The following is a 129,981-nucleotide window of genomic DNA, read 5'->3' as shown; positions in this document are numbered from 1 at the left end:
TCAATACTGGAGTTAAAAAAAAAAGTTGATTAGATGAACCCACTGTAGACAGGGTCCAGTATGTTGCAGGTTTAAGGGAATGTAACTGTATTTCTGGTCTCACTGATTGCAGTGTGGCTTCCATGTCATGTAACAGGGACAAGGCTGTGCATCTGCTTATGTTCCCCACTGTGATCGGTATCAGACACAGCCACTGTTGACAGTGCTGTCCTAATGTGCAGGATAGGAGGACATGTTCATTGAGTACCTCACTTTTCTCCTCCCAGGACACCCAAGACAGTTCAGGATCTTCAGATGATTTATCTCATTCCCTTTCTGGCCACTTTCCCTTACAGTTTTTTTCTTCATCGTCCATAATCACAGACATTCTGGAAATACCTTGCTTAGTAAAAAATGCAGACAACCCTCCCACCTGTCAAAGGGCATACAAGCACATTTAGAAGGGGCCTTCATGCTTCTCAGTTTTGACAGTTTTTGTGTTCATAATCTCCTGCCAGCTTTCCATGTCCACTTCGGTGAAACCTGGGAATTCAGGTGACCACACAGAGCTCATTGTTTCATAGCTAGTGGGTGGAAAATTAGCTTCTCTAAGACAAACTGCTTTTCTATAGACGGTCAGTAGGACAGGCAACTGAGTAAGCCCCACAATGAAGAAGGAAGACTTACTCTTCCACATGGTCACCTTGGTGTTTGTGCTTAACTACACAGGGACTTGAGCCATCTAGTTTTTAATAGCATAAATGAGACCTTGAGTAACCTGATTTTCACACACTCAGAAAGCATGGGTGCATTGCCATTGCTCTGTGAAGAGGCCACAAGCCAGGTCACAGAATTAATCACTCAGAAAGCTGTGAGGTCTGAGCAGAAAGAGATCCACAGTTACAAGGAAATAATGTGCGCATAATCAGTGAAATCCCCTGTAATTTTGTTGCATACATTCAGAAGCTGAGGGTCATCTGGGACATATGCTGCCTTTATCCCAGGAAGGGGGGATAAAGTGCTATGATCAGTAGCAGAAAAATGTTAGCAATGCAATCAACGTTGAAAGGACCCACAGTTTACAGCAGCCCTTCATTCAGGCTGTGATTTTGCATGTGTGATAATTAATATATCCTTTCTTGTTGCATTCACATTTATATAGCATTGCAAGCAAAATCAAGCAACAGCTGAAAAATTTCAGGAGGACAAGGGGGTTTAAAATATCGGAACCCATGGTGGGAAGTAGTTTTCTAGCTCAAACAGACTGTAAATGTTTCAAATGAACTGACAGATTATTCTTAAGCAGTAGTCATATAAATAGTTACAGAACGTCATTAGAAACATTTAAACTACAACCCGGCACATCAGCATAACCAATATATTAGTCATATGTGATTTAGCTATGAAAAGTGGCTTTGCTTATGACATCAGTGGAATATTGCTTTTGTTACCTCCTGAGTTTAGCTAGTATTTTACAGCTTGAATGACAATTCAATTGTGAAGAAGTGACAGAAAGTAGGTGCTCTGCTTATAAATCTTTTAAAAATAAAAAAGACTGCTGTGTAGATTAATGTCATAAAAAGCCTTTTGAAGAGGAGAAGCTAGAGAGAACAGAAAGATAATCTGAATGAAGACAATTCTTTAAGTCTGTGAGAGGACCAGATCTGCTGCTGAATTACATATTAACTCCTGGAACTAAACCAAGCTGAAGGGTAGCTAGGAATTCAGACATATATGGATTGGGAGGGACTAGGATCACATCTGAGGGAGGCAGATACAAACAAAAACTTCAGGTTCACCTGAATGGGCTAACTCTGGCATGTATCTGTCTGCTCACCTGTGCGGAAGAGGTGTTGGTCACAGAGAAGCAGATATGACACTCCTGAATGAGCTTCTGATCCAAGGCAGACAGCAGCATGTAGCCATCCGTTATAATCTGTATGACAACAGTCCCTTTCCACTTCTAGCACCCAAGATTTCATCATGTTAATATGTGTAACTAAAAATAATTATTTACACTCTAGTGATCTTTTTTTTGTGTGTGTGTCCTGTGACACTTCTGAGCAGTACCGCTGGCGAACTCAAGCAGTGCATTCCCTTTCCGGAGCTAGGGCTTTAGCGCCCTCAAGTGAAGAAAACTTGTTTAAACAAGTGCTAAGGGTGGAAAAAGCATAAACCAACCTAAGAACACAATTCCGAAGGAAAACTGTTATAATCAGAAACAAGGAATCTTACTCAGCATGGGCGTCCAGCTCTCTTGGCTTTTTCAAATTAGTAAGCCCAATGCAGATGTGCTCCCAGCTGCTAACAATACTTCAAATGCTATGACATCTAACTATTAGGATAAATTCAAATAGCATTTATGACCACCTAAATAACAGGCTTGATTTTCAAAGAGGCAGTAACCTTACACTGACATCAGTAGGAGCTATGATCAAAGGTTAGCAAGTCAGAGGGAATGCTTTGCTTATGGGTGGTGCCTGTTTTTTTCTTTCCATAGAATGCTCCCAAGTAGATGTGATTTTAGGCAGTCTTTCAAATTCTTCTATTTGTTTTCTGCAGGTTTGGGGGCTTGGTTTTCATTCCGTGTATTGATTCCACAATGTGTTTTTTTCTGTATGGTGCCTGAAGAATTGGAATTTATAAGTAAAGCATAGTTTTCATGATGATACACTTGTGAGTGGAAAAAATATATATATATTCTGTCTATAGATTATTTTACATCTATCACTTTCTGTCATTGCCTCCATCTGACAATTAATGTTTGAAATTCAAGCTGATCATGTTAGTTGGTTATGTAAATTGCACGGAAATGTTTCTATTCCCTAGCTAGATTGCACTCAGCAGAAGTGGTTTGAAAACCCATAAGGGCAGTTCAGGCACAAGTAGCAAATAAAAAAGATGTAAAGTGTTTTAGAAAATGTGAAAGCTTTTTGTTTCTGCACTGTGCAATCCGTACGGACCCTAGAGAATCAGGCCATGCTGTGGACTGTTGGCTTGTCACAATGTTGAAGGGAATTTACTCTCATTTTGTAACCTTTGGTTCACTGCATTTTTGTAGCATTACTTGCAAACGTGCAGGCAGATCCCTCCCTGTACCACTGAATTGCCTGTGTTGAAGCATTCTAGTCAAGAAGCTGTAGGGAAACTTTCTATTAGCTGCGTCAAGCAGTGCTTTCTCCAATAAAATTCATGCTTCTCCCAGTGTGAATACTGAAAAGGAGTTCTGAGTACTCTGTGCAAATAAGACTAAACGGTTTAATCTGTGCGGCCTCTGAATAGCAGCCACAGAACTGGCTGTGGCCTTCCGTTTACATGGCTGCCTCACAACACCTGATCACAGATTGTTTAAGGACATATTACACCACTCAGTCTGCCTGGGTAACTGTAACCTGCAACATACCCTCCAGCTGACTTTTGGGTCAGTCCTGCTGACTTGCTGCAGTGTGAACCATTCTGAAAGAAGGCATGAAGTGACCCATAAAATACAAACTAGAGACACCCATGGATTGCAGTTGGGCAAAGTAAAACTACCTAAACATGTGAACAAGAACTAGTTTCTTTAGCAGTAAGTGCTGCTTCAAACAGGCAGGGACAAGAAGAAGGATATGAGCCTTTTGAAAGGCCAATGTTGCATGCAGACACCATTTTTATTCAGTAGCAGTCTGGCTCTCTGAGCTCATAGTCTTAAATTCCTGACACCCCAACAAGGTCCCACCCAGAACTAACCCATCTTTCTGCAGCTGTTGTCCTTATATTAAGTGAGCATGGAAAATGCTTTGTGGGAATTAGTTGTCTCCAGTTATGTGTGCCCAGAATATTACCCAGTGAGAGAAGATATTGCCCCAGTGAACAACTCAGAATAATACCCAGCCTAACATTTTTGCATGTGAGTAATGGAAAAAGGTCATAATCTCTCATAAAGGCTGCAACCATTGGGTTGCACTTTCTTATCAATTACAGGGTTTTAAAAGAACTATTCTCCACCTTTTCCACATTTTCTTCTTGAATCTTCAAGCAGTGTTTGATCTAGTGAACTCATTAGTTTGGTATAAATGATTCAAGTATCCTTGGCCTCTATATCCAATTGCATGCTAACTCCTCTTTAGCCAACTTATCCAGGAATGTGCTTGTATTTTAAAAATACTCAAATTTCTATGAAAGAGAAAAAGAGAGAAAGAAACAAAGAGGAAGAGCGTTCTATTTCAAGAAAACAGAAATGAGAGTGGTTCTGGGTTGTGGGTGGGAGTTCCTAGCATGTGATCCCTGTCACATCTGTGCACAGCGGCAGACCTGTAATAGCACAAACAAGTGAGAGACAGGTCAATAATAAAATAGGAAAGCATATAAATAACAGACCTGTTATCCTTTGTCATGGTCCCCAACCCAGGCAGAATATCATCATGGGGGTGAATGCCTTGTTATGGCATAAATACCAGTATTTCTGAGTTACTTTTATTGTGGCTGAGGGAAGCCCTCTGCTGGAGAGCTATCTTGTCCCCTAGGTTTTGTAAACTATGGTATTGCCGAAAGAATTTAATCTACATTTGAGTACTCCTGCAGATCACATTTCAGTTCCTCAAATTTCCTATTTTATTACATTTGTGAGAATAAGCTATAGATTCTTACCAGGTGTGCTGTTTTGGTGAGTAAATGGCACAGTAAGTTTTCTTAGGACATTCTAAGTAATACAAAAGCAAACTGGTGAGAAAATAGAACAGACTGAAGAGAAGTCAAGCAGAAACAACAGGTCCTATAAACAAACTGATGCAACATATAGGATCCATTGTACTCTCCTGGGGCAAGTCCAAGGAATTTGCCAGGGACAAAAGAACACCTAATATTTTTTATACCTGTTTCTAGAAAAGAATTTGCAAATCCATTTCAGATGCCTGAATTTTCCATATCGTGATATTTCCAGCACATGGCACCCAGTGAGGAGTGGCATATATTATTTTTTTCAGATTATACTGTATATGCAAAATTGTTTCCTGCAAGATGTCCCATCTGGCATGGATGACTGACTGTCTCTTTTGGTTTAAAATAATAATGATGTTGGTGTCACGCATAATAGGAATTGCTAAAAGGATGTGAGTCAGCAAACAGTTAACAACCTAAACTTAGGACTAAACTCTCTAACTATATGGAAAACTTTAAGTTCCTCTTAATTTTCCAGTTCCTGCACTAAATTCAGTTTCCTGGACATTTAAGAGATCACCTTAACTGATATTTAGACTAAGCTACATCCTCCTTGTTGATAACTGTAAGCAAGCAGTCCTCCTCCTCCACAAAATTAATACTACTTCTCCAAACATCTGTTATTTTATCCCAGTAAATGAAGGCCTGATCTTAGCTCATCTTTCCTAGCAAATTTATTATCTAACCCTAATCCTAGCCGTAAGTCTAGGGCTCATAAACCTTACTGTTCACTCTCAGCTAGTGGCCTATAGCAGTCTGAAAAACAATTGTTCATCAACACCTGATGATATCAACAGTAAACTTGTCTGCTTTTTCAATACCTTTCTGAACAATTCCTTGTATACGCAAGAGAATCAGAATCCTACCCCAAACATTAACTCCAGTCCTAACTTTGTTATGTTAAACTTGAGGAGGAAATCCATCTCCAACCCCTTCTAAAACGGAACACAGTCTGCATCATCCCAATAGATCCTGCTGTAAATTTCATGTAGACACCCCTTTCGGACTCAGGCCTAACCTTAATTCACTTCCTTTGCTAAGCCCAAATTCTAACCCTAATTCTACCTTGACCATAATTCTAATACTAAGAAAAGACCTTTATCACCTCCAAAGATGAATGTAATTGGCAAGCTTTGGTGTTAGTATGAGTGCTACCATGAACCCAGAGACCTATTATAAACTCTAGCCTAACCTTCCTTAAGGAGTCAGAACCCAAAGCTTAACCTGCATCCTAACCCTAAACCTAATCCAGAGGATTCTCTTGTTCACTTGAAGAAAGTAAACGCTTTCAGCCTGACAAACATATGTCTGTAGTCACTGATGATAGCAGCCCTCAATTAATGTAAATTTGTCCTTGTAAAATAGGCCTAGCAAAAAGTCCAGTGTATTTCAGTCCTAATGAGAATCCTGACCAAAACTCAACCCTTGACAAAGTTTGAAACTAAATCTACTTCAGTACCTATTGACATTTCCTGCCTTAATTTAGCCAAATAAATGCTTGAAGACTAACACTAGTACTAATACTAACACTAGCTCTTCTCTCTTACAAGGGCCTAACCCTTTCCCTAACTCTGAACCTGAACTTTTTATTAATACTAAGCACTATACTCGAATGCCTTCTCCTCTAGCTCCACAACCCAAATTCCAATCACAGTAATGATTCTGTTGCAAATCACAAGGAGAGGTGAAAGTTGTCTGAAAACTATATAGAGTCCATCTCCCAGTATGAGCACTTGTTACTTAGTGAAAGTCCATAGATATCTGTTCTTTAACCTCAGTAAGTCTCAAACTTGACCCTACCTATAACCAAACTTTAAATAGGAGAGCCTGCCACTCACCAACTTGATGTTCTTCATATGCCACTAAGAGACAAAGAGCTCATTGTAACTGAAGCCTAGCATTGACTCTTGTCTTGTTTAAGTCCAAACCATAACCTCAGTTGTAACCCTACACCTAGGAATTCAGATACTACTGTGTGATTTGAAAGACAAGTTTTTTGCTGGATATACAAGTTAAAAAATCTGTAAAACTGTCTGTTCAATTCACTTCCTAAAATCTAGCCTGTTTTTTCGCTTCTCCAATGAAAACTAATCCTGTCCCACAATAAAAATCCTAAAATCAGAACTGATAATTTGGCTGACAATACATGAAGAGTTTCTGCCACTTAATTAGTTCTGCAATGCTGCTGACAGTAATTACAGCTTTTTTTGTGTCAATAACTAGTCAGCATCCCTCAAAAAAGATTCATGACCTTATTTGCCTTTTAGTTATGTCACTTCTGCATCACTGTAACTTCACTGGTAACAGTAGAATTACCCTTGATTTACAGTAATGTAAGTGAAAGAAGAATCAGATGTATAGACAGCAATAACAAATGCAGGCAGTACTTGGGGGTTTGTTTTTGCAATCACATTTCTGATTGTGAGCGTATTTGAAGAATATGCATCTAAAAATACTAGCATGTGGAGGTCTAATGTATCCATACAATAAAACAAACACTGGATCCTTATATAGCATTAAGCAGTATCCTGTATAAACTATACCGCTGGCTTCAGAGCTTCAGAACAGTAAGTCTGCAGAGACTTACCTGAACATTATCTGCAACAATAAAGGATGAGGTTCTTTAGGAGCTTCAGAGTATAAAAAGGACCTCTCCACAAGAAGGTAAATAATTGTAACAGTCTTTAGTGTAAATGGGAAGGAAAGGCCCCCTTTTTTAATAAGAATCCCTTAATTTTTGGGTTCTTTGCTCCTTTTCTTATTCTAATAACATTTTATCTTGTTATGGCTGAACTTGTAGCTTTTCAAGAGATAGGTCTCATTTCCTTACCATTACTACTTAGAATAAAATCTTAATGGAAGCTATAACGTTCTGTTACCTTCCCAACACAACTATTTTTCACTCAGGTCTGACTACAGCTTAACCTGTATCAGCCAAATCTTCCCTTCTAACCTGGCCATCATGTTCTCTAAGGCATATTCTTACCTATACCAAGACACTAGATCTCAGCACTGAAATGAAATGACTCTTGCGTCCAAGCATAATCAGTTTGTCTTTTAACTTCTGAGATCTTGATGTCAGTACTTGACTCTGTGACAGGTGATCCTGTTCTCTCTTTTTTGTCTACTATTTCTCCATTGCTCCCTTTCTAATAGACAGGCATTGTTAGGGACACATATTAAACCTTTTCTCATTTTGGTCATGCTAAATTAAACTAGCCAGAAGAAATTTAATACTGTTCCTTTTTGTCATTTTTTTTTTTTTGGTCAGTAATGAGACTTTTAAGGTTTATACTGAATTGCTTGCCCTTCAGAACTGAGCAAATTAAATTAGATGTTGCCTGGTCAGTAAAATAGTCAGTGAGATAGTCTGTGGAGAGGATTTGAGAGCCTGCGGTATAGCAGAGCTACAGTGGAGCTGGGAGTTGGAATTAAAGGAGGCAGCTGAGTCATGAGATGCACAGTAAGCCACCTTCCTAATTTCCTCCCAGAGACACACTGAATCAGCATTAATGTGAAAAGCCTATTTTTCAGACTTCACCTTCTGGGAACAAGGTTTTGAAAACTACAATTAAACCCCATAATACTATCTGTATTTTAGTCTTTAATGCAAATGAATTAAACCACCTGGCACGTAAACTGTCTCTCAACCCCCTGATACCCGAAGTGGTTTACTCAGAAATGGCACACTTAAGTGATCACAGGCATACAAAGATATACAAATAGGGTTTTAAACCTTAGCATGTTCACAAACCCAAAGGATATTATGAAATATTTCATGGAACTGGATACCCCATACAAAATGCCAGATCATGTAATGGCTTAATACTCAACACTTTTAGATGTGTAGTATACTTTAAAAATAAACAGCAAATAGATAAAATGATTACACAGCTGATACTAATTAAAAATAGTAGCATACTGAATCCTGCTAGGAAAACACCACGAAAAAATATGGGCTACTTCAGCATTCTGAAATCAGCAGCATTTTTCTAAATATTTAATGGAGTTAGTTGCTACTAAAGAAGCATACATTACAAAGTATCAGCACAAAGCTTGAGGGTGAAATTACTCTTAGTGTAAAAACAATTATGCTACTGAGGCTACAATAAGAGTGAAATCAGCACATCTATATAACAGGAAAGAATATATTTTGTATAGGAGACCAGAAATTCAAACAAAATACAAAAAGAACCAGACCATAAGACACTTTCAGTAGAAAACAAAATCAAAACTATAGTCATGATCTGGAAGTGTCTTCATTTTTTAAAAAAACATTTCATACCCTGATTTCTACGTTATTTGTCTCTATTTTTTCTGATATTTCCATCACCATGGTAATAGAGTCCTTCCATCTGCTAATGGACAGCAGTTAACATCCAGACCAGACACTAGGAAGAATTTCCTAATTGGATAGTTAGCAAAACACTGGAGGCAACTAACTGGAAAGCTGTTGAACCTCCTCTATTAGAGCTTTTCATGAAGAGGCAACGTTCTGCCTTTGTGCTTGGAGATGGACTAAATGATCTATTGAAGTGCTTCCCAGCCTCGCACTCTGTGATTCTGACTTGGAATAGTGATTCATTCTGAACTTATATTATTCACTCAATGCAGAGGAAAGTTCAAGTCGGTTGCCTTATGATAGCTTCATCTGACAAACTCTCAGAAGGACTTTAACCTTTCAACGGTGTCTCACCTTTTTTACATGGTACATTTTCTGGTAGCAGAAGAGGCAGAACATACTATTACTGGCAAGAGAACAGAAATAACTAGTAGATTTTTGAGGCAGTTACACCCTGATAAATTGTGATTTAATGACAAGCCATGAAATCACACTCATATCACGCCCATACTTGAACTGCTGATCTCCAAGGAAAACCCAAGTCTTCAGATACTAGCAAACCTTAAAAACCGTTTCCAGATAGAGGCCCTTCCCTGCTTCTTATCCAGCCATGTTATAGTTTCTGATTTCCCATCCTCTAACTCACATTTTTCATACAAGTGGAGTTCTCAGCTCTGTCTGAACCAGTTCACATAAACCTCCGGACAGTAGAGGTGATCACGAAGCACCTGTCCATTTTCCCTGTGAAATAATACTAAACTGATGCTTTGCACAGGTGTTTTGGATTTGGAGCCTTTGTTAGTGGTGTTTTGGATTTGGAGCCTTTGTTAGTGGTTTCTAGGACAAAAATTGCAGCTCTTGACAACTTGACACTAAGGACCTATTAATGACCTTTTAAAGAATTAAGAGTCCTGCTGCCTGGAAAATAAGGAAATAAAATTACAGTTTAGACAATCTAACGTGCACCTGTATTCTCAGTTAGATGTGGTTGCCTTAATTTGATTAAATCCATTGTGGAACAACATAGAAGAGATGACCGCGTTCCAGCAATGGTTGCCAGATTATGGTGGAGAGTGTCAATGGAGTAAATCCCCTCTTGTGAGGAACTGAAGGAGTTAACGCCTCAAACATTCATCAACAGAAAAAGCCTCAAGGACAAACTGTGGCCTTTGTGGTTAGTCTAAGGAATGAATTATCTGCCTAGGGAAGCGCAGAGTGTATCGAAGGGTGCACGACTCCGCTCCCTTGCAGATGTATAGCCAAATTCCCTAGATAAGCCTCGAAGGGAGGAGACATAGACTGAATAAAATCATATGTTCAGGTTAATGACTACACTTTAATTTACGACCATAGCCTTGAAGAAGAGCTAAAAGACTAATAAGAAAGAAAACAACTGACACCAGATGGAGCTAATGACTGGAAACAAAAACTGAGGAAAAGGTAAAGGTGGAAGAGGGGGCTTGTGACCACTGATTCAACCGCACAAAAGGGTTAACACACCCAAATCCCAAGGCACAGGCAGAACCCATGCTCCAGGAATACCTGCCTCTCTTTGTCTAGTATGCAAATCAGCTGATAAAATGAACTTCAAAGTCGACAGAAAACTTTGCTGTGTGTGCACCCACCACTCAAGATTACCAGACTTGAGACAACACTGGAACCTGTGGTGGTGATCCAGATTCTTTAACTCTCTTTCCCTCCCTTCCTTTTCTTTTCTTTCCTTTCTTTTCTTTCTTATAGATTTATCAATAAGAGACCACATTGCTTATTATCCTTTTCCAAGCTTAAGTTGTTTCTACTGCAAGTAAAACATTTTAACCAGTTGTTTAATGTCGTTTCACCTTAATTTAACCCAAGGGAATCACAAAACCTTTACGACTCCCTGGGCTCCTAGTCCAGGTCATAACACTTCTACAGATTATTTCCACAGATTATACTGGCTTTCAAAGAGTCCAGAATTTGATTTGGGGTGTAAGGTACCCTACCACATAGGCCAAAGGGTAAAGGGATAAAACACAATTGGGCATAAGGTTATAAGAGGAGTCTCAATTTTTGGGACTTGAAATTTAATTTTTAGTGATTCTTCTTTACTGTACGACTTCAGGTCCTTCACGTGTACTTTCTCAGTGCCTCTTTACAGGACTCATTCTGTGGAAGTTAATGGTGATAATGAAAATATTGAGGTGCTTAGATCAGAGGCATTATAAAAATGAGGATTATGAGTATTATGAGTTCCCTTTCGGTAATTATAACTTAATCAATACAAATAATTGCAGCAGTAACTGTACTTGTGATTCTTGCTGATACTGAAATTCGTACCCGAGATGCAACAGCCCAATTTCCACTTCAGTATTTTGCGTTGCAGCAAGGAATGTAGTCGGTTTTTGCCCCCAGAAAGTGTAGGGACAAGAAAAGGGGCCAATTTTTAAAAAAAACCCGGGAGGCGCCCAGCACGGGGTGCGCGGGGCTCCCTTTCCCGGGGACGCGGGGCAGGCCCCGCCTGCAGACACCGCACACAGACGGGCCCGCGCGCACGCTGATCGCCATGACCAGTTTAGCAGCTCGCCAGAAGCCCGAAGCTGCGGTCCCCGGAGGTGGCGTTAATTTGGTTTAATTGCGGTTCGGTTTCCAGCAGCGAGGCGCGGTGACACACTCAGGACCGCCGCGCCCGGCACGGCCCCGCCCCCGCCGCCACCCGTCGCCATCGGCACCGCGGAGGGGTCGGAGGTCGTCGCGGGAAGGCGGGGCGGTGGCCCGAGTCACGTGACGGTGCCAATATGGCGGCGCCGTGGCGGCGGCGCGGTGGCGCCCGCTGAGGGAGGTGCGTCTCTTCCGGATGATGGGGCCGCGGTGCGGCCGCAAGCTCTGAGCGCCGGCCCCGGCGACCCCCTTCTCCGCCCCGCCCCGCGGCGGGGCCGCCCCGCCATGCAGCCCCCGGCCCGCGAGCAGGACGCCCGCACCAAAAGCATGTTTGTGTCGCGGGCCCTGGAGAAGATCCTGGCGGAGAAGGAGGCGAAGCGGCCCCCGCACGGACAGCTGCGGAGAGCCTGCCAGGTGGCGCTGGGTGAGTCCGCTCGGCCCGGCCCGGCCCGGCTCGGCTCGGCTCGGCCCGCGGGGCTCCCTCGCCTGCGCCCCCTCCCCGGCCTGGGGGGGTGACGGAGGGCACCGCTGGCGGCGGGGGGCGCGGACATTCCTGCTCGCCCGGTGCGGCGGGGGTGGGAGGCGGTGTTACCTCCCCGCGCTGCGGGTCCTGTCCTCCGCCACGTCGGATCCCCGGCCGGGTGCGATCGCGTCTCGGGTCCCCCTGCTGCGAGGCTGCCGGCCGGGTCCCCGGCTGAGCTCGGGACTTTGGAGTGGGGGGAAAGTTCCCTCTCTAATCCGTGACGCGCACATGCGAGGGAGAACCCCCACGTACCTGCTTTATTAAGTTGTGGTCTCGATAGGAAAGAAAAGGGATTTGGGCTTGTCACTTTAGAGCCAATTTCGGGATGAAAGAGAAATTAAGATTAAAAGATTAGAATTAATCTTTTAAACTAGGAAATGGGCTCGTCAGGGCTCTCAACTTGCAGAGTCTCAAATCTTCCAGGGCTAGTAATCTTCTGACATCTCCAGTTCATGGTTGGACTTGCTGCAAACTCTTAGCAGTGTAGTCAGATACATACAGTATCTGTGGTGTCTTGCAGAACTGAAAATACTTTTTGTGAAGTTGGTGGGCTGATCCTGAAATCTCCTGCAAGTACAAAATGATGGAGTAGATCTCTGTGTTAAAGTTCTGAAAACATATGGTAAATCATGAAGGGGGAAAAAATAAGCTGGATAAAGCAGTATAGCTCTTACAGTTGGAGTTATCTATGGCCTTTCTTGATTTGCAAAAGTAACATATCTCTTACAGATTTGGTTGCTTTGCACCAATATTTTTCCTTTAATTTGGAAACATTTGCTGTATCCAGAACAGAAGACAGGTTGAGTCCGTAAGGAAACTGGGCAGACGCAAGTTCTGTCCAATGCACTGTGAAAGCAAGCTTGAAAAATAGCTGTCATTTTTATCTTCCTTTCCACAATCTTAACTTCTAGAAATTGGTAGGAGCTAATTGTAGTAATAGTATATCTAGAGAAAGGTAACCAGACAGAAGGGTATTTTTTTTTATTATGATTTAAAGTTGACATTGTGAGCAGCAGTATGACATGTGTCCCCCAGCAGTTAGAAACTACTTTTCCTACTTCCTTTTCCTTATTTCTTCCCCAACATGAACCCAACCCATTTACAGGACTGCGAACCTGTTTTGCTGCTATGTAGATACATTTAGGGGGTAAGAAAGGGAACTTTCTTGAAGGATTGCTAGTGAAGGTCTTTATGTTTGCTAACACATCAAAGATTATTATTTTGGGAGAGGGGTATTGTGCAATAGTCTCCATTAGCATTTGCATGTTGGATTATAACTATTCTGTGTCTGCATATTTTAAGGTACAGTACATTTGAGGGTAGTTAATGCTTGTGATGATGGACACTTTTTTTGCTAATCTTGCTTGGAAAAAAAAAGTCTGTGTGCTTTCCTGGACTAAAGCAGAGGTCAGCATGAATAGATAACCTTCTGTTGCCCAACTGTCCTGCCCTAGCAGGGCCTTGATTACTGTACTAAAGGATCTCTGTTACATTTAGTGAATGTTGTTGCATCATTTTAAGTTCCCAACATGAATGTGGTTTATTTACATGTAATTTTTTTCCCAAACTGTTTAGGTTAAGCTCATTTTACTCAAATGAAAAAAAACAGGTTTTTTTACATATACTCAAATTTAATTAAGCTTATACTTTATATTAACTAAGACTGTGACTCCAGTTTCAAAAGTGTTAGCTTAATTGTCAAGCCCTGTGCAATAGTAAATATACTAGGAAACGTGGGAAGAAGGTTACTTGCAGTCTGAGGAGTTCAGACCAAACGTCATAATCTGTGCGAACTGTTGTGGATGAAAGAAGCTTCAGTGTTTTGAATAATAATAAAAAAGTCCAGTTAACTCTGAGTAAAATTAATTCAGTTTGAGAGAAGTGTAAACTTAACTTTATGAAACTGGTAATTGTCAGCTGTTGTCTTCCTTTTTTTTCTTTTTTCCACGTGATACTTCGAATAATCCCTTTCTACCTCTTACTAAATTCCATTTGCTGTACAGTCTTATTTATGTAATGGTCTTTTTAATGGCTCCTTGAGGTGTTGTACCATTTATAAACCAGTCAACATAGACACGGGTTATGTGTAAATGATATCTGCTCTCAGTACTAGGGAAGTCTGTGATGCATCTTTTTTTCTACATAGAGAGGAACTACAGCCACCTAATGTAAATTAACCTGCAACTATTTCTACAATTTCTCCTGTAGTGGTACTGCAGTAGTGTTTGTTTTAATTACATGTGCTTTCAATTTTTTGTTTGGTGAGACACAGGATTATATTTCTAACTGTGGGAATGATGCTCTTGTCTTCTTTTACATGAGTTCTTTATTGTTTTGAATGTGTTCAACTCCGGAGTACTTAAGTAAATTACTACTGAAAATTGCTGTTATTCTTAGGTGGGAGATATAGGTATTCTTTCATTCTAATTTTAATCTGTTCTAATTTTAAACTTTTCTTACCCTTTTTTTCTCTTCCTTTCCCAGTGGTATACCTTTCACTGGACTAATACTGTGCAGTTTCAAATTGCAAAATATCTCCATGACTTTGTAGAAATGAGAAGTAACATAGGCTCAAATAGGACGTAAACACAAAAAGTATGGGAGAAAAGGAACAAAAACAGTTCCCGGTGGTGGTTTTGAAGGGGGTTTTTTGCTCTGTCCACCCCCTCCTTTGAAATATACAGTGTTAATAGTGAGTAAGCAGAGTTTGAATAGATTCCTTCATTCAGTCCCTTGCTTCATCAGTAGGTGTAACGGTTGTATCCTGTACTCTTAGTACCAGTAAGCCCCAGGAGAGATTGGGAGAAATGGAGGTTTTCAAACAGAGAAGCTGTTCTGCTCTGCTTTAGAAAACTGTGTTTTTAAGTAAACTTGTTTTCAACAGACAGCTAGTGTGTTGTATAAAAATAGTCGCTTAATAAGCATTTACATGGAGCTGTAGGTACACCTGGTTCTTAGTAAATCTACTAAAATAGTCTCTATCCTGAAAAATTTACAGTGTAACCCAGTATGTATCACAGTAGTTCATATTGGTCTAATGCTAATTGTATGCCTGGATCTCTCATATAAACTACTACTCTTGCCCTATTAGGACTGTTTTTAATGACATACTGTGCAGCCAGCCTGGTTATGTGACCTTTGATTGCCTAGGCATGTCCACGTACATATCTTTCAGCTTTGTAAACAACAGAATTTGGTTAGGTAGCTTGTTAATGAGTTTAGAAAAAAAAATGATCTCTTAAACCATGCCTTCACTTAGTTGTGTGTTTAAGAAGTCTCTGGGTATAAATGACAGATGTCTAAAATGAGTTTGCTTTTCTTAGTTTAGTAGCCTCCTGGCTAGCATGTTTTGAGAATGCTGGGACAAAGAGGAGATAGTCTTGCTTCATTGTGGCAGCCTTTTCTAAAGGATTCTCTATAGATCAATAGAATCAATAAATGTGGGGAGTTGGGATTTTTGATGTAGGTTTTTAAGGCTGCCTGAAATTAGGCAATGCAGTAACTTTACCGGCTTAGGGGGAGGGAAGCTTTTGCTGCTGCTTGGTGTGTTTATATTGGCACTGCTGTCCGGTGTTCTGACAAGCCATGGAAAGACATTGCTTGTGTCCTTGTGCTAACACAAGCTAGGCCATTTTCTGCACAGGAACTAGTTTGCATGCACTGAGACAAACTTGACTGTACATTAACATAAGATGCATCTAATTGCAGGCAGACAATTATTTCCTCCATATATTTTAATATATGGTTTTCAGTTCAAGCAGACTTAAACCCTCCATCAACTATGGAATGGTAGTACTCTCAGCACAAGTTTCATCCTGCTCTTATTATGGCCAGAAGTTCTGGAGGAAATTGCTGCGAGGCCTTGCTTGTTATTCCAGTTGTGTTGCCTGGTGGGAATGCTGAAAGTCTGAGTGGGCAGCACACACAGTGCCCGGAGTTGAAGATGTTTCTGACTGAAGTAGACACGGTGTATGCCGATACATTCTGGCCTTGAGGGCAGCAGGTAGCTCTAGTGCTGAAAGCACCAAGTGAGGAGTCAGCGTTGTGCTGTGATGACCAGACGTTGACCAAAATTCAGACTGTTCTGCAGCTGTGAAAGGGAATTGAGCTGTGCCCCTTAATCCTGTAACTGGAAGGGGAGAGTGACTGTGGCAGTAGGTTTCTGGAAGCTGCCTGTGCCTGGTCAGGGCTTGGCAAGCTGCTCATGGCAACAGACTTCAATTAGGTAACAATTTCTGTTTCACTCACTTTTGGTGGTCAGACCACCAAATGAGCGCTTCAAATGTGGAGATTTCCAAACTGTTTTGATGCAATCAGTAGCAGAGGCATGCTTGTAACTTGCTTTTGTCTCCTCATTTATTCTTTTCTGACAGCACTATCTATTAAAATACTCTTGTGGTGCAGATGTTTTTATATGGCTTTAGAAAAGCCTTTATATAATAAAATTGTGGGGAACTTGGTCTGGCCTTGGTTAGATTTTTTTTTTTAAGCTTATGGAGTATTTCTGAGAGTGAATTGTCAGTGCTCTAATATGGGATACTAGTCTTATATATTTTTCCAATGCGAGATCTAATATAGCTGTCAGTAAAGATGGGCATGATCCTGTCTCATTAAGGCTAAAATCTTTGTGAAGTTTCAATTCAAAACATTTTTGCTATGCTGCTTTGCAAACAAACAGTATGGGGAGAAAGTGATCTCTCTGAAAGAAAGAGAAATTATTTCAGTAGGATATAGAGACTTGGAAAAAAATAACATTGCTTGGTTACACCCTAAATGTGGAAATGAGCTCTTCTGTAGCTAAGAATAACATATCCTAACAATGAAACCTTTTTTCGTGATTAAATTTTACAAAATAACTTTTTTATTTTCTTGGGTGGACTCATTGCTATAATATTCCTACTGTGGTTTGAATTTTTCAGGTGAGGATTTTATATTTTGGACTCTTCCCCCCCCTCCAACAGACACACACACCCCCCCCCCCCCCCCCCCAACAAGCCCTCCCTGTCCACATCTGACAAAATAATATGAGAGAATGAAGATGGTGTGTATGACCTTCAGCTTTCCTTCTGCCAGCAGCCAGGTGCAGTGGAAAGAAGGATGCCAAAATTGAACTGGATGAACTGAGACAAGTTTTGAGTAATAGCTGACCAGACTAGTGGACACTAAACAGGTTTCAATTTCAGCTCAAAGATCACAAAAGTTAGACTTGTGCACAAATTCTGAAGTGGCAGCTGCTGAGGAGGATTGGGAAGTGGGTAAGTGTGCAACCAAGTAAACCCCTAAAGAAAACTCACATTTACTGAGCTAGATGTATCAAATATGCTTGGGGTTTTTTTACTATATCTCTGATGATATTTACTTTGTTGATTGGCCAGTAGGAAAAAAATTGCAGCAATTCTTTTATATGTAAAATAGCTTTCTGTTTCACATGCTATAGAAATACCTGTGAGTATTCAAAAGGTGTCTAGTCTGACTTGACCAAAACATTATCAAATCAAGGAAGCCTTTAATTTCCAGACTAGACATATTATCATTTTTAGTGCAAGGAGGACCACTTGGCTACCTTGAGCAGTCTTTCTGCTTTGTAAAAATAAACTTAGTTCAGAGGTTGGTGAGTTTTTGCAATCATTAAAAAAACTTGTAAATCCTAGTTCTTCTACAGGGTGTCTGAAATACAGCATTGACTGTGTTATAGCTGACCACCCTGGCACCTTGCTGTTCTTGGAATTCTGGCTATAGCTAAAATATGCCTTTCTCTGCCAAGACCTGGAGGCAGGACTAAGTGTTCTGAACGTGTAAAGCTACCCAGAAAACTCCTTGTTTTAAGCAGCCAGTTCTCGTAGGCAACAGAGATACACTGCTCTAATAATAAGACAGATCTAGGTAGGGACACAGTCATGGGCGAGCCCTTCAGTGTATTTTGTTCTCAGTAGCTCTGTGGATCATAATGTGATGTTAAAGATAAGGAAATTAATAAAATCAAGAGTGCTGAATTGAACTTCTGACTAGCTATCTTGTTGATAAACCAACTGGATACTGGAATGAAGGAAACAGTGATCCAAGAAGTGCTGTTGTGTTAAGATTTACATTGTCTGTTTGGCATGGTAAAACTTGGGTATTTCTTAATCAACAGTCTGTTCTGTTGACTCTCCTTACCAGTTGAAGCCTGAAATATGAGGGGATGACTATGCTGGTTTGCATTGTCACGCAGCTGCAAAGTTACTTCTAATTCTGAACTCCCAGGCACTGGGGCTATGCGCTTGGCTCAGTTTGTTGCCGTGCCACTGGTTTGTGCAATACGGTCAAGTGAAAATTGTCTCTCCTTTAAAACTACTGGATACAATTATCTGCATGATGGACTTGATTAGAAAATGGTGTGCTTCTGAACAGAGCCATGATGCACTTGTGGGCCTGTGACTCCTAATTTTTTTCTGTTGTCTGTTCTTTTGTTGACTATAGGGTGGATAATAATACTTCAGTTCTTGTCACATCATTTCTTGCTAATGCATGTCAGACTGACTTTCATTAATGAGAGAATGTGGAAGATAGAATAGCCAGTCCCAGTCCTGGATGTAGCTTATCACTCACAGCTTGTAATTATACAGGTTTCCTCTGCATTTTGTTTCCATTTTCCCTATAAAATAGGGGTAGTAATACTACAAAATAGACATACTCTGCCAAGATTAATGCTTGTAATGTTGAGCAGTAGGACTGTGCAAAAACCTGCAGTATGTGTTTGTTGCAGTCCTTGTTTGTTAGTATGCTTTGTGTATTGATGAGTCTGAGACAGAAGAAATTATTGAGGTTCACAAACAGCACTGAAATAATCCGAACTGTGAACATCCCAAACAATGGTGCCTCTCCAGAGTTGTGGAGAACAAGTATTGAGTGAATGATCTGTTTCTGGTAACTTTGCAATTGAAGAAATTTTTGTAGGCCTGATAATTTGCAGGCACATAAGATGGGGTGGGATGGACAGCATTCCACGTGGTGTTACAAATGATTGTAGCTGTGCAGCCTTACTGTGTGTGCTATTTTTGATATTTTTTTTTTGTTTGTGTTCACAGTATGCACTTATGCAGTGTCTGGGATAGTGCAGTTCTGGTCTGTATTGTGCATCGTGGTGAGGTGTTAGAAATCCTCAGGAAGCCATAATAGGATCTTTGTGATTTGCTGCTGTATACAAGAGAAATGAGAAAGAAACTTTTTTTTTAATGTATTTACTTTTATGAAAAGCTTCCTAAAAGTGTCATTAAAAAAAAAAAAAAAAAAGAAAAAGCTCTGCTGGCAAAATGACAGCATGCATTTATCTCTTGGGAGTTTGTTCAGCTGATGTCATACTGGGAAGTTTAACAAAAGCAGGTTAACTAGTATTTTAGTTAACAGGAAGGTCTGATGCGTTGAACTAATGGTTTATGCAGTGGCTTAAAGACTTTTGCAGACCTGAGCTCTCTATGATGCAGACTGACTCTTGAATAAAAATTGCATACTATACCTGTGTTTTCTAAAGATATCTTTCGTTAAGAATGTTTGGAAAAACTACCTTTTTCATGTAGAAGTTGAGATATGCCTTCCAATAAACAGTGTAACTGTCTGATCTCTGAAGCTGAAGATATTATAGAAACGGAATAGCAAATACTGAAGTATAAGACTTACGGTTTGAAAAAGCTTTGCTTTATTACATTTTCCTTATTTGTGTTATTGATAACGATAACTTATGCTGCATGTTAAACACGTTGAATTTTTTTCTTTCTTCCAGATGAAATAAAAACGGAGCTGGAAAAGCAAAGGTAAATTAATTTCTGTAAACTGTGGCAGAAAACAGCAAGTGGAATAATTTGATAGCAGAAATGTAAGAGTGTATATACATTACAGCAATGAATTTGTGAATACCCAGTTACACACCTTCTGCCAAAAACATGATATGGCCCATGTGTTCCAATTACAGAATGTTTGTGGGTATGGGTACTCAAGCCATAATTGCCTCTGAATTTCACTATGAAAAAATTGCAAAACTTCTAAAACGTGCTAGTTTTTCACTTCCTTTTACTGGGCTTAATATAGCCTGATAGGAAATCATAAAGAACAGTAGGTTTCCTCTGTTTTATAGTATATGCTCTTAGCAACCTAGATCAAGAATACCAATTTAAATCCAAATTTTAAAACACTTTTCCAGCAGTGTGCTGTAATTTAAAATGAGCCCTGAATATGTTTTTCTTTGCTTGGTATTCCTCATATGGGCCCTGTTTAGTTAATTTGAAATAACTTTGATAGATTTATCATCCAAGTTGTGTGGGAGTTCCCCAGTATTTCAGGTAACAGAACAGTGTTGGAGTGTAGCGAGGGAAGAGTTAAGTTGAAGAATATGTGGAAAAGACCAGATGCAATATCGATTTTTAAAGAAAATTGAACTTTCTTTAAGAAAGTATGTGCGAGAGAAACTTGCATTACATTTGTATGCTGCTGTGTACCATTCAGCTTTAAATTTAGAAAAGGAGGAAGTGTAGTTTGCTGTGATACACGTGTTTAGAAAAATTAATAACTCTTCTTATGTGACCTAGAGAAGGCACTGCTGCTCCACCAAAAGCAAACTTCATTGAAGCAGATAAATATTTCCTTCCATTTGAACTGGCCTGCCAGTCAAAGTCTCCACGCATTGTCAGTACTTCACTGGATTGTTTACAGGTAACTCTTCTGTTTAAACTTGGACAGAGTGAAATGGAGAAACATGCGGTTACAAAATCTTTTGTGCTGTTGGCATCCTTAGAGTCAAGAAATAATACTGTCCTGAGTGCACAGAGCTGTGAAGATGCTCACTATGGCTACCTAGGCACATAAACCATGTGTAATAGCTTACTGTTGGACTTGGCTGAAAGTACATCTTGTCAAAGCCAGAAATATGTGTGTGTGTTGTTTTATAGTGAAGTAAGCCTTTATTGAAGCTCATGAATGCTTACATTATTCAGTAAAGATGATTTGACTGCGATGCTCTAAAAGGAGTATTTACCATGGTGTTTCTTGTAGTGCTGATGTGATGGGAGGTCAGACTCTGGAATCTTTCTACCTTGTTCCTTCTTAGATTCTTACAGAAAAAATGAATGCAATTTCGGGGCAGAACCTTTCTGTTGTGAATAGGTACAAAGATTGATGTTTAAAAAACTTTGTCTGGTTATGGTAGGAAGTGATCTGTGTGGAAAAAGCTTATGTATCCACTTACTAAATCTGTTTTATCTAGATGTGCAAACAGTCCAAGTGTTTGGTAGCCAGACTATTGATGGTGTTAAATTTTTGTGTTAAAACTGGTTAAGTGAGGTATGCTGTCTAAAACCCTCTTTTTATGACATACTTAACTGTGTTTTAGTTAAGAGTATATGGCTGTCTAACCTGCAGTCTTTCTACCTAGAAACTCATTGCATATGGACATATCACTGGCAATGCTCCAGACAGTGGAGCTCCTGGAAAACGACTGATTGACCGAATAGTTGAAACCATTTGCAACTGCTTTCAGGGCCCTCAAACAGATGAAGGAGTACAACTGCAGATAATTAAGGTATTTTATTTGGTTCATTTTGGTGTGATATTAATTTGCTTTCTCTGTCTTTGATTTTGTAACTGAAAAAAATTTAATGCGAAGCACTACTTAGGTCCCAGTTTCTCTATTTCTTACGCTGTTAGATGTGTCGTTGAATTTCAAGAGGTTGTCAGGAGGTCAGACTTGGTATGTGAAATGTATTTCCCCTTGGTCAAGCAGAACATAAGGCAGTACTTTAAGTGTTTGTCTTTCTCTCTGGGATGAACCATGGCCTGGATACTTTATCTTGCAGGCAGCTTGATGTTCATCTTCTAGGCTCAGTAATGCCCACATTCATTAGACCAATGAATTGCTGTCAGCCTTCAACTGAAGGCACTGTAACTGGGATGCAGTGTCATGGCCCGCTGCTCTAGTCTGTCTGCTCTCATGTCCATTTTTGCAGAGACTTGCAGTGTATGTTCTCGGATGCAGTAGTATCAGTGGTGTGTGTTCTGGTTCTAAAATCTACTTGGGCTAATGTAGCTGAGGTTAGAAGCTGGTAAACCTAGTCATTTAGTTTCATGACAGTGTAGACCAGTTGGCCCCTTCACAGAAATTAGTCACAGAATATAACAACTGTTTTGTTTGGAGTTGGAATGTCTCCCTTAGTGGAAAGCTAGTTGTGATAAAACACTTTAACAGCTCCAGAGAGAACAGAGATATATGGAAGTTCTGTTAAACTGTCTTTGATTTGAAATGTCATTTCAGAGAACTAGAAGTTCTTTACAAAGTCTTACAAACAGATATATGTGTTTCATAACAAACTCACTGATTATTATGGAAGACCTGCATGAAGTATATTGCTGCCTGCTTGCTTTGATTTAATTTTTACTGTTACGGACTTTTTCAGGCACTCCTCACTGCAGTAACATCTCCGTATATAGAAATTCATGAAGGAACAATTCTTCAGACTGTTAGAACCTGTTACAACATCTATCTGGCCAGTAAAAATCTTATTAATCAGACAACTGCCAAAGCTACCCTTACACAGATGTTAAATGTCATTTTTACACGGATGGAAAATCAAGCTGTATGTAACTATTACTTTTGCTCATCTCAAATGTTTAGGCTTGACAAATGAACAGAAAACTTTTATTATTTTTTTGAGTGGGTCTGTCGTTGTAGTTGGATGTCTATTGATTAGTAATTTTAAAAAAACGTGTCAAGTCTTGCACTGAAGCATACTGACTGATTAAAAATAAAATATCAAGCTTATTGCTGGTAACAAGGTTTCACACTAGTTTCTGCCAAATGGCTTTGTATAAACAAATAATGAGATACTTTAAAAATAAGCTTGAAGAGTATCTTTTTTAATTTGACTGGTCAAGTGATTATATTTTCACTATTCCTTCCTTATTAACACGTGAATTCACAAAGGAACATAGGTCATCATAGACACGTGTTTTCCCTTATCATGTTTTGTGCCTTAGATTAACTTTTACACATTGGTTTTTCAAGATACAAGAATCCAGAGAAGTAGAAAAAACAAATCAGCAAAAATCCCAGTCGCCTGCAATTCAAGTGGTGTCCAAGTCTCCGAAGATGGGCCAGTTAAAACACAGCTATCAGGAGGGCAAACCCACTGCTCCTCTAAGTGCAGAATTAACGAACGGTGAGCCTGAGAGGGCAGAAAATGGAGACGTGAAGTTGGAGCAGGATCTGACTCTTTCAGCATCAGGTGAACAAGAATGGGTTGTGTCTGTTGCTTTTAGTTACAGTGTTCCTATTGGAAGATGCTCTTTTAGGCTATTTTGGGCAGAAGTGATGGGGGTTATTGGCTCAAATCATGCTCGTGTTTTCTCAGTAGTTATTCAGAGTATACAGGCCATCCTTAATTTGTCTACAACATTATAACCATTGAAGAAAGGCTCATGTTTTCTCTAGAGTTCTAGTACAACTAGGTATAGTTTATGTATATAGAATTATAATGGAATTTGACTTGGTTAGGTTGATAAAGGGGAGGGAAAGGAAGAAAATAATCACAGTATGTAGGAAGTGACAGAATCACTTTGAGGTAATTGAAGTCCTGTGGTAAAAATAATGTGTATTATGAAGACCTTATCATAACCATATAGTGAATCCAAATAAGAAACATAGGATATTCCAAAACTAGAAGTTCATAACAGTTGATAAATACAAGTGACAAAATTGCTGCAATAAAAATATCAGTGCTTTGTTTTAAACAATGGAAATAACATCCATGAGTATTTTTGTCTGACGTTTTGGAAGTGGCTTTAGAGGAGAACTACTAAAGAAAATCTGTAATTTTTAACCCTTCTGCCTCTTGTCATGCTTTTCCTTTTCACCTTCTTCCTAAACAAAAGGACTAAATTCAAAATTATCTCTGTGTGTTTCATTAGAGGAAACAACTGATGGAGGAAAGGAAATGGTTAAAGGCATCTTGGAAGATGTGGTCAAGTCAGCTGTAAAAGGTAGCAAAATCTTCTAAAGTAAAATAGATGCATGTGTATTGCCAAACTTTTATTCCTGTGATTATAAAAGCATGGAAGTTAGTTTTGTGACTAAATATCTTGTCAAGAACGCCTACTACAGCAGCAAGAACAGGTTTTTATTGTCTCACAATATTCTTTTGCGGGTAGGTGAGAAGCTCTAGTTTACCAGTGCTGCTTCTGTCCCACTTGGTTGTAGAGCTTCACAAAGTCATGGGATAAAAAAGCTCAGTGGGTGATTTTAATCAGTTATCCTTTTTCCCCTTTAGTGGCTGAAGAGAAGCAGGTAACAGAAACAGTTAAGGCTCTACCTGCTTTAGAGACTGCAGATACTGTTCTTTCTGGCTCTAGTAATGAAAACGTACAAACGAACGGCATTCCAGATGATGGGCAATCTGTTTCCTCCACTGATAATCTGGTAAATAACTTCATTGGATGCTAATGTATATTTAGAGAAATGTTTTTATCATGCCAAGTAATACAGTGGGATTTTGGGGAGGGAAGGGACAGAAGCTTTAATGTATGCGTCCCGCTCATGTTCAGAAAGGAAGCAGCAATTGCAATTTATGTAGGTACTGAAAACAACTGTTCTAAAATTGATTATGTTGTATTTTAACAGAGGGTGGGGGTGGAGGGGAAGAGTTGGTCAACATGTGTGAAAAGATCCAGATCACTTGTCCCATTCAGGTTTAGTTTAAACTTTCCCAAATGTACCCTTTTTTAAAAATCTGTAGCTGATTCTCAGAGAAGCTGTGGAATCTTCCCAATTGCTCTGTTCATTTGTCTCACTGAGGATCTAATGTGTTTCTTGCTCTCAAGGAAACAGATGTATCTGGACATCAAGCTGCTGCCAAATTTTCCCATGTTCTACAAAAGGATGCCTTCCTTGTGTTCAGGTCGTTGTGCAAGCTCTCAATGAAACCACTTGGTGATGGACCACCAGATCCCAAGTAATCAGACTGTATTTATTACACTGTCCTCTTCGGGTAGCTTTTGGAGACAGTTAAGTAGCTGCTGTATAGTAAAACAGGTATTCAAAATTCATCTGTCAGGCCCTTGTTTAGTTTGTCCAGTTCTCTTGATGAATCTAGGGTTGAAACTTGCTTCAAATTATTAAACAGTTAATACTTGAGGGTTGTTTTCTGTGTTATGGGCTTATTAATCTTATCAGTTGAAGTGGCCTTGATGATAGTATTTGTGAAGTTTTTGATAGGGGAGTGGGGGAATGCGGGAATGCTTCTTGGTAGCACTGAGTTTCATCTGTTATCCTAGTCTAACATGTTCATATTCCTGGAAAACTTCCAAATTAAAATGATAGGTGTTGTCCAAAATCACTCACAGGCTGATTTCCACCCCCACCTTGAAACAAACTAAAAGAGCAGAGATTTCTTTTTGATGTGGAAGAAATGCTGTAGTGGTCATGTTGAATACAAGATTGTATTCAGAAATACAATGAAAATGTATTTAATGTTGAATTTTTTCTAGATCCCATGAATTGCGTTCTAAGATAGTGTCTCTCCAGCTTCTTCTCTCGGTACTGCAGAATGCTGGTCCGGTTTTCAGGACACATGAAATGTTCATCAATGCAATCAAGCAATATCTTTGTGTAGCGTTATCTAAAAATGGAGTCTCTTCTGTTCCTGATGTATTTGAGCTCTCTCTTGCCATCTTTCTCACGCTGCTTTCAAATTTTAAGACCCATCTAAAAATGCAGATTGAGGTGAGAGACTTTTATCTATCATTTGTATGATGGTCTAGTTTTCAAATAAAAATACTGCAATGATAAGAAGCCAGCTGGGACTTAGAAGTTAATATCTTAGTTTTGTTTGCTTACTAAACTAGTATATTACTACTGTATTTAAATTCTAATATGCATGAGATTCAAGAGAAATTACTGAGTAGAAGTTAATCTCTATGTTTGACACTGTTCTAATAAATTTCAGATCGTCAAGTCCTTTTTCTCATTTATTTTGCAGGTGTTCTTCAAAGAAATCTTCCTGAATATTCTAGAAACTTCTTCAAGCTCCTTTGAACACAAATGGATGGTGATTCAGACTTTAACTAGAATTTGTGCAGGTATTTCCATTGTTGTGAAAAATAGTCACTTCCTCTGGCAGCAGATGAAAACTATTTTGAAGACAAATGCCACATAAATTGTTTAAGTGTGAAAAATTGAATTTGATCCTGTAGTGCTTGGGTTAAATGTCTACATTAAGCCAATGTGCTTGATGCAACTGACTGATTTCTTTTAAAAATGCGATTATACTGAATCCTAATACTCGCACTTTCTTTTATTTTCAAGATGCCCAGTGTGTAGTGGATATTTATGTTAACTATGACTGTGATTTAAATGCTGCTAATATATTTGAACGCCTTGTAAATGATTTGTCCAAAATCGCACAGGGACGAAGTGGGCATGAGTTGGGAATGACGCCTTTACAGGTAAGAAAATCAGCTTTGAAGATAAGGTACAACTTATTTTTTTTCTGTAAACAGTGCTGTCTCTGCATCATTATTGATACTTCCAGTGGTTTGTGTTGTCTGTAACCTACTGATGTTACTTACTTTCTATCAGTTAGCTAATTTGCAATTGGATGCTGAAGCAGTACGATTAATTTATTTGGTGATTTTGCTGCATTTTTGCATTGTGAGATTAGGCTTGTTGTGGGCTCTTTTGTTGGGCTGCCGTGGGAGAGAGAATCAAATGAGCCTTCCACTGCCTTGCTCAAACGACTTTCCTTCTGGGGCTTATGAACCAGCAGTACCTTAGTCTTGTGTTTGCTTTGCACAAGCCTTTTGTGCCATATCTCCAGCACAAGTATTTTATTTTTAAAGTTATACTTTCCTCATCTTTCGAGGGAGAGTGGAGTACAGACTGCTTTCAGCAAGAACAGATATTTCTGGTGTTGGCCTTGTCCTACAGCACTGTTTTTCTAGCCCAGCCTAGTGGCTTTCAGGGCGGAAGTGAACTTGGTGCCAGCGTTGGTCTCAGAACTGAGTGCGCCTCACACTTTCAATTAGAACTGTATATATGCTTGCTTGATTTTCCGCCCCGCTCCCCGTGGTCCTTTAACCAGAAAATGAAAGTAAAAACCAGGACATGTTTGTCTGGGATTTTGAATAGAACTGTTTATTGTACAGCTGAGTTAGTGAGACACTGGTCTTGCTTGTGGAGAGATCTGACACTGTAGAGATTTAGTGGATGGTCACAATCATTCATACAACAAATGGGCTGTATTTAGGATTTGGTGTGTGTTGCCCCTTGGTTGTACTCATCAGCTGTGAACAGACCATCTGCTTAAAGCAGCTGGAATGTGTTCTGGTGTCAGTCTGCTTATGGTTGCTTTTGGCCCAGATGTATTCAGCCTACATAGTCAAGGGGCAGAAACTTTGCAATAGATTTCCCCCTGACTGATGACCTTGCTAAGATTTGAATGGTGTGATGTAATGCCTCCTAAAAAACTTGTGGATATACATATATTGGTTTGGTTTTTTTTGTTTTGGTGTTTATTTTTGTTTTTTTAGGAACTAAGCCTGAGGAAAAAAGGACTTGAATGTTTGGTTTCTATTTTAAAATGTATGGTAGAATGGAGCAAAGACCTTTATGTGAACCCAAATCATCAGGCTAGCTTGGGTAAGGTGGTTTCCTTACAGAAAGACTAATTTGTTTAATAAGTTTGTCCTTGTGTTTTTTCAGTGTTTAGAAGCTATTTGGAAGTGTGGATGCTAGGCTTTTATGTAACGATTTGTTTATACCAATGAAGTATTTTGCAAACAATTGTTAATGCTGTTGCAGTAATAGACTCTCCATGTGTCTGGTTCAAATAACCAGGTTCTGTTTAAGAGCTCTAGCCAGGTCTTTGTCTACACTATAAAAGCTGGCTTATGTAGAACAGACGTGACAAATCTTGCAGTTACTAAGTTGAAGTGCAAGAATTTCTCCATAGCTGCTACTGCTCTCTGCCTTAGTTGGATTATTTTAGAATTGCATCAATACAGCATCTTCATGTAGACTGCCAAAAATTATACGTGGTAAAATAGGAATATTGACTCATAAATTTCTACTAAAAAGTTCTATAACTAAAAGCTTTTGACTGAACAAGATAACGTAAGTCTCTCCCTGTTCATAAATAGGTTCCTATAAACCATCTGAGCAGGAAATGGCTGAAGGTAAATGCCTTGAGAGTGGAGGGAGACGGAGTAGTGTCAGTTCCTTGGACTCCACTGTGTCGTCAGGAGTTGGAAGTGTTGGTACCCAGACTGCTGTCCCAGATGATCCTGAGCAATTTGAAGTCATCAAGCAACAAAAGGAAATAATTGAACATGGGATAGAACTGTAAGTCCACTATGACAGGAAAATAAACACCAGTAGTAAAAAATCTATGTGTACAACCATATTTTTTCTTAGGGTCTTACACAGTCAAGCCTGTAGGGACCCTTGCAAGTTGATCTCAATGCTGAAGTCTCTTGCCTGCTGTTGTCAAAAGCTAACGCTGGAGGCTATTGTAGTTAAAAGGCATTCAGTAAAATCTTGGGTGGAGTGGAGGGTGGTTTCACAGCTTTCCTTTGTGCTGGTTCAGCCACACAAGAGGGGAAAGTGTGTGTATACCTAGAGAGAAATTGATTTGAGTAAGCAGGCTTAATGTTGTGGTACAGCTCTTACACCATTTGTGGTCTTTTATTGAAATACAATTTGGAGAATTCAATCATTGTCCAGCTATGCTTTACATCTTTTTCATTAATTTGAAGGTCTTTACATCTGTAAATGCTATGAAAAGGTCTTGAACAGCAACATTTTTAACATTTCTTGGAAATTCTCTAATTTTTAATATTTCCAAAGGGTCAGTTTTTAAGTGAGTTTTCCAGCAATAACTTTTAAGCTTATCAGCAACTGTGAATGTACCTTATGAGATGTAGCCTATGGTGCAATACAGTTAATACATTTGTTACATGTTCTTTGACACTTTTCTAACTAGAAAAAAACCATAGAGCTACATCACAGAATCTTTGGTTTAGAAGGGCTCTGTAAAACTAAAATTTTATAGGCTGTGATGTTTTTCAATTGTATGTCTTAATTTCCCCATGTCTTTGTCTGAACAGGTTTAATAAAAAACCAAAGAGAGGGATACAATATCTACAGGAGCAGGGAATGCTTGGCACTACAGCAGAGGACATTGCACAATTTTTGCACCAAGAAGAACGCCTCTGTTCTGTAAGAGTATATGCAACCTAAGATAATTAATACTCTTGTACCTATCATTTTCCCCTGTCTTTTGATGTCTATACGCACTTACTCTTTAGTTCATATTTCATTAATAGGCAACTGAAAGTGTAAGGGTTCTAATGAAGGTTCTTAATACCAATGCTACTTTCTATTTATTTGCTGTCCCAGGCTTTTTAATAAAGTAGCTGAAGGGATTCCCCGTAAGTGGGAGCATGCGTTTTGTCTATATCTGCATTAGCGGTAGGTATCTTGCCAGCAAAGGAATATCATGTACTGCAGTGGTAAAGTGTTCTCTGCTGCATGTGAGATTGGGCACAGCTCAGCTTTCCTTGGCTCTACAGTAATGCAGATCTTGCCTTGGGGACTGAGGGAAGCAAGAATATGCAGAGTAAAGGCACTTCTAATGACGCTGGTTTCTTGTCATCCCTCTAACGGTTGCTCTGCCCGCTCAGTGAAGCGTATCGGTCTTACAAAACTGACAGCTGTGCAATTCTTGTACTATAAACTTTCTTGCAAAGCTGGCAGTTGGATTACACAGTAATAACTGTCTCTTGTGTTTTTAGACTCAAGTAGGGGAATTTCTTGGGGAAAGCAACAAGTTTAACAAGGAAGTGATGTATGCCTATGTAGACCAGCTTGATTTCTGTGGAAAAGACTTTGTCTCTGCTCTACGTATATTTCTGGAAGGTTTTCGTCTGCCAGGTGAAGCCCAGAAGATCGATAGATTAATGGAGAAGTTTGCTGCTAGATATATTGAATGCAACCAACGGTAATTCAAAACCATTATACTGAATAAGTGCCTGAAGAATAGCTGTATTGGTTGTGACCCTCAGGGGCAAGGTGCAACCCATACTCGTAGGTCAGGAACTTCTACAGGCTTGTGTGCAGAGCAGGTCTTGTTGCTCTTGTTGGTGCTGAACCTCCTCAAGCAGCTAGGCAAAATGGAAACTTTGGATAGAAAGTATCCTGATGCTGGTATTTCATGAAATTCCAAATACTTGTTAGAAGGAATTATTGGAAGAGGGAAGCCCTGAGCATGTTAAATTGTCTCTGTATTAGCTGTTCTGTCTTTAAACAAATGTAGATCAGTCAAGTGTAAACAACAATATTAAGCAGTAGCAATTGCTAAAATTAAAAATACATGACATAAATAGCTAATAAGGTGTTGCACCTGGTTTTGCCCATTAGATGTTGAACAAAATGTATATATGTTGGGGGACAGCAAGAAGGAAGTGTTGCTATTGTATCTAATGCAATAAACTAGCATTGAAGTTCAGCTACATGTTCAGACTTAACTGGTTCCCATTCCTTAGTCCAGTTGCTGCATCACTGGTTTTATATAATTCTTTACGAAACCCTGGGAGTGAAAAATAAGCTGTTCTTTAGCTTTTGTAGGGTTACCCAAAGAAGGATAATGTATAATCTTTTGGGAATGTATGTGAAAAGTCCACTCATTGCTAGTTTTCAACATTGTGAAGAAGACGCTTTTGGATTTTTTTTTTCCCATTTTATTTGCATTTTAAAATACTTTGGGCCTTCATGCATTTCTAAAGGCTAATTTTAGCTCTCTTAGCTCTTTGGTTGAATGCATAGTACTTCTGGGTATTTTTCTTGCATGTAGAAATAGAGCTAATGGATTGAGGAATTAAGGCTCTAAACCTGTTGGGTTTTTTTCTTCCCTTAGGCAAACACTATTTGCTAGTGCTGACACTGCCTATGTTTTGGCATACTCTATTATAATGCTGACTACAGACTTGCACAGTCCACAGGTAAAAATTTAAAAAAAAACAGATTTGTAGAAGTTCAAATTTCCCTGGAACTTGCATTCAGAATCTGATACCCAACTTCCATTCTTTTTTACAGGTGAAAAATAAAATGACAAAGGATCAATACATCAAAATGAATCGGGGAATCAATGACAGTAAAGACCTGCCAGTAGAGTATTTATCCACCATCTATGAAGAAATAGAAGGAAAGAAAATTGCAATGAAAGAGACAAAAGAATACGCAATTACAACCAAATGTAGTAAACCAAGTAAGAAGGAATTAGAAACTGGAAAGACCACAGTGCTCTTGAACTATTGCAGTAACTTTTGGGATGGCATAGTGGAGTTCAGATCCCTTTTTTGAAAACATCTTTGCGCAATACAGAAATTACATTTAGAGTGGCTAAGATATTTGGAATTAAATTGGCTCAGTTATTACGTAATACTGCTACTTCTGTGATGGGCACAGCTGTGTACGTGCATCTGGCACCATTGCAGAGAGGCACAGGAAACTGGTTTGGGGGGGGGCGGGTTTGAAACAGAAGCGTAGGGGGGAGATATAGTAGAATAACTGAAGGTGGCACTTAATTTGCAACTTAACTTCTTGTTTTCACATGCTTGTTTTGGGTAGGGAGACAAAAAAACCAATCAGTAGCATGTAATAGGTTAGAGGCTGGTAAGTGCCATAGTCCTCCTGATAATGTTTGAAAAAGAGAAATCAGAGTTTGATATGATCTATAGTCTCCTGTCCTCTTCTAGACCAAATGAGGACTTGTGTGTGTAGTGTACACTAGAAACTAGCATCCCCAGCTGTACTCTGCTTTTACTCAGAATAGCTGGTATTAATTTAATTCAATTTAGTGAATTCTGAATCTTCAGCATAGTGGTTTTTTTCAGTGTTTTCCGTGCTATTTGCAAGTTTCCTAGGTCAAAATAGGAATGAAATTGACTTGCTTGAAAATTGAAGTTGCAGCCTTTAGTGTAAGGATAAAGAAACACTTAAGTTACTGATCAAGTTGGTAAGGGCTAGTTTTGTTTTGATGATGTCAGCCTAAGAAGATGAAGGATTTTTACATTTTCACTTAATAGAGTATGCCTCTCTGACTTCCAAGGATTAAGTCATTACAGGTGACATATAATAAAGGGCTGAATTAGTTATTTTGTACAGAATAAAGTCTTAAGTTGGGGTGTGGGTTTTAGTGCTGGAGTTCCTTGCTTGCAACTTTGACAGCCTTCTGAATTCTAACAGTCTGAAAGATTTTTATCTTTAGATTTATTGTAGAATCATAAAATGGTTGGAAGGGGCCTTGGGCAGGGACATTTAATTTACCAATACCTTTATTTAACGTTCTGTTATGTTCACCGCGAAGACATGGAATATGCTTTTATAAAAAAGAAACCAATGCAACTGTGTGATGTTCCCCTTAGATGTAGCTAATGAGAAGCAGCGGAGGTTGTTGTACAACTTGGAAATGGAACAAATGGCTAAAACAGCTAAAGCCCTCATGGAGGCAGTAAGCCACGCAAAGGCTCCTTTTACTAGTGCCACTCATCTGGATCATGTCAGACCCATGTTCAAAGTGAGTATGGAGTTCTCCTTGTCTCTTCATTGCTAAGAGTTTCAAGCATGGAAAGAAAGTGGAAAATTACTTTGAAGAGTTAGGTAATGCAGCAGCTGGACTCTTTGGATATATTTGGTTTCAGTTACCTAGTGTTTTGGGCTAAAATAGTAATAGACTTCTGAACTTAGTTTCTTCCTTTCTTTAGCTTGTATGGACTCCACTGCTGGCAGCTTACAGTGTTGGCTTGCAGAACTGTGATGACACAGAAGTTGCATCCCTTTGTTTGGAAGGAATACGATGTGCAATTAGAATAGCCTGTATCTTTGGAATGCAGGTTTGTATAAGACTTAGTATGGAGCTTCCTAAGGGCAGTGCAGGCTCTGGGAGGGAGATGAAGAATTGCAAAGAACTTATACATAGAAAATCAAGTGTCTCATCTACATTCCTGAAATCATAAAATATTGTCATCCTGTTTTAGTTTGACAAGATCAAGATCTTAAAACAAGCTTTTCTTCAACTCTGCTTTCCTTTTATCGCTGAGTCTTCTATTAAAAGCATTTGCTAACTTGCCTCCTACTCTCCTTCAGATGGAAAGTGCTCTAATACTGCCAACTATACATAGAAGGAAAATTGTGTAGGCGTGCTGGACAAATAGCTTTCTCTAGCTCTTTGGGGACTTGATTACAATGCTTGTTTCTCTGTCTTGTAGCTTGAACGAGATGCTTATGTACAGGCCCTTGCTCGGTTTTCCTTGTTGACTGCCAGTTCCAGTATTACAGAAATGAAACAGAAGAACATAGATACTATTAAGACACTTATTACAGTCGCTCACACAGATGGCAACTATCTTGGGAACTCTTGGCATGAGGTAAAAACATTATTAGTTTAAGTAGTGCAACTGTGCTGTCCTCTGACAACTTGCAGGATGTTGTTGTTATACTTTCAGTCTTAATAACTGCATTATATCCCAACGTGTGTCAGAACCTCCTTCAAAATGTGGATGCAAATGCATTATTTTGTTAGCGTTTCTTATACGTATGTATGAATATATATAAAATAATACACTGCATTTTTTGGCAGACCTTATAGACACTGTGTGACCAATACTGTAATTTTTGTAGGTGCTTTTGATATGAAATTAAAACCATATTAAAATCTCATTTGACTTCAGAGAATTCATCACAGAAACTATTGCGGTTTTGTTCATGTAAACAAAAATATTCTAGCTCAAAAGTCCAGACTTGTCTGTGCGGTGTTTGGTAACATTTATACCATGATAACATGAAAAATTGAGGCTAAAGTAACTTGGGGGGGATAAGTAAGGACAGGCTGTCAGGATCATATGTATTTTCTTAAAGCATATTTTCCAGAAGCTCTTTAATCAGATTTAAATCTGTGCTGTTGTTAAAAGGGGCATTCCTGCTGTATTATGTTCTTTGGCAATAGTCTTTGGCTACGTGATAACATGAGCCAAAAGGTTCTCTAGCTGACAAATTACTTGACCTGGCTTACAGCATACTCTCACAAATGCTTGTGCCAGTCCAAGGGATGCTGCAGAGGGGGAGTAAGAAGGAAGAGATAGTCAGTTTTGTGCTGACGGCAAGGCACGATTTTGGCATTTTCACTGTCTACATTGGAACATCATTACTCAAAGTGGTAGCTGCAATAATTCAGCCTTTTCATCTCTCTGGGACTCTAGAAGATCAACTCCAAATTGTTTATGGTTTAGGAAGTTGATACTGTGAGAAGTAATAAAAAGGTTTCCTCTAGTAGTTAGAGATCCAAGTTAGATTTTTGGGTGCTGTTTATTTTTTTCTCATATTGAAATGATTCCTGGCAGCTGGTGACCTTGAATGAATCACTCAACTTTCTTTCTACTTGTATTAGTAATGGTTCAGCTACATTAAAACTGTTATCATTGTCAAAGTTGTTTAAAGGTTAGAGAACCTGGGAAGTTAAAATATTAAATATAAATATGCTAGGAATGAAAATACAGTGGTGTCCAGAAACACAATGTTCAAATATTTTTGGTTTTAGATCTTGAAATGTATTAGCCAGCTGGAACTAGCACAACTTATAGGAACTGGAGTGAAAACTCGGTATTTATCTGGCTCTGGGCGTGAAAGGGAAGGAAGCATTAAAGGCTATGCATCTGGAGGGGAAGAGTTTATGGGCCTGGGATTAGGTAAGATTAATAATCTTGGACTTCACAAAGATGCACATAAAAATGAAGTATGATGGCTAAGAAAGCTCAGTGTTATAAGATATTAAAATATATTTACTTGCTTCCGGGGAAGCTATATTGGATTAATGGAACTTAAAAAAATAGAACTGTATATTGCAAGATGTATTCATAATTACCAAATCTGTTTTAACTTTGTAACTGGGTTAAGATATTTAACAAAACTCCTCCAGATTTATTTGTTGGAATATGTTGTTGTCAAAACTGTTTTACAATACTTACTCAGTCATGGTTTTACCAGTATTACCAGTTCTTTCTTTTTATGCTCTGTTTTTAATAATAAAAACATAAGCCGTGTATCTTTAGGAGTTAATAGATGTTTCAGTGATCTGATAATTGGTTTTCCAAAGGAATTTCTTATCTCTGCATGTTGGGTTTGCTGTTCCAGTTCCTATTCCTGCAGTACGTGCAAGAAAAAAACCTTAGATTTTAAGCTGTAAATTAGAGGGACAAGGCATATTGCCTTAATCTTTGGAAAACCATCAAGGAAACCTTTTAATTTGAAAAATACTCAGAAGTTGATGCTATACATGATGATGATGCTGAATATAGCAGAACTGTGCCCATCATTAACTACTTCTATCTGATTTAAAGTTCATGTTTTAAAATAATGTTTTATAATTTCCTATGTTATTAACAGCATTATATCATCTTAACTTAATAAACTTGATGGTCAAAACACAGTGCCCTGAGGGAAGAGAAACATACTTCCTACTGGATGTTTAATTTTGTAATAATCTGGCACAGATCTGGCAAAGGTACCATCTGCTCCGTATAAATTCCAAGCTAATTGGAAGCAGTAGTCACTTTTCTTTGTCTACTTATATAAAGTTGGGGTAATACAAAGTCACGATTTCATGATGCTAAATACTGACTTTTTTTAATGGCTTTTATTGCAGGTAACCTCGTTGGAAGCGGAGCTGATAAACGGCATATGGCGAGCATTCAAGAGTCCGTGGGAGAGACCAGTTCACAGAGTGTGGTGGTAGCAGTAGACAGGTACTGAGAATATAAGCTCTTTCTAGGGAAAGGGTGAGTCGAAGTTACCAACCATCCTCACTTTATTTGCAGACTCTGATAGGGGTTTATGTTCTTGAAGCCTGTTTCTCTTGTGAGAGATTCTGATACTTAGATGTTTTGTCTGGACCCAATAAGTATATCTCTGTAGGCGTGTAATATTCACAAAAGTAAAAACTGTCATTAAATAGCAGTGTAACTAATGTAGTGTATTGTGAGAAGGGGCATTGTGTATATGCATGTGTTTATGCTTTTTCTTTGGAGTAAGCCAGTGAAGACTGGAACTAGGTTGGTATTATTTAGCTATTTTTGTTTTACAAAACTGTCTGATAGTTGTCTGTCACTTACATGTGTGTTCTGTGTATTTGGGTTTCTTTTTTCTTCTTCTTTTTTTTTTTTAAATTTAGCCTGAACAGGACAGGTATCTGAAATTAATAAATGTCCTTATCCTATTAAATCATGCAATTTTCTTTGGTCTTGTGAACTTCAGTATTTCAGCATTTCTCTAGTTGCTGTTCTTCAGCTCTTTATTCAGTAGTCACTGCATTCTTGTCTAAATCATTATCTTTCTCATGTGTCCTTCTAAAAATATTGTCTAAAGAGATGCTTCTATCATAACCCATGTGTTGGAAGGGGACTTTCATATAATTACTGAATCTATTGGGCAAGTCTGTAGAATCATATGTTCAAACTTGTACTATTTATTGTAATGTAAATGTGTCTGTTAACATATCAAAATCTAAAAGATTTGGGAACATTCTTCACTTATCAGTGTTTTATATGAACTCAAGACTCTGAACAACTGAAGGGGAAGGACAATAGTGCATCCATAGTCTTTCTGCTATCTGTTTTGATGGCCACAGCTTAATGTATTCTTGAACCATGTAAAGATCAGGCAGGTGGCTGGCATCCACTGAAGTCTTGCAGCAAAACTTTATTCATGTCTCTTTATTCTCCCTATGAAATTTAACATACTGTCACCCAAATGAGTGTTCTAGCACTACTTGCCCTGGATAAAATCATGAGCCTGTGCCCGTTTCCTGCTGTGGGGCAGGAGCATAGTAGACTGACTTGCAACAGGGAAGAGAATGCTTAGACTAGAAGGACATGAACTGGTGTTAAGGAGTAAGGATAAAATAGTTGCAGAGTTTGTAGCACGGAGGATTGTAAAGGAACATGCTGACTTTTGCCTACAGCACTAAGATGTGACTGACTCTTCTGGATGTGCAACTAAAACTGCAACTCATTTATTTGTTTCATAGGATATTTACAGGATCAACCAGGCTGGATGGAAATGCAATAGGTATGTATGCTGACCATTTGGTGGGTTACAGGAACTCTTGCAGTGTAATATCCTGAACTTACAGTAGTGTGTTTTAACGTTCAGTTGACTTTGTCCGATGGCTGTGTGCTGTTTCCATGGATGAGCTGGCTTCCCCACACCATCCACGCATGTTCAGCCTGCAGAAGATAGTGGAGATATCATATTACAACATGAATCGCATTAGGCTGCAGTGGTCAAGGATTTGGCATGTGATTGGAGATCACTTCAATAAGGTATTTTTTTAAAATCAAGTTACAAAGCATACATGAATAGCAGGAATTCTTTAACCAGCTTTTTCCTTTTATGTTCTTAGTGGTGTAGATTGTGATATTTTAACAAAAAAAAAAATCCATTCAAGGATCCTAAAGGAAGCACCTATTTAAAAATCTGAAGTGTATAAATAGAAATGGAAATGTTTATGGGAATGATCTTTAATCACTTCATTATATAATTTTGTGTTTGTTGTTTTTCTTTATGTAATTGTCTTATCCTTCTGATCAAATGCTAAATCAGTTTTCCTCTAAAATATATATGGATGATCCTTGAACAACTAAGTTATTTTCCTTAGGAAACTGGACAATGTTTGGGTGGGGGTGTTTTAACGTAAGATTTTTTTTTTATTATTTTTTTGTGTCTAGATGGCTACTATAGTTCTGCACTTGTTGCATACAAAATCCACGTGTCTGTTTAGTTGGATGAAATGACTGAGAAAGCCCCTCTCTGAAAGTAATTACTTTCTAAATATCTGAAAATTGGAACATGCTAGCAATTTTTAGAGGATTGACATGAAACTTGAATGATGTTTTTGTTACTCGTATAAGTAATAACTTAGCTGTTAAGTGTTTGCAAATATGTTTTTCTTCTAGGTTGGATGTAACCCCAATGAAGATGTCGCCATCTTTGCAGTAGATTCATTAAGGCAGCTGTCAATGAAATTTCTTGAGAAGGGAGAGTTAGCCAACTTCCGCTTCCAGAAAGACTTCCTAAGGCCTTTTGAGCATATTATGAAGAAAAACAGGTACGATGCACTGCAATTTCTGTGTTAGCTTGCTTTGTTCCTCCTTAAAGATGTTACTTGGTGTGGGTTAGATTGTTGTGTACTGAAAGTGACACAGTTACGTTGTGCCAGTGTAAAATTGTGCCACTTTTTTTTGTTTGTTTTTAAGATCTCCAACTATTCGAGACATGGTAATACGCTGTATTGCTCAGATGGTGAACTCTCAAGCTGGTAATATTCGTTCAGGCTGGAAAAATATCTTTGCAGTCTTTCATCAAGCAGCATCAGACCATGATGGGAATATTGTGGAACTGGCCTTTCAAACTACAGCACATATAGTTAGTAAGTAAGGCTTGACAGATACGAGTATCCAAATTAGCTTAGCTGCTGTGATTCTGGTTTAAAAGGCCCATCTAAATAAGACTTTTGTATTTCCAGGTAAATAAACACAGGATCTTACAGCCAGACTGTTTAAACTCTGCAGCTAGGTCTTACCTATTAAGTCTTCTGACTGCTATGGACAGGAAAAACTGCATATAGATATTCTGCTATAGAGCTCTGGAAGTTTGGAATAGATTCAATAAGTTTGTATGTTGCCCCATGTGCCACAATAACTTGTTTTGGATTAAGGAACCCATTTCATGAACTTCCATGCTGATTCAGTATCATATGGTGGGGATCGTAAAGCTTGTGACACTGATGTGTGACTGCTTGTAGAGTTTAGTTCATACAGCCTACCTGCTCTAAAAGTATATTTGAACAACATACTGCTCTCACTTTCAAAGGAAGACAACCAATTCACATATTCTTGAAATGTATGTTCAATATTGGTCATAGCTTTCTTAAATGTCCTGAAACTACTCTCTTCCCATTAAGTAGCACGGGGAAAAAGAGCTATGGACGATATTAATACATGAAAATAGTAAAAAAACTTTTTTGCTAACTTGAATTGCATAGAACTTGGGAGTTGTAGTTTGTTCAAAAGCTTGTACACATTGGATTTGATTTGTATTTAGTCTGTCCCTTAAGTCCGAAATCTACCTGCTTATTCCTCTCTTGCCACATAATGTGAATAATTACAGGCTTAGATAATTTGGGTGAATTCAGGTAACTTCATTCACAGCAGGGAAGTCAACATCAAGCTTTACTCGTGTTATTTCTCAAAATATTTTAAGAGCGTTGGATTGCATATGCTGTGGGAGGAAACTGAACCATGTAAGAAGCCATGATGTTAAATTATAAAATCGGTGGTTACCCAACCTGAGAAAACGGGATGCTGACAAATTTGGGTGGTGGGGTGGGATGGGGAAGAATGCAAGGGAATAGAGAGAACCATATTTAATCTAGAAGGTCTGGTCCTTTCGTGTTTGTCCAGTCAGGAGTGGTATACCGTGGCTGAGATACGTAGATCAATGCCAGTTTATCTATGGACTTCAATATCAGTAAATTTTTAAAAGTGTGTTTGTTCTTCACAGCAAATATTTTTCAGCAGCACTTCCCAGCAGCAATTGACTCATTTCAGGATGCAGTAAAATGTCTTTCTGAGTTTGCCTGTAATGTTGCATTTCCGGACACCAGCATGGAAGCTATTAGACTTATTCGTTATTGTGCGAAATATGTTTCAGAAAGACCACAGGTATCTTCTTTTAATTTTTACCCTTGTGTGTTCTTAAGCTACCTTCTACTGTTAAACTGAGACTGAGCTTGTAACTAAGAAAGAGCTTTCAGACTCAAACTTCAGTCTCCCAGCAGCAAGTGCTTGTTTAAAAGCTCATTCAGAATTAGGAGTCATTCTGGTATTGTGAAAGCAGTAAACTAGGACTAATTAAAAAATTTTAAGTCTCATCAGTCCAAATTGGAAATAACTGAATGAAATAGTTCTTTTTATTTTTTTATAATGTTAGGATGACCTAGAAAACAATACTTCTTGTTCTGTCACCCTAATTATGTCTAGTTAAATTGGTTACAAAACATGCATATTTTTCTACATCAGTCTGTTGTGTGAATACTAAATATAATAATCACTTTGCTGAAAAAAGCCTGGAGTTAGATTGCAGTTGTGTGTTACCATTGCAAGATGTGCGTGCTGTATTCAGTATGCCAGAAAAGTGTAAAACTGGTTTATGCCAAACTTAGATTTCCTTGTTACCTATATTTATATAATTGTTGCCTGTCAGTGTTAATCTTGCTTCCTAAAGTCCAGACTTCTGCAACTTGTAAAACCTTTAGCAGGACCTAAGTAAAATGTATCTAGGTATTTATTTTCCATGTTTTTTTCCCAATATTTTCACAAATAGTTCAGTCTTACTTTTGTACTTATATTTTACAGGATTTGAGTGTTATGGTAGAAACTAAGCTAACTTTTCACATCTGTCTGTGCCACTAGTAGTATCTAAATCTGTCAGATTTAAAGATTTTTGAGACTTATTTTTTTTAAATCTCTTTTCCTGCCCATCTCCAAGGTATTAAGAGAATACACAAGTGATGACATGAATGTTGCTCCTGGAGACAGAGTATGGGTCAGAGGATGGTTTCCCATTTTATTTGAACTTTCTTGTATCATCAATCGTTGCAAATTAGATGTTCGAACAAGGTGATAAAGTTTTTCTTTTTTTTTTTCAGTTAGTGAAGAGATCTTGGGTATGCATTTTAACACTTTTTCCTTTATTTGTTTGGGTTTGTTTATAGAGGCTTAACAGTGATGTTTGAAATAATGAAGAGTTATGGCCATACCTTTGAAAAGCACTGGTGGCAAGATCTATTTAGAATCGTGTTTCGGATTTTTGATAATATGAAACTCCCTGAACAACAAACAGAGGTAAAAACAAAACAACATAAAACCAACCAAACAAACAAAACCCCACCAAAGCAAAACAAAAAAGGCAAGCAAATGTTAGAGTTGTTTTTCTTAAGAACTCGAACAATCAAGGCAGCAGTTTGTATTGTTTGTCTTGTCAGTGTATTTCCACCCCATCCTGTCCCAAAACGTAATGATACGTTGTTGTATTTGGCTGTATTCTCTGGGTATGTATGAGATTTTCATAGTATCCTGTGACCTATCTGTTTTGTCTATCTGAATATTTTCAAGGAGAATATTCACACTTTGTTGCGAAAATGTATAGTTTTCTGAACATTATTCATGTGACCAAGTAAATGCTTCTGACAAGACATCTGCAGTAGCGAGGCTTTTTAGTTTTACCTGAATTCTACTTCTCTTCTCAGAGGTCACGTCCTTTGTTGAATAGCTCTGCGTAAGCCAAGTGCTATCATAGAAACACCCACATAATAAAGACTTTTCATTTTTTTCCTCATAGAAATCTGAATGGATGACCACCACATGCAACCATGCACTTTATGCAATTTGTGATGTATTTACGCAATTTTATGAAGCTTTAAATGAGATCCTTCTTCCTGACATACTTGCACAGTTACACTGGTGTGTAAAACAAGGTAGCTTATTTACTTGTATCTTTTGATTAATATATTTCTTAAATGCTCATTACTTAAGAGGGAAGTTAACCGAATTTTGGAAGAATAAAAACTACAACTGGGACAGTATGTTGTGTAATAGGTGGATGCACTATTTAAATACTTGAGGATCCTTCTATTTAATTGGTTAGGCAGTTCTTCCGTTAATGTGTTTATAATGTGTTTATGGTGCTGTTGTGATGGAGTAAAAGCTTTTAAAGAGTTGGTTGAATCTTCTGCCAACAACCTTTTTCCTTTTGGCTGCATAGATGAAATACCTCATTTATTTACACACACATATATACACATGTATGAATTCTGATTTTTTTCCTTTTTCTCCAACCCCCCAAGTACTTTTAGATACAACTTCCAAAAGAACGTGTTTTCTTTTGGGCTCCAACTCTTATGCCTGAAACCGTGCATACTGCTAGCATGGAATATGGGGGGACTACCTTGCAGGAAGTCATAGGTTTCTAATTGGTGCTTTTTCTTCCCTTTGTCTCACTCTATGCTTCCTTTCTCCTTCTCTCCTGTCCTTTGTCTTCCCTGTTTGGGTTAAAATCTCATGAAGTCTATTTTTAAAGTATTTTTCGTTCAGTAGGTTCCTAAGCTTGATATTATTGTAATACACTTTATAAGTAGGCTTTGAGCTAAGATACCATGCAATTCACAATATTGGTAAAAATGTTTAATGGACCAGTAATAGAGAATGCTTAATCTTTCATTGATATAGTAGAAGTTGATAAATATGGAATATTTATTTCACAGATAATGAGCAGTTGGCTCGATCAGGTACAAACTGCCTAGAAAACCTGGTAATTCTAAACGGACAGAAATTCAGCCCTGAAGTCTGGGGCCAGACATGCAATTGTATGCTAGAAATCTTCAAAACTACTATCCCTCATGTGTAAGTTCATAAACTTAATTCTTGTACTAATACGCGATTCCAGAGCAACAATATTTACTTTTTTTTTTAACCTTGTGAAGCTTGCTGACATGGAGGCCAGCAGGAATGGAGGAAGATTCTGCTGAAAAACACTTGGTAAGAATTAATTCAGTGCAACAAACTAACTTGAAGGTTGTGTGTTAAGTTAGTTTTCAAAATACTTTATTATAGTAAATACACTTGACACCAAATGCTGGAATTGACATTAGCTTGTATTTGGTATCATTGTAAAATAAGATATAAATGTTAGATGCAGGAAGGCCTTGACTAAGGTTAGTGAAGTCATCTGAAAACTGATAGATGGTTGGTAGTTGGTGGTTTGGATTGCTAGAACTGTTCTGCATTCTTTTCTAGGATTTAGACCTAGATCACCAGTCTTTAAGCAGCATGGATAAAAATGCTTCGGAAAGAGGACAAAGTCAATTTTCAAATCCAACAGATGAGAGCTGGAAAGGTGGTCCTTACACAAGTAAGGAAAACATGCAAGTTTATTAAATGAACTGTTATAGCCACTCTTGGTCCACTTCTGTAGTTCTGTAGAGGACGTTTTTGGGCACTTAAACTTGGGGTACATCTTTACAACTTATGTTTATGCCTTGCAGAGAAATCTTCTCTTTATAAGATAATTCACAGTATCACTAAATATCAAAATGCTAATGGTGATGTAGTGTTTTGCTTGCCTGTTGTGACTTGTCATAAGTTTTCTTCTGAAACTTGTGTTACTGTATTTCATTAGACCAGAAACTGTTTGCTGGCCTCCTTATAAAGTGTGTGGTACAGCTGGAATTGATACAGACCATTGATAATATAGTGTTCTATCCAGCAACAAGCAAGAAGGAAGATGCTGAGCACATGGCTGCAGCTCAGGTACCATCAGACTTATTTATTACCATTGTTGTGGCAGTAAAGTACAAAGACTGTCGAATGCTCTGAAGTGTGTTTACAAAATAGAGTATATAGTTTTCCTCTTTCTAACCCTTGGCACTACCCTGAACGTGTGTGTCATTGCTCTTAAGCTGTGATAATTTTTTCTTTTTGACTGACTTCAGTGTTTCCTGGCAGTTTGCCTGTTGGATTGTTATGATTATGTTACCGTTATTCTTTTTATCAATATAGTATTATTCTTTTTATAATGAATATATACTCATCAAGAATGTTTTTTGTTTGGTTTGGGGAGAGCATTCTTTTCTGTTGTTTAGCCTGAGTGTCTTCATTTAGCTGAGGCTTTGCTTAGTCTCTAGGTGTTTACACAGGAGGAGATGCAGAAGTGGAACTTTAGCAAGGTAAATAGTCAAGATTTAACTCATTACCTGCCTCACAGAGGTCCTTGTACCTGAAAAATCTGATTGTAGGGAATAATGCAAGGTAGCTCTTGCTTGGCTATGTTAATAAAGCCCTCGGCTAGAAGTTTGGGCTAGTGCATTCAGGTTGTGCTTTGGGGATGGTATAGTTAAATTCCTAATGAAATTATCTAAAAATATTGACCAATTTTAATGAACATTAGCCATTTGACATTAGCCAAACATGTAAACTTGCACTATTTTTGTGGTTCATGTTGATGTTTTTCAGAATTCAACAGACCTACTCAGTCAGCTCCTAGAGAAGAATATTGTATTGCTATGAGGTTTTTATGCCTTGATAAGGGAGGTTCTTCCCTTGTTCTTTTTTTTTTTTTCTTATCAATACCTAGGATAGATGATAACTTCTCTCTTTTAAAACATCCTACTGAAAAGAGTACAACTCTGATATTTGACAGGACCATTCTTCTGTGTTGTATTGCACCAGTAAATTCAGATTCCATTTTTTTCACATTCCAATTTACTGGTATATGGTCTGTGAAGTATCAAAGTCTCTAAGTTTATATAAGAAGAATGTTATTGACACTCCTTCTCCCCTCCCTTCTCTCCCCTCTCCCCCTCATTCAGCGAGATGCATTGGATGCAGATATCCACATCGACACAGAAGACCAAGGAATGTATAAATACATGTCTTCACATCACCTCTTTAAGTTACTAGACTGTCTGCAAGAATCTCATTCATTTTCAAAAGCCTTTAATTCAAATTATGAACAGCGAACTGTGTTATGGAGAGCAGGTGAGGCTTTTATTTTTAGTTTGATAAAAACGTTGAGCTCCACTTAAGGTTTAGCTATCAGATACAAAAGGATACCATTGCAATAATCTCTACAGTTAATATGACAGTGTTATGTGCTTTTATTACTCGTCTCCTTTCTGATATCTTGAATAATACTGTTCAGTAAATTACCTGCTTTTTTGATTAAAATAGAGCTATACAGTCGGTGCTACTGTACTTAAATATTTTTATAAATAGATTAGGTCTCAATCAAAACCAAGGAGGAGAAAATACTATCTGGACAAGAAATCATTACTGTTAACTAGTAGAGGTATTGTTGATAAACTTTACTTCTTGGCTAGTGAATACAGATGTGAATGTTCCCTCTCTCCCTGTGCATAACTGCTTTCTAGGGTTCAAGGGTAAGTCAAAACCCAATCTCTTAAAACAAGAGACCAGCAGCTTGGCTTGTTGCTTGAGAATACTCTTTCGAATGTACATGGATGAAAACCGCCGAGACTCCTGGGATGCCATACAACAACGGCTGCTTAGGTAAGACTACCAGCTTGGTTCTGATGCGTTCTGTTGTCAGCCAGTAAGTGCATCCCTGGGTACACATGTCCTGTTTTAAGTTGCTGAGCAGAGCATGCAAAGGAGAGAGAGAGGTGACCACTCTTTATTAAAAGTTAATTTAGAAATCTACTTGGAATAAATGAAGCACCTTCTTGCCTGACACAAGCTTTTCTTTACAGAAGTGGTGGTGTATGAATACTTTTCACATCTGAGTACATAATGATATTCAGAGGTATAATAGGATACAGTGATCTAAACAGAGTGCAGTATAAGCTGCTGTATACCTGGAACTTAGATAAATGTAGAAAATGATGCTAAATTAATATAAAAGGGTATTGGGGTCCCTTTATTTGAAAGTGAGTTGCTGGTACATAAAAGTTCAGAGTACTAATCTCTAATCAAATGTGAAGAACTCCTAAACTTGCTATTGGCACTAATGCAGTGGATTTCAGTAACATTCTGATTTATCAGCATCTATGGACATACTAATCTTTTTAGGGTGTAAAAAAGGAAGCTCCATTCCTTCTTTATTTAAAATAGGGCCTCCCGAAAAGCCATAGTAAGTGGTACAGTTTGTACCTTGTGTTGACAGTCTACAGCAAGAACCAAGAATTTTTTAATACAGTAGTAATCCCTCTTTAATCTGTGATGCTGAGCTTTGGAGATCTTTATTAAAGTTGTCTAGATTTGCAGGGAGAGCTCTTTCATATTGCTGTTGCCTAAGCTGTCCCAGTGTAAGGATCAGGAAATAATGTTTGCAGGTTAAAGGTGACAACACTTTAATTACAGAATATTTATGAGGAAAATAAGAGTCTTCCACCTCTGACTCCATGGTTCTTTGTTGACAACATGAAAACTATTGTAAGTTCAGTTACCTGTAACAACTACTGAAACAGAAAGTTGCTGCACGTGATTGAAAACTTTCCCATGGAAATGCATCTTGCTTGAAAAACAAAAATACACTGAGAGGAAAAAAAAATGCACATTATAAAAACTTTTTATGGGTTTTCTTTTTCATTTGTCTGAACTGTTATCTCTGTAGTGTATGCAGTGAAGCCCTGGCCTATTTTATTACTGTGAACTCAGAAAGCCACAGAGAAGCTTGGACCAATCTCCTGCTGTTGCTTTTAACAAAAACACTAAAAATCAGTGATGAAAAGGTAAGAACAGGCTGGAAGTCATGTCTTGTTTGCATTCAGGTATTTTTTTACATCCGTTGAATTCGGTCTTTATTATCATCTGTATTGCAAGGTGGCTGGTTCACTTACTGACATAGCATGTACTCCTTGAAATACAGCAGTCATTACATCTCCATTTTTGCAAGCATTCGATATTGTAAAAATCGGACTGTATCCATGAAATTCACAGCTGTATAGAAATACTGATAGAATTACTGCAGAGCTTTCATATTAAAGTGCAATGAAGGATGAGCTTCTGCCATATTACAGCTGCACAAGAATGGTAGAGGTAAATTTCACCACCAGAAAACTGAAATTCTGGTTCCTTGACAGTGATTGCAAAAAAAATAATTTTCAGGATCTCGGCCCTTCTGAGGAAAAGGTGAATGTAAATACTCACTACATGAGAACATGCAGAAAAACTTCTGGAAGTTCCTTACTTCTCTTTAAACTTTCTAATACTGTTGACCTTAATCTTATTTTTTTAAGTGTATTTTTTCCTGGTGTGGTTTTTTTTTTTCCTGTATTGCAAAGTGTAATTTCACTTCACTCTTGTGTAGTTTGAAATGTTTTATTGCAATTTACCAGTATTCTAAGAAATGGGTAGTAGTGGAGGCTTGGCTTCTCCATGTAGCATCAATTCAGTGATGTCCCTGTGGTTATGGTGTATTGTGAGAATAGTCTGAACTCTTTGTAGATGAAACGGTACCTTGGCCATTCCTTAGTACACAATCCCAGTATCTTGTTATAAAAGTTCTGTGGTAAGTGTGTTCCATTAACTTTCCCTGTAGCTAAGACTGAGCATTATTAGAAAAGGAATAGAGGACAAAACGTATTTCATGTTGTGTGAATTCATGACACTTGCATCTTGAATACTGTTTGCAGTTCTGATCCCCCATATCAAAAGGGGTGTAATGGAGCTGGAAAAGGGTTGAGAGAGTGTAACAGGAATAAGGGATATAGACTGGCTCCCATACACAGAACTGTACATAGGTTAGACTTTTACTCAGTCACCTTTTATCTGGAAGAGAAATTAAAATGAGAGGTGCATAAAATCATTATTACTGTGAAAAGAGGGAAACAACTGATAATCGAAGAACTTAGACTGGAGGAGATGGTGAATGAGTTTTGGAGATGGCAAATCACTGGTGGGGAAGAAAACCCCAAACACGTAATGGAGATAGTTCTTCACACACTGGTTCAGCTGTGGAAGGCTTTGTTATGTATTGTGGATGATATTTTAAAGATGCTGGAGAAGGAACTGGACAAATTCATACCAGAAGGGGATGTTTCTACAAGTAGTCCCTGACAGCACCTCTAGACTGAGAAATCCCTGAGCCACAAAATAGTCTGACTCTATTTTAGGGAAGTAAAGCTAAATGCATGCTCAGTGTATGGTTTCCTGTAGGCATCTGCTAAGGCTGCTGTGGAAAACAGACACTGGGCTTGATGGCCCTTTGGCCATCTATGAGGGTCTTTGTTGGGTGAGATCTTGTGTTTTAACAAGTTGGTGTAGCCATGAATGTAGAAAAACTCTGCGCTGTCCTATAGTTATAGAGAATAACGTTCTTTTTTCATATCTTCTTTGATAGTTTAGGGCACATGCTTCAACATATTATCCATACTTGTGTGAAATCATGCAATTTGACCTGATTCCTGAGCTTCGAGCTGTGCTACGGAAGTTCTTCCTGCGTATAGGTGTTGTGTTCAAAATCTGCATAACAGAGGAGCAGATACGGACAACTGGGATGAACTTACCTTCATGGTAGCCCAAAGTAGGGTTGGTTACTTTGGCTTGTACATAAAGCTGTGTTCCAGAGATGAATTAAAGTGGATGGGGAAAAAATGGGACCCTGGTGTATCAACACAGCAGCAAGTTACTCTTACCACAATGGCATTTGGGGAGGAGGAAAAAAAATCCTGTTCTGTCCATCCTACAAAACTATCAGCAGTTTTATTTAAATTATTGCTTACAGAGTTAACACAGTAGATGTAAAGTCTCTTTGTTTCAATGCTAGTCATCCTTATGATCAAGTCTATCTCTTCTATCAATTGTTCAGTCTTGCATCCCAGCTAAATCTGATAAATCAGCTGGATTCCTCAATAGAAATTATGCCCCTTGGAAATAATGAATATAGTTGTATAGCCTTGTGATGTTAGCACATGTGTTCATAATAAACTATACTGCAGTGGCTAATGACCACCTAAGATCATTCTGGGTTTTTCTTTGTGTGTACATGACTAGACCAGGCAGTGTGTTACCATTTTTGAAGTGGACAGCCTGTAGGATATTTGGGGAAAGGGTTTTCCTCCTGTTGAGTAAGTCATTTAATTTTTTTTTAATATCAGTGTTTCATCTTCTGAGATGTATTTTTGTTTTTATGGAAGGTTTTACATCAGGAGCACACAACAGCATCTGTTCTACTTAGCTTGTTAGTCTTGAGTTAAAGGCATTTAAAAAAACAAAAATAAAGAAAACTTTTAAACTTTCCATTTACCTTCATACATTGCCAGATTATGGACAGAGCATATACAGTAATATTAAAAACAAGGTTCAGAACAAATAAAACTATCCTTTTCACCCTTGAGTACAATGTATTAGTAGTAATTGTGTCTGTTAACAAGAAGTCCTGTCCTTAATACATATGAGGTTGTCTCTTTTCACTGAAAATCTGAAACATCTGATTTGTCTTTTTGTGCAAATGATTTTTGTTCTCAACTATTACTTCCTATTGTGATCTAAAAAAAATTAATTCCCATGAAACTGCTGTAGCAAAATTAAACAAGTTCATTCATGTACTATAAGAGTTACCAATACATTTCTATGCTTTGAAGGTATCTGTGAAGCAAACATGACTTAGCACTGCAGCTTTGCTTGCCCTAGACATTTTTCTTTCTTCAAAATGCATCCGTTTTCTGACAACTGTTTCTATGATAGTACACCAGCTTACAGTTGAAGTACTGTAGACTGAGGTCTGTCCTTTGAAATAATGTTAATTTCAAATTTTAAGACTTCAGTAAACTTGGAAGAGTGTGGCAGGATGGGAGGAGAGGTTCCACTTCCTAAAATAATGTAAACAAAGGTGTTATGTTAACTGCTGTGCTATCTATAGTAGCAAACCTAAAGTATAACACTATTTAAAAAAAAAACAAACAAACCAAACAACCTACTTAACCTACTTGAATGGTATTAAGTGTTTAACCTGTTATTTTGCTTTTTGAGTTTCCTGGTAGAGTGGCCTTAGTTGAGGTTGTCTTGGGATATTCCACTCAGAGGTGTTGGGATTCATTTTCTTTTTTTATTTTGTTTTCTGGTTTTAATTTTTGGGGCAGGGTTGGGTGTGGGGTTTTTTTTGTTTGGGGTTTTTTCCCTTTTTTTTTTTTTGTTTGGTTTTCCCCTGTTTTTCTGTGAGCTATTTCCAAAGGGTTCATATGGTGCTCTTCAGTGAATTGGCTTGTTCTACATAAGCATTGTTTGAGAATGGTTTTGCAGTCAATAGTAGTGCTAAAGCTTTCACATTTTCATTTTTACTTTTTATTTTTAACCAAAGAAAAATAAATGGTGGTTGTGGCTCTTTAACCCATTAGATTATAAATCTATACACCAGTATTTAGAAGAGAATATATGGCTGTATTTTACAATAAGACTGAAAAATAAGCAATGCTGATACTTGCTGCATTTGAAATGTCCTCTTGTGTTGCATTTATAGTTGCTCATTCCCTAGTAATGTCACTTCATCAATTACAGTAAAAATGAAGTATTTATTTTAATTCTATTTAAATCTGTAAGGATAGGGTATTCCTTTTTTCTGTTCCTAGATAGTTGTGAAGAAAATATTTGAAACTTTATTTTTCAGATTTTGAATGTGTCACTGCCTCATTGAATGTATACCCTTATCTCCTATCAAACCACAAACTTCTTAAAGTTGCATGCTTTTCCTGTATTTTACAGTTTTGAAAGCCTTGCAACTCATGTCTTGAAACAGGTCTTCTAATTTCCAGATCTGAAATTACTTTACAGTTGCATTGTGGGCTTTCTTTACTGTAATGTGCAATATTTGTACTGTGTCTGCATATAGAATAAGGGCCTTTAGTCAGTCCTTTCCTTCAGCCTTAGTTCTGAGACTGTTCTTTTACTTAAAGCTTTCATTGTATTTATACCATTAATAAACTGCTGAAATTAGGTGTGTGACATTAAACATCCTAGACCCTGTAGTGCATGAAGGAGAAGGGGGGGACTGGAATGCAATTGGATTATAACAGCCTTAATCCTGTCCGTTTTCTGGAATTGATTGTACATGTTAAAGCAATAAGAATGGTATGTTAAGTGTAATACCTGAAACAGGTGTATTCACATCAGCTGTTTGGTTTTCCTTATACAGTCAGAAAGATCATAACACATAGATATCTTAATGAAGCTAAAAATGCTGAGCCAAAACTCCTGCAGTAGTGACTGCTGGTTCCGATCTTGTCCTGACTCTGCTGACACAGACTTTGCCTGCCTGTAGTGTTTTTACTGGCTTTAGTGGAACTATGAATGAGAACAAGGTTCTGTGTCAGCATATCCTGGTAGAGATTGAGACATCTGTGCAATACTTGGAGTAATAAAAGGTAACCTCTTAGACTTTTAAAGTAGTGTTATGCAACAAATTAAACTATAAATTGATTTACCTATAATGGTATAAATATGGAGACTGCATGATATTTGTTATTACTCCTTATTTTGGAACCCTCTAGGAGATAGTTAGGCAGGGGGAGGATGCCAATAAGGAAAACCCTAAAAACTCCCTTTCATGTTAATTCTATTGTGTCTTAACAGTACAAGAAAATAATATTTTTACAGTGGTTTGTTATCTATGTCTCATCTCACTTTCTGAACTGTAAACAGAACAACCTAAAACAATGTTAATACAAGCAAATAATCCCAAATTTTAGCTCAGTCTTACTATTAAGAATGAGAGAGATTAAAAATAGTAACTTTTAGTCTGAAGTAGAACTAAGCTTTTTCTGTCAAACGTGCAGCTCCCTTTAATATGTAAATTCAGTTTGTTCAGCACCTTTCATGTTATTTCTGTGTAAAATGTATGTTTTCACATATTTAAAATGCCTAAGTTTTTTGAAGATCTCTATGTTAAGTGCATTTAATATCCATAATTTAAAGAGCATTCCTTGCCCAATGGATGTATACATTTTTGAGAGAATACCAAAATTATATAATATGAAAAACTATGTAAAGTTTTCTACATGAAAATACTATGTATAATACTGTTATAATACTCCATGCTTTAATCAAGTGGTAAATCAATAAAGTTTTAAGAAGTGTTGCTTGTGTTTTCGTGTAGTTTACTGGAAGGGTCTATTCAACATGAGACTAGATCAAAGATGCTAATGCTGGGGCTTTCACTTTTAGGGGTTGTGTTTGTTTTCTGGGTTTGGTAGTTTGGGTTTTTTTAACACACCACCCCTTCCCTTCCTTCCTCCTCGCTGCTCTTTTCCTCCGTGGGAAGGCCGTGTCCCCCCCCCCCTTTTTTTTTTAAAAAAAAAGAAAAAAAAACGAATAAAGGCTCCTCCTCTTCGCCCACCGCCGCTGCCGCCCCCCCGCCCGCTTCTGCCCTCCCGGGGCCCCCACGCGCCCTCAGCCCCATCCGGGCGCCGCGCCGCCTCCTCGTACCCCCGGCCCGGCTGCCGCTCGCCGCTTCCCTCGGCGCCGCTCGCCGCTTGGCCCGGCTGCCGCTCGCCGCTTCCCCCAGCGCCGCTCGCCTCCCCGCGGGCAGCCGCCCCCCTCAGGCCCGGGGCGGGGCCGGGCTCCCGCGGCGGCCCAGCGGCTCCGAGAGGCGCCCCAGGGCCTTGTGGGAAGCGCCTGGCCATTGGTCGGCCGCCCCCCGCGGTGAGCGCGGCGAGGATTGGCTCAGAGCGGAACGCGTCAGGGAGGGAGAGGCCGCTGATTGGCTCGGCGGCCCAACGGTGTCCCCGCCCTGCGTGATGCGGTCACGGTGCCGCCGCCGCGCCCTCTCGCCGCAGTTTGAATGTGAAGCGCAGCCGGAGCTCTCGGGGCCGCTGCTGCTGCCGCTACCGCCGGGGAGAGTCGCCAGGTGAGGCTGGGACGTGCCGCCCGGTGATGCTGGCGGTGGGGCGGCCCCACAGCCCGGCGGCCCGCATGGCCCGCGAGCCGGCCGCCGCTCCGCTCCGCTCCGGGCTCGGGCGCTGGGCCCGCGGCGCAGGGAGAGGCGCAGCTCACCATGCTGGGTGCTTCGGCCCTCCTTCCGCAGCTCGCGATTGGCCCGTGGTCTCTGGGCTTAAGCAATGTGCTCTCCTCATTGGCTTCCGCTGCTGCCAGTCGGGAGGTGGCGGGGAGGGGGAGGGGAGCAAGTTAGTGTGAGGGCGGTCGGTGCCGTTCGGGGCTCCCCCGCCGCGGCCGCCAGCCCGCCCTGTCCCCGGCCCGGCCCGGCGGGGGTGCGCAGGCCGGCCTGCACCTGGGCCCGCCTTGCGGAGGCCGCAGCCGAGCCGGGCCGCCGCCGCATGAGGCAGCGTGAGCGCCGCCGCGGGGGAGGCGCAGTCTGGCGGCGGCGGGCGGGACGGAGCGGCCCCGTCCTTCGGAGAAACCACGCGGCGGCTTCAGGCCGGGCAGGCGGCAGGATGGGCCCGGGGAAGCGCCGGGGTGCGCTGGGCTGAGGCGGTGGGAGGGGGCTGGGCCGGGCCGCCCCCGTGGGGTCGTAAGAGCGGGGGCAGCCCCGCCGGTGGCCGGGCCTGGAGGGCTCCGCTCCCGCCCTGCTGAAGGGCCCCCGGGCGGCCGCCCCGCGTCGCCGGTTGGTCTGTGGGGAAGCGGCGTGAGCGGGCGGTCGCGGGGGTGTGATGGGGCCTCCCTCCTGCTCCCGTGGCCAGCTGGTGCTTCTCTCCCAACCCCTGCGGTTGGTGAAGTGGGAAGTGGGTGTAAAGATCTTCAGTATGGTGTAAAGAGAGTCTTTTCCATAAAATTTGGACCATAAACATCCTTGGGCGCGTAGATGGTGTTTGGTAAGTGCTGTGGTGAGTGAATGCGGTAACAGGCTTCTCTGAAGTTTTTTGCTGCGCAAGGCTTGGTAGGACAGCCGGTTTGGGGGTTTTTTCCCCCCTAAGTGGTCTGTCATTAATTTGACTGAAGTAGTGAATGCATTAAGCACATTTTATGGGTTTTGTTCTGGAGAGGTGGTCTGGAAATATTTTCATTTTCTGTGGCCTTTTCAGGAGGCATATGTCACAACATAGCAAAAAGCATCATATCACTCTAGCTAGTACCACCAGGTTTTTTGCAGTGGAAAACACACAAAAATGAATAGGTAGAGGAAGAGAAGGAAATAAGAATAAGTAGGTAGTGGTAGAGGAAGAGAAGGAAATAAGAATAAGTAGGTAGCAGGTGAAAGTATCCTTTTGTATGATGGAATGAATAGTAGATTAAAATCTTAGCGTTTGGCCTTCAAAGAAAACTCACAGTCAGCTTGAGGTGTATGTTTTTTACGTGGGCCCCTACATTACATATGTTTGTGAGGTATTTGTAAAAGGCCATTCATGATTGTCATGTTCTTTCAGTTTGGTTTCCTATTTGAGTCAAGTTTAGTCTTCATAAATGATTTCTGCACGGGTTTGCACCTCAGCCTTCCCTGGAGCACATAATTTACATTTTTTTAATTATGAAAGATTTAAGTATTAGTTTCAACAACAAGTAGTGATGCATGAGGCCGTTTTGTAGAACAGACGAGCCAGCTATTATTGGGGCTGTTTGCTCATGCTGTACTTCATTGGGGTTTGTTGATCAATGTGAATTGGTGAACAAGACTACAGACAAGTAAACCCCCAAAAGGGGAGGGGTGTGAAACACACGAGGCAGGACTTTCTGGGTGGATTTTACTTTTTGCAAAATATTTTGGGATCTCAATTACTCGTTAACATCATTTAATTCAAGATAATACAGTTGCTGTCTCTTTTAATAATATAGATGCTATAAACTAAAAATTGCATCATTAAAACATACTGCCTTTGCAAACGTGGTTAAATAAAAACTATTTTTATTGCACTGATAATCAACATAAAGCAAAACCTAAGTGGGACAGACAAATTTCAGTCTTGCTAGTTAAAAACTCCAGAGAAAAAATGGAAATCTTTGCTTCCTCATTACTTCTGTAGTGAGTAAACTGTGCTGCTGGTGGTAAGAAAGATGGACAGAATTGATGATGATATCCTGAGTAACAACATGTCCATTAAAGCATGTCTTACTGCTGTTTTAGTTACTGTAATTTTAATTATTCTAATTAAAGCTGTGAAGTTAATATATCACTGTGGAAAGTATGAGAACGTGTGTGGGAGGATTACTAGAGAGGAGTAATTTGGACTATTGCAAAGAGTTATTCTGTAATAAGCATTGCAGTTTAAATTAACTCCCACCCTAATCTAAATTAATTTTACAGGGTACACAAACCCTCTGGTTTTGCACAGTCTTTTGTCTCTTTATAAAAAATTATTTTTCTGATGCGAGTTTTCTTTGATAATGAGTATTTAATTTTAAACAAGCCTTGACTCTACAATACACTTCGAATTGTTCTATTTACAATTATGTAGGGCAGGACTATTCAGGTTTCTCAACCAGGAACAAGTTTCTGGAGCTGATAGTAGTTCTCAAAAGCAAAACCAAACTCCTGTTGTCCTGAAAGGGCAAGAGACCGTTTTTTGGCTGTACCTGGTTCATCATTTGCTGATCCTGTTCTAGGAATTTGGTTTCAGTAAGCTAGACAATAACAGTTCCATGTAGCTGAAGAAACTGAATGTTTTCTGGTTTGTGCTTGGTACACATTAGCTGTTGTTTTTTTGGATGAGACATATAAGATAGGACCATGCTTTATGAGGTATAGTCAAAAAGAGCTGATGTGTGTCTTCTGTGGAATGTAGTTTTACATATATGTGTAGTTTATAAATGCAGATCAGAAAATCTATAACAAAACTACTTGCGGGTTTTAGGTTCTGCCAAAATGGAGCTGAGTGATGCCAATTTACAGACTTTAACTGAGTATCTAAAGAAAACACTAGATCCTGACCCCGCTATAAGACGTCCTGGTAAGTGATTCTCGTGAGTGACCAAGAAAATTTAGTTTCTTTTTGGCTCTTCTGTCTGTGTATAGCAAAATTCAGTGGATGTTTATGCAATAACCTCTTTGCAGAAGTTCTCAGTATCCTTTTAAAACAGAAGACCCCAAAAAACCCTGAAAAAAACTGATGAAGGATGGATATAAATATAAATTTATTTTGTTTGCTTTTTGTAATTCGATTTTCCAGTATTCCTGATTTTTTTTTTTTTTTTTTACTGTTATTATTTAAAACAGTGCTGCTGTTCACAATAAACCAGGATTTACTTCTAGCAGGTTATGGTTTTTAAAAATGGTGAGGAGGCAATATTTCCACATCCTGCTCTGAATTGAGAGCTTTTGTTAATAGCAGAAGCATCAAAGAGCTTAGTAGTAAAGAAGTAATAAGTAAAGTACCTTTTGTCAGACTTGTTCTGTGTTTCTGTTCTTGTGAAACTCTGTGGAAGTGTTCATGTGTTGATTATGCTTAAATAGACACTTGAGGAATCAAAGGACTCCCATTAGGAAAAAGTCAGTTCAGCTTTTGCTAACCTTAGTATGTTCTCTTACAGCGGAAAAGTTTCTTGAATCAGTCGAAGGAAGCCAGAATTATCCGCTGTTACTCTTAACGCTGCTGGAGAAATCACAGGAAAATGTCATCAAAGTTTGTGCATCTGTAACATTCAAGAATTATATTAAAAGGAACTGGAGAATTGTAGGTATCCTAGTGAGTAGTTGTGCTAAGATTTAGTAATCCTTTTAAGGTACAATAAGATGTTCTACAGTAACCTTGAAAAATGTGTGTATGTCTGTACTCTGTGAAAGAAAGTAGATCATTCAGAGAACAAACACAAGGTGTAGTTTACTGATGAGGGACTACAACCTGCACCGTTGGAGTCCATCCTATTAAAAAGAACTAGAGCTGGGTGACAAAATGATGAATAAATAATTTTCTCTATTATGTGCATATTTTGTAGAAGCACAATATTTAAAGCTCATTTAACTAACAGTAATATTATTTAAACTAAAATTATTATGAAATGTCTATACACATGAGCTGGCCAATTTGGCCTGTGTCTATTGTCATAGTTTTACAAACATTTGAAGCCAGCACTGCAGCTGAAAGTGATGATACTAGCTTCTCTTTCATCTAAATGCTTCTGGGGCGTAGAATAGTGTGGGGAAGTTTATTTTGGTGGCCTTGCCAGTTTAACACTTAAAAGTATTTGTAGACATCAAATAGAAGTACTGTCATTTTAATCCTATTTTATCCTTTGTTTTGAAGAGGTCAGAAACATTTTTGACTCAGAGCTTTCAGCATTCATGAAATTTATTTTATGGTAGAAAGTATTACATTTGAGAGCTCAAGTTGTTCAGCAAGGAGAGGTTTTAATTGATATTGTTTATACTTTGTCTCACTGAAAGTACTGTGTGTATATGAAAAATATCAAATGTATAATGTTGCTTTACTACAGGGAAACTGCTAAGTATTTCATCATTACATCTTAGCTTGTACCTATTTACAAATTTGCATGTGATTTCTCCCCTCCCCCTCATACTAATATTAAGAAGCTATAGCAGTTCTAGATCTGGTTATGTTTGATAAGATTAGTGCATTCAGTCTGACATAGAATTTCTAGAACTTTGTTTCTGTAATACTGTATTCTCAGTCACTTCTCCCAAATTGCATCTTTATCTGTAGTATATTGTAAGTAGAAATAATGTCTGTTACAGAAGAAATTGTAAGTGGCTTCCTTTTTATGGCTTGCTGATGTAATTCAGGATGAGATTTTGTTTTGGAGTAGGTGGAGATGCTATGCAGTAAGTGCATCCAGAGGGCTGTTATGATTGCTGTGTGGCTTCAAGCACATTGTTTTGTCCAAAATTGAAGCTTTCATTTCAAGAGCAGCTGTATGAACATAAAATACAGCCATAAGACTAGCTTACCTAGATCATGTCGTGTAATTTGGCAGCCTTGAACTTGGCTGATACAAAGCTCAGTGGAAGCAAAAGGGGTTTTTTTTTGCCTATTCAAGGACTTCGATTTGGTAGAGCCTGGAGAGCCAGATGTACTGTGCACTTCTGGAGTGAGGGAAGAGTTTGGTTTTTTATTTAAAGTATGTACAGAATACTCATTTATGTGCTGCCTCTCATGTCTTGTAAAAAGATCTCATTTCTTTGAAAACCACACCATAGTAGGATTTGCTGATCTCTCCACCATCCTGCCTCCCTACTTGGAGCTTGCCTGGCAAAGCTATTGTTGCCTTTCACATCATAGAAACTTGTAAAGCTTAGATTTTAAAGATCATCTTTTTGTGTTTTAATGTACATAAAATGATTCTATACATTCTTCTGATTCAGTGCAATGTGATAGAAGAGGAAAAGCAGGTTCTCTGTGTCTTATTTTTATAACTGCTTGTTTATGGAATCATTTAGGTTGGAAAGGACCTTTAAGATCAAGGCCAACCATTAACCCAACACTGCCAAGTCCACCACTAAACCATGTCCCTAAGCACCACATCTACACGTCTTAAATACCTCCAGGGATGGTGACTCAACTGCTTCCCTGGGCAGCCTGTTCCAGTGCTTGACAACCCTTTCTCTGAAGAAGTTTTTCCCAATACCCAGTCTAAAGCTGCCCTGGCACAACTGAGGCTCTTTCCTTTTGTGCTATCACTAGTTAAATGGGAGAAGAGACTGACCCCCACCTTGCTACAACCTCCTTTCAGGTAGTTGTAGAGAGCAATAAGATCTCCCCTGAGCCTCCTTTTCTCCAGGCTAAACACCCCCAGTTCCCTCAGCTGTTCCTCCTAAGACTTGTGCTCTAGACCCCTCCCCAGCTTTGTTGCTCTTCATTGGCCACACTCCAGCACCTCAATGTCTTTCTTGTAGTGAGGGACCCAAAACTGAACACAGCATTCGAGGTGCAGCCCCACCAGTGCCGAGTACAGGGGGACAGTCACTGCCCTAGTCCTGCTGGTCACACTATTTCTGATACAAGCCAGGATGCTGTTGGCCTTCTTGGCCACCTGGGCACACTGCTGGCTCATATTCAGCCGACTGTCAACCAACACCCCCAGGTCCTTTTCCACTTTCCTGCCACTCTTCCCCAGGCCTGTAGCGTTGCAGGGGGTTGTTGTGACCCACGTGCAGGACCCAGCACTCAGCCTTGTTGAACCTCATACAGCTGGCCTCGGCCCATCAATCCAGCCTGTCCAGATCCCTCTGCAGAGCCTCCCTACCCTCAAGCAGATCAACACTCCTGCCCAACTTGGTGTCATCTGCAAATGTACTGAGGGTGCACTCGATCCCCTCATCCAGATCATTGATAAAGATACTAAACACAACTGGCCCCAGTACTGAGCCTTGGGGAACACCACTTGTGACCGGTGTTACAGCTAAGCATAACTTGAAATTTTGAAATTGCTACTTTTGGGTTTTTTAAGTTTATGGGAAGATGGTGAAAGATGAGAAGGAAGATGGTAGTGCCGTCTAGTCAAAGGCATCTAAAGGTGGTTGAATTACTCTCTGGAAGTGCTTACCTCTCTTAATTGCTGGATAATTTCTAGGTTTCTGAACTCCAGTGCTCTCGTCACAGATAATATGACTGTCACTGCTGTCACTGGTTGGTGATGAGCCTTCTTACTATTTTATTTCTTTAGTAGAAACTTTTTAATTTACTACCACTCAGCACTACTGACTGGACTTTGAACTGATTGATATTTTGAACTGATTGGATTACTTGTAAAGTTAATGTTATGGTTTTGATTCTGTAACTTGCACCTTCATGTACAGTTTCTAGAAAGTATGGCTTGAGGTAGCTTGCACAAACTAAATCTTTAAAGTTGGCAGAAGTGAGGACAGAGGTGTGATCTGGTGTGGTAGAAGAGGAGACTATTGGTTAAACTTACGTATGTTATTGGCATATACACCCACACTTACTACTGCTGAATTGCTGATTTGAGAAGTCACTGTTAGAAGAGAAAAAATTAGTTTCAGCTTTTTGCAGGTACTAGTATTACAGATTCATTGTAGGCAATATTTTTAACAGATCTTCTTCTTAGTTTCTTTAACAATGTAATAGTTACATAAATCGGTATAAGCAATTAGTTTCTGAAATGCTGATATTCGCTTGTTGCCTAAAGTATACTGATATGCCTGTGACTTAATTATTGTTTTAATTTTAGGTTGAGGATGAACCAAACAAAATATGTGAATCAGATAGGATAGCCATTAAAGCCAACATAGTGCCCTTGATGCTTAGCAGCCCAGAACAAATTCAAAAGCAGGTAATATGTCAATTCTTGTTTCTGTCCGTGAGACTTGTGGAACATTTTAAGCATGTCTAGAGGCTCTGGTTATTGACAGAGCTCAGTTCCCTTACCAATGGGGTCATCCTAATCCAGATAACTCAGACTATATTGTTACTTCTACCTACTTTATTTTATTTTTTTTTTAAAGGCAATTACTGTATAATCTTATAGAAAGTTCTAGCATTAGGCAGTTAAATATAGTAAGTCTAGAGAGTGAGACTGTGTGTACACATTGAATTTAAAGTGAGATGTATTTATTTGTGGTGAAAAGTAGTACATGTTTAACCCAACGATTTTTACATCTGACAAGAATAACAAGCATTTCTCAGATATTTGCAGCATCCGGCACGACTGCTGCATTTTTTGTAATGAGGAGCCTGCTATTATATCATGCAATGGTTATGTTTCCTTTCCAGTTAAGTGATGCTATTAGTATTATTGGTCGGGAAGACTTTCCTCAGAAATGGCCAGACTTACTGACAGAAATGGTGAATCGCTTTCAAAGTGGAGATTTCCATGTCATTAATGGGGTCCTTCGCACTGCTCACTCTTTATTTAAAAGGTATTGGAAATAAACGAGTTAGTATATGGATTGTAAAATTTCTTTTCAACTCTAAATTTTTACCATGAGACTTAATTTTGTAGATTTAGAAAGTCTACAGTTGTGGCTTCTACTTACACTTCTTGACTTTTTAATAAGACTTAATAAGTGGTTATTAAATTGTACGCCTTGCATAGTCTTGAACTATGTTGTTTAGTTCTTGTTTACTTGACAGTATTTGTTTTGAGGTTCAGCACAAAAAATTAATTGCATGCAAGTTAATTTGATAATAAATGTGAAGACTGTATTTTATTTTTCATGCATTTTTCTCTCACTTGTCAGGTACCGCCATGAATTTAAGTCAAATGAATTATGGACAGAGATCAAACTTGTACTTGATGCCTTTGCTTTGCCCTTGACAAATCTCTTTAAGGTATTTCTTGTTGAATTATTTTGGAAACAAGTTTAACATTCTAAATTGCTTGTTGTGAATTGAATGTAAAATGAAAACTTAAGAACAGTTCTTTGAAACTGTTAATGAGGTTCAAATTAAAGTAGTGAAGTGAGACCTGACAGGATCAATAAGGGGAGGAAAAGGAACTATATTTTCTGGTTTTAAAAAAATGTTCCATAACACTTTTTCAATACCTCTTGTCAATGTGGTTGGTATGTGTGTAATTTGACTGAATCTTATGTCTTTTTCTAGGCAACTATTGAACTTTGCAGCACACATGCAAATGATGCTAGTGCTTTGAAGGTTCTCTTTTCTTCTCTCATTCTAATTGCGAAGCTGTTCTACAGTTTAAATTTTCAGGTGAGTCTCCTTGTTCTTCTAATAGTTGTGCTTCGATCTCATGAAGCTGTTATGCTCTTATTTATAGGATCCATTTGAAGCAGCCTTTAAGGCCATGCTTTATCACAAAAATAAAAGTTGACAGTCTGCATCAACGCTGGAGTAAAGGCACAGTAAGGATAGGGTTAATTAACGTGTTAGCTTGTCCCTATCTAAACAACAGTTCAAGATAGTCTAAGCTGGTGTCATAGCAAGGAAACGTTGCATGGGTAGCTCTCCGAGTATGAGCTGTGAAAGACAGAAGTCAAATGCCTGTGTTTGTACTCACCATGCTGCTTTATAAATATGTCTGTGCTGACGTGAACTCAGTCATGTAGATGAAAGTCAGTTAAAACTAGTAGCTCTGTAACAGTATAGTAGCAAGTAATTCTGGTAGCGGTGGGGGTTTTTTTGTTTTGAAATCAAATCTAAATTTCTAACATAATTAAATAAATGCATTATATGAAAAATGGTAAAAAGCTACTTTGCTGAGGTGACATGTAATTAGTGCCTCAACAGGAACATAAGTCTGTGAAGTGAGATGATTGTGCCTTCATTGCTTGGGCTGTTCTTCAGTATTGGTCAAACAGCAAGCTGGGAGTTAAAAGAGAGTCTTGTGCCTTCTTGTTATGAGAGTGAGAGGCAATAAGGTTCTTTCTTTATAAACCTGTAGGCTGTATAATGTGTAAGCAACTAGTTTATTTGGAAATACTGTATTCCAAAGCCTCTGTCTGGAGGGTTTTCGTTTGGGAGGAGGAGGGGGTAGTGTTTAGTTTTGAAGATTGTTTTCTGTGCTTTGTTGTCCTTCAGTAGGTTATAAGGTGGATACATAATACTTACAATGTAGGTATGTTATCTAAGCAGTGTAATCGGAAATGAAAATGTAGATTTATGCATTTCCCTCACAGGATCTTCCTGAGTTTTTTGAAGATAACATGGAAACATGGATGACAAATTTTCATAGTCTTCTAACTTTAGATAATAAACTTCTGCAGACTGATGTAAGTACTGCATAAACCTCCTGGTTTGCCTCTGTGTAGTGGAGAGGTTTGACTGAGAACTTAAGTCTAAGTCTGAATAATGCAATGTTTTCTTTGTTGGGTAAACAAAGGAATAGAATGACTATAAAGAAATGGGGTTTAAGAGAAGTTGCACCGTTGTCTAAGAAATTTGAGGTCTGGTTCTCAAAGTTGTATCTCAGTTACAGGTATACCCAGCTGTGCACAGAAATCAAATTACAGGTACTCATCAATGAGGAGATTCCTTCAAGGACATCTGCTGAAGTAACAGATCATTAGAGAGTCACAATGCTCAGGTTTTCTATACCTTTCAGCTGGTTCATGCACTGTGTTTTAGAAAACAGGGTATCTTAAAGAACTTGAAACAGTTGAACATAGAAGGCAGGACACCCCTGAGTACTTTAGTTTAGCATTTGCTGTCTTTGTCTAATTATAAGAATTAGTAGTTTCACAGGTGAAAGGTGATACCAAGTCATCAAAGCTCAAATTAATTTTGTGCATGCTTTCTCCATTTTAAATGCTGTCTTCCAGATACAGTACAATAGTTTGCCACATGATGGAGCCAAAGCAACTGTATAAATTTCTTTACAAGACATAGGGAGGCATGTTAAGTGTATCCTGTGCTATAGTTTCACAGTTGCTTTAGGTTAACGCTGCTGTGAAGAGAAGCTTTGCTGCTCTTTTCTCTTTTGTCTGTGGGCTATTGCCCAGCACAGACATTCATGCAGCAGTGTGCCGAACTGAGTCAGGAAGTCATAAATGATGTGCATTAAAACTGGAAGGTGGGGATTGTGGGGAGGCGGGGAGATGGAACTGGGATGGTGTTTGGTTTGTTCTTTTTCTTTAATTCCTGCTCAGTTTCCCAGTTAAACTTGCTTTGTGGTTCCACAAGCATCTGTGCTGGTAGAAGGGGAAGGAACTACTTTTACAACTATTCCAATTTAAAGTAGCAAGATACACTTCTAAGTCTTCTAAGCATATTTTTTCAGTGCCTTGTGTTGTCTTTCTTATTACATTCATAAATTAATTTCATATTCAACTTTATCAGGTCTAAATTATTTGAAGTGCATAGTACTTCCATTTGAAATGTAGGTGTGATTTATAACTCGCAGTGCAGTTCCAGTACAAATCAGCAAAATACAGTAATTGTAGGGATGTGAGAGGGATTTCTTTCTACCTGTTTAGAACATAGTAAAATAATAGTGTAAATATTTCCTTCAAATATGTTGATATTTAAGTAGTGTTGAAGTTTGGATGTTTAAGTTCTTAGTTTTGTTTTATGTGAGGATGAAGAGGAAGCTGGATTACTGGAGCTCTTGAAATCACAGATTTGTGATAATGCTGCTTTATATGCTCAAAAATATGATGAAGAATTCCAGCCCTACCTGCCACGTTTTGTAACGGCAATCTGGAATCTGTTAGTCACAACAGGCCAGGAAGTGAAATACGACTTGGTAAGTTGTTATAAACTGATCTTGTCAAGTTTAATAATGAATTATAAATTGGTCAGTCATGCTAAAACTGCATGTGTTCTGTTTGTGGTGTTCTAGCTGGTTAGTAATGCAATCCAGTTTCTGGCCTCGGTTTGTGAGAGACCACATTACAAGCATCTGTTTGAGGACCAGAATACATTGACAAGCATCTGTGAAAAAGTTATTGTTCCCAATATGGAATTTAGAGGTAACTTTTTGAGAGTTAAGTTTTCAGAGGCACAGTAAAATCTAACTGTAATTATAATGATATACCTCTTGTGTACTTTGGTACTAGATTCAAAACCAAGTTTCTACAATAGATTGCTGTCCTATGGGCTGTGTAGAATTGTATGAATATCTCTAATTTTTCTGTCTTAACTGGGATTTCAAATTGAAAAGTGTAGGAAGTCAAGGTGGTGTACCACCAATAACTTTTCATGCTTAAAGTGAGAATCAGAATAATTCAAGAAGCCTAAATAGGCATGGGTATCAGGCCTACTAAATTGTAATGTCTAGTTCTCCAAGTTTTGATGGGCTCACATTGATCCTAGTATCTAAAATGCAGTGTATTGCAGTGATAAGAAGCTTCTCTCTCTTAAGGCTATGACTCTAGAAGCCTCTGTAAATACACTTAGTGTTGAATATGGCTTTTTTCTTTTTTTTTTTTTTTTAAATCAGGAATACATCAGCTCATGTGTGTGAAAGACTAATTTGTGGGGCAGGAGCAAGCTGAACAGGCTAGTCTGGCTGGATATTTATGATTAATTTCTATTAATATTATAGAAAAACATTACTTGGAAAAAATAGCAAGTTGATAACAGATCTTTTTACCACAAAGACCGGAGACCTCAGTATTTAAACTTCTATGTATTGTATATTTTCAGCGGCTGATGAAGAAGCATTTGAAGACAATTCTGAAGAATATATAAGAAGGGATTTGGAAGGATCTGGTAATCCACAGATTTATACTAAGAATACTTGGTCTTTAAATATAACTCTGAAGCAATTTACTGAAGCTTTTATAACTTATTTTTGAAATTGGGAAGTTTCCCTCCCACCAAGAAATTTTATCCCGTTTTTGATCAAGTCTACTGTCACGATATGCCCATCACAGTGTCTTTTTGTTTTGAACAGTGTTCTTACAGGGTTTTTTTCCTTAATTGGATTGGTATGTCTCCTGCACTGCTCAGTCTCATTTCAGCAAATATAGCCTGTAAGTCAGTGCTGAATAGTAGCCACAGTTGTGTATTTAGTTCCTATGTGTAGAGTTTTAAATAACATGGAAAGACTGTGCCTGTATTTAGTAGTCTATCATGTTTAAACTGAAATTCTGACTAGTGTTGCATACAAATCTGTGATCAAGCCAGCTGGACGCCAGCCAGCCCTTGTACGCAGGCACTGTGTTCAAACCGATACAGTAACCGTCCTGAAAACACAGGGCTGTGCTAACAGAGCTACTTGATTTTCTGATTGTAGCTGTCTGGTCTTCAGCCAGGGCAGAGCACAAATGAACCAAATCTAGATCTGTATGAAAACTCTGTATGTGCTGTTCTGTGCCACTAACAGTTTACTGACTGACGCTTTCAGATTAATGACACTTCATAATAGATTTCAGAAATTACTGTACGCTTGCAGTGGAGGACGAAATTGGAGGAAAATGTTTTTGAACTTTTTTTCAAGCAAAGGTTTTATCATTCTTATCCAGGATTTGGCTGCGTTTTAGGTATTTGTGAAGCTTTTATTTGTTAGCTACTTCTGCTTTCAAGAGAGTTGAGACAAGAAGTATTTGTGTTCTATGGAAATTACTTTAGAAATGTCCTCTATTGCATTTAAATTGACTTGCTTTATTTTACTTCTGTCCCTTCTGTTAGTATATTGTATTAAAGACCAGCTGGCGCTTTTTTCTTTCTTGAAACAAGGAATTTTTACATATTTATAAAATACACAAATATACAAAAATATATAAATTTTTAATATTTTTTTTTTTACAAAAATGTACTGATTTGGTATGGTGGGCCAGCAGCTAAGCACCACACAGCAGGTTGCTCGCTCCACCCCCCCACACTGCAATGGCATGGAGGAGAGAGTAGGAGAGTAAATGTGAGAAGACTCATAGATGGAGATAAAGACAGTTTAAGTGAAAGAAAGAGGAAGAAAAGAGAAGGGGGAGGGAAAAAAGTCAGTGACTCACCACCTCCCACAAGTGGACTGATGCCCAGCTGGTCCCTGAGCAATGGCTACCTCCCCAAAAAACCTTTCCCCCCAGTTTTTATTGCTGAACATGACATTAAATGGCATGGAATATCCCTTTGGTCAGTTTGGATCACCTATCTGGGTTGTGTCCCCTCCTGACTTCTTGCCCACCCTCAGCCTGCTTGTTGGGAGGCAGAGCAGGAAAAAGAGAAAGCCTTGACACTGTGCAAGCACCCTTCAGCAACAGCCAAAACACTGGGGTGTTATCAACAGTTTTAGTCACCAGAACAAAACACAGCACCATATGGCCTGCTATGAAGAAAATTAACTCCATCCCAACCAGACCAATAGATTTGGGTGCATAATTGTCTAAATAGTAAAAAGCCTCCCCCTGCATGCTTGCTGAATCTTTCCTAGAGGGCAATAAAACCTGTGAATCTGCATGCAGGATTGGTAGGTGCCCATTCCTCTTTGTTGTACAAATAGTCCCTATTAGGACAGTAAGTAAAAGACTTAAATGTGTTCTTATGCATCAGTGTGGAGGATTGCAGTAATTAACATAAGATGTGGCTGTAATTTGAGAAGCTGTACATTATTTTGTTATTATGTTTATTAATATGAAAAGCTGTGTACTCTCTCATACCCAAAGAATCTTTGATTCCCATGCAGATATTGACACCAGGCGCAGAGCAGCTTGTGATCTAGTCAGAGGCTTGTGCAAATTTTTTGAAGGACCTGTGACAGGGATTTTTTCTGGATATGTTAATTCTATGCTGCAAGAATATGCAAAGAATCCATCTGTTAACTGGAAGCACAAAGATGCAGCTATTTACCTTGTTACATCTTTGGCATCCAAAGCTCAAACACAGAAGGTACTTGTACATTCTATTCATTTTAATCCATATGCATTCAAATATTAGAGTGTACATGAGGACTGCAGTTCATTTTACGCTGCTTCAGAATGGGAGTGACTGTATTTGTAGTAGTTTAATGTTGATGAGATTAAAAGTTGTCCATTACATAAGCCTGTCACAGTTAGTAATTTGGTGGTATCTGATCTTCAGATAGATTGGGCAAAGTCAACAATCACATGTGACAATTTGGCAGGTCTTACTAGCATGTGTGAAGCAGCCATACAAAGAAAGAAAATTAGCTTGGGTCTAGAAGCTCTGAACTTTTAAATGGTACTAAGTCAGAGTTTGTAAACTATGGAAGCTCAAGTTTAGCTTTACAGATGAAAATCAGAAGTGTTAAGCGGACTAGAAGGAATTTAAATGACTCTTACAGTTCTTGTCCTTTTATTTCCCAATGTTTCCTGTTATTTGAGTGTTTATGATTTGGAAATGGCACGTGAATGCTAATGGTGGCTGGGAATGGATCTCATCACTTGTCTGGGAGAAAGCAACTAATAGGCTGGATACATTGAAAAGCCACACCGGAGCTAAACTGTAGTTAGAAACGGTTACATTGTATCGAATGTCCTATGGAACAGATCTTAATATACTAATACACTTAATACACTTTTAAATGTTATTACAGTTAAAGTCTCAGTGGCTTTACAAGACAGATTTGAAGCAAACATAGTAAAATATGTTGTATGGCATCTTTATGTAATTTTGCTGAAGGTTCTCAGTCTTTTCCTGAAACTCTAGTGGTATACTGCTGCACAGCAATTGCTAATAAGTGATGCATAATGTGAACCAGAGTCTTCTAGCAATTAGAAAATGGTGAAGTTGTACATCTTTCTGTGCTTTTAGTGGCAAATATGGAATAACATCACTTGGAACACTTAATTGATAAATTAATCTGAAAATCGTGTTTTAAAAACTAGTTGCACTTTTCATAAGAGAAAACGGTAGTTGTTATTTTGCTGCTCTAATTCAGAATTGTAGTTTGAGTCCTCAACTTTTCCTTTTCAAAAGGCCTATCACAAAAAAAGTGTCTAGTTAGTAAAACGCTGATATTTTATATCTAAAATTTTGCTTGATTATTACTGCATTATGTGCTATTGTTCCTCAACTCGGAACTGGTAACTTTGAACCTCAGTAGTGCTACAGCTGAAACCGAGACACTAAAAACATTAAGAAAAAGAAATTGGGTGGCTCTCTGCTGAAGATGTAGGTTCAACAATCTCATCACACACATGCACGCTTTAGATTCCTTTTGTTAAGAGGACATAACAATGAGTAAGAAAACTAGCTGAATGTTAACATCTAACGCCAGACTTGCTTTGGTTTTTGTTTTTCCAGCATGGAATAACACAAGCCAATGAACTTGTTAATCTGACGGAATTCTTTGTGAATCACATTCAACCTGACTTAAAGTCTGCTAGTGGTAAGTTGATGTTAATTTTGATACGGCATTTTTTGTGATATATCTACAACCTTGACAGTGACCATTGTTTCTTAAGGCTCAAGCACTCGTATATCAGCATAATCTCTGAGACAGAAGACTTAACACCTGGCATGTGGGAAGTAGTTCAAATGTGTTTGGCCTGCAATGAATGAACTTTTTAAACAAAGGTGGATTACCGCATGCTATCTGCAAGATCAGAACACGTACACACATGGTTGCTATCAGCTACATGCTTAAACTTGTCAAATCAAAGTAATTTGATTTCTGTATTTGAGACCTTATGGCAAACTTCTATACTATACAAAACATGAGAAGTTAAAATACTGAAGGCTAAGTCATAGTCTCTATCAGCCCATATTGATGAGATGATGGATGTCTAGATTTAAGCCACGTAATTTATTTTATGCTTCAGCAATTATCTTATTATATTTGGAACGTAGTGCATTGTCTTGGAATATATAATTGGAGGGTGTTAAAATCAGAGCCAGAAGGGGAAATTTCATGTGAAAGAGTTGGACTGTACACTTAATGGTACTGAGGTGTGATTTGTGCCTAAAACTGGTATTCTGTCTAACAGTGCCATACAGAAATGCAGAAACTAAGCAGTGTAGAATATTGTGTGTATTATTTTTGAGGGGAAAAATCATGACTTAATGTCACGTCTCTATATAGTATATGTTCAGTAATCACATTTATATTAAAAATATCAACAAAATTTGCATATTTTTCTATTGCAGTGAATGAATTCCCTGTGCTAAAAGCAGATGGTATCAAATATATCATGATTTTTAGAAACCAAGTAAGTTTTTCTTTTAGTCTTATGGTAAAAACATATTGTAGTTTGTTACTTTATACTTGCCAAGCCTAATTTATCTTGGCCATATGTTAACTCAACAGGTGCTTGATAGTCATGTATTACACTTCATGCTGAGTTTTTAGTTTTGAAAGTAAATTATATTGTTATAAATATCCAATTAACATGTAGTCTGTATGCTATCCATATGCTGTGGGAGCACTGAACATCTTAGTGTGCTTAGTTCTGTGACACACTCAGACTTTTCCAAGTGAATGTTAGTCCAAATATACTTGATTGCTCGTATCATTGCAGTAGTTGTTAGATTACAGCAACTTTGTCCTTTGCCTTTACTGATTTGTGAGATGCAGTAAGAAAATACATTATTTTGAAATTTTAGATTACCTTTATTCATCTCTTATGAAATATCTGATTTTTTTTAAAAAAAGCTTGATTTTATTTTTTTTTAATTGCCTGTTAAGACAAAGTCAAATGGAAAAAGAGACGTGCATTAGGAATATATGCACTTACTGTCAATCAAATGTAACATTGATGTTCAGGGGAAGTATACAGGCAATGACAGAAATAGGTACCTCTTGGTTTTCAAGGTGTGATCTAGCAACTGGAGGAGCCTTCTAAAATTTCTTCCTCTGCCAGACTTTCACTTTGTATCTGATGAGCTCAGAGTGGTTATGCTCTAGTGTTGAACCATCTGTATTTTATGTAACATATGTATAATTTGTTGCTATATTTTTGTAGGTATCTAAAGAACAACTGTTGGTATCTATTCCTCTCTTAATCAACCATCTTCAAGCAGAAAGTATTGTCGTCCATACTTATGCAGCCCATGCTCTTGAAAGACTGTTTACCATGAGAGGGACAAATAATACTACCCTGTAAGTTTTCAAGCAGAAATAAATTCATTACTATATAGGTTTGTCCATTAAGGATGAGAAATATCTGTAGGGGATCTTTTATTTCTTAGTATTACAATACTGTAAAATGCTTGAAGTTTATTAATATCTTTCATCATTAAAGAGCTGTGTTTTACTTAACAGCATTACAGCTGCAGAAATGGCGCCATTTGTAGAAGTGCTATTAACAAACCTCTTTAAAGCGCTGACACTTCCTGGCTCATCTGAAAATGAATACATTATGAAAGGTAAATGCTTTATGAGTTCTGCAATATAAGAGTAACTTTGTTAAGTTGACGTAAAGGCTTATAGTTACAGGCTACTGAAATGCTATTTGAAAAACCTAATTTATGCAAACGTGCTAGAGGTATATGCAGCCTGCAGTTATTTACCAGGCTGTCCTAAGCCATCTTTGACTAAATTTATGGTACCAAAGAGAAACATTAAACATAATGGTATTGTGATAAATTATTTCTCAAATGGTAGTCTCTGTAATCTGGACAGCTTCCTGAGGAGTGTCAGTAGGACATCTGAGTGGGTTACGGCTAATAGTATGCTAAGATTTGAAACTTGTCCAAGATAAATTATGGTCTTTGCAAAGTTGCTTAATCTTCTGTGCTCCATCTATAGAATCGGGATAATGAGGCTTTGCTTTATCCTTTGTCATGATTATAGACTGACTGCTCTTGCAGCAGGTGCTCTTTCTTACTGTGCCTAATTCCTTGGGATCTGATTTAATAGTAAAAGGTAAAGGATTTAGGCATATGATGGATGACAGAAGTGTATGTTTGTCTCCAGAAGATAATACTTCCAATTTATTTGCAGCCATCATGAGGAGTTTTTCTCTGCTACAGGAATCCATAATTCCATACATCCCTTCTGTCATCACACAGCTTACACAGAAACTGCTGGCTGTCAGTAAGGTAAAGAAACAGACTGAGCAAAATGTTCACTTTTTACCTTTTAGAGCAGCCTTTCTAAAGATTTATGTATACCTTGTTGTTTGTGTTCTGTTAGAATACTGTAAATTGTTCAACATTTTCTGACTAGAAAAAGTTAAGCCTTCCAGTGAAGTACTTTCTTTCTTGTAGGGCATACTTTCAAATCATTCCCCCCTGCTCTCATCTGAAACTTGGCAATAGCATATGAAATCTTTTTGTAGTACTACTTTGTTCTACTATATATGTTTGCTTGAGCAGAGGCCACCATTACAATAATCTGTTTTTCTCATAACTTCTTTATTCTTTGTCCATGAAGCTTCTGAGGCTAATATTAAATTTAGGCACTGAAATGTGGGATTAAATTAAATAAATTACCCTCCTGCTTTTGGTGGGTAGAAGTCTCTTAGTTTTTCATTCAGGCTGGGCTAATATTCTTGAACATTAGGGGATGCTTTAGAATACCTTCATCAGCTATCCAGAAAACTTCTACTATGTATAGTTTAAATTTAGCTGCAGAGTGTAAAAAGTGTTCAATAAAGAATTGACTAGACACAGGATTGAAAAATAATTTTCTTCCCTTTTTTGTTTTGTGATGCTTTAACTGCTGGCTAGTTTATGCAGAGCTTCTGAAAAACACTTGTTGTCTTTAAAATATTTATAAAAACCACCCCTTCTTTATGCTTCAAAGGTTTTTGTTTGCTTTATCTATGGAATTAATTTTATTAGCATATTAATAAGCCATAATTATGCTTATTCTCAATAGCTGCTTTAGACTTTAGTTGAAATAAAAAATACATTTTGCTAAATATGTGACTTGGATGCAAGTTTGGGTTGATTCACCTGTTTATAACTTGTTTTTAGAATCCAAGCAAACCTCACTTTAACCATTACATGTTTGAATCAATATGCTTGTCGATAAGGATAACATGCAAAGCAAACCCTGATGCAGTTGGAAGCTTTGAAGAGGCTTTGTTTATGGTGTTCACTGAGATACTACAGAATGATGTGCAAGGTAAATTAAAATCAGTAAGTGCTCGTGTGCTCTCTCTACTATAGTTGGTTGCTGTGATTTACCTCATGGCAGTTTTTCTGTAACACAGGAAATTCAAGTGAGAACACAGCATGTTCACAGTCCTAATAAACATTTTTAGGAAGTGACTGGCTTTTTCCATGGGTACATCAAATGTATTAACTTATTTTTAAAACAAGCTGTATTTTTTAAGTATCTAACAATCACTACTCCAAAGTCTCTTATTATTCTTAAATATATTGCCTTGTTTCTAGCAGTTCATTTTCCATGTTCCAAAACATGGAAGTAGAAATTGTATGTATACTAAATGTTTTGAATAATTAAACTTGGGAAGTGATACATTTCTCCAAGGTTTTATTTGTTGGAATCTTTGTGTTAATATCATAAAATTGTAGTTTCAGTCAGTAGATATGTGGTTCCTAGGAATTGACAGTGACCATATTTGCTGAATTTGTAAATGTCATAATTTCTTTTCCAGAGTTTATTCCATATGTGTTTCAAGTGATGTCCCTACTTCTAGAAATGCATAAAAACGAAATCCCATCATCCTATATGGCATTGTTTCCTCATCTACTTCAGCCAGTATTATGGGAAAGGACAGGAAACATTCCTCCTTTGGTCCGACTCCTGCAGGCTTATTTAGAGCGGGGTGCCAATACAATAGCAAGTGCTGCTGCTGACAAAATTGTAAGTTGGATTGATTTAGTTACAGTGTATGCCTCTAGACATGTTGGTTTAAGATCAAAAATTATGAGGAACTTTTTCCTTTAGCGAATAGCTGGGTTTGTGCAGATTTTGTGCTTGTACTTCAAATTAATGGTGCTTATGTAGAAAGACAAAAAAATACTACAAATGCAGACTTTTTGGATGCTTTTCCGTTATGTGGATAAGATAAATACTAGACTGTCATGCTTTTGTCAATGACAATGTAAAATTCTTGCACTTAGTTTTTGCAAGCAGGTAAGTTTCCACAATTTTCCTGTCTCATTTGTGTCGTGTTGAACACTGTGGATCAGGAAAACTCTCAGAGGTTCTGTTCAGAACAGTCTTGAGAAGAGTGAGTGAGGAGGAGGCAAAATGTTGGGAGATCTGAGGATTAGTGAATTCAATGGGAGATTTATTCTGCATACTTAACTTCTGTTATTTCTGCTGCATGATCTGCTATAGTCAGACTTGATTAGACAATGCCATTGATGACGCAGACATGCATGTTCAAATTGGCTTTGGTGTTCATTTCATCAAGGTTAATCTTAATGCTCAAAGGAACATCACTTGATCCCGACAGAAATCTGTCTTCCTTGTCCTTTACTGCAGAAAAGGAATCCTGGTTCAGTTATGACAGCTTTTACCTTAGTGTATGCCTTAGATGGTAAGGGCCAACTTTTTGGTAGGTCACATATGACAAACTGTTATACAGAGTTTTATATTTGCTTTGCTTACAGCCTGGATTGTTAGGTGTGTTCCAGAAGTTGATTGCCTCTAAAGCTAATGACCATCAAGGATTCTATCTTCTAAACAGTATTATAGAGCATATGCCTCCGTGAGTATGAGTTGAAATTACATTCAAAACTAATTTCTGTAGACTTTAATGTTTGCTATGTTTGTACACTTCATAGTTAATGTTTAACAACTGAAAAATGTCACATTTGTCAGTAAAACAGATTTGAACAATTCATACATGTTTTCTGTGAAGTGACACTATTAAAATACTAGTATGAATTGAATAACTATTCTTTTAAATTTCCAGTGAATCAGTTGACCAGTACAGGAAACAGATCTTCATTCTACTATTCCAAAGACTTCAAAATTCCAAAACAACAAAATTTATTAAAAGTAAGTTCCTTGCTATATGGAGAGCTTCAGCACAGGTGATGCCAACAGTTTAGAACATGCAGCTGTACTGAATAAGTATCATTTCCTGTGATTATGTGGATGAAGGGACATCAGTGACTTGCTTCAAATTATTTGGGTAATCAAGGGTGGCATATAGGGCAGTTGCCACAGCAGGTGACACTTATTTCATGAAAACTGAAGGAATGGAACTAAAGTAAGGGAAGAGACTTGTGTATTCCTCTTACTTTCTTACCCTGTGGGATATCGTTAATTATCTGAAAGTGTCTTCATTTAATCTTCAGCTAATAGCAGCAAACTTTCTCTCTCGTACAACACAGTAATACTGACCACACTTCCTTTTGTTCCATATAGTTGTGTGTTATTACTGTTAAATATTCCATGCATTTGTGTCATTCTGCCTTAATATGACTTAAGTTATTGATAACATTAAACTAGCAAAGCTGTGACATTATTGAAATACATATTCTTGTTATTCCTGCTGTAACAGGAAGATTATTGTGATACTGATTAAATTATTTTAATGATAGTAACACTATACAAATTATGCAATGCCTATTACTTAATCCTGTCAAATCTGGTTAATGCTATCTGATAGGAGCAAGAATGATAGGATTGCTTATAGTGGTTTTTCACAAACAAAATCTAAGTGGTGCTTTTAATGCAGTCCGTCTGTGCTCTGGTACAAAGGCCATGCAAAGGGATTCACAACCGATCTGAAAAACTGCATTGCGTGAAGTTTTCAGTTAAAAGCATTGAAGAGTTCTTTTGGTCTGTGATCTGAAAAATTTGCAAATGGCTTTTCTAATGCTCTGTAACTGCTATAAGGGGAAAAAGGACTGAATCTTGTCTTGGTTGTCTTACCACCATGTTTTAGTGTGGTGCAGTATGTGAAAACATCAGCAGTTTTTAGGCAAACTTCAGGGTAGCAAGTCAATGTACTTCACTAAAACTGAACATTTATAAAGATTGCCATTTTTATCCCCTTGAAAAAACAAAAGAATAGCTTTAGAGTCAGCAGCAAAATACATTCTAATGAGTTTTAATTTGACCTTTTTCTGGTTACAGGTTTCCTAGTCTTCATTAACTTGTACTGCATAAAATATGGGGCATTAGCTCTGCAGGAAATATTTGACAGCATACAGCCAAAGTTAGTATGATTTTATTTATTTATTTAAGACTGCTGTGTAATTTTTGTCTTTTAAAGTAGGAAATAGTTGTCTCCTCTAGCTAAAACTGGAAACTGCTTTTGTCACTAATTTGACTAGCCAAATGTTTCTTTTAATGTGGTTGATTTATTTGACTAGCCATTTTTCTTGTTCTGATTTGCTGCCCACAGTTCCTCATTGATAGTTCAAGGTACTAATCTAAGCAGATCATAAAAAGGAAAGAGGGGAAGAGTAATGTTTTTATGCTTTTTCAGTTTTGAAAAGTTTGTATGCTTAAATTTCTACCAGGCATCCACTGTGACAGGGCAGCATCTTCACAAATTATCTGGTTTTCTCTTTTTCCTAGTGATTCATATTTTTTCTGTTTCCTTTTGTCACTGTAAGGCTGATAAGGCTTTCTAATACTTTTTCTTTTAATGTCATAATAGGATGTTTGGAATGGTTTTGGAGAAAATTATAATTCCTGAAATCCAGAAAGTGTCTGGACAAGTTGAAAAGAAAATCTGTGCTGTTGGTATTACAAAAATATTAACAGAATGTCCTCCTATGATGGACACTGAGTACACCAAGCTGTGGTATGTAGAGCACTTCTTCAAGTTCTGTTAGTGAGGCTATTTGATTTTCTGAAAATGAGCTGTCATCAAAATACATTCTTCAAATAAATGTCATTGTGATTTCTTCATGCCTGCTATTATTATGAGGCTGAGTTTCAGGCTTTTCATACCACTTCCTTTTCTCAACAAATAAAACTGTATTTTCAAAGCAGATGCCAGAACTGGTTTGAGATTTTTGTGATGGAAATAGCACTGATGGAGCTAGCTAGGACTGCATTTAAGAAAATACACTGCTTTCTTTTAGCTTTCAGTACCAGTTTTGACTTATAACTGTTGTACTAGTCAGGAGACCTGAGCTAGTCTACTTAAAACCTGTCAGAGAGACTGTAAGATCTTAGCTTGACAGTAGAATTTTGAGGAAAGCTATCTGGGAAGATTGTAAGCCAGTCTAGGTGTCAGGTAGCCTGAACTCAATGACAATAACTGGATCTCTGAACTAGAACTTTTTTTTTAATATACTTAGAGAATAGGTGTAGAAAATAATTGCTTTTCTTAGGTATGTTTCATGACAATTTGACCTGATTAAAAAATAAATACATTGTTCATGCTTTTAATATGGGCACCTACATTATGCCTGTAAAATGCACAGATCCACAATTCTTTGAGTCCAACTTAGATTAGGCACTTAAAATTTCAGTAGCTAAGCAAGTACCTGCAAGGGCGAATTTGTAAAGGGTTCCAAGTAATTTGAACATTTTTGTGAAATACACCCTGTCTTACCGTATTTTAAGTACTCCAACTTTATCCTTCCCTCTTTACATGTAGGACTCCTTTGCTGCAGGCCCTCATTGGCCTCTTTGAACTGCCTGAGGATGACACTATCCCTGATGAAGAACATTTCATTGACATAGAAGATACTCCAGGATATCAGACTGCATTCTCTCAGCTAGCCTTTGCAGGGAAAAAAGAACACGATCCTGTAGGTCAAATGGTGAACAATCCTAGAATCCATCTGGCACAGTCTCTTCACAAACTGTCTACAGCATGCCCAGGCAGGGTAGGTGACTTTGATACATAGCATGCTAATGCTAAATTCTACAGAGAAGTCCTTTTTTGATAATGGGTCTCTTCTACCAGCGTTTGATAATCAGCAAACTGTAGTATGTTATAACCAGAATGCAAGGTATTGCTCTCTTTTATTTTTTAATGGAATAGAGCTTTTGTAAGGTTTTTTTTCCTAGTAACCTTTAGAAAGGCCATATTTTCACATTACTTAATTTAGCAGTAAGCTTAAATAGGCCATTTCTTAAATGAATACCCCCTTGTTTGTATATAACTAATAGTTATCGCCACCTCAGCTGTACATACACAGGAAATTTCAGGCGACTCATGTTGAATTAAAGTTAAGTTTACAGTTAACTATTTTAACCTGTAGCATCTTTGTTTCGTTCAAGATTTTGGTAAGTAAAGATCTATGTTTGCTGCATACAAATATCTGTTTTAATGACTGAAGGTTTTCTCTGCTCTTTTTTCATATTTGATTCAGATAAGTAGTACATAAAACTGTCAGCATCAGGAATTGTAATTCCAGCAACTGCTTTCACAATGAAAAACTGCTGCTGTCGGGATGTCGTTTGACTTTGTGCCGTATGTTGACACAGTGATTAACAGCGTATAGCAGCAGTTTAATGTATACAGACATTGACACTTCTGCTCTGTCGTATGTTTTAAGGTTCCATCAATGCTGAGTACTAGTCTGAATGCAGAAGCGTTGCAGTATCTCCAAGGATACCTCCAAGCTGCAAGTGTGACACTGCTCTGAATTGCATATATTCCACAAGCAAGATCAAAAGCGGTTTTGTTATACAGAAGGTTGACACTGACTTTTTTATAGCAGAGCTCAGACAAAATGAAAAATGCTACATGAAAATGTATTCAGAATCCATCTTGTAAATGATAAATGTGGCTTTAACCAGAAACTGAAAGAATTTGGTGGTTTGTGTACTCATAGATAAAAGGTGGCTAACTTCCATTCCCAGTTTAATTTCAAAGGGAATAGTCATAGCGGTTTGTTATGGGATTTATTTGAAATCTGCATCTGCAGTGTTTGGATAACATTTTTGAAATGTATGGAGAGCACTGGCTGTAGAAACTCACTTCGGTCACTAAAATTCCTTTTCGTTTTGATGTTGTCGTTTGTATTTCTTTTGTCTTTCCTTAAACTTTATCTAAATTGTGAATAAATAAGAAGTACTTGTTTAAAATGCCTGTCACTGTGCGCTTACTGTTTTAGAAGAATGTAGTTGGTTTAAAAGAAGATAATGTTTTAAACTTAGGGTAGTATATAAAATAGTGGGACTGTGAGGATTTTTCTTTACCTCAAGTAATAATTTAAATACATTGTAGAATCATACTGAGCAAATCTAAAACCTTGGCAGAAGATCCAAAGCTATTATCACTCTTGATATTCATCAACAGGTGCACCCCTTCTCTTTGAACAAGACATGTCAGTATAGTGCAGCAAAAGCAAGTAATATACCCTCTTAAAGTGGGTATCGGTCTCCAAGTGGATTTTTAGTGATGTATTAAAACTGAAGCGGTGATCTTAGCATTAAACTTAACTTGGATGTTCTCCCCGTCTCCTCATAAATATACTAATTAGGTTTGGTAGCCTTGAATTCTAAATGCATCAGTTTATCTTGTAGTTATGGCTGTTTAAGTGACTAGTTAAATTCCTGAGCTTCACTGTGTTCTCAGATGGCCTGGGCACCAAACTGCTAGACCATAGGCTTTTAGAGCACTGGTACTGCAGGGATATGAATAAATCTAATTATAGAGACTGGAAAACTCCTGAATAAGAGTGAAGTCTCAGACTTATGTGATATTAAGCAATGTCATACATGAGAGGTTTTTTTTTATTAGCTACTTGTCCACAGAAATTCTGCAGATGACTTGAATCAGGACTGATTTTTTTGTAGATGGAATGCCTGTTGAAGCTGGGCCTTGTATCAAGAAAGGTACTGAATTTACTGAGGGTGAAACAGGGTGGAATCAGCTGTCTTTCAGTTCTTCCTTAGTGTCTGTGGCTGCCATGTGAGAATGCATGCTGGCCATATCTCTTAATATATAAAGAAATGAGTTGCTTGTTAGACAATGGATTTAAACTACTAAGTGCCTAAAAATGTATTAAATGAGTCAGCATCAACAGGTTTTCTTGAATCTGGTCTGTCATGCAGTTTCAGACCCTTTTTGTTCATAGGTATGAAGTGAAAGCAATTCTCAAGAGTAAAATAATAAAGTGGTGATCATGAAAAGTATCTGCCTTAATGCTGATGAGAGAGACTGTGATGTGTGTTAGAAGTTTGCCGAAGCGCCTTGCAGAATGAATTTCAATAGACAGGCTGAAACCACATGGGAGATGTGTGACATTTGCAAGGAACTGAATGCCTACCTCGAATGTCAATGTTAATTGAGCTGTGGTCATTCAAAACCTGCAAGCCAAAAGGATACTCAGAACCCTGTCTGCTCTGCAGCTTTGTCTTTTTCCTTGGATAATAGGGAGAACAATTCTACAGGGAACTTGCAGACTTTTTTTTCCTGTCAGCCTCAGAGAACCAAGATTAAATTCGTACTGGTGGTCATGTAACAGTAATTTGACATGCTACCTTTGCATCTATTCCGGTAGACAGACTATTATGCATGTATGCTAAGTAACCTTCTGCTGAAATGGGCTTCTTCAGCACTATGCAATATTAAGGGGCTCATATTAGACCATCTTAGTTGTGCTGTTCTAAGCAAGATTTCTTTACAGGACAGGTTGCTGAGATATGTAAGTGAACAGATGTTTCTTATCTTATTAGTATCAACTTAGATGGAACTGGACAGGATTTACAGCAACAAGCCAGAACCTTTTTGAGAGGTAGCCAAAGAAAAATAGGCAGGCTTTTCTGAATGGAAAATTATCAGTGAATCTTGATGTTTGCTATCTTGCACTTCCTGCAACGTGTGACTTTTTGTTGTTGGACAGACATTCTGTGTGAATAAGTGCCTACGTGACTTCAGATCAACAAATACTAGTGGCATACTTGTCCTTTAGTTCACTGAAGAGTTGAGTAACTTACATTTTGTAGACATGGCTGTGGCACTGTTTGTGACGTTATTTAGTCCTGACATATTCTGCAGATTTCATAAGGCATGCAAGCGTTTATATAGAGCACTTACCCTTTCAGGGAAATGAACTTTTCAAGTGTAGTGCAGGCAAGCAGATGCATCTCTGCTTCAGACTACAGGCAAATGTTATTGGCAGTGCCCTCACCTTCATTTAGGTGGAGACCTTATGGCTACTTCTGACACCTCCCATTCTCAAGGTTCAGAAGACAACACAATGTTCCAACTATATTTATCTGTTAGTTTTAGTGGAAACTGATGCAAGCAGTGTTGTAACATTTTTTTGCAAGATTGTTGAACTTCTCTAGGCCACCCTTGGGTGTATTCCTTGTTAAACTGGCAAATACTAGTTTCTTTAGAAAGCTCTGGCTGGAGACACCTTGTGTCAGTGGATCTTCTGAGGACTTGGGAGCATCTAATTCAATGTTAGACAATTAACTCCTGCCCATCACCTGAGATATTCTGAAACACTTCTGAAATATGTAGCCAATTCTCCTTTGCAGCTGATAATGGTAGGATTATTCAAGGGTAAAAAAGATTACTTGCTCTTGTTTGAGTATGAAATGGACAAAGGGACACCCAATTTTGGGATCTTTTGACACCATGGAACTCTAATCTGCTGTCCTTTTTTGGAGCCTACTGAGGGTCTTGTGGTTGTCAGCTTCTAAATAATGTTCTGAGGCTTTTGTAGCAGAAGAAATAATTTACTGGTTTAAGGAAAAAAAAAAAAACCTACCACCACCCTCAAGACCAGTATATATTCTTGCTTTCTTGGGTTGTAAATGGGCTGCAATACTACCAGCATTCCTGCCATGTTAGCGGTACACATGAAAGCGAAGTTCTGTTTCTCTATTTCTTCGTATAAATATGTGCTAAGAGTCATGCTGTCAGTGAGCCAGACGTTTCATTCTAAAAATTCTCTGATGAGGCCAGAGCACATTCTTTCTCTCAGCTGACTTCTGCTTTCAGAAAACTTGATTTTCTTCAGGCTCTCAGTAGCTTGCTTGAATGTGCCTTCCATCAGGCTCCACTTCTTCAACTGTTGCATGTACTTCTGTACTCATTCCACGACCTTTCCACAAGAACAGCCTTCCTGAGAGCTGTAATGCTGTCAAGAAGGGATAGGCTGGACTAAAGCTGTGAGAGCATGTCTCTGTACTGTCACCAGCACGAGTTAGCCATACGGCATCGTGTGAGATTCTGGCTCAAAGGTGGTCACAGCAATCTGTCTGTTTACAGTTCTTTACCCTTCCCTCAAGTTCACTCCTTCTTGTATGGAAAAGGTTTATCATTCATTCAGTGAGCTTCCCTTGATCAGTCCCAAGACTGCATGCTTCAAGCTGTCAAAAATGCTGCTAAAATCCTGGTGAATCACTTTGAAAACATGTTGACAAAACTTTGGAGGAAGTTTGCAGCGCAGCATCTATCCACCTGCACTAGCTTGGCTAATGAAAACCGCTCGGCTGTGGCAGTAGCGAGATGCAGGCATCCAGCTCTATTTGGTGGAGTAAATTGTCTCACCTGACAAACAGAGCTGCCTCTGCCAGGCTGCGCTCAGGGGCTCATGGCAAGTTGGTTTGGATACAGCTATACGCCGTGCTCCAAAATGGGCGGTTTCCTTGTACCAAAGCTCCCCACTGTCAAACCTTGATTTTTGTCTTAAAACACCTTAATACTTTCTTCATAGAAACGATAGTATTTCTCAATACCTGTTACCTGTTTTGTGGATTCCATCAACAAAAAAAAAAGCTGAGAGAAGAGTCATGCATGTTCTTTTAGCCCCCAGCAGAAGTATTGTGTTTTCTCCTGGTTTAGGCACTTACTTTTAAAATTGTGTAGTTGTTAACTGACAAAGATACGCTCTAGGCATGACTTCTCTGTGAAAACGTAAGCCTATCTATAAATCTACCCAGCCATCAGAAAGTTGGATAAATGCTTTATTTTCCCTTAGCTTTCTACCCTTACTTATTTAAATGAAGTCATTATTGCCTTTAATATAATTTAGAGGAAATTTGAGGTGTTCATGGGGAATATGGGCTATAATAATAGGTACTAGTTAGTATATGAAAAGTTCAATGACTTCTGTTGACCCCTAGTTGCAAAGTGACTATAGGCTTAAAAATTTTCTCTCAAAATAACAATCTTCTAATTCATGCGAAGTCAAATCTTATGCTGGACTTACTGTATTGTATTCAAGATGAGAACAGAAGAAAATACTTTAATAATAAAGTAATACATCTTAATAGAAAGTAAAAGATATTTTGTTACAGATGAGTAACATGTCAGAAAAGCAGAATAAAGGGGTTTTAGTGTGGCTAGTTCATATATTTAGCTTCCTAGTAAAAAGTTTTCTTTTTCAAAAGCTGTGAAGAGAAATTCATACTCTGTGCCTGATATAAGGGTATTTTGAAGTAAGTATTTAACAAAGAAAATATATTAATAACAAATATCAGATTTCTACACGAACATCTGAAAATACTGTAATTACTGCTTCCTTCATAAAAGCAAATGAAAGTTTCAAATGTTTTACAAATTATTAGCTAGAAATAAGTCTCTGTCCTTGTTTAAGCTGCTGCATAAAGAAGAGTGGAAAAGTCTTTTGTAACATTTTTGAATAATTAATAATCATACACATGATAGAGGAGTAAATGTCCTTCAAATGAAAGGACAGACATGTTGGGTATTTGAGGTGGCGTGCCAAGTGTTCCTCTGACTTTTGAATTGCATATGTATTTGCTTAAATTATGTTCAACTTTGTAATCCGGTTTTGGATACCTTTCATCCCAGTCATGCAGATTTTACATTTATCCAGACATTCACAATTTTCTGGAAAAAGAGAACACAAAACTGAATTTTTAATGTAACTCAATCTGGGGAAAAAAAAGTTAGCTTTGTAATTCCCTGCCTCCACTTACCTTTCTACAAAAAACCTGCACAAATGTTGTTTCTGTTACAGACAACATTAAGCCTTGCGGTAATGATTACACAACAGTTGAAATTTCATTTCCTTCTGAAATATAACTGTTGCTGGCTTGGAATAATTAAAGCATCTAACAGCACATATTATTATGCAACAGACCACAAGAACATACAAATAGGTGTTTAAATGTGATATGGGATATATATCTATATACTTATATACTGGAGAATGTCTTTTAAATGCTTTATTGTCAATTGATTTTAAGTGTATGATGTATTTTCTTTATGGTATCTTTGGAATCCAGATCAGCATTAAATACAGAAATGAATATGGAGCTTTAGGTATATTGGTTTTTATTTCTAATTTGGTTTTGCTGAAACGTTGTAGTTGTGATTCTCCCCACTAAATATGAAGGCTTTTGCATTTACTGTAGAATTAAGTTACATGTATTTCGTTAGTAAGTGTTGTGGGCTGGATGCCACATTTTTTTGCTGAACAATGGCAGAAATTACTGACTTGCAATTTAATGATGCTATAGGGTTTAAATGCAACCTTGTAACTTAAAATGTATTTTTACCTATTAAGAAAGATAAAATATTTCTAAAACAAAAAGTTCTCATAGTATCTTTTCTGACAGAATGGATTGCCCTTTTCTACAACTGCGGACTGTTTAATATTGTACTGTAATTTTTGCTAGTTGCATTGCATTATAACAGATTTGTTATAAAAAGCAGTTGTATTGCTTTCAGAAATCACACAGGTTAGGAAAAGTGTTGTCTTTAAAATACTTAGTGATACTTAACTTTAAAAAAATCGATGATGGCGTTTATTTATATCTTGTAGGGCAATTTGGTTGGTACAGTGACCCAGGAAGGGAAACTTCTGCTATGTCAGGAGTTAACTGGACAGCTGCATGCTGCTGTTAATGTAGTTTTCACTCTTCTTTCAAGAGCTGTGGTCTCTGAAGGAACATAACAGTATTTAAAGGCTCAATTTGTATGACAAATCTAAAATTACTAAAAATTATAGACTTCAGTAGTGGCATGCTGGAATTTTTGCTTTCTTAATGCAAAATAAATGCATTCAAATTTTTGCTTTGACTTAGTTATGTACATGGATTCGTTCCAGGTAGTAATTTCAAGAGTCCAGCAGAAACAATCACAAAATAACTGAGAGCCATGGCTGAGGTAGTGGCAGTTAATTATTGGCAGTTGGGGGGAGGACTTTGGGAAATGGGGGAATAGATGCAAGAGGGCAAATTAAAGCTGTGCATAGGAACTAAACAGATTTAGCTTATATACCTTTTACATATATTATTTAGATTCAAATTTAAAGCTTGAATCTAAGTGTACTCCAGTTAGCTGCTGCGTTAAATAATGTCAGTTATGTGCTGCTGTACACACAAGTTGTGTAATTTTTCCTGGGCAGTATCTGCTCAAAGGATTTTGTGTGTATTATTTACTGATTTTCCTTGTATTATTTTCTTAGGTTCGGCATGATTTTTCCTTCCCACCCTCTCTTTTGAAATTTGAGATTTTTTAAATGCTCTTCCCTAGTTGTGTTGGCTGACATTCGCTATTAACTCATTTGAAAGTAACTTTACCCTGACTTTTAACCTGAATGCACCCGCGGTGAATGCGGATACGCCTTCGGCCTCCTTTCCTTTCTCTTCACAAGCAGACCAGGCTGCCCAGGGGCCCCAAGCAAGTTCTGCATTTCTTTCGTTTCAGATTTTTCCTTTCCGAGAAGTGCAGTGATGGAAGTAGAAGATGTGTATTTCCTAGACACGTCTTTGCTCTCCCTCCCCCCCGAAATGAAGCGGAGGCACACGGCGGGCGGCGCGCAGAGCCCAGCTCCCCGCCGGGGGCTCCGGGCCCGCCGGCCTCTCGCCCCTCATACGCAGCCGCGTTGCCAGCAGCGGCCGGGCCCAGGGTGGGCTCCGATCCCGCGGGGCCTCGCACACGCCCCGCAGGCGCTGTCGGCCGCGGCCCAGCCCTGCGCGGACACACACGGCCCCCCGCGCTAGGGCCGGCGGATCCCCCTCGCCCGCTGAGCGAGCGCGGCGGCCGGTCCCCGGAGCGGGAGGAGGCAGGCGGAGAGGGGAACCAGTCCCGGAGAAAGGCGGACGGGAGCGACCCTGCACCCGCAGGAGCCGACTGCGAGCAGTGGCGGCAGTGGCCCTACCCGGCCCGCTCCCCCCGGCGCCGCCATCTTGGTGGGGCAGGCCGGGAGCTGTAGTCCCCCCGCCCCGAGGCGGGCCGCGGCCCTTTCGCCGGGCACGCCGGGACTTGTAGTCGCCGCGAAGGGGGCGGTGCTCCCAGCAGGCACCCGCGCCCATTGGCTGAGAGCGCGGAGGGGGGCGGTACCCTAGGGGGCTCGGCCGCTCTTGATTGGCTATCCGCCTGCCCCGCCTCCCGGCGCGTGTCGTCACTTCCTCCCCGGCCGGAGCTGGCCCCGCTCATTCTCTTTAGTGTTTGCCCTGTGCCCGCCGCCTCCCTCCGCTGCCGCGGTCGCCCCCCGGCCCCCCCTGGGACCCGGCCCATGGACTGAGCCGCCCGCTGGCCCGCACCACCAGCCGGCCCGGGAGCCGCAGCCCAGGCAGCCAGGTGAGGGGGGAGGCGGCCCGGGCTCCCCCCGGCGCTGAAGCAGCGGGGCGGGGGGTGGCGGCGGCGGGGCCTAGCGGGGGCCGCGCCGAGCCGTGCCGGCGGGGCTGTGGGAAGGGGACAGCCCCCATGGCGGGCGGGCCCGCCCCCCTCTACTCCCCCCTGCTCCCCTCCTCCCCCCGCCGCTTCTCCCGCCCTCCCCCCCCCCCCCCTCCCCTTCCCACCTCCCGTCCGTCCACGGGGCTCTGCCCGGCTCCCGGGGGCGGCGGCGGGCCGGGTGGGCAGCCCCCAGCCCTGTCCCCACTGTCTGGCGGGGACCCGGCGCGGGGGGAGTGGGGCAGGTCGCGGCAGGGCCGTCCCCGCTGAGCCTCGGCAGGGCCGCTGGTGGGGGCAGCGCAGGCCCCTGCCCGAGCGGCCGCGGCGCCCCCAAGCCCGCGGGGCGAGTGGCGGGGGCGGCAGGTGACTTGGCCGGCCCCGGCGAGGGAAGTGACAGCGACGGGGCTGGGCTCCCTGAGCTCTGTGAGACGGGGCAAGCGGCAGCACCAGGCACCCCGAGTGCTCCAGGCAGGTGATGTTGGCAATCGTTCTCTGCCCATAGTCCCCGTTTCAGCTGGGAGAGCGGCAGCGGTGGCTTCGGGCCCCCCCGGAACAGGGGTTGGTGGCAGCTCAGCTGGTTTAGGCTCTCTGAACCCCTTGGAGAAAGTGGCTGTAGCCATCCCACTTCTCCAGATTGCCCAGAGCAGGTGACAACAGTCACAGACTTCTGCAAAGTCTCAGGGGCACATGATCTTGGTAGCAAAACTCCGGAGACTGAACTAGACTTGTCTGACTGTTCTGATAAAAGGTGTAGATATGGTGACAACAGCAGGAGACGCCCCCAGCCTTCTTGTACAGATTACAGTGCAAACACTGAGACAGCTGGTATTAGCAGCTTTAGCTTGCTTTCTGAACACTGGCATCATCACACTTTCTCCTCATTGCCCACTGGGTTTGGCAGCCATCACTGCACCAGCCTCACTTTTCTTTTCACTGTTTTTGGATCACAACACTAGTTTTTCAGGAGATGTAACAGCAACAAGTTCCTTTTAAATCTTTACACTGCTTCTATCTGTCCTAGAGGTTTTACAGGGTTTAATTTGTTTGGGTTGTCCGTCTAGGTGATACTATAGCTAGTAACGTTGACAGCCATTTTTCTGATTTATGCATCTGTTGGGTATTTTTGTCATTGCTTTGCTGGCAGGGTTAAGGCAAACCTGGGAGAAACATCATTTGGAATGTAAATGAAAGCTAGGTGTATATATAGCAGTGAAATAAAATAACTGAGTGAAGTCCTTTGTCTGCTTTTGGAATAGTATATTTATAAAATCTTTTTTCTAACTAGAACATGCAAGTGTACTACATAGTTCCCTTGCTCAAACTGGCAGAAATGTATTTTTTTTAAATACTGTCGAACATCAGAACTTGAGTTTTAATGATACAGCTATAGCTATGATGTAATAAAGTGATTTATCTGTTGATCATCTCATATATGCAACAAATTTGTATTTTCAAACTTTTACAGAGATATTCACTGGATGTCTGTCACATCTTGATGAAAATTTAAAGAGCCAATGAGTTGAATTTTTTACTGTATTTTCTATTTTCTGATGTTGGATCAGAATCTCATTTCAAAACTCTCCTTAAAAGGGTGTATGCAAGATACAATTATTTTTTTATTATTATTTTAAGCAGTCACTCTTTCTTTCTTTGAAATTTTTCATAACATTTGTCATTAATCATGTTTTCACTATCAATACCAGTCAGTCAAAGTATTAGGTAATTCGTGGCAAAATTAAAGTGTTCATAGGTTGAAATAGATTTGGGGTGATGTAACTGTACAAAGTCAGAGCAAAACTGAAAACTGCTCTGTGCCTTTCAGATCTTACTGAAGAACAGCAACTTTATTCTGAAGACATAGGAACTTTCAAAAAAAATTTTTTTAATTGCTTTGTCTAGGATCCTTGCTGAGGGGTTGATTATTTTATTAGAGTTCTTGAAGATGGAACTGGAACAATAGAGGAGATCTCTGCACTGATTACCATGATAACTGTAATCAGTATCAGTGGGCTTTTTTGACCTGTTCTACTGCAGGGGAAAAAAAAAATCATTAAATATTTTGTTGCAGTACTAATTCAGCTAGAAGTAAGCGTTTAAGCATTTATCTTTATTCATGATTGACTTACCACTTTCTGGTTTATTATGTTGCATTATGTTTGGAACTGTCTGGTTTATGTGTACATCTGCTAGTTCCCTCTTTTCCTTCAGATTTTACTTTCAAATTTTAGCTTTTCATCACCTGTTCTCTTATTAATAATCCATGTCTTAGCTCCCAAACTAATTTGCTTAATATTCAGCATTTCCGCCCTAGAAAGTTCATCTTGCCATACTCAAAAAGAGCATAATCTTTTTCTACAGTGAATGTTGCCTTTGAGATGTACTCTGTCTTGCCCAAATATTATAGAAAAAGATTTATCTAAGAAGAAAACATTGTTCAGCTAATGTTTTACATTTTGTGTAAATAGTCTTAAGTCTAAAATTTGTAGTCTTTTTTTGTCTTGATTGGTAGCGAATATTTATTTAGACTTTCTAACTGTAAATAGTTAGATGTTGTTATTAAAAGCTGTTGTAGCAGTCAAACGCTTTAGAATTTTATGCTATATATTACAAAGCTACCCCTGATGTGGGTTTTTCAAAGGTATATTAGGAAAGCAACCATCTCAACAAACCTTCCAGAATTTGTGGGAATTTGTTCTTCGTGCTCCAAAATGGTTGAGTGTGGGACAAAAGAGACTCAGCCACCATATTTTTTTATCTTGATTGAGTTATTTAAAGCTCCTTTAAAAAAAAGGGAGAGAGAGGGAATGTTTCTAACTGGTATTTTGTCTAGGTAATGAATGCGCTGTAATATTCCCCAGTCTGCAAACAGTAGGTGAAAATGGTGGTGTTGGACAGTGGGTCTGTCTTTGATGTGACCATAAATTCTGATTTGAGCTGTGGGGGATTGGCCTCCTCTGTCAGACCAGCTCAGCAGATTGTTCCTGTGTGGCAGATAAGCGCTACTGCAGTGCCGTGCTTTTACCCAAATGAGGGTTGGTTGACACTGAGTGGCAACAGAGCTACGGGCATGTAAAAATACAGGTGACAGAGAGTAAATGTGCATTCCACCGTTCGCTTAGTGGTGTCGGTTCTGCCTAGCCCCCACCTCTGATACCTACATCCTTTTGCAGGGACAGGACTTGGGGTTTGTGTTCTAGTTGCCCATGTGTGAAATAGGGATAAATGAACTTTTCTGCTTTGAGAACAGTTTGTTGTTGATAAGGAACAGTTAATCTTCCTTGCTACGTGACTGAAGGGTCAGTAACTGTTCAGATGAACTACGTTATGAAGCATCTGTTTTTCAGGAAGAAATTAATGCTTAATTTAAAGCCTCATTTCCTATAGCTAAAACTTTTTCTTGGATATTGTTTATGACATGATTTTCAGTTGGTGATGTCAAGAAGTCCTTGTAATTTGATCCTCGATGGTTTTATCTGGTATCTGTTCTGTTTCTCATTCTACTCTGCTCTCGTTCAGTAAAAAGCCTTCCCTGTCCGGTGCTGGTGGGTCATGAATGAATGCAAAGATGTTTTAATGGGGTCCACAAGCAACTTTGTAGCAGGCAGCATAGTGAGATGTCCTAACTTCCAGCCTTCTGAATGTGCACATCCCAAGGAACAGGACACCTTTCCATATTCTGGTCCTGACAGTGATTAAAAACCATTTCTTTGCGGGTTTAATCTCTCTTGTATTTTTAAGTGGTTTACAGAGTTCAGAGCAAGTCTGCGGTAGGACCCATGGGAGATCCCTCTTTTTGCCAAACCTGTTGTTTAACAGCCAGGCCGTTGTCTTCCTCTGGTAAGAGACAGAAATGCACTGTTACAGTCAGGTACACAAAAGTGTGTCCACAATCATGGGAATCTGGACTGGGAGGGACTCCAGGGAGTGAAGTAGTCTATCCCTCTGCGGTGTCAGGTATGCCAACCTCGTTCTAAATGGATGTTTATCAATGACTTAAAGTTTGCCAACAGTGAAGTCACCTCTGCCACCCAAAGCAGTATAGTTCATTGCAGCCATTACTATCAGAAAGCGTTTTCCTGATGCGCTTTTAAGCCTCTTGCCTCTAGATCCGACACTTTAAGCATGAAGAACAGATTTTTCTTTTCCACTCCAAAAACTCTTTATGTACTTGAAGACTGCTGGTTGTCAGGTCCCAGCCAGCCCTCTCCTCTTCAGCATATACAAGCCCAAATCCTTTAGTGTTTCTCTTATAGGTCATATTTTTCTAAAGCTGAATGTTTTGTGCTTTTCCTACTTTGTTTTTGCTAACTGGGTCCACATCTGTCTTAAAGCAAGGTGGTACTCATGTGTGGACGCAGTGCTCCAGCTGAGGGCTCAGGAACACTTGAGTACAGAGTGGAAGGACTACTGCAGATACCTCTCAGGCTATTTTTCCATTTCTGCATCTCAATATGATGATTGCTTTTTCTAAAAGAGCCTGTCAGCATTGGCTTGTGTGAAGTAACGATGTTATATTGGTTGTAACTCTTCTCCCACTCTGCTGGTGTCAATTGGTGTTTTTTCTGTCCTGTGTTTGATCAGCAGACAGTGCCTGCCCAGAACATCGCACTTGTTCCTGCTGAGATCAAGTGATTAATTTCTGAGCCAGGTTACACCACTAGAGATGGCTGGAGAAAATTCAGTTGTCTTTATGTAACTTGGTTTTGACCCTACCTGAGAGTATTACCCATTTCCTTGTTTTCCAGGTGCTTAATTAAGCTCCCGAAAAACTTCCAGAAGAAAAGTTGAACTGATAGGACTGTAATCCTCTTGTCTCCCTTCTTCACTTTCCAGTTAAAAAAATAGACATGATGTCTGCCTTTTTCAGGCTCTGTATCCTCACTTGTTCTGCAGGACTCTTCCAAGATAACTGGTTATAGTTCTAACATTTGTTGTAGGGTTTTGAAATGGCTGTCTGAAGTAAATTCAAGTGCTTGTTTATCTACATCCTCTTCTAACCTTAATCAAGATTGTGATCTTACCCATTTTGTTGCTGGTAGTAATGTTGCTAGCATCTGCGTGCAGTTGGCTTTAGTCATGGAAAAGAAGGATTAAACACTTTGTGCTATATTTGTAAGCAGAGTAAAATACGTTTTGATTTCCATTTAGAGCAGTCCATGCAGTGACAGGTTTCATATTAAGTACTGAAGCAATTTTATTCTTAAATAGGTTTCACTAGGTTGACTTTTTATATGCCTATTTATGAGTGAAATCATTAGACTGGAAAAGTAGCCAAAAGGTAAAATTTGTATCAGATTTTTGCAGTTAATAGCTGACAGAGTTTCTCAGGTTAGTGGCTTGCTTTTGGTTTGCCTTTGTGAATTAAGGTCTAATTTCAGTAGCTGATCTTCAGGGCTGTTAGGAAGAAGGTTAACTTCTACGTAATTGGAAGCCTTACTGCAGAAAGAAGATTTGCAGGTGACTCTTATAATTCTGCAAAGAGCACTATTGTGAGATTCCACAGTTTGTGTAAGAAAAATCACTTGGGTTTGGGGAAAGAGCATGGAAAGAAAATTCCTGGATCAGGTTGGAATTTCTGCTTAGAAAAACATAGCTCTGCTGATCAGTCTGTCAGTGAGAATTTAATGGTCATACAAATTCTTGTCATCCAAACAGATGAGGCAAACTCATAGTGGTGACATTTACTACAGAAGATCTTTTTGTAGCTTTAGGACGCAAATGCTAACTCTTTGTTTTTCCTTTTAGGCATTCTCCATCATAAATATCCTATTCTGAACTAAATCCAAATCTTCACTCTCTGGATCTCCTAAAGGTACAGGAAACTTACTTAAAACATTAAAGTTTCTTACCTTTTATTTCTTCATGTTAAAGAAACCACAAGTTGTGGTAAAACAGAAAATGTCCGTTGATCCTCTGGCTTCTACCTACAACACCTTTGAGAATTATAACACAAAAAATCCCCAGGAGAACTTTTATGTGAAAATGCTATATTCTTTTATATAGGAAGATTTTAATTTTTTTTTGGCTGAGTGGCCTGAGACTATGTTCACATCTTTGTACATTTCTTTACTTGCCTTTCGGTTACCTTAGTGACTTCTGAACTTTGCATTTTAATGTATTCAGAATTTCTGGGAGTATTCCAGGCATTAAAGTGCCAAAAGAAAATAAAAATCTAAAAACTGGAGTGGGGAACAGTGCTCTGTCATCTGAAAATCCATATCTTTAAGTTTATTATTGTCCATAGGTCATTGAGCTGTTTGATGGCAGCCATTACCATCACGAGGATAATATTCTAGAGCAACACTGTCTCAATAAAATTTAAAATACTAATGTGTGAGTTAGCAAAAAGTAAGTGTGGAAGAGTGGGAAAGGAGCAAGTTATGTGATTAGCTGCTGGCTGAGATAGTATGAGTAAAACATTTGTTCATTCACCTATCTTTCAATGTTTGTGATGTTTCAATGTTTTATGTTCTAGCAATGCCCCGAGTATTGTATAGGGGTCAGTTATTTGTACTAGTATTTGTTTTGAAAAGTTTGAAGTGGCTAACCCCTGATTACATGGAAAAATTGTCAAATACTGGTGTCTCTTTGTTTCCCTATCCACTGAAACAGCCTTTATAAGTTGTTAGCCTCAACTTTCTAGATTATGGTGCTTTTTGTTGGATGGTTGGGATTTTGTAAGCCTGTTACAGGGTAGAGGGCATATTACTTTGTAAAAGCACTGTAAACCCTTTTATAATCCCCAAATAGCCTATAATTAAATGTGCAATGATGGACAGTGAGTTCTTATACCCTAGTGAAATACTTTACATAAATCAACTACACTATCATAAACTTCACAGGTACCTGAAAAAATATAAACAAAACTGGGATTTGTTTTGTCAGAGTGTTCTTTGAAGTTGCTTGTCAAAGCATGAGCTAAATGTTTTTTAAAAGAAAACATAATATTTATTTGTATGTATATACTTGTAAGGTATAATCTTTTAAGTTACTACCTAGTGTCTAAAATTGTCAGAAATTTGTAAAGTGGAATTTCAGCAATTCACAAGATGTTTATAATGCCTACTTTGCTTTGGTTCTGCCTGAATTCAATCTAATGAACTCTGAAATAGTTCTGAATTGGTGACAACTTACAGGATGTAGATTCAACTTTTGGTCTGAATATAAAAACATGTGGGATTGGTGTATTGGTGAAGGAGAGAGAAACATGATGATGATACAGCAATTTATGTAGAAACAAGCATTGTATTCACTTAGGTTGAAAATTATACATTCATTGGAAAAATTTTATTTTCATTGCAATTCAGTTCTCTCCCTGATAATAAATTTCTGTTCAGCTTTGGCAAAAGATTGGCATGGCCAGGTACTCAGCTACTTGAATGTCTTGGGGATAAACCTTGAGCAGCAGTGTGTTCTACAGGTTTCAGATTTCTATTTCAAGTAAAGATATAGCTTACTGATTCCTTAAAATTTCTTTTTGGTTAGGTATTGCAGCTTTTCCTTCCTCCACCTTTAGAAACAGTCATGGAAGGGAAGGGACCCCTCATATGTCAAGTACACCTTCTCTTTCTTGCTAAATTAATGGCTCCAGAGGCCAGGTATTTGTATGGTAATTTTGGCCATCAAATCATGGCTACACTTACAATTGCAAAGCATTTTGCAAAGAAAGGTGGGTGGGATTGTTACCATTTTACAGACTATAAAACGAGCTGTGCTTGAACTGGCAATCCTTGGTTTCTTGTGAGGTTGGAAGTCCTTTGGATTCCCAGAAAGTACATAAGGGGTGAACTCTTGCAGTTTGTGGAAAGGTTGGGGGGGGATGTGTGGCGAATTCCAGCGAGGTGTACTTCACTTTTCTAGGTCCTTCCTAGTCCATCTAGATGTGACTGAGCAGCCAGACTGCTGAAGAAGTTGGGCAATTGGTCTCTATGCTGAGAATAAACAGGTTATGAGCTATGGATGTGTCTGCAGCAATTTTTTTTGTCTGGTTGTCAAATGTGCACAGCTGAAGTCTATTTGAAATTGGATCGGTTTCCAAAACCTTATTGTTTCAAGCACTAGGATGTGACCTCAAGTCTCCACAGATTTTTGTGAATATCATCTGAACTGTCTGTCCTGAATATTATTCTAACCAGAGGTGTTTGAAGAAAAGCTTTTTCAGGCTGAACACTGAGGGCTGTAACTCTTGATGAGAGAGGGCTGGGTAGAGAGCTGCCTGAGCTGTACTGCTGTGAGGTTCTGTAGTACTCTGCTGTTAAATATAGAAAGTGAACTAATAATATCCTTGTCAGGGACTTCCCTTCTTGGGGAGAAAAAATTACTAGGGATTGGTATACTACTGTTCTCTGCATTGTTATGACTAGAAAACCACTTTAATGTATGTATTTTGGAGCTGAAATTCCGTGTTCTCTAAAACCAGGTGATGGCAAATAAATGAAGGATAGTGCCTTGCTTTAAAAGCAGAGTACTTGTAGGGAGAGTTCCTGAAAAGAATTTCAGGCTTCCTTTCCAGCATGATCTGAAAGACCCTGATGTTACTGGCTTCAAAATAAAAACTTGTGTTGTCTTCTTAAAATGTGTGGATTAGAAACTGTTTAACTTCAGTTACTTTGAAGGGCATTACACTTCAGTAGGAAAGGAGAATTAGCTTTTTTTTATTGCACTGCAAGACTTTATAGTCTTTTCCAGGCAATTATTATTGTTGTATTATGTTTGAAAATTTTCAGTGTTTCTAGTGATGCTCCTGGGAATGAAACTTAGTGATTATGAAATTATTACCCTGGAGTCTTATTCTACATACTTTTCAGCTTTGTCTTACAACTTCTTGGAGTTCCTTTAGATAAACTCCCTAATACCATTTTCACAGTTATAATGCACCCGATGTGTAACTTCTGCAAATGTAGTAGTCAAATATAGGTTTTGTTTTGAGTATAATCTACTTATAGGTCTTCTGAACTACTTTTGCTCTCTAGTAAAAAACAAAGTTATCCAACCAGTAGTATGATAAGCCTGACATGTTTATGATGTTTTTTCAAAGTAAAAATATTCCAGATGGTAGGTTTGTTGGTGTATCTGTTCTAGTAGCTTCTTTCCTCTTATTTAATGAACAAATAAATAAATAAATCTTTGTATTCATGAATGTATTAATCTAGGTTCTCCTCTCAGGTTTGTTTTGTCAGTAACTGGCTAAAAACTTCGCTCTGACTCATTGCTGCTCCTCTTACATTTGGAAGTCCATTCACAGGTTCAGAATTTGAGGCTTACAGAGCACTAGTGGAGTTGTGTTGCTACTAATAGCTCCCTGGTGGTATCTGGAGCAGTGATTTCTCTTATCCTTTTCATCTATAAATTATGAAAGAATAAACCTTTGTTTGCTGCCCTAATAAAATGTGTAGGTGACCAGTGTATGTGTGCCTTCGCGTGTGAAATGTATTTACGTGGCTGTAAAATTTATTTTTAATAAATAAATTGATATATGGATCGTAAGCAGATATGGGCAGCTGAACTCTAGCAGCAATGATAGCCTTCAAACTGGCAACCCGTTAGTGTATATTTAGGTTTAACTGTTTGAGCATGAAGATAATGTTGCATCCATGTGAAAGAGAAATCTAATGCTGATTTGTCAGTGGAGGAGAGACCTATCGCAATACTTCACATTGACTGGTACAAGTTCATCACTTGTGATTTTTCTTAAATGAACATAGATGCCTGTGAGCACTTCCAGTGCTTGTCTACAGTGTTGCAAGGCCAAATAACTAAACTGATGCTTGGACTGTGGCTGAGACACATTCTGACTGAAATAGGAGTAACCTTCAAAACACATGTAGCTTATATAGTTTATGAACTCTTACACCTTCGCTTTTCCCAGTCATAGCTACTTTGGCATTTTCTGCTGGACACCAGTTGTTTTCCCCTCATAAATGGTTATGCATTCTTCTTGCTGGTCCTGGGAGAAAAAAGTGTATGATTATGATAAAGTGTGCATGCTCTAAATAGTTGTTTTGTAAAGACTGCATTTATTGCTTGCCCTTCCAAGTTAAAAACTTTAACTTCAAATGGTAGAATGCATGAAATGCAATCTGTTCATGAAAGTTGCTCTTTGTTTAGTATATAAGCAGTGGCTATCAGTTTAAGTAACTGATTTGCTTTGTAAGTGGATTTAGTGATGAGGAAAACAGATGGATCGTTCTCTTAAATGAACAAGCATAAATGAAGCTTCTAGACTACTTCTCCTATAAATTAATGTGAAACTTAAATGATAGGGCATATAGATTGAAATACACTGTTAAAACTGGATGAGTAAGTGACTTATTGCATACAAAATGGAAACAATGGATGCTTGATTGAATGCTTTTTCCCCTTTTTGCTGATGGAGAAATAATTTCAATAGATTCTTAGCTAGAGAATGCTAAATATTTTTTTCATCTTTACATTTTAGGTCAGCAATTTGGCTTCATCACTGAGTTTGCCTGCATTCAAAGCTGTTTACCTACAGTAATTTGCTCTGGTTGGAAGTGAACATGTCTCAAGTTCAAATTCAGAATCCTTCTGCTGCCCTTGCAGGGAGCCAGATATTGAATAAAAACCCATCTCTTTCACAGCCTTTGAGTATTCCTTCTACTACTAGTTCTTTGCCCTCTGAAAATGCAGGTAGACCTATCCAAAACTCTGCTTTACCCTCTGCATCAGTTACATCCACCAACGCAGCTGCAGGTAAGATTGAGTGTTAATAAATGTATATATTCTTAGTCTTTATAGTTTGACATGATATATTTCTGATGTTTTGCACCTACAAGTACTTCTAAAGTAATATTTGTCCAATTACAGTATCTTGTAATGCTTTCTCCCTATTAACTGAAATCTCTGAGACAGAAAGTTTTCCACAAAGTTCTAATAATTAATTGAAATGTTTGTAATAGTAAAGAATTCTTAAAATTGTATATCATTGAATTTTTAAAACATTGCTATCTGTCTTTTCTACAAGTAGCTTGTTTTAAATATAAAAAATGTGTTGTTTGAAATAGTTTGTTTAGTTCTATCATCTTTAGTTCTTTTATGATAGATTCTTAATGATAAATACATTGTGCTAATAAAATAGAGCAAATAAAAGGTAATAAATAAAAAATAGGTAACAGGGAAAAACGGGAGAAAGAAAGCGAAATTAACTGGCTTTTTGAAATTATTCAAAGCAAGTGACCATGATGAATACTTAGAAGATTTGCTCCTTGAAAGGTACCACATAAGATGCAAGCTAAATGTGGGAGTCTCCTAAATTCATACTTCTGGCTTGCATTAAAGCATTAAATTTAATGATGCTGTCTTTTAGGCATGAGCATTGCTTGGAAATCCCAAAGTTCAGTAGGTTGTTGCCAGTTTGGCTAGTGAGCAGAACTGTCCATTCCAACAAATCTTTTATGAGAAGTGGTATATTGCAGACAACTAAACACTAAGCCAATGAGATTTATTTTTTTTTAATTAAAAATTGTAGTAGAGTTCATAGCTACTTGTTCATTTATCTGATTTTATGTAATCTTTCAGCTCCTTCAAACATGGCAAACCCCAAAGAGAAAACCCCAATGTGTCTTGTGAATGAGTTAGCCCGTTTCAACAAGATTCAACCTGAGTATAAGCTTTTGAGTGAGCAAGGTCCAGCTCATTCTAAGGTAAATATTCGTCTAAGTTTCTTATTGCTGTTGTTCATGCTCTTTCAGTTTCATAAGTGGAAGGGCAAAGTATATGCTTTTGGTGGAAGATAATACAGAATAACAGAGAGGAATGGGAAGCTCACCAAAGTACCGATGGTAGGGAAGTGCAAAGATATTACGCTTTTATTCTACATCTCAACTGTTCTGAAAATTTTCTGTGTCTTCCTGTGGTGCATTTTAATATTTTGAGATTAATCCCACCAACTTCAAAAATTAACATAGTTTCTTAGTCCAAATTATCCCATGAGATGTGGGAAGATTTATGACAATTATGTTTCTTTAGGAAAAATGCTACATAAGGAGTTGTAGTGCTTTTATGTCTTGTAGTTGGCAAGGTACAAATCTATATTGATATGCCTGGAATGTTTTATTAAAAATTTTTGTGCATGTCATAACTGAATGTTGCTTTGCTGTTGCTCTGTTTTAGTTGTAAATAAAATGAACCTTTCTATCCTAATTGCCTGATATTTGGAAAACAAAGATCTTGGTATCGGTTCTTTACTGCCTGAAGTACAGTGTGATTGAATAGCAGTGACCATTCATCTGTTCTGGAACAGTTACTTTAGCAAAAGAATCTTTAGTCCTTCACAGTGGGACTGTAAGAATGCCCAGGGTAGACTGCATGTGGTGTGCATCCCATATCATGGCATGTCTTCTAAGTGTGTCAAAATCTCAGCAATACACAGTTCCTTTGGTGTTCTGTTTGTATGCAGAGAGATCGTTTTTCTGGAATATGCAAATATACAAGCAGTAGAACACTGAAGGAAGTTTTAGCATTATTAAACTTTATAATCCGTATGTAGGATCTCTCTTGTGTGAGATGTGAGGTCAAGGCATACAAGGAAAATCAGCCTGGGATGTGTTTTACTTAATCTGACATCATCTCCTTAAGGTGTTTCCTGGAACAGTGTTTGTTGTATGTTAGAGGAATTGCCTTGAATAATATTAAGAACTAAAATCTTTTGTCCAAAATATGTGTAATGTCACCTTCAATGTGCAAAGGATGCAAGGTTTGCATTTACAAAAACTATTGGAATAACATTCAGAGCATCTGTTCACTTGTTTTCATTCTGATTGAAATTAAGCTTCATTTAATTACCACAGAGACCTTGGCTTGTTGTTGTCTGATTAATTTGTGAAAATATAGAGCAGTATATATCCTTCCTTATCCCGCATACTTAAAAAGAAGTACCACAGAGCTTTGCTTTATAATCAAATAGGCTTGTGCTCACCTGTGGGCATGTAGAAGCTTTTATGGTGCAATGTGAGCTATCTTTCTTCGAACTGCTGAAAAATATCATTCAAAAAACCCCCACAGTATTAAAGCAAGAATTGAGTTATGTGGAATAAAAAAAGTCTGCGTTTCAAGGCTGCTCTTCAGAATAATGTTGGCATACTAGCTATCCATGTAGCTGTCACTTCTGTACACATTGTGTCTTTTGGTTTTTAGCCTATATGATCTCATGCAGTATGCAGGATAGTTGCTAGCTACAGTTATTTTGAAATTCTTAGTTCAGTAATCAGGGAAATGTTATCGATGCCCAAAATCTGGAGATGACATGGTAGTTGAGAAAGCTTTGATTACCATATCCTCATCTTTTGCATCACTAAAAGACTCATTGTTTTATGTAAGAGGGTCTAATATGAATTCTGAAGCAGCTTGTAATAAAATTCATGTTTTCTCTTCTTGAGGTGTTTACAGTGCAACTGACTCTTGGAGACCAGCACTGGGAAGCTGAAGGAACTAGTATTAAAAAAGCGCAACATGCAGCAGCTGCCAAAGCTTTGGAAGGGACAAAATTCCCTAAGCCTACAGCTCGTCCATCTCGTAGTGAAGGCAAGAATCCAGGTATATGCCACAGCAAACTGATTCAACAAAAAATTACATATTTTAAAGTTGCATAAGGATTAATAAAAACAGTGATTCTGCATGTAACAATGGCAATTGTCAAGTTTTGTGAGAACACAATCTTGATTTAATCTCTGGTGTAGGCAACATGGTAAAAATCATCATATTGACAAGATAAAAGTGTAGGGTTTTTCTATCAAATCATTCAGGCTTGAAGAACCCACTGCTTAACTTACTGTTTTGTATTGTAACACTTGGTGAAATCCTGGAAAAGATGTTTATCCTAATCTTAAAAAAAGAGAACTAAGTAAAAAAAATACAAACCAAAAAAAAACCCAAAAACATGAGTTCAGTCACGCAAAGAATAATCTTTTGCATGGGCAGATGAATGTGTTTGGTAATTCTGATAGGATAATTCAAAGCTTGACAATAAAGATTTCTTTAGAAGTGTTTAATTTAAAAAAAAAAAAAGCAAGCAACCCCAAAACCAAAACTATTAAATTTGTGTTGAGGGATTGGTTCAGAACTGGAATTTGCATCACTTGTACTTCTTTAAAGAGAAATAGGTGTTGATTTGTATAAAAGCATTTAAGTTGTAGTTTGCTATGCTTAGGGAACTAACTACAAAGATTGCTTTTAAGATATATTTAAAATGTAAGATTAAGTATGAACTAGCTTCACATCTGAGCTGCACGTGTGATTGTTTTTCATTTACTCTTAGTCTCTTGAATTCAAAGTTATTGGGATAGCATTAGTATGTTCAGCAAAGGTTAAAACTTAACTTCTGTGCCAGTTGTCTTCTGATATCACCTAAGTTCTTTAGAAACACTTTGTGCAGTCAACAGTGAAAATATTAAAGGTCGCAATTACTCATTTTGTCTGTGAATCTGTTCCATAATTTCATTTTCTTTTGGCAAGTGCCTTATAACAAAACACTGTTGTACTGGAGTACACACTGGGTTTTGAGCTAGTGAGGTCTTTGGTAGAAAAAATGACCATTTACGTCACTGTTCTTTCTCAAATGAGAATAGTCAGGGAGTCAATTCTTCATCCACACGATATCTGCATTGAGAGGAATGTTTATAGCCCTCAGTAGCAATGTACCTGGTTTTTGGAATTCCAGTTGCAATTTGAAAGTGAAGAGTCATAAAAACCTTTCTTAGGTCATAGAGTACAGAGAGAAACGTTTGATCATTCTCAGTAAACAATAGACACAGAAGGTATGTAGCATGGCTGCTGATTTAATTTAAAAGTTTTTTTTTGGAAGAGAAATTTCTGTTCTGCAGACCACATTGTTAGATACGCTGTAAAAATAAATAAATTGGTAGCTTCACAAGTTTAAAGCAAAATAAAAAACCAAAAGAAAAAAAAGCCCCCAGCAAATTCACTTTTTTGTAACAGGATTTGTCACAACTGTACTAGGCTGCTAATTTAATATACATCATATAGACTTATTTTCTTTGTGTTCATTAGCATTTCTATTCAGAATTCATTCATTTAAGCTACTGCTTATGGCAAAACTTGAGCTCATTTTTCGCTGCTTTGAGACAGCATGACAGTTTAGATTGTTTCAGTTCCTTGTGGCAGTTGGACAACTCTCTTTATATTCCCTTTCATCTAGACAGTGTAACCCCCACAGTGGAGTTAAATGCACTTTGCATGAAACTGGGAAAGAAACCTATGTACAAACCTATTGATCCTTATACGGGGATGAGATCCACTTATAACTATACTATGAGAGGTGGTACTTATCCTCCACGGTATGTATTGTTTAATTTTTTGGTTTTGCAGTTTCATATCTTTGAACTTCCGCTCTCATCATCCGAGTGCTTTGATGCTATCTTCTGAAAACTGGCTAAAAATACAGCATCCCTTAAAGGGATATTCAGCTTGAAACATAGCCAGCTTATGAGGCAAAAGGTTTTGATAAGTACACCCCATTAATATTTGTCTTATTTAAGGGGTTTTTTTCTTTGGAGGGGAGGAAAAAGGGAACTGAACCAAATGATGAAGTGTTTTTGAGGGCATTTGGGTATAGCCACCTTCATGAAATGAATAGCTAAATATTTCTTGCATTTCCTTTCTGTGTAAAAACAAAAGTGAAGAAAACAGTTTGATGCTTTTTCTAAAACTATTTAAATTAAAGCTTCAGTTTAAAGAATTTTATATGGGCACAGGAATTGAGAATTCAAAACTTACTGGACTGCCAAGTCTATAAAAGCGTAGTTATGTTGTCTTTCTCTGTTCTAGTTGGAAATGTTGATACTCTTGTTTCAGAGGTCTCCCTGAAATCCTCTAGAATTTAAAGCAAAATTCAGCTTCTTAATACTAGTGCTTTACTGCTCATTTGTGGTTACTGGTATCCAAGAGATTCTTCTAAGCATAACTTATGTTTCTGTTTACTTTGTAGGTCAAACTATTTGCTTATTTCAATCTCTCTCATTGCAGGTACTTTTACCCATTTCCTGTTGGGCCCTTACTTTATCAAGTTGAGCTTTCAATTGGAGGGCAGCAGTTTCATGGGAAAGGAAGAACAAGACAAGCTGCTAAGCATGATGCAGCTGCTAAAGCACTGAAAGTTCTGCAGAATGAGCCCTTGCCTGAGAAACCAGAGGTGGGAATTAATCTTAGTGTTGTAAGCATAAATTGTTAAGATAAACTGAGATATCGTTGTAGATATTTTCCTTATTGAGAAGAAAATGATAGTTGTGAAATTTAATTCTCTGTGGTAGTGTTGGCCTACTTGTGTCAACAGAAACATTTTGATTTAAAAACATAAATTTCTATGGAACTAGAGTTTTCCCGAATGAAGTTATATTAATTCTTCTGCTGTCATATTTTTCCACAGCAATGCTATAGACCTCTGTCAGATATGAGCACTGGAAGCATAGATAGGAACTAATATCTTATCAGGTACAGATCATATACAAACTTCTGAAGAAGTGCATAAATGGGGTACTTGCATTCTAGTATGGGCAACATAGAAATCAGACATGGGTTTGCTTCCTGGGCAAAATTCCTACATGATTTTGGAAAGAACCATTGAAATTCCAGAGAAGCAGGAAGTTCGTGGAAGAGTAAACTCATACACACATTCTGATATGAATATAAGAGGCAAATTTTTATCCCTCTGTATATTTATGGCTGTCCAGCGCTTTCCATTCCAAGACCCTGTTACTGGTTTTATTCATGCTTCTTTGTTAAGTTGCTTTAGGCAGAAGGTCTTATTGTGTGCACACAAGTTACCCGTAGCTTCTGGGGCTGGTTGGCTGTGTGCACACTCTCCGTGTGTGCTGGCTGACTGCTTTGGCCAAAGACTACTACAAAGAGTGTATTTATTCTTTCCTTTATGGGTTCATTATATATGTCTGAGTTAAAGGGCATGATGTTAGAACTAAGAGCAAGGGGTCTGTTGATGTACTCCACGCTGGCATCTAGATTGTGTTGAGGAGGAGGCCATGCAAGACGAACCTAGAAGCAAGAGAGACTAGGGCATTGCCAGAGAGGTGAGGAACAGGAAGCAAAGGTTAGACCGATAACTTCCAATCTGGGGAGCATGAGAACTTGCTAGATATGGAGTCTGTCTGAGAAGGAAGGAAAATGAAGAATTGGGCAAGAAGGTAACAAAGGGTCTCATACAGGGGAAAAAAAAAAAATAGCTGGGAACTACCAGGAATGACAGAGCAAGAGGATTGAGGAAATGTGTTGTGAAGCCAAGGGACATTGAGTTAAAACCTCATGTTTGTGGGAGAGAGCATTGCCCAAATAATTAGGCAAAAACACTGGATCTGATGGTTCAGGGAAGAGGCCTAGGAGTCTCTCATGGTAGTGGTTCAGGTGACAGAAAGCTGTTCTGCAGGAATGTAGATTATTGAATGATGGAGGCTACTAAGTGTCAAGGGATTACAAATGTTGTTGGGGAGAACAGAGTGATGCTGGGAATAGAAGCTGAAGGAGTGGAGATGAGTTCTGCGCTGAAATCTAGAACTGTTGATAGCCAGAATGTGGTCAGGGACAAGCTGGATGTCTTCACGCAGGAGAGGTCAAGACTGAGGGGAATGTTCCCCTTCAGTGCAGGGGAACTCCAAATTCCTGAGTACTGTTGTTCTGTGTCAGTGATGCATGACATCCTCTCTTTGCACTCACCCTTATAAAAGAGAACCTACTGTCGTCAGCCATTTTTCCACCTCAGGTAGCAAAGTTCTGTGTACTGGACCCAAGGAGTCCAACTCTGCAGAAAATAATAGGATCACATGTAACTGAATTCTCCTCTGTGTATTTTTTTAGAATTGCTTCTGTACAAGTGACTTTCTGAATATTTGTAGAGTTGTATTTAAAGTTGAGTAATGTGAGGTGTTCAGAACAAACACTGTGATTGTCTTTACATGACGTGTATCTTTTTTATAGGATGTCTCATTCAGTGTAAGGAGTGTAAATTGAGAGGTAAATGAAGTAAACCTGCAGAGTCTTTCCTTTATCCTTCTTTTAAGGATACAATAAGGGAAAGTACTACTGTGAATGATGCAAGAAATTGCAAGAAGGGAGAATTATTTTATGAATAAAAAAGTTGCAAGCTCGCTGGGAGCTGAATGCTGTCTTGACCCTGCTTATACATATGTTGGGCAAGTCACTTAACCATTCACAAGAAACAAGCATTTGTCATTTTATTTTTCTGTTTGACTTGTCTAGAAAATGAGCAGTAAGAAATGCAGCTATGCTTAAGGAGAGCAATCCTTTGAACGGAGAGTACTGTTTTATAATAAGTACTCAGATAAATCAGATCTTAATTTAAAGTTTGCTACCTAAATGAGTATTTGTAACTTTCAAATATTGTAGTTTTAGGAATGTCTGAGGAATTGCTGTTTTTGTAACAGTGTTCTGCACTTGACAAGATTAAGATAAAATAAGGAAGATTTTACCACTAAGTGAGCACTGCTTATTCTTGCATTCAGTGAGGCAAAGTCCTTGAAGGATATGGTAGTGTAAGATCATAAGAGGTGTTACTACAATGTATGTATACAATGGAGGCAAATTAAGATTTCACAAGCAGACATAACCCTGATACTTCTACCTGTCATTCGATGTTGCCAGTAGTTTTCCTTTTAAATGTAGTTATTTTTGTGTATCCCATTTCTGTGTGTATGTGAACAGAATATGCTTCAACTCATAAATTCGTATTTTTGGGGGGCAGGGGGGGTGGTAGTGGTGTATTTTTTTAAAAAAAAAAATTTAGACATTTTTATATTTACAGAATTTTACTCTTGTATTTTTAAATTAGAAAATACTCAGTGCTTAAGAAGAAGTAATTGAATAAAATTATTAGACTTTAAGGGTAAGAATGACCATTTCCCACACCTTCTCAGACTGCAAATCTAGAAGCAAGTGGCAGGAAAAAAATTTAGTATTATTAGCACTCAACTGAACAAAGCCCTGCCTGAAAAACGCAATTTAATTTTAAAATCTGCTCTGCTTTGAGTGCGAGGCTGTAGCAGGAGACCTCCAAAGGGCCCTTCCAACCTAAGTTAGTCTGGCTGGGGTTAAGACACACTGACAGAGTTGCAGTATGGGGTTACTTTGCATGTTCAAAGATAGAGGTGATAAAGCATCAATTTAAAGCTTAGAAAGCTATACTTCCTAGCACTATTCTTAGACAGAAATTCTAACTTTTGTCTAAAAATACTAAAAGCAGAATTGCTTCTATGTTTTTTGCCAACTTATTTGGTAAATATCAGCTGCTATTTATACCCTTAACATGGAAGAAAATAGACTGATAGCTATGTTGAAATCAATGTAGTTCTAATCAGCAACTCCACTGGTTTTCATTGTTTGCTTATAAGCAGTCTTTGAGGAAGTGCCTGTTGAAAGAGTTCCTAGGAAAAGGTGAATCCTTCTTAAAGGAATATATGACTTTTGCAGTTTGCTTGGGAGTTTTTTAATCTATCACTTTTGTTTTCTCTGACTTTTTTTCACTTGTTAGAGGTGGATTTGAAGAATTTGATGAGAGTGAAGAGTAATAAATGTTTATATTCGTGGTGTCATTCTGATTTAGAGACATAGATTCCCTGGAGAGTTTGGTCTATGCACACATGCAAACTACTTTAAAAGCAGACTTTATAGGTAATCTGCCTTGAGGTGTGCAGGGATAAATGATTATTTTTGATTTATAAAATAAACTGATCTGGAACTCAAGTAGAGGTGAAATAATTGGTAAAATAGCTATAGTCTGTTAGTTGTTATTTTTCTATTAATTTACTCTTTTTAGATAAAGGTACTGAAGAAAAGTACCTGTGTTTCACACTGTCAGAACAGACTTGGTATATGTTAAGAATATACACCATAATATAGCAAATAATTCCATACTATTTATTTGTATTCTCTTGAAAGGATATGAAATGGGAAAAATCTAATTCAATAAAGAGAAGTCCTGGTCACCTTCGCAAGGAAAAGTGTTGGAATTTGAAAAACTAGAATATATCTAAAATTACAAGGAAGGGAAAAAAATTTGTAATTAAAGTGATTGTGCTAATGTTTTGACAGTAAGGGTAGTGATAGATCATTCCTAGAGGTGCTGGTGGTAGGTAAACTTGCTGTAACACCTAGACCGTAATAAAATAAGACCTTAGTAGTTCAAATATTTTTCTGGGTATATGATGCTATTCCTTTTGAACTTACCAATTGCATTTGAAATAGGTTTTAGAATATGATGATCAAGACTTTTGACTCCTGTATTCAATCTTGGTTTTGCCAATTTTTACCTGCGTTGTGCCTTCTGCTGAGGTATAGTATGGTTCCTCTAGTGTAGGCGCTGCCTCCACGTTTCTCATGCAGTCTAATGCCCAGTGCATCTGCCTCGCTCCTATGGGAGTGGTGCCATCCTGTGGTCTCAGTTTTCGCAGACCTGAAGATTGTTCTGTGTACACCTCCGTGTAGAGGTTGGAGACTGGCTGTAGTAGTGGGATCAGAAGTATCAGATGTTACCATTGTAAAAGGATTTGCGCTATATGTCCTCTTTTGAAATGTTTGCAGTGCAAACCTGCAATACAAGGTTATGAACAAGTTAGATTAAAAGAGACATTGGGGATGCTTGCTACCATCAAAACTACTTTGAATCAATGAGAGCTCTCTAGCATATTTCTGCTGCTCCAATAAAACCTTTAAATCATTTTTGTTACCTGGTTGCATAACTAGTATTGTGGCATGATATAATTGGTGAAATTGTTGCTGTTCATCTTTATCATAATCTTTCCAATATCACTGCTGGACACTTAGTCTTAAAATTTCTCTGTTGCTGTTACCATGCCTCTTAGTTCATGTTGATCCCAACATCAGTGAAGACATTTTTGGAAGCACAATCAAAATTTTACCTGGAGATACGTAGAAGTGCCTGTAGGTAAGCTTCACCTGGCACTGCTGTCCTCCTAGCAGGTGTAAGTTCTCAGAGATGTACACCATTTGATTTAAGGCAAGTTCCTGATAGTATGTTCTTCAGATGAGAAAAAAATCGAGACAAAGCATTTACAAGCGAGCATGTTAAAAGATAGGATTATGCCAGGGTCTGATTAACCATCCTTTATTCACATTGGTCCCATTCTCAGAATCTTTTTTTTTTCTGCCCTTTCTCTTATCTCATACTGTCTTAGTGCTTTTGATACAAATGTCCAATCAGTATATGAAAATTGTATTTCATAAAGGTACTTCCATTTGGAAATTTTACACTTCAGTTTGTTTTTCTATAAATAGATTTTTAAACCTATTGGCCCTTATTCCATTTGTTCTTTCCTGTAACGAGCACATGAAAATATGAAGGTTTGTTAGCTTTTACACATACACCTTAAATGAGCTTCTTAAGTTTCAATTCTGTAGTATGTGTGCTGCATTTCTACACATTCACGTAAAATGGCAGTAAAGGTTAGACTACTTAAAATTCTGAGAGTTCAGTAAACTGGTTGGATGGATAAAATTCAATTTAATAGGATCTTTATTTTAAATAGAGTATGCTTCTTTTAGGTTAACGGAAAAGAACCAGATGATGAAAATCTCAATAAATCTGAAATAAGCCAAGTTTTTGAGATTGCACTTAAAAGGAACTTGCCTGTGAATTTTGAGGTATGTTTATTTTACAAGCTCTAGATATGTTTTTATTAGAATATTAAGGGTACACATTAAGTTGAGTCTCTTCTAGATAACCCAAACAACTGACTTTTAACATGTCTTGTTAGTTGTGAATACACTTTTACCTTTGACAGTCACCCTGATTGTCTTGGAGTTTATATGGTAAAGTGAAGAAAAAAGAAAAATCCACCTGTTCACAAATTCATGCACTAAAATCATAACATGAGTGAACAGCTACGCTGTGGTTGTCTGTGCAATCTTTTTCCCAGGCTTTTTGAAAAATCAGTATTACAGTGAAGAAATGAAACACAACACATTAATGGTTAGAACATTGAAGTGCAGAGTTGAGGCAAAAGAGTATAGCTCACTCTGAAAGACATTTATGGAAGTATTTGCTTGATTAAGCACTGATGTGGACTACCCGCAAGTTGCAGAATCTCACAAATAGGTTTCTTTTCTTGCCATGAGGTGACCTCATGTGCATCTTACTTTCCTTTCCCTTTGGCCTGGCTGCTTGCTGCCTCTTTGCCCCTCCTTGATCATTTTAGTTATCTTCAATCAATAGCTTCCATAGGAGCATCTCTGTTTCACTAAAATATTAATTTATCATGCTGCTTTCCTGAGCTGGCAGAGTACCATTTAAGTTGACTATCTGAATTATTATAGTAAGAAAATGCAATTGTGTGTAACTAAATTGCTTCTAAAACTGTTCTGTGAAATTTTACGTGAAGCTTTCAATTATTGTAGATTAGCCTGAGCATCACTGATAAAAATATACTGTCACACAAAGCCAGTTGTGGGTGGAAGTTCTTAATTCATTCTTACTTTTTGACTTTATGGATATTTTATTTTTAAAGTATGATATATTATTAATATAGTTACAAGACTAAATCTGTAGTAGGCAGCTATCTCTTAGATGTCTCCAGAATTCTCGATTTCTTAACTAAAATACTGGATCCTCAAGAATTGCTTTCTCTGTAATGTTCTGTTACTGTAACATGATGTATTTAATGAAGTGATGTTAACTGTGTGGAAGTACACACTGACAAAATAGAACAGTCATATTTTAATATTGAAAGAGTAAATCAGTAAAATAAGATGGGTTAATGACTCATGTAAATACTGTTTACTGCTTGCTGCATCTGACCTTTTTAAAGTATATGTTTATTTGGGTGGGATTATATTGTTAGAGCAAGTATGATTTACATCTCTACTTTCTGGATTGTATGAGACTCTTAAATCTCTTTATCCGTAGTTCTTGAGAGAAGTTTATATGTACACTATAAACAATGTGCCCTACCATTTTTAATAAGTGTTTATCACGCTTTCACTCAGTTTTTCCCTCTGAAACAGGTGACCAAGGAAAGTGGTCCTCCCCATATGAAGAGCTTTGTAACCAAGGTGTCAGTTGGAGAATTCATGGGTGAAGGTGAAGGAAAGAGCAAGAAGATCTCAAAGAAAAATGCTGCAATAGCAGTCCTAGAAGAACTGAAAAAATTGCCACCCCTTCCTACAGTTGAGAAAATGAAGCCACGAATCAAAAAGAAAACGAAATCAATAGTGAAGGTAAGAGACAAACAGATTGGAAATCTGAATGTTGTAAATAATCATCAGATGAGGGGTGTTTCTGAGTTAATTTTAAACATTCTTCAACTGCTCAACGTTTATCAGCAGTCTGGTACTACAAATGAAAGGATATTTTCCTCCCACATGGGGTTCTGACACCACTTTTACAACAGTTATCAGTAAATTCAGGATGAAAGAGAAACCATATAAAAGAATGAGTGGCACATAAAAATCAAGCTCTGACTTTCAAGTCTGAGACTTTACAGCTCTGAATTTTGCATGACTTTCTTGTGCAAATTCTGCTACAAGCCTGTCACTCCTAATATAGCAGGATTAGAATTTGTAAAACTATTACCAGTGGTAGGTTATATGTGGTCAACTGTGGCAGCAGAGCCAAATAAATTGAGTGTTTCTCTGGTTGTGGTAGTGTTAGGTAACTTTTAATTCAGTGTTTTTAGACTCTAGAGATGAATGAATTCAGTGGCACACTGCATTTTTGTCTATTAAACCAAATATTCACAAATTTTGGCTTATTTCCTAAACATTGTTCTACATAGCTGCAAACAAGTCCAGAATATGGTCAAGGAATGAATCCCATTAGCAGACTTGCCCAGATACAGCAGGCCAAGAAAGAGAAGGAACCAGAGTACATGCTCATCACAGAACGTGGTCTTCCAAGGCGCAGGGAGTTTGTTATGCAGGTTTGTATGTTAATTTGAGAAATCTAATGGAATGGCTGTGATGTCTCTTTTTGTTGTTGTTGTTGTTATGGTAATCAGATTGTTATGATGATATACAAAATCAACAGGATTACAGCCAAATTCACATGAAATTTATTAATACATCTATTGGGCTACATTCAAGGAAGATAAAAGTTCAAGAAAAGTGATCTGAATCATGTTTTTTAAAAAAATTGCATAGGGCACCAGAAGTCTATGTTGTAACTGCCTAATGTTTTCATTAACAGGAATATTAATACTCTGTTAAGAGATACTGAGCTGCTTATACTTTGTAATGTAGGATTTATGAACATGAACCTGGGTATCCTTCATTTCCTCCTTCCCCTGAGTTTTCATGTGTTGCTTTAGAGTGCACCACTTTCTGCACTGCAAATCCCAGTAGAATAGTAGTATTTTTAATACTGAGTAACTACTAGCCTCTAATAATTAAGTGCATTCTCCAGACCTCTCTCCTATCCTGGCTAAGACAGGAAAGTTAGTTGCTTTCTTTCCATCACATTTGTAAACCTTCTAAACCTGTAACTTCAGCTTGGAAAATTTATATCTGCTGTGATACCAGTTTTGAGCATTTAGGCTGTTGCCAAGGTGAGATGATGAAATACAGTTGTTTGTTTAACTTCTGTTTGGTTTTTTTTGTGCTTGGAGGCCAATGATATTTGATAATAAATGACAACTTGCTTAGAGTAATAATCACTTGAACTATTTTGAGACTCATGGCATGCTCAGGACACAGATCACTAATAAGTGAATTCTCATACTACTGTTGGAGAATCCATTTGGTTTTCATTCCTCTTTTGTCCAGGTGAAAGTTGGTGTACACACAGCTGAAGGAATGGGCACAAACAAAAAAGTTGCTAAACGCAATGCAGCTGAAAATATGTTGGAACTTTTAGGTTTCAAAGTCCCTCAACCTCAACCTCCAAAGCCAGCATTAAAGACAGAAGAGAAGGTAAGAGTCTTTAAGAATCAAGCGCTGTTTAATACTACAGCAAAAGCTGAGTTGAAACAATAGCAGCTTTGCAAGGCAGTAGCAGTGCAGTAAATTCATGCTTTCTGCCCTGGCTAGGAAGCAGTTGTACTGAGGTGACTGTTCTCTAAAAATAGTGCATTTTGGATACATGAAGGGTTCAATTTTACAAGTAAGTCTAAATCTCATCAGAAAGCTAAATTCTTCATAGAATGGCTCAGAACCTGTGATAATTGATGTATTGGTCTTAGAGACTTGCAGGCATGTAGGTTATAGGACTTTGTGGTAGCAATAGATTTACACAGCCTTATCACCAATTGCAGTCAAAAGTTTGTTACAGCTCTCTTTCTGTGGTTGGTCCCTGAGTGGGGAAAGAGCCTTGCATTCTCTTTTTGATTCAGCAGATGTTACCAGGCAGTTAAAATAGCAAGTCTGGTTTTAGTTCTCTTTTTGTGTTTATGCTCATTTGTGTCCAGTATGTTATCCTCAGCAATACCAATAACTAATGTTAGTTTAACTGGCTTTATTATGGTATCTAGTTCTCAACATCTGTGGTCTTAATACCACTTCACTGGTCTGTAGATAGTTTTAGTCATTCAGTGAATAAGAATCACTGAACTTGTCTCTTCTTGGTATTTTGAATAATCAATTTTTCAGTAAAATTTTGATTAGTCAGATCACCTACATCTTGAAAATTTTTAAACTTGGGATATTGTGTGTTTGGCTTTTTTCCTTTTATTTTTAAGACACCAGTGAAGAAACCAGGTGATGGGAGAAAAGTAACCTTCTTTGAGCCGGGCTCTGAAGAGACTTCAACTAGTAAGTAACCTTAATGAAAGAAGCTTGGCCCTGTTGGCCCATGTGTGTGCATGTAAGAAGTTTCTCAGTCCCCTCAGTAGTGTCATTTAACACACTGTGATGCACAGAGGTGTGCAACTGCTGGCCTGCAAACTAAGTCTACGCCTTGGGAAGGTTTTGTTCCGATCCAAAGAGCTTATTCCTCCCAAGTCACGCAGTATTCAGCTTGCTTGGCCACTGGCTCGGGGGAAGGAGTAGGTGGTGAGCCAAAAGCGTGTGTGTGCTAATGGGTCAGTCGAGCAGTTAGTGGAGGTGCAGCTGCTGCTACCTGCAGTGTCTGGGCTTGTCTTACCTAGATCTGAGGGATCTTGGGACAGCCTTTAATCTGTGTCTAGGGCTTTCTAGGACAAGAATGAATGTTCAGGCCTGAGGTTGGTTCTGATCCAGGGATCAGGCTCCTTCAACCAACATCAGGAGTGAAGTGAGGGCAATTTCTGTGGTCAAGGGAAGAGGAGAGATCAGCCTCTTTGGCTCAGCACGTTTCTCTGGTATAGTGTCCAAATGAGGATGGGAGCAGATTCCCTGGAAAATGGGTTGGGATTTCTGCCACCTGGGAATAGCCTTCTAGAAATGGAAGAATGATTGCAGGTTGGAAGACTGCCCCAGAAACATCACTCTAAGCCAGAGTCAGAGTAGCAATGGAAGGGTGGTGCTGAATTTGTTGAGGCAGAGTTAGCTATGTTAAGTCTGGCCATATCACCTTACAAATGTGAGGGAATAACTGCAGTATGTTGAAGACTGATGAAGATGAGAAAGGTTGTCAGTACTAACTGAAATTGGTCTTCCTAAAGCAGAGTTGGAGTAGGAAGGAACGGCCTTGTAGTACAGAACGACCTCTTTGTGCTTGGTCTCTAATGACTGAGAGCAAGGAACTGTGCCTGCATTTATTTCAGACAGTTGATGGTTATAGTGGTCAGATCCACAGATGACTGACCGAAACCAGGCCACCAAGTATACAGATGTTGGCTTTCTCTAATGTAAGCTGTTGGGAGGAGTCATTATGGAAAGTTTGTCTGTCGCAACATATTTCTGTTCTGGATAGTATGTTTCAGGTGCCTTATGTGTTGAAGTATAATTTTGTTGTTTAAATTATAAATAGTTGGGATTGACTTGGACTTTAGTAATGTTTTACTGCATCCGTAAGATCTTAGATAAACTTCCTGATTTCTTTAAACGGCTATCAGGTGACTGTGGTTGGATATTTGCTGTAGTCATTCTCGCTTCTTCATACTGTGCTAACATTACATTTAACCTTACCTACCTGTTTATGTTTTCACAATATACAGTTTAAACTTTGTGGATTATCTGTCACTGTCTTTACAATATTTAACAGTGGCTCTGGTCATTTCTGTGGTTTCATTATTTGCTCCTACAGTCTAAATGATGAAATACAAAATTTTGAACCCAAAAGATATATCTGGAATGTGGTTGCAACTGTCTGAGGTGTTTGTAAGCTTGACTAACCTGCAGAAACTGCTCCCGGAGGTAAAGGTGCTCCTTTTGGCAGAAGCAGGTGTTACATTGATTCATTTATTCAATAAGCAAACTGTGTCTTGCTGATGCTGCATCTCTGACCCATCAAAGGCAAATCAAGCTCTCTAAATTAGTGTTTCAAAAAAATTTGAAACCAATTATTTTTTTCAGAAGTGGCTTTTGATGCCTATATATGTCTTAGTGTGCCTGCAGAAGGCTTCATAGAAGTAGCTAGCATCTGTTTAGTATGTACCCCTCTCTTCTCAGGTAATAAAGAAGATGAGTTTAGGATGCCTTATCTCAGCCATCAGCAGCTTCCTGCTGGAATTCTTCCCATGGTCCCTGAGGTTGCACAAGCTGTAGGAGCCAATCAAGGACACCACACCAAAGAGTTCAATAGGGCAGCCCCAAATCCTGCCAAGGCTACAGTAACAGCAATGATTGCTAGAGAGCTATTGTATGGTGGTACTTCTCCTACTGCTGAGACCATACTGAAGAATAACAACTCATCAGGCCATGTACCCCACGGACCACTTACTCGGCCCTCTGAGCAGCTGGACTATCTATCCAATGTTCAAGGAATCCAGGTAAAGGTTCAGCTTTGCAAGATTTCTTCCAAAGGTATCCAAACTGGTCCAACCTAAAGGTTTTTAGTTCTGGTGACTGCTGTATTCTGAGGCTGCTTGTTAAGCTGAAATTCATGTAAATATTTTACTTTACCTATGAAATGTACTGAATTTTACAGCTTTTGTTATTTAGTTTTCAAACGTGCATTTCTGTACTACATCCTCAGCCTTAATTCTGTGCTACTCTGACGTCTTGGAAGAATAAAATTGAAGGTAGCATTTTCTGAAAATTGTCATGATGTAGGAACATAATATGAACTTGAACTTGGCTTATCTGAAATCAGTTTTTTTAATAATCTTTCATACATTAAGATTTGCTGTAAGCTGTACGTTTTCTTGTGTTTGTTCCCTTTAATCAGAATTGCATTAAGTTCCTATATTAATATGTTAAAGAAGCTCAGTGGATTAAAAAGTATAATAGAGAAAATTTTAAATGCAGATAGCTATGATCAGAATAAAGGTCCCAGCAACAATCATTAAGTAGCCACTTTTATTCAGAAGGCTTGCAGAGCTCTTATCATTACTAAAAAACATCGCAAGTGAAGTCAGACTTCAAAGTAAATGGTTCTACTGGCTGACAGAATGATTGAAAGTAAGGTTCAGCTTCATATATGGGCAAATAATCTATAGCAATTGTGATTTATTTCCTGTACTTGGTTAACTGAAAATAACTAAATCCTTCTCTTGTCTTCAGGTTGAATATAAAGACTTTCCAAAAAATAACAAGAACGAGTTTGTATCTCTTATAAACTGTTCCTCTCAGCCACCACTGATCAGCCATGGAATTGGAAAGGATGTAGAATCTTGCCACGATATGGTATGATGAATATTGCTGAAATGCTTTCTCTTTGGCCTTGAGTGAACTAAGGGATGCAGCGGATAGACCAAGGTTTCATGTTACTGCTGGATAGCAATTAATTAAATGCTGTACAATTCCCTGGCTAATTTTTGTCTAGTATTTCACAGGTTGCTGAAATAATTGATTAATAATATCAGAATCTAATCTAAATAACCTTTAAAATGCTTAATATATGCTCTCAATTTTGGTCTACAAAAATGCATTTGCTTTATCTTGATAATATTTGCATGAGCACATATTAAAGAAAATGTATGAACAGGAACTTTTAAAACATAAGAGCATATGAGCTTATTTTCCGTAACAGAATGGGCTGATATTTCATTAAGAACTGTAATACTTGGATTCATGTTACCAGACTTGTTGCTGGAAGGGAATCCAAAATGGAAGAAATGCAATTCACCATTACACAGCAGGAGACACTCTAAATCTGTTAAGCTCCCTTTATAAATAAGGTCTTTTATTAGCAGTAGCTGGAATATTTCTATGTGAAAGAATGAGTCTTCTAGACTTTAAACTGTAAGGAACTTTGTCTATAAAAGACATTACATATTGCTAACAATATGTACACAGTCTACTATAATTTGAAGAGAGTTTCGTTCTTCTGGTATCCAGTGGTGACCTGAGTACTGACTACAGACTGAAGTAAAAGTTTGCAATATGTAAATACACTTAGGAAAACCTGATTTTACTGATTTTTATACTAAAAAATTTTGCAGTAATTTTCTAATGGCTATAATTTGATACAGATTTCTTTGATCCTTGTCACTTAATTTTGATGTTTTCATACCCGTCTCTACATCCTGCTGTAAAGAGCTCCTGTAAGAGTAAGCACACAAGTCAGTGCAGTAGGTAGAAGGGAAAAGGACAGCCAGTTCAGAGCTTAAACATTGCGACTGGGCCAACGTGAGAAGCTTCCTCTGTTCAGATATTCAGCTTTCACTAATACATGTGCCATAACTAATTGGGGATATTCTGAAAAGGTGCACCTGAAATTGATCTGAATAAAGTTGAAAAAAATCTTCAGTTCTCAAGGGAGATGACTTAGTTTTGCATTAGCCATGTCACATCGACTCTTCTTTTAAACAGTCACACGTGCCCTATCTGTGTTGTATTCTTGATTCTTGTGTAACTTGTTTTCTTTTTCTGCAAAGGACTTTTTGGTTTGGTGTATTTTAATGTCCTTTGTCTTAAGCTCTGAACAGTTTGAGCCATTGCTAATTTAGTGTCTTTTTCCTTGATATTAATAGTACTGCTGAATTCATTTTCCCCCATGCTAAAACAAATGCAATGGGAATCCCCGAGCCACAGCACCATTCTATTGTTGTAGCAAGAGGAAATTCTACACCATTGCATTTTTTCCACCATGATTATGCATCTTAATATATATCCAAAATTAGGACATTTACTTTAAGTGAGTGCCAGTACTGCTTTCACTAAATTAATGAAATGTACTCAGGTTGAATTGCTGAATGCTCTCTCTTTTCTTTAGGCTGCATTGAATATTTTGAAGTTGCTGTCTGAGTTGGACCAACAAACCACAGAGATGCCAAGAACAGGAAATGGACCAATGTCTGTGTGAGTGTGACCCATTGACTTTCCCTTGCATTAACGGAAACCTCTAACCCTGTGATGTTCTATAAACAAATAAAATGTGAGGGTTTTTTTCTTTGCCAGAAAAGTTAAAATGCCAAGGCTGTTATCTTCTTCAGACGGATGAGAGGGTAGGTTTTATGATCAAGCTTGTAATTTTCATGTGTCAAATGCAAATTACTAAGCAGGAGCAAGTGGATAAAATGTAATGACTGTGATACAGAGCAGTTCTGACTGTGATCCCTCTGCTGAAACTATTCGTTTACATAGATTTGTAAATAGTGTGACTTTTCAGTGTGTTTGTTATAGCTGCTCCTCTCTTTCTAGAAATCTTCTGTATGTAAAATGTAAACAATGTATAGGTTTCACAGCAAAAGTTTAGCCTCTCATTTAGATAATAAGCTGTCAAAATGATGGAATTAACAAAGTGCTAATTGATCAAAAATGGAGGCCAGTTATATGGAAACAAGTTGTTATATGCACCTCAAATTGTTTGTGTCTGATTTTGAAGCATCTTATTCATGGAAATAGTGTTTTATCTCCTAAGTAACAGGTGTTTTGTCATTTGTAGATGTGTGAAACAAGAAATGGAAAGTGACCCTCTTCTCAAACCGGCTAACTCAAACACTTTGGGACAAACACTGGACAGCACTGCCTAAAAAAAGGCTTTTGACTGGACCCAAACCTGAAAGCACCAGAGAAAATCAAATGCTTCCTATTAATGTAACCTAACTGTTTTAGAGTGCTACAGTCTTTACAACCTACTGTAGTGTCTAAATCATAACCGTTGCTTTCTCTTCAAACAGTGATAAATTTTTAGTTTCATTATGTTGTTTTGATTGAAATGACACTATAAATTTTTCATTTAAAAGTTTCTTAATTGTATCTAGAACAATAGCACAGTTTAGAAACTTTGTCTTCTGAGACTGACATGTTATCTGTGAACTAACTTGGGAAGATCATATCCATGTATGTGGTTATTTTGTTTTTATTGAAATAACAAAGTTTCACTGGAAACAAATTGTGTGCCCACCATTTTAAAAAGTTCAGTATTTTCGCAAACCTAGCGTAATTATCCAACGGTTGAATGAATTAAAACGCTTTAGGAATTTTAAACTTTGTTTGATCGTTTTTGGTTAATTTCTAGTTTTCTTGAGTGGGGGGTAGGGGAACTCGAATGCAACATGACTTTAAATGATCTCTGATCTATGTTTTAAGGATTGTGTGTATCGATGGCACACAGCTCACTACATTACAGGATATGATCTCAATGTAGTGCATATAAAACCGCAGATTGATTTTCCTTGAGTGCTTTATACTGTTTAATTACATCTCCATGTAGGGCTGAAAAAAATTACCTATGTTTATATATAAACTGTGTTGCTTTTGATGTTGTGTTATTGCGCACTGAACTGTGCGCAATAAAGTTTTTTGCATATGGTCCAGGTAAAGCACGATAGCCTTGCAAGTTAAGTACTGCTTCAGTTCATTGTTTACGCTGGAATTTTTTCTCCCCATGGAATGTAAGTAAAACGTAGTGTTTGTCACCAATAAATGGTAATACTAAATTTTTTTGGTTAATTTATTCTTGTATGCCACTACAGGGGCTGCTTTTTTTATAGGATTTGTAATGCTTGTGATATAGTACGGGCAGTATTGTAAAGCTATGGAGTAACTGTACAATGGTTATCAATTACATATAAATAACTACTATTTAGTAATGTGGAGGATGTGAAAACCTGGCAAGGTCAAGGAAATTCAAAAGTAATGTGGGTACATTTTGTTATTTGTGCCACAGTGTGTTAGTGCAACTGTATTAATGGGAGCTTAAACTAAAGTTATGATTATGACAAGAAACCTGGCGCAACAGGTTGGTATGATTTCAAAGTTTAAGTCTCTACTTTTAAGTTTCCTTGTTTGCTTGTAATTTGAGTCACAACCTTGCCTTGCACTTAGTAATTTTGGGGGGCTGGTACTTTGAAAACAAAACAAAACTTTCCCTCTAGCAACAAAAACTGGCACCGTAGATCGACACATGACAGTGTATCATTTGGATGTGAACTACGTTCAGTGTGTACTTACCTGGTAATCTGTAGCAGCACTTCCTGAACACCTGTTTGCAGTGCGTGTAGTAACTCTTGTCATGGAAAGCAGTTACTGCATAGGCTGTGTCTCAAAGCTAAATGTCTCGGCCATTTTATTTGCATTATCAAAGGCAGTTGGGCCACATTAACTGCATATCAAATTTTATTGAATCAAGTTGGGTTTGATCATTATAAGCGGAAAAAAAACATTGTAAAGTTTTTTTGGTTTTTTTTCTTTTTTTTTACATTTGTAGAACTAAAATGCTGTACATTTAAAAATTAAAAGAAACTTGCTAGGCTGAGGCTTTGTTTTGCAAATTCTTACAACTTAGAAACTACTTACCAAACCATTTATATTGTAAAACAGACACCACGTTGATAGCAGTGTAAATGGTCTCCCTACATTTATCTGCTGCTACTTAGGAGTTTTCTCTTTGGATGGGACTAGAGCCTATTCTGACTATTTTGCAGCATTAGTTTGTCAGTAATGCTGTTTCATGTGAACCCGAATTAAGGTACTTTGCCATAGATACCTCTGTTTTGATACTCTTAAGTGCATCTATCATCTTAGAGGTGCTATGCAAGAGAAGGTTCTTTCATCAAAAATCATGTAATCCCAGCCTCATGATGGGAGACTTCAGGTCACTCTGTGAATTCTAGGTAAGCCGAAGTGAGTTCCAGAGCACTACAGTCACTTGCTTTTTCTCTTGTCTCATCTGTGCTTGATGCAGCAAAGGTTAGGAAGAATAATTACATATTATATGTAATCACCTGAAGGCTTATATGACACTTTTGTTCAACAGATAGTAAAATGTTCTAGAAAAAATACAAATATGAGAAAACTGAGGTGAAATTCTCTGGCTGCAGTAGTCTAGCAGGCTATTAGAGCATACATTTCTGAATACTAGCAAAGTGCTGTCTGCAAGACACCTCACCTTTTTGGATTCTTTCTTTGAAGTTTTTACTTTTGTTTTTGATCTTAAAAAAACCTTTTGACTGCAAGTGAATGAGCTGCAGCTTCCAAATAGGAATATCAGTGTACATTAGCTGGGGCTTCATGCCACACATTTCAGTAATGATCCCATTGTAGAAAATTTAAGTATAGGGTCTGTTCCAAAATTACTTTCTCATATTCATATCTTAATTGGTTAGGGTTGTTCTCCCACAAGCAGATTTCACAAGCATTTTTCTCCCCATTATCTTATTTGACTCTGCTTAAATTACCACAAACATTTTTGTAAATTAATGCATTTTTTCCTGTATTTTGTGTTCTGAATCTGCTGTACATTTAGTAAATTGTGAAATTTTGCACCCAAAATACTCCGTTTAGTTCAGCTACAGAGAACTTCCCTTTAATCACTTTCAGATGGGAGTAAGGAAAACAAAGTATTTAGTCTGATCTATCAGGCTCATAACTATTGTGCTAACAACTGAGAGTGTGATTTGTTTCTTTTCAGAATTCACCACGTTATTATCCCAGTCTCTTAAATCATACAGCCAGTGTTCTGCAAGTAGGACTGCCCCTAGGCTGCTGCTTCGAAGTGCAGAGGAAGGAGGTCTGATCCTAAGGGGCTTCCGCTCCAGGTTTAGTAACTTGTAAGTCAGGGCGATTCCTGAGGAGGCAGGTCACTGGGGGACAGGAGATGTGACGTGGCAGAACAAGTCACTGAATTTCAGTGCGTTTCAGTCTTGTTCATTTGGACTTTTTTAATGCCTGCCCATCCAACTTCTAAATGCGGAGCATACAGGCTCAAAGGAAGTAGCTGAGGAGTTTGGAAACCAGAGTCTGGAAATACTAATGTTGATTTTCCAGTAGGTAAGCTTGTAAATAAGATCAGCAGAGACCAGACAGTGTAGGTAATACATTTTCCTTCACCAAAGAAAATGTCCTGTCTGCCTGGACTCCCACACATGTCTAGACTTTGACAGATTCCAGTCTTCATGTTGTTCCTTTCTGGTATTGGAAAGCAAGCACTCATTACCGTTTTCTCAAATTGCAAAGCCTTAAGGCAACCTCTAAATTTTAGCAGCTCTAGCATTGCTTTCCTTCAAGCCTTTCCTTATTCGTACAAGTATCCAGCTGCACTTAATAGTGGCTCTTGTCAAAAGAATGATCCCGTGCCACTGTTCCTTGAAGAGGTGCAAATGTCTTGTAACTCATAGGATAAGAACCCGAAGAGTGGCTTTGTAGATGTGCTGCATATGAGACCTGACAAGTGAAGCATTTTCCAGTGCTGTGTTACCAAGCTTAAAGACTGCTGCGCAAGTCTCCTGTTCTAAGTAACAGGTTGCACTCTGCAGTGGGTGTACAAGAAGGAAGGTAGTCCATGGTCACCCAGGGGTTTTGGAGTATTACCTGCTTTCTTGAACAGGTCAGTTTGCTGTCCTTGAGACAAAAACCTGCATCACGTAGAAGTTAAAGGGGAAAAAAATGAAAATTGGTCATGGAATTTTTTTAAAGCAGATATTTGATAGTAGGAAGTCCTGACTCCCCAAAGGAAGAAACGTGACTTTTTGTGATTCATCACTCTTGGTTGCAGGATGGAGAGCTTAAAGAAGGATTTGTGCAAAATCTCTTTTTGGGAATGCTGACCTGTAGGGTAGTGAAAATGTGCCTACAGAATGAGAAGCAGCCTGGATTCACTGCAATACCTGTTTGATCCATAATATTAAAATACATTCCCCTAACTTTTTGTTATTTTGTTTTGGGATATATAGGCAGCTGATATTTCCTTAGGATAAAGCCTGTCTGAAAGGACTCAGCTGGGGAGTGTGGAGTCAGCAGGGTAGTTATCCTTGTTCTCAGTTCTCTGGCCAAATTTTAGTATCATACCTCAGAGTTAAATGTAGTTGTACTCAGAGTTCCACTGCAATTATTATGTTACCTAAGGATCAAACCAAAATTCTGTTCTAACCCACTGATGAAAGTTAAAAAGTTCTATTTTGTCCTAATGTAGAAAGACAAATGGTGGAGCTTCCAAAAGTGCCGAACTGCAGGAAGGGATAGGATGTGTGTATACCAATTCACTAATCTTCTTTTGTGAAGCAACCAGATAAACGTTTGCTACTTTTATTTTGGAAATCTGCAGATAAAAAACAACAGAATAACTGTGAATCAATGTAATATTGTCCTTGAGGGCTTCTATATTTAAGTGACTCCTCTGTTTAAGCTCAGACGAAGAATGCTGCTCCAGAGGTGGTTACAAATCTGAAAATACTGAACTTCATCTCTGTGGCTGTGACATGCTGTATTGCTTCCCTTTACCTGCCGAGTGGATACGTACACTTATTTAATACCCAGGAACTTCTGAGCAAGAACCTGAACATCCAATGGAAGGAGGCTGAGGAAAAAAATGAAGTTGTTAGAGCAAATTAAAATATCTAAGGTATTCATTTAATCTCTGGATTAGAACTGAATAAAAACATACAGATGGCAAATAAGATTTATCCAAAAGTGTATTTTATTCTCCTACAAATTGTATACAGCTATCAGTATCCAAATGCATCAAAATTGTATTTGATTAGAAATGAAAAAATTATAGTGCTTTTAAACTTTACTTGTGCTCCCACTTACAATTTCACAGTATTTCTTAGCAACCTGCTAATAGAGGATGGTTTAGATTTTTTTAAATGTCCCGTGTTAATGATGCAGAAAATATTCTTCACAGAGTATGCTTTCAGTACTTTGATCATCTGCTACCATTCTTTCATTTATCTTTACTATTTCCAACCAAAAGACAGTCTTTTATGTTTAAATGGGTTTTTTGGGGTTTTTTTTTCCTTCAGAAGGGAGATTTAGTGCTCCCAAAGAACGCAATCCCAACCCTGTGTTAAGGGGCAAAACCTCTGACATGTCTCATATCAAAGTCCAAATGCAAAATCTGTTTAGGGACAACTGGCATCTCTACAGACACTTATCCACGCTCCCCATTTCATCATGGGTGCAATCTCCCAGCTTGCTGTTCTACCATTTTAAAGCCACAAATAAGTACATCACAGTAGGGATATCTATTGTGGTCTGATGAGTAAGTATTGCTTCCATTGCTGTTTTCACACAGTAGCTTGGTTTTAACCGAGATGGCCATTTAGTTCTTGCCTAGAAAAAACAATTGGGAAAGGAAGGCATCACTGGAAAAATAAATCCATCGATGGTTTGTTGTAAATAAGATTCAGTATAACTGTCCTACAACCTGCCACTGTATTTGCATAAAAAGTTTGTAAATTCCCTTTAAAGCTTGTTAAGTAGACACAGAGGAGCTTATGTATTAAAACGCTGAGCCACAAAGTTATTTTAATTACTGAAGTGGATAAAAACTTGAAGAAAATGTGCTACTTCAAACTCACAAAGGATAAATACATTTAAATCTCTTCTAAGCATTCTTAGGAATAGCTCTGTTGTGCTCTCTCATACTGTGCTAACTTCAAAGGTAACTGGCGTTTTCAGTGAGTGTTTTAACTTCTTGCATTTCCATGTGGTAGAGGACTGATGTAGAAATCCAATGCTGATTTTTATTTAAAAGAAGAAATGTTATTTAAGAGCTTTTACTGTCTAAATCCTCCCCATTCTGCTGGTCTATAATTATGTGCAGATATGGAAGATGTACCTGGATTGAAGTGATACTGAGACTGGGTGAGATGCAGACCTCTTGTCATTCATTAGTCAGCTGGATATAACTTCATTGATTGTAATGGCCTTTTGCCATGAATGTGGTGCACGTGACAAGTGTTCCAACCGTGAATGTGCACAAGCTTGCACATGCTGCATCTCCAAGCACTTGAGCCCATGGTCCTCTGGGCTACCCAGGGAGGGAATGAACCTTGTGGATCACGAGGGATGTTTCCAAATTCCCTGTGAATGCTGCCATTTCTTCCCATTTTCTTGTCTGTCAATATTTGCTGTTGGCACTTTCTTTTAGGAAGCTGGTTTAGCCTTTAGCTATGTGGCATGCTCACCCCTCCTTTCCTACTACTGGTTTTACTTCATAAAGATGCTTGCTCTCTTCCCCTTTCCTTCTCTCCATGAACTAGAAAAGTAACATCTCTTAAAGTAGTCTTTGAGATTATCTGACTTGTGATGGACAGATTCCAGCATCTGTGAGGTATATGAAGTATCAGACCTTTCCTTAGAGAGAAACACATTTCAACAGAATGTTCCATGAGGTGTTCTTCCAAACTCAGGAAAAAGTCAGAGCACAAGCTGCGCTCACAGCCAGGGCTGTGTGGGGTCGTCTGCTCTTCACCCAACTACCCTGCAGGGTTGTCATCCTCAGTGCAAAAACTGGTGCTGTACCACTCGGGAAACAGGTCAGCTGCTAGGAGATGCATTTTCTCTTCATACTGTGCTGCTGACCTTGACACCTCCTGATCCCAAGAACCCTCTAGCAAGGCTTGTGATGCCTTCCTGATTGTAGCTAATAATAATACACAGTTCAGATTAACTGTTTATCTGTTGGACCAAAGCATTTCCATCTGAGTTAAATTGAAAAGTTTTGTAATATATTTGAGTTCTTGCACATTTTCTTTCAACGTTGCAGTTGCAAAGCTTGTCCCATGTAAATGGACTAAAAACACTGGGTTACTTTTGCAAGATAAAGAAGGACGTAAACATTTCTAAAGTCATTTTTAAGTCAACACCGTATTGGTCTACAATTTCCTTTGTCTTTTTGCTCCATCTCTTTCTGACAGAGCAGTGTCCTTCATCAATGCCTATGTAAAATTCATTTGCTAATAATTAAAAAGACTAATCTGTAAGCCATCAAAGCTCCCTTTTCCCTCCAAAAATGTTTTCTGTAGACTCTAGCCAATAATTTTGCAAAATATTACTGGTGTCATACAGCATCGGAAATTGCTGTATCCGCAGTACAAAGCTGTTAACAAGGCAGTTGCTCCTCTAACAGGCATTTATTGCTTCCATGTTTTAATAGGTTTATCTGAGCTTGAAAATATTGTTGAAACATTTTGATCAATTTTAAGGCTAAACCTGAACAGATGCATAAAATCAGCAAAGGACCTAGTCCTGCAAGGTGGAGTGCTCTGGCTCACCCTAAGGCTCACTGCAACGGTCATACCCTAAAAAACTGCAGCAGTCCTAGGGAAGATTTGTGTTCATTGGAAAACGAATGTTGGGATCTCTCGGTAAAAGTGCTTTGGGTCCCTGGTGACCCATTGTTACCCACCCCTAAACCAGCTGCTGCCAACAGGCTCGAAGTTCCTGCTACAGTCACCCTGTGTGATCCATTGCTGTCATTTTTGGAAGGCAGTCTGTAGGAAGAAAAAAAAAAAAGAGAGAACGTCATTTATGTGCAAATAGGCCTATTGAAGTGGTAAATCTGAATACATCTCCCTGTTGGGTCTCTTTTGCTGAAACTCAGCTGGGTCATTCACAGTCTTTATTTGTTTCTAGTTTTAGCTGCAGGCTAAAAAAATTCTGGCTCCACAGCTAAACTATGGCAGTTTCCTTCTTACTGCCCTTTAATCTATTCTGTGAATTTTGTGTTTGGAATTTTTCATATTCCAAAAGACCAGTGTGTATGATGTTGGCAGATGCTCACAAAGATTTTTTTCAATACCCTGCCAGTGTGCTCTTTTATTTTGATCATCATAGTGCTTCACAGTGAAGTTGCTGACCCAACAGTTTGGAGAGATCTTTTCATGGCTGCTTTTTTTTTTTTTTTTTTTGATTCTATTACAAAATTTTATGCTGGAAAAATACAATCTGTATTAGAAATTTCCTGAATATTGGAGGTATTTTGTGCGGGGTTTTTAGTCTAGGTTATTGTGTCAGGAATGCAGAGGTTACACTCCAATTAAAATTTGGATTTCTTCATACTTAGTTCTGATTTTAAAAAAAAACCCTGAACGTAACAGTGTAGCAGTTGGATGCTGGCATGTGAAATATTTAATCATCCCGTGAGATTAACAAGGTCTTGTTTAGCAGTTCAGAAGCATTTCTTCTTTCATCAGGTTTCCGCTTCCTAGAGAAAAAAATGATTCTGTGCTAGCACTCAGTGTTGGCATTTGGAAGAAGCTGAAAACATGTCCCTGTGAAGGCTGGCATGTAATACAAAAGCGTTCTTCAGAGGTTGTGGTACTTTAAAAAAAATGCACGTGACTAACTGCCTTTTAACCTTTTACCTCTCTTTGGCCACTCTTGCAAGCTTGGACAGAGCAACTGCTCCTGCGTGACTCACACGAGCAAGCCCAGGGACACCGGCTGGAGGGCCAGCCCAGCCCAGCCCAGCCCAGCCCGCCGCTGCCTGCGGCTGCAGCGAGTCACCCCCCGTGCGAGGGAAGTCCGGAGCCGTCCTGCGGCCGCAAGTCCTGCTCACCCACTGCGAAGCAAAGCTCCCCCAGGCTGTCGGCTCCGGCCAGCAATGCCCCACAGAAGAGGTCCCTCTGCAAGTAAATAACAGGAGAATTGGGACCTGAATTTGTTCTGACTTTTGCTGCCTCTTGAGGAACTTCCAGAGTTCAGTCTTGCTACAGTGAGTCGAAGAACTCACCTAGCTAAAGATATTTTCAACATGGTTCTGCCAAGGAGAATAAAATAAAATAAATTCGATGCTAAGCTCTGCTGCAGCTGTTTAACATCCCAGACCTTTCCATTTTTCCTTCCTTGCCAAGCTAGGCAACACAAATCACATTTACAGTTCCTTTTGCATTGTACATGTGACATGGGTTTGCAAGTGTAACAAGATTAGTTTTCCCTGTAATCCTCTAACAATGTCCTTCCTTTGATTGTCTTTTCATCTTTTGGTGTTCTGGAACTTGGATGAATAGGATTGAGATTTATTCCACAAGTCCTGTTTGACAAACTGCTTTCAAGAATTAGTTGCCTACAAACACATCTAATTTGGAAAAAGCATTTTAATGGCAGCTGAATTATGCAGTGTTATGCCAAACATACTACACAGCCTATATATGTGCTTGCAGTATGTATGTCTGGATACTACTAGACAAGGAGGTGAAAAAAATAGGATAGACTTTCTTGTTTCAGAGTGTCTAAAATATCTCAGGTGGCTTCTCCAGGCAGATTTGCAGAGTCTCATCTGGATGTCTGCAAATTAGCTGACAAACAGACCACATGCCTTTTCTTGCTCTCATCACATTTCAAGGACCACCCTTGAACTACACCTTCTATTAGTCCCACAGGACGTATTGACCTTGCAATCAGCTTGATCCGGTCCCCTTGTCACTGAATCCCTGTTCAGTTTGTAGGAGCTTGATACCAAAGTAACAGCTGTTTTGCTGAAGCACTGATGTGACAAGTCACACAATGCCAACACTTCATACAACTCAGAGTGAGCGACTGAACAGCTATGCCTGGTGCCTTGGCATAACCAGTGTGTATTTTACAAACAGAAAAACTCAAAGCATGGAGCAATTACATGATTTTGAGCTAGTCTAGACCAGAGCTACTTATTGCAGAACTCAGGGTTGTTCAACTCCTGTGTTTAACCCAAAAGACCACCCTGCTGATGTAAAACTAGCATATGGCTTTGTGCCTTTCCCTGCCTGCCCCCCTGCCTCTTAAATTTTGATTGCGTTTCAACCCTATCTCTTCAGTTGGTCTTATTCTAGGAACAGAAGTTCCTACTTTCCCTGGGAGGTGCTGGGAGGGGAAGGTCATGGCAGCAGCACATTCCTGAATCATACCGTGGCACTCCCTGCTATACAGCAACCGCTGGTGAGGGATGAAACGCTGTGCTTGGCTGACCTTTCTGAACATGAATAGATGCACAGTCCCTGCATGTGTAGGACACTGAAAATACCTTCAATGTGTATTCAAGGATGTCATGTGGCTGGTCTCCACTAGAGACGGATGACTGGATTCACACCCCATTTCCAAGGTGAATTTATAGCTTTAAAATCACTGCACATTGCCGTGCTCGAGTTACAAGCCAGGCTGTTCTCATGCAAACCACATCCTTTATTCTCTATTCCATTCTTTACTCAGTGGCAAACTATTTAACGCAGTATTATTTGCCTATGGCCACCTGAAAGCAAAGTAACTGCTATTGTGACCCGTTTCCTGAACTGTGGCAGGCATCCCCCCAGTGACACAAACCTGAGCTGAAACCCGATCGCGCATGAGCTGGGAGAGACAGCGGGGTAAGCGGTCAGTCCTTGAACTAACTGCCTGGGGACTCCTGCTCTGGATTAAGGCTGGATCACAGGTTTGATGTTGCCACTGCATTTGCACATGCCTTTGGACAATCTCTAAACATCTCTGAAGCGTTGTTTTTTTTTTTTTAAAAAAAAAAAAGAGAAATTACATTTCCGAAACCATACTCGCCCATCCCGGTGAAGCACATCAGCCGTACCGATGGCCCGAGCGCGGGGCATGGGCCGCGCTTACCCGGTCCAACCCCCGGCGGTGCCGCACCGCGCGTACCGACCCCGCACCGGGACCAAGGCCCCCGCGGGGCCGGGCGGGAGGCCTGTGGCCGCCGGGCCAGGGCCACGCCGCGGGACCGCCTCCGAGCGCGGGGACCGGCCGACCGGCTGCGCCCGCCCGCCTTCGGCTGTCTCCTCGCACGAAGCCCGGGCACAGCGGCGGCCCCGGGCCGGGCTGCGGGCACTAAACGCGCGCACCGCCATGAGGTGAAGGGGGCCGGGGAGCAGCGCCACGTCCTGCCCTCCGCCGCGAAATGGCGGCCCCGGCCGCCCCCGCTGCCGGGCGCACCTCACGCCACCGGCTCCGAGCCCGCCGAGGCGGGGAGCGGACGACCCAACCCACGGCCCCCCCTCGGAGAGGAGCGGAGGAGAGAGCAGAGCAGAGCACGGCTCCCGCGGGCACCCCCAGCGGCGCCGCCCAACATGGCGGCGGTGGCGCCCGCCCTCCCGCCTCAGCGCGGGCGGGGCTGGGGCGGGCCCACGGCCCCTATAAAGCGCCACGCGCGGGATCAGCCGCCCTCTTGCTCCGGCGTGGCCGAGGTGAGTTCTGGATCGGGACTGGGCTGTGGGCGGGTGGCTGGTGGGTCCGGGCTCTCCCCCTCTGCTCCTTCCTGGCGGCCCTCCCTGCCTGGGCGGGCTTCTGGTGGCCGCCGGCATCGCCTCGCTGCCCGCTGAGGAGCAGCCGGGGCCGCGTGGGCTGGCGGCATGGCCGCCTCTCCTCTGCTCCGCCTCGGGGCCCCATCCCCACGTGCTCTTCGCTGGGTTCCTGCGATGTTTCCCGAGGAGCGGCCGCCCTTCCCGGGAAGGTCTTTCCCGAGCTCACGCGGACCCGCTGGGGGAGGCGGGAGCACGGCGTGGCCGCCGCGGGTGTGCAGCCGTGGGGCACCCGGGCACTCGCGGGTGCAGGTGATGACAATTTTTTTCCCCATCAGAGCGGCAGTGTTGATTTCTCGCTGTTCAAGCCAGATCGTGTCTGATGCACCTTGGGGAGCGCCGCCGTGCCCCGCACCCTGGCAGGGCCCGGCGCTGACCGCCCCCGTTGCCTTTCCTCGCAGGGCCTCTGGGAGACCCGATGCGGCGGGGCCGGCGTGCGATGAGGGCAGCGGCCTGGTGCGCTCCGCCAGGCCTGAGCCTCTGGCAGGTGAGAATGGTAAGTCCTTAAAGTAACTGTTCCTCACTGGTTTAGAAATGCATCTATATATATACTTCTCAAAAAAGTTAATTGAGTTGTTCCTGCAGTGCTTTGTCAGGTTGGTGTCCCTGGAGACTTTATAGATGGGTGGGTTTGACCACTAACCTAGGTACTGCGGAGCTGACAGCAGAGAGGGTTTCCTCCTGCAGCCAGGCCCTTTGTGCCTCGTCTCGCTCCCACTGTGTGCAAGGGTGCAAAATCTGCAGCCTGGGAAGGGCGCTGGGTTGACGGCCCCCGTGGCCGGGGTGCTGGGGACCAGGCCACGCTGGAGACAGGCGGGCAGTCTGCTGCAGCCCTGGCGTGGGGCAGAGCCAGGCTGGCTGCGGTGGGCCCCTGGAGCCGGGGCTGCTCCTGGAGCTTTCCTGCCCTGCCCCTTGCAGGAAGCTGTGCGGTGGTGGCCACGGCGTGGGCCACGCGGTACACGTGGCCGAGCTGCTGCCTCTGCCCGGGCTCTGACCTCCTGCCTTTGTATCAGGAAGGCCTTCCATGGCCGTAAAGGCTGGGCCTACGAAAGTGCATAACGCGTTACCTCTGCCGGCCACCTCTTTCTGTTAAATCTGTCTTGGCTGCTTTGTGCTCTGCCACAGAAGCCCTATGTAACAGTCGTTTTTATCCGGATTTTTGCAGTATTTCTCTTGTCCCATGAGCCTCTTGAGCAGGCCAGCCATCCAGCTCTCTTGATAAAATAACTGAAGGACATATGGTTCTTCTCCCGCTGGAATTGTGTAGTTAGGCCAAATGTTTGTAGACAAGGAAGCCTGTTCTGAGACACTATCTCTGAATAGAATAGATAAAGGGGGTAGTACTGTAATAAACCATTGTAAATAATTTGCTAAGTTAAGCAAGGCGGGTACGTTACGCTTGAATGATTTGTAAATGTCAAACCATAATATCTTGCTGTCGGAAATATTGTAAAAGTAGAATATGGTACCCTGTGAGGATCTGAAATGATTTGTGATCACTATAACCTGTATTATAATTATGAAGAATGTTTGAATATACGGGTAAAATATAAAGTGTGCTATTCGCGTGGAACAATGTAATCGTTTCTCAGAAACCCCTCCTAGAGCTGATATGCAATCGCTTCCTAGAAACCCCACCTAGAGCTGATATAACTGCTGTTTGAAAAAGCCCGCCGAAAGATGGAATCATGAGGCTTTCAAAAGACCCAATAGAAGAAAAGCACGCCAAGAGACCAAGGCTTCGAGACTTTCAAAAGACTCAATAGGAGGAGGACACGTACCCCAGCAGCTCAAATTGACCTAGTGGAAGAAGAACAGGACAACTATCTGACGAAAAGAGATTGGCTAAGACGATGGTACCAGAGTATAAAAGACGCTGCTTTTTAGAACTCGGGGTGCGTATTGGTGGAGCGGAGACTCCCTACCCACCCAGCGCTGCTTTGCTTATTGTCTTTTATAATACATCAGTTATTTTCTTGGATTGGAATCCTGGCCGTTTGTTACAAAATTGGTGACCCCGACGTGATCTCCGGGTGGCATCCGGAGTTGGGTTTCCCCGGGAGGCGCCCCGCAA

At 39.0% G+C, this 129,981-nt stretch overlaps 3 protein-coding genes, 1 long non-coding RNA gene and 1 other non-coding gene across 14 annotated transcripts; 4 read left to right on the top strand and 1 right to left on the bottom strand.

Moving 5' to 3' along the window:
- The first annotated feature begins 11,797 nt into the window (after positions 1-11,797).
- Positions 11,798-51,897, top strand: ARFGEF2 (ARF guanine nucleotide exchange factor 2). 6 transcript variants are annotated; one of them, XM_074888685.1, is made up of 39 exons: positions 11,799-12,083; positions 19,942-19,972; positions 20,744-20,867; positions 21,586-21,732; positions 22,604-22,783; positions 23,212-23,431; positions 24,114-24,185; positions 24,473-24,621; positions 25,023-25,153; positions 25,689-25,923; positions 26,180-26,279; positions 26,506-26,645; positions 27,729-27,837; positions 28,338-28,539; positions 29,304-29,415; positions 29,991-30,196; positions 31,112-31,196; positions 31,291-31,462; positions 32,622-32,773; positions 32,961-33,089; positions 33,465-33,623; positions 34,793-34,940; positions 35,897-35,996; positions 37,277-37,317; positions 37,402-37,571; positions 38,205-38,356; positions 38,505-38,677; positions 39,811-39,971; positions 40,798-40,928; positions 41,024-41,153; positions 41,650-41,785; positions 42,572-42,710; positions 42,791-42,845; positions 43,104-43,218; positions 43,486-43,616; positions 44,675-44,843; positions 45,236-45,374; positions 46,438-46,555; positions 48,166-51,897. In XM_074888685.1, exons 1-39 carry the CDS (start codon positions 11,945-11,947, stop codon positions 48,340-48,342), a joined length of 5,379 nt encoding a protein of 1,792 aa, XP_074744786.1. In that variant the 5' UTR covers positions 11,799-11,944; the 3' UTR covers positions 48,343-51,897. The 6 variants fall into 6 exon arrangements, 5 of the variants coding, with proteins under 5 accessions (XP_074744787.1, XP_074744788.1, XP_074744786.1 ...); XR_012631475.1 differs by lacking the exons at positions 42,791-42,845; positions 44,675-44,843; positions 45,236-45,374; positions 46,438-46,555; positions 48,166-51,897 and having other exon boundaries at positions 11,798-12,083; positions 43,486-43,502; XM_074888686.1 differs by lacking the exons at positions 42,572-42,710; positions 43,104-43,218; positions 43,486-43,616; ... (2 more) ...; positions 46,438-46,555; positions 48,166-51,897 and having other exon boundaries at positions 11,798-12,083.
- A 666-nt stretch (positions 51,898-52,563) lies between these two features.
- Positions 52,564-77,906, top strand: CSE1L (chromosome segregation 1 like). Of its 2 annotated transcripts, none has more exons than XM_074887927.1 (25): positions 52,564-52,665; positions 55,562-55,657; positions 56,238-56,380; positions 59,853-59,954; positions 60,395-60,540; positions 60,862-60,952; positions 61,226-61,333; positions 62,260-62,352; positions 63,657-63,824; positions 63,921-64,050; positions 64,727-64,792; positions 66,705-66,907; positions 68,285-68,369; positions 69,128-69,189; positions 69,943-70,079; positions 70,242-70,345; positions 70,923-71,020; positions 71,900-72,050; positions 72,547-72,755; positions 73,511-73,608; positions 73,816-73,901; positions 74,988-75,069; positions 75,517-75,663; positions 76,468-76,699; positions 77,375-77,906. In XM_074887927.1, exons 2-25 carry the CDS (start codon positions 55,573-55,575, stop codon positions 77,462-77,464), a joined length of 2,916 nt encoding a protein of 971 aa, XP_074744028.1. In that variant the 5' UTR covers positions 52,564-52,665; positions 55,562-55,572; the 3' UTR covers positions 77,465-77,906. The 2 variants fall into 2 exon arrangements, with proteins under 2 accessions (XP_074744028.1, XP_074744027.1); XM_074887926.1 differs by lacking the exon at positions 52,564-52,665 and adding an exon at positions 52,768-53,587.
- A 7,268-nt stretch (positions 77,907-85,174) lies between these two features.
- STAU1 (staufen double-stranded RNA binding protein 1) lies at positions 85,175-117,341 on the top strand. Of its 4 annotated transcripts, none has more exons than XM_074888009.1 (16): positions 85,175-85,335; positions 91,174-91,240; positions 95,867-96,141; positions 96,967-97,091; positions 98,826-98,982; positions 100,604-100,742; positions 101,431-101,596; positions 106,990-107,088; positions 108,448-108,660; positions 109,218-109,361; positions 110,203-110,349; positions 111,114-111,186; positions 112,966-113,285; positions 114,019-114,141; positions 115,673-115,758; positions 116,345-117,341. In XM_074888009.1, exons 3-16 carry the CDS (start codon positions 95,949-95,951, stop codon positions 116,430-116,432), a joined length of 2,073 nt encoding a protein of 690 aa, XP_074744110.1. In that variant the 5' UTR covers positions 85,175-85,335; positions 91,174-91,240; positions 95,867-95,948; the 3' UTR covers positions 116,433-117,341. The 4 variants fall into 4 exon arrangements, with proteins under 4 accessions (XP_074744110.1, XP_074744108.1, XP_074744111.1 ...); XM_074888007.1 differs by having other exon boundaries at positions 108,430-108,660; XM_074888010.1 differs by lacking the exon at positions 106,990-107,088.
- Positions 117,342-121,295: 3,954 nt separating this feature from the next.
- LOC141951566 (uncharacterized) lies at positions 121,296-122,722 on the bottom strand. The gene is made up of 2 exons (XR_012631387.1): positions 122,462-122,722; positions 121,296-121,953 (listed from the first exon to the last, which is right to left on the bottom strand). It is a non-coding gene; the product is annotated as an uncharacterized LOC141951566 (long non-coding RNA).
- A 5,427-nt stretch (positions 122,723-128,149) lies between these two features.
- On the top strand, positions 128,150-128,239 carry LOC141951919 (small nucleolar SNORD12/SNORD106). Its single transcript, XR_012631493.1, has one exon. It is a non-coding gene; the product is annotated as a small nucleolar SNORD12/SNORD106 (small nucleolar RNA).
- The last annotated feature ends 1,742 nt before the right edge of the window (positions 128,240-129,981 follow it).

The sequence above is a fragment of the Strix uralensis genome, chromosome 18 (assembly GCF_047716275.1).
Source record: "Strix uralensis isolate ZFMK-TIS-50842 chromosome 18, bStrUra1, whole genome shotgun sequence".
In the NCBI taxonomy this organism is placed as follows: domain Eukaryota; kingdom Metazoa; phylum Chordata; class Aves; order Strigiformes; family Strigidae; genus Strix; species Strix uralensis.
The sequence above is the reverse complement of the archived record's forward strand: the minus strand, read 5'-3'. Positions and strand labels throughout refer to the sequence as shown.

Bases quoted from the DNA above. Each gene is read 5' to 3' on its own strand.
- CSE1L (XM_074887926.1), top strand. The intron at 69,190-69,942 runs GTAAGTTTTTCT...ATATTTTTGTAG, and splicing joins TCATGATTTTTAGAAACCAA to GTATCTAAAGAACAACTGTT. The intron at 75,070-75,516 runs GTTAGTATGATT...ATGTCATAATAG, and splicing joins TTTGACAGCATACAGCCAAA to GATGTTTGGAATGGTTTTGG.
- STAU1 (XM_074888007.1), top strand. From the start codon at position 95,949: ATGTCTCAAGTTCAAATTCAGAATCCTTCTGCTGCCCTTGCAGGGAGC. The intron at 111,187-112,965 runs GTAAGTAACCTT...CTCTCTTCTCAG, and splicing joins CTCTGAAGAGACTTCAACTA to GTAATAAAGAAGATGAGTTT. The intron at 113,286-114,018 runs GTAAAGGTTCAG...TCTTGTCTTCAG, and splicing joins CCAATGTTCAAGGAATCCAG to GTTGAATATAAAGACTTTCC.
- ARFGEF2 (XM_074888685.1), top strand. From the start codon at position 11,945: ATGCAGCCCCCGGCCCGCGAGCAGGACGCCCGCACCAAAAGCATGTTT. The intron at 19,973-20,743 runs GTAAATTAATTT...TATGTGACCTAG, and splicing joins ACGGAGCTGGAAAAGCAAAG to AGAAGGCACTGCTGCTCCAC. The intron at 26,280-26,505 runs GTATTTCCATTG...TTTATTTTCAAG, and splicing joins TTTAACTAGAATTTGTGCAG to ATGCCCAGTGTGTAGTGGAT.